Source organism: Apostichopus japonicus, chromosome 16 (genome assembly GCF_037975245.1).
Source record: "Apostichopus japonicus isolate 1M-3 chromosome 16, ASM3797524v1, whole genome shotgun sequence".
NCBI classification, from domain to species: Eukaryota; Metazoa; Echinodermata; class Holothuroidea; order Aspidochirotida; family Stichopodidae; genus Apostichopus; species Apostichopus japonicus.
This window is the reverse complement of record NC_092576.1, coordinates 17057341-17179096: the sequence shown is the minus strand read 5'-3', so window position 1 is coordinate 17179096 and position 121756 is coordinate 17057341. Positions and strand designations below refer to the sequence as shown.

The window sequence follows — 121756 nt, the reverse complement described above, 5'->3', positions numbered from 1 at the left end:
TGAGTTACGTATTTACCACTGTGTTCGAAAACTTCGATTGCGCAACTGTTGTTATTGTTGTACATTTTGAAACTATAGGCTAGCTAAAGCTAGGTCTCCGCAGTAATACTAATTTGACTAAGAATACGGTCACACTAGAGGCTTGTGAAATGCTGGTTATGTAGTCATCTATTGTTCTTGTGCCTTGTTGTAATGGCTAATGTTGAGGAGGTACTAGTGCAGGACACTGGATGTGGTACAACTGAAATACAGTTCAGTTCATCTCTGACTTCGGTTACAGACACTGCATTACAATTAACATAAGCAATGCATAGTTTAGCCTAAGCTAGTATACTACGCATACAATAATTGCACGTCCATTAAATCACCGGAGTTGTGCTATCGGCCAACTTTTTTTAATCGAAAAATTTACTGAATTCTGTAGTCTCTCCCGATGCATGCTTTACCCTTCGTGCAGTAAGCAATAAAAAAAAACACACAGTTGCGCAAGACACAGCGGAATATATCTTAAAATTGCGGCAATTAAGATGATTCTCTACAAGCTCGACGTCGTCGTAGGTATCATATTTGTGATACAATCTGGTTGTCGTGATATGCCAGCGATTTGAATATTCACATTGACCTTCGTATATATGAATTTTAATAGCCTACAATCTGTACGCAGTTCGAGTTGAAAATACTGTAAAACATCGCGGACTGTGATATTATGGATGCAGCTAACCGGTACAGGAGTAATACACGCCCGCGGTGCGGGCAATTGTACATGCCGCTTTTACATTCTTACACAAAGTATTTACTAGCAAAAACTGTACGGATAGAGCTACTCTTAGAGATCGATTTCATATTCCAAATATGCCTTAACATTGCACCATTTTACATCTATTTTTAGGGAAAGGACGCCAACCCCCCTTCCTTGAAGCTAACTTCAATGACCCATGACAGCACCCCTTCTTTAAAATCTTTGACTCGGCTTTGGCCCTTCCGTTAGGGTCAGGCCTCTACCTATAGTAAATCAGAGGATAGAGTTAGGATATAGTAAAAGTGTATGTTATTTTTCCCTTTTCGCGTTCCCTGGAAATTCCCCGAAGGAGCTCATGTCCAAGAACTCTCCAAAATGAGCCCGAAGTTTCTTGAACTTCCTCTACATTATATATTAGTGGATAATCCCTGCGAAGATTCCAGAAACATTCAAAGGGTATGTGTCCATTTTTATAAATCATTCAACCAAAGTGTGCCAGGAACATCCAGAGCAATGCTGGACTAGTATAAATGATAGTATCTTCCTGCAAACGATAGGAATTAACACCTCGATGATTTTCCTGTTCTCAGAAGTCCCGAATAGATAGCCTTTTGCCCCGTTGTCATATTATTGTACTGCGACCTAGCCTTCATCGTAATTGTTTAGATTAAGTCTCATTTCTACTGCTGTCCAGTGTTAATAGACACTACGCCTATTCATATAAATAAAACTACTTGAACACGCTGAGTGTGGTTCGCCAGCTAAATAAGTTTAAATTCGTCGAAACTCGTCTCGCAAAGATCTCAAGCCTTCTCAAGTCGCTACCAGACAATATACAGACCACTCCCTACCCTGGTACTTAGTAAGGTGCTTTAAATTATATAACGAACCCTGTATCTAAGCTTAAGTTAAGTGTCAAATTAGGTACTACAGCAATTCATTTTTACTCTAACAATTAGAATTGGTGAAAGAAAGTGGTTGAACGAGAGTTCTATTTGATCGACACTTTAAGCGATGTTGTTTCCATTTATTGTCTAACTGGGTAAAGTAAGTTTTTGCATGCTTGTCCTGCTTCCAATCCGTAATAATACCCAGAAAATATAGATGAGTTAGCTTTAATGACCCAGGGGTACTTCTCATTCTTTATTAAATACTCGATTAGCCTCTGTCCTTTCCATAAACATTCTGCCCCCTACTTAATTCAGCCTGGGAAATTTTGAACTTGGCCCCCACGCTTGACATCATGTTCACACTACTGCTATGAGGATGTATATATCTAAATTATGAAGGAGATTCAAGTATTGCATTTTGAGGTTATTTGCTTGCACACTGGGTTTCCTGCTTCGCCTGGGAATAGTGGGAGAATGTTAGTCATTAGCTGCCGGGAGAATAACAATATCCTTGTCTCCTCAATTAGTCGTCAGTTCAAAGGGGAGGGAGGAGGATGGTAACCTCTATTGTCAGTCGGGGAATTTTTACTTTTAACCATGGAAGAGTTTAATTCATTTCGTTCATGTTCATGATGGATTACCCGGAAAATACAAAACAACACTTTACTATATTTGATATATATTTGAAAATCGTACAACAAAACTCCAAACAGAGATGATCAATTACGATTGCTTTCCAAGTTTTGTACAGAAATCGGCCTCAATGACACACTACTAACATACAGTACGCATACACCAGGAAAGCCCAATCTAGTTTAGTACAATAGCACAGATTTCAATCACAAGTTTTTAGCTCAATTTCAGTCTGTTGGGCCACCCTCGCTCCATGCCTCGATATTACCAAACATTTGGAGATTATAACAACAAATACTTTGCCGGGGACAGATCCATGTACACATTTCAGCTAAATCTGATTAAGTATGTGCCCTCCCAACGTGTGTCTCGCCAAACATGTAAGTGTTTGAATGTCTCCTAAAATTTTGGTATCCTGTAAATCATAGAGGATCATTTCCAACGAGCGCTTAGGAATCATTAGAATGGAAACATATTTCTCCATTAAATGTGTAGTGTCATAGTTTTAAGTTACACCAGCAAACCTTGTTAAATGACCCACACTGAATTCAACGTAGTAGGAAAAGCTACGCGTGTTGGTCATTAAGGCAAATTAGGAACAAGTGGTATTTAAGCAAATATAAGGCGAACGAGAATATAGAAACGAAATAAAAAAACACGTAGGTACTTGTGAATCGAAAGAATAAATCGTAAATATCTGTAAAACCCTGCCTAAATGATCTACTCCAGAATACACTAATAACGTTAATTATTTTTCACGTATAGTGCTCTTCATAGTCTAAGATATATTTAACGACAATTAAACGGCTCAAAAAAGAAAAGAAAAAAAAAGAATGACAACAATTTTTCAGATTGCAGTTTAGATTTGTATGCAGTACTGTTTTGTAAGCTTGAAATCAATGATCCTTCGTTTATATTTTGAAAGTGTAATTAATAAATCCATTACATGTTTATATATGTTTATACATTCTGTAACAAATATAGAAATCAAAGAAGGATAACAAGGAAACATGAACATTATGTATCGAAAAAAAATGTTTTGTCAAGAGTAAATAGAAATTAACAAACCAGCAGAAAACACAAACTGACGACAATTGCCTTTGCCCCTTGAAAATTCCCTTATGATAATTTGTTGTTAGCCTGCTGCTCCCAAACTCAGAAATGAATTATAGTCCATATTCACCTATGTGTATACTATACAACGTTAAGTATCCTAGAAGATGAACATCCAGTGGTAGCAAGAACCTTTGCAAAAAAGAAAAACGGTCTTGAAATAGTGTGTCATCAGTCACGAACAGTACTTAGCATTGAAGTGTGGAATTAGGGCCAAACATGGTAGGTAATTCATTCATTCATTCATTCATTCATTCATTGGCCTCCGTCCGTCTGTGCAGACGATGGATTGCGTTCCGTTACTTTCGAGCAGCGTCTGCGGTGGCTGTACAGGCCTATCCTTGAGTGGCAGTCCTTAGCGCAGTCAGTGCAGACATGGATGGTATCTTCTTTTGAGGTAGAGCTAGATTCCTTCCTTCTTTGGCGCTTGAGGTCTTGTTGCTCTCTTCTATCTTGCTCTGCTCTATCTATTCCCTGTTTCACTTCATGTCTCCAGGAGGGGCGATCTACTACTATGTCTTCCCAGGTGTTGATGTCCATGTGGGCTGACAGGAGATCCCTTTTGCACAAGTCCTTGAATCTGAGCTGTGGGCGACCTGTGGATCTTGTGCCACACTCCAACTGACCATACAGTAGGTCCTTGGGGATGCGTCCTTTGTCCATACGGGAGACGTGTCCAAGCCAGCGTAGCCGACGTTCACTGAGCATTGCATAGATTGATGTTGACCTAGCCTTGCACAGAACATCGTTGTTGGTGACCTTGTCCTCCCATGTGTGGCCCATGATCTTGCGGAGGCATCTGAGATGGAAAGCATTTAGTCGGTGTTCTTGCCTGGTATATGTTGTAAGAGGGGCGCTGCCATAGAGAAGCGTACTGAGAACACATGCTTGGTAGACTTTGAGCTTGGTGTGCAGCGTCAGGTTCTTATTCGTCCAGACTCTGGCGCTGAGTTTAGACATCACTGTGGCTGCTTTTCCAATGCGAACGTTGACCTCACCATCCAGGGACAAGTTGCTTGACATCAGAGAGCCCAGATATTTGAAGTTGTCCACTACTACAAGTGTGGCGTCAAGGATCCTGATTGCTGGAATAGATGAAGTGTTCTGTGCCATGACCTCTGTTTTCTTTATGCTGATGGTTAAGCCAAATTCTCTGCATGCCTGGGAGGAGCAGTCCATAAGATGCTGGAGTCCCTCTTCGGTGTGGCTGGTAAAAGCTGCATCATCAGCAAACAGCAACTCCCTTATCAGAACACGAGTGATCTTGGTCTTGGCTCGCAGACGGGCTAGGTTTAACAGTTGCCATCGTGCCTGGTGTGGATATAGATCCCATCAGTAGAGGTCTGGAAGGCATACGACAGAAGCAGAGAGAAGAATATTGCGAACAGGGTTGGTGCAAGCACGCAGCCCTGCTTAACTCCACTTTTGGTCTCAAAGGGTTTAGATGTGCTGACATTGAAGATGACTGTGCTCTTCATGTTTGTATGGAAGGACATGATGATGCTGAGGAGTGTCGAAGGACATCCTATCCTCTGCAGCAGCTTGAAGAGTCCACTGCGGCTAACAAGATCAAAAGCCTTGGTAAGGTCGACGAAAGCTAGGAATAGTGGTTGTTGCTGTTCCCTGCACTTTTCTTGGAGCTGTTTCACAGAGAAAATCATGTCGATAGTGGACCTTCCTGATCTGAAGCCACACTGGGATTCTGGATACACCCTGTCAGCTAGCACCTGAAGTCTAGCTAGGACCACACATGCGAACACCTTGCCAACAATACTGAGGAGAGATATTCCACGATAATTATTGCAATCGCTCCTGTCACCCTTGTTCTTGAAGATGGTTACTATCTTGGCATCACGCATGCTTTGTAGTACCTGTCCTTCTCTCCAGTAGAGGCAGATAAGCTCATGGAGATGGGGTAGAAGTGTAGCTTTTCCTTCTTTGATGACCTCAGGTGGAATGGCATCATTTCCTGGAGCTTTGCCGCTGGATAGTGCATCAATAGCTTTTTCAAGCTCAATCATGTGTAGGCTCCTTGTCTAGGTTCTCTAGTACTGATAGGACAGGGATGCAGTTGATGGCATCTTCGGAGACCGTGTTCTCTGTTGAGTATAACTCAAGGTAATGCTCCACCCATCTGTCCATCTGCTTGTTTGGGTCAGTGATGATCTCACAGGTAATTAGAGTAATACAAACATTGTAATCATACCAGATTATTTAGGAACCTTTAGAATGTAAGTTAATTATAAGCTATTGAACGGCCATCGCTGTAATAGTTCGTTGTATATCACAAATATACTGATAAACGCGACAGAGTGTTATTACAAGACCTTCAGTACATAATCAAATTGAGGAAATGGATGGATTGTAACGATGTTATGACTGTTTCATCGCATAATATTTTAACTAAGTGTATCACATTTCACTCTTTCTTCATATTTTATTTTTCAAATTAAGAAATAAAGTTATCGTAGTGGCTTCACCGTAATGGAAAAATGGACTGGGCCATGTGTTTAACAATGATATCGATTAATTTTAATCTATGTGGTTACAACGGTTACTGATATCAAGGTCAACGAAAGGTTAGAGTTCAAAAGTCAAAGAAAGCCGAAAGTAACTTAATTGCTGATTTCGAAAGAATTGAGATACTTACGGTGTTACCTTGGTAACTTTTTGAAGTTCAGTAAACTGTGAGCGTCAGTGTAAATTAAAATATTGGTTACAATTGTCAATGAGGAAAAAAAGGTAAATAAAAAAGTCAAAATCCATAGACAACATAAACCATAAATCCGACTTTTGGCTATGCGTTTCAGGAAACATATATTCGACTTGAATAATTCACAGGTACATAGAGTATGATATGTACCTTCGAACGATGGCTAACTCGGTAACTGAGACCACAATGAAATGTATCCTTTCAGCGTAATGATCTCCTTTACGTACTACAAATGTGGAATGACGATAGTCCTCTTTGGGAACTAGAGCAAAATACTCTCGTTTCGGTCTGTACAGTAACAAATGAAAGAAAGAACAGTCGCGTTTTCAGTCCATAGGAAGAGAGCCGTTAGTCGGTGGTTAGTTGTTACTACAACGTACAGTTTATAGGCGAATGTGAACATCAAGGCATATTTGTTTTTGGTATACAAGTAATAATAAGGATAGGTAGTAGAAATTGACAACAACAGAAGAAGCATTAGAAATATATGTTTTGATATTGCAAGAATTGTTTTCTACCTAATTGATACAATTTACGAGGGAACAACTATTGAAGGTACCGTAACGTTTACTTTTATATGTTCAAAGGTGGACAACGATGGTTGGAGTAGATATCATAACAACCAATCTCAAACTATCTTTGTATTGTAACGCTAACTCAGTCTAATATTCCTTTCTGAGAACTGGTGGTGGTATGTAAACAAAAGCGGCTTGTAAGGTTGTGTGTTAGTAACGACGAGCCTCGAATCTTCGATTACATGCAAATAATACAACACATAGATAAACGAATAAAGAACGAGCGATGAGTAGATCTATTACTATAATTAGCTACGGTACAGACAATACATTGGAATGGTACGATACATTGACTTCATTATCATGCACACAATTGGTCCAAAAACACCTTTGGAGTGTATAGGGACGGTCTGCTGTTGCAGTTAAAATGAGCGATATCACTTTCATTGACACTTACAAGGCACATAATGAAATATGAGGGAAGCACATTAAATTTATCTTGACAACACTATTTGAGGTGATAGTCCTTGCTTTAACATTCTAATTTAGCTATGATTCCATGTGCTTGGATCGTTTAAATTTAAGTAATTTGTTCAAGTTGTCATTTCAATGGTATATCACCCTGGCCTAGTAAACCCGACCCCCTGTTTTTGGGTATGTCTTCTATTCAATCATAAGTCAATATAAATCCAACATTTTCTTTGAAATATCACGACAAAATGTGTAAGTTTCGAGACAAAACATCGTCAAAGTCTCGGTCGACAGAATTTGGAGCAAGGAAGCCGAAACGTTAATAAAAGACAAATAAAATCACGGAAGTAGACATGTTCAGATAACTAGTGGAAATTAAGAGGATACTTTTTATAATGTTTTCTTTATCATAGTTCAAATTTCTCGAAAGTAGTCGAAAGTGCAGACTTATATCTACTAACTGGAAACTCATATTGACTAAAAGTTTAAAGAAGAATAAATCTGCATAAAACTGAAATATTAGTTGAAACTTTAATACCAAATGGTCGATTATTGAGACCAAAAGTTGAACTTCTGGCAAAGTCGAAGTTACACTCTAAAAGTTCTTTTAACATGTTTCGGCTTAGTTATGGGTTGTCCGTTTGTAGTAAATTTGTAGCATATGTCTGTTCTGTGAACTGCATAGTCTTGTAGCTCTATGTATATCTTTGCCAAAAAGCTAAACTGTTAGCTATATGTACATTTGGTGCATTCACTGCAACACTGTAAGCTAAAATCTAGATAAGCTATACGTTTTGTTTTATTTACTATAGGTGAACTTTCAAACTGTAAACACAAAACAGTAGTGTCTACATTGTTAACTTTTGTGATCAATTCCTTACCTTATCAAGCAGCGAAAAGCGTATATAATTTTTTTTCATTTCTTAACGTTCTATTTAGATAAGCGTTTTTATGATTTTCATTTTTCAGATTTATTTGTGGTTGAGATTAGCTACATGACCTTTAAAAAGCTGACAGAAACCTAGTCTAGATGATTAACAAGTAAAGTATGTCGTTAGTATAGTAATACAAGGTTTGAACAAAGACGAAACTCGTATATTTTCAAAACTTAAAATGAAAAGAACAACATCAGTAAACCTGGATCGACGGGATTTAAATAGGAATGCTTTCAACATCGTAGACTTTTTCCTTACCAATTTATTATCGATTTTGCAGTAGAGTCTTCATTACCCTCCTCTTTATAAGTCTTGCAAAAAATATTGAGCCTCTGAGATCTTGCAAAGATAATGAAAGAAAATGAATGAAAACACTTAAACCTTATCCACCAAAATGTAACGAACTAGTGTTATTTAACATAACTGTTGTTTTAAATAAAGAAAAATGTTGGCAAACTGCTTATTCATTAAAGAGCCCGTTTAAAAGAATGTGTAAAAGTAAGGTGGCTTGACGTCTCGAACCTAGCATGATATTCTTCAGCGGCTGAATGACAAGTAACAGTAACAGAAGATACAAATATTAATGAGCAGGGTGAACACAATAGAGATAGATGTAAGAGAATTAGTAAACAAGGGATGGAGAGAAGCAAGAACCCAAAAGCGGAAAAGGAGAGGTAGGAGATAAACTGTAGAGGGACAACGAGATGATTAAGAGAAGAGGTTAGGAATAAACAAGAGAAGTAAACAATGGGAGATAGAGGGGGGGGGGGGTTGTGGGAGCAGATTAAAGGTCGCTCATGTCATTCCTGAATTTTGAACCCATGAGGTTGAATTTGCGAAGGTGTTGCATCCACAATCTCTCTCAGTTGATTCGTACTAGGTCAGGACGACTACCCAAGGATTCAATCCCCTGTAGGGACTAGTCATTAATTGTATGGTTAGGGAAGGTTACAATGTTCTCCAACCGAGTGTCAGTCTTTATGATGTTGACTGTAGATGTGTGACCATATAAACGCTTCTCGAGGGTGGTTTTGGTTTCACCAACATACTGGATGCTGCAAACTCTACAAAAGATCAGATAGATGACATTAGAGGTTTTGCAAGCGATGTGACCCTTAGTCTTGTGTGTGAGTTGGGTGCAGTGACTGGTGATGGATTATGATTCAACAATTTGGTGGCTGCAGATGATGCATCTCGTAGTACGGTCACATTTGAAAGTGCCATGCTGAATAGGTGTATAGTTAGTAGTTAGAGGTGGAGCAGCAGCACGCACAAGAAGGTCCCGTAGGTTGCGTGGACGACTGGTCCTTCATTATTTGAGATAATGCATAACTTGGCAAGTAAATGAAATACATTGCTGTCAATAAACTATCAATGCAGAAGCAATTCAAACAATTGCATTTAGAAATGTTGTTGTCTCAGTACATACATGGACTGATTTTACTATACTGTGCATCAAATGTACATAACTAAAGAATTGTATCAACTACTTTTAAACAAATGTGTACGTACTGTATAATGATGTACTAAATTGTAACGAAACGATATGAAATATGATAGCTTTTAAATGATAAGAACAGTTGCTGGTCTTTGATCTACATTTGTCATGAGGTTGCTGTTACATTGAGATACCTTAAAGGAATATTCTGGTGATCAATTACTAAGAAAAGACTATTTCCAAGTAAATCCTTGGAAGAAAATCTTCCCAGATGACATCAGTGCCCACCTTCTGTGATCCTTTTCCTAGAGTGAGGGAATATTACCTCAGTCAAAATTAGTTTAATTCAATCAACTATGTCTGAAGTAAGTGACAAGATACCGATATGGGTTTTCATCCAGCAGTGTGAAACATTCTTTTCTTCAAGATCAGTTTACAATTTCTGACAGAGGAACACCCCTTTAACTTGTGTTACATGGTTGTGCATGATGGAGGGTAAAGAGGAGGTCTATTTACGGTTTTCTTCGCCTCCACTTGCTTGTCTCTGTACAACTTAAGCTCTGTTGCTAAATTGTGTCTAGAATGACCTGGTAAACCTATGACACCTGACCTCACAAAATGAACGGTCACCCCTGGCCACACACACCGTCTCATTCTACCACCCTCTCAACTTAGTGTTGAATAACGATTTAAAATTTAAGTGAAATTATACCACCCATTGTAGATAAAAAAAAAAAGTTATGAGATCGCACCATTCGAGCCAAACTCTAGATCTGAACACAATTTTGTGGATTAGAAACTAACTGTGAACAATCAAGGTAGATTACTGTGATAGAATATGATTCGGCCTCTTGAATGGTTTAAAATACACATACCCCTAAAAATATAACAATCATTCAACTCCTTGATCCAAACATTCAATCACACAGGAAAGATATTTCTAAGTAATCACCACCTTCATTCCTGCTGGCCTAGACCGAACACTTACCCCCACAAATATAATTCTTTATCAACACTTTGCTCTAAAGATTCAATTACAAATATGTACAGAACATTATATTTTACCCTAAAATACTTCCCACGAAATTATTACAAATATACAATATTAATTGACTAATATTACAATGCATCAGTACCATCCATTGTAGGTCTCTACTGGACATCAACAGGTTACATGTTCCTTGTAATAGTACACAACGTTGTATGAAAAAGCTGTCACTAAAATGACAAGGTACAGAAAATTATGTTATACACTAAAGTACTTCCCACAAAATGATAACAAATATACAATATTAATTGACTAAATATATCAATGCACCAGCAACAATCATTGTAGGTCTCTATTGGACATCAACAGGTTACAAGTACCTTGTAATAGTACATAACGTTGTATGAAAAAGCTGTCACTAAAATTGCAATGTACAGAATATGGTGTTATACCCTAAATACTTCCCACGAAACACCATCAAGAACTCTGAATTTAATAAAAGGCAACATCTTAACTCAAGGTTGACGTTACTCTCATGTTGATTCATGAAATGACTTAAATTATTTCATTGACTTAAAGCCGCACATTGTTTTGAATCTGATTAATATAATGATGACATTTATTAAAATCACTGATGTCACATAATGTGAGGCCAACTTTATAAAAATATTCACACATTTTCTTGCAGTAATTCCATTAACCTTATATTAAGTAGAGAATTATTCATTTAAAACATGTGTTTGTGACAACATCTATGTTATGGGTTAAAACTGTTTACACTCATACACGTGGTTTTTAGAAGCTGACTCATTTTCACCTGTGATGATATTTTGTATTGTAGACTGAACTGAGTCAGGATCACGAGGATTAAATTTCAGTTTACTTACTTCCCATGAAGTTCTTTGAAAATTTATGTAACAAGTTCTGGTGGTCTCTGGGAAAGAAACAGAATGGAACCGTCTTTAATGTCGTAATCGTCTACAGATTTGTGTTCCTCCAGAACAGCTCCTTCATGTAGTAGACATCGATTATACATTGAAAGCCCACTCTCCTTTCGTAACTGATCCTTCACTTCACTGATAGTATCGTTTGGCAGAACCTCAACTGTGACTGGCTTATGTCCTTTACCTGTGTTAATTGTGATCTTACAAAGTGGTAAGATGTCCACGAAAATAATATCTCCGTTTATTAAGTTAGACTTTGACAAGGTCTTGTTATGTTCAAGTATCTGACCATTTTTCTTCAACTGTTGTTGTTTTGGGAGGATAAATACCCTTTGGCAAATGATCTGTGTTAACATTTCGATTGTATCAGATCCTAGAAGGTTCACTGATTGAACCACGTAGTCACTACTTTTGAACATATTGATACAAACAGTAAGTGATATGCGTATGTGGTGGATTAGTGAGAGTGTCAATATTTGACCGTCCTCTTGGAAATATTCTAACAATGTTTTGTTGTCTTCAAGCACTGTGCCATGTAACGTTAGTTCCTGGTGATCGATGGGGAGGTCTGTTTGTTGTCTAATCAGCAATTTTAAGTTTTTAATTGTTTCTGCCAAGACTTATGAATTAATACAGAAGCAACATCCTTTGTGGATATTCGAATTTTGATATTCATGTGATTCTCTGGTATTTCAAGTGCATAAAGTACCGACTTGTCATCTATGTTGTAATTTGAAAAGGTAGCGAAATAGTCCAGATTTCTGCCATTTAACTTCAAAACCTTTCCTTCCAAACAGTACTTTTTCTCCCAGTAAAGATGTTTCTTCAGTTGCTCAATTGTACTAAAGTTATCTACAATAACCTTGTGTTGTATTCCATGCATACCAATTACCTGAACAGAAATTTCTTTAGACTTGCGTAAATATAGATCTAGGATACATTTACCATCATGGACATGTGATGATACAAGCTCTTCTGCATCCATCAATTCAGTACCCCGTCCGTATATCCGTTGTTGATCAGGGTGCACATCTCCTTCCATTGCATAGACCTTCTCTTTCAAATTAAGTTTTCAACGTCGGTGAGTGGAAATTTAAAGATTTTATTTCTAATGCCAAAATTTACTTCAACTATGTATCCATCGTTTTGTCTGGAATTGTTTTGTTGAACATTGGAATTGCTGTATCGAGCTTCATTAAGGGTTTGGCTGGCACCAACATTCGCACATTTATGAAAAGCCCGTTTGGTGCCAGGACTTACTGTTGTTCCTTTGTATTGACCTAAGGTAACGGCAAGATTAGCATTGTTGTTTAAGTTAGTTCCCTCCTCCAGCCGAAGAATAGTATTGGCCTGAATGTTGTAGGAAGATATTGATTTATCGTTTGCAAGCTCGATACCGGAAAGACTGAGACAATACTGCTGGGAAAGTAGTTTCCGTTTTCAAGATTTGCACAGTGCCACGACTTCGACAATGTACAATTAGAGTGTCGTTTCCTGGGTGAGCTACAATCACTGGAATTGTCCCTTGATGGAAAAGATAGAGAGTTGATCCGCCTTGAATCTGGTAGTCGGAGAATGTATTCCCTTTTTCCAATTGCTTGTTGTTAAATGTTAAATATTGATGGTTAAGTGGTAATAATAGTATTTCCTGCACTTTTTTCTTGAATGTCCCGATTGTATCTTGTGGTGCATATCGAAGTTTTATTGACCTACCAGAGTCAGGTTTTACATATATATGACTCACGTAAGGATAAACGCAACAAAACTATAATGTCTTGAGGACGGATGTACACTCAAAACGGAACCAAAGATAATAAAGAAGAAAACGGAAGAGAACAAGAGCCCAAGGGCACTGTGGTTCTTTGCATAGGGGTATATGACAATACACATACTATTATCAAGCAAGATTGGGCTCAAATAGTCCAAGTAATTGTGGTCCTACATGTACCCATAAAGTAACCAACACTATAGCCAACACTTTTGTGATCACAAATTGTGATCGGAAGGCACTTTTGAGATCTGAATATGGCGTCGAAAATGTAAGAAATATAAGGTCACCTACAAGCGGGTCAACAGATATGATAACATTGGTGAACTCAAATCACATGACCGTTAAGTTTGAAAAATGTTCCACCACCCCATTCACAACTTGTACCGAAATATCAACCTGGTCACACCTTGGCATGGGGAGTTAATTGCATTATATGTCTAAAAATTAACTTTGAATTAGTATACATACATAACTTCACACACAAAGGTCACCCGGGGGTCAACCCATTGACATTTTTGATCGGTTAGACCTAACTAGAGCATCAAAACTGTAAAAATTCAAACATTTTTTATTTGCCCATTTTCTCCCACAAAATACTAGTTTTTTAACGTTAATTGACCTTTGGTGACCTCGGATCACATGACCATAAAGTTTGAAAATATTCCTCTTTATCATTTGCAACTTGTCCCAAAATATGAACCGTGTCACACTTTGCACTGGGAGTTATTGCACTAAATGTCTGAAAATTAACTTTGAACTCATATAACTTCACACACAAAGGTCACATGGGGTCAACCCATTGATATTTTTGATCGGTGAGACGTGAATATACCATCAAAACTATAAAAATTCAAACATTTTTTCTTTGCCCATTTTCTCCCCCTAAAATACTAGTTTTTTAACATTAATTTACCTTTGGTGACCTCGGACCACATGACCGTTAAGTTTGAAAACATACGACTATACCATTTACAACTTGTCCCAAAATATCAACCGTGTCACACCTTGGCACTGGGAGTTATTGCAATAAATGTCTGAAAATTAACTTTGACCTTGTATAACTTCGCACACGAAGGTCACACAGGGGTCAACCCATTGACATTCATGATCAGAAGGTACCTTTAACATCTGAAAATAGCATTGAAACTGTAAAAAATCCCCAAAACACTTAAAGGTCACCAGAGGTCAAATTGAGGTCAAGGGATACCCAGATGCGGGTCGACAATTGGATTGCATTGAAGCAACTCCCAACCCTAACTGACAATTCGTTCTCATGATATCGCAAAAATACTAGTGTTTTATCATTAATTGACCTTTGGTGACCTCGGATCACATGACCGTTAAGTTTCTAAATATACCCCTATACCATTTGCAACTTGTCCCAAAATATGAACCGTGTCACACCTTGGCACTGGGAGTTATTGTACTAAATGTCTGAAAAATAACTTTGACCTCATATAACTCTACACACAAAGGTCACCTTGGGTCAACCCATTGACATTTTTGATCGGTGAGACTTGAATATAGCATCAAAACTATAAAAATTCAATTTTTTTTCTTTGCCCATTTTCTCCCCCCAAAATTCTAGTTTATTAACATTAATTTACCTTTGGTGACCTCGGATCACATGACCATTAAGTTTGAAAATATTTCCTTATACCATTTGCAACTTGTCCAAAAATATCAACTGTGTCACACCTTTGCACTGGGAGTTATTGCATTAAATGTCTGAAAATTAACTTTGACCTCGTATAACTTCACACACAAAGCTCACCCGGGTGTCAACCCATTGACATTTTTGATCGGAAGGTACCTTTGATATCCAAATCTAGCATGAAAACCAAACATTTTCTTTTTCGCCCGTTTCCTCCCAAAATAAGAACATTTTTTTCTAATGTGACCTTTGACCTTTTGACCTTGGTTTCAGATGTAGTTTGATCCCGATTCCAAAAAACAACACGACAAGTCTGTACAGCCATCCTTACTCCGACCGAAAAACTTTGACCCCATATAACTTCTCACATGAAGGTCACACGGCGTCAACCTATTGACATTTATGATCAGAAGGTACCTTTGACATCTGAAAATAGCATCGAAACTGTAAAAATCCCCAAAACACTTAAAGGTCACCAGAGGTCAAATTGAGGTCAAGGGTCACCCAGATGCGGGTCGACAATTGGATTACATTGAAGCAACTCCCAACCCTAACAGACAATTCGTTCTCAAGTTATTGCAAAAATACTAGTTTTTTTTATCATTAATTGACCTTTGGTGACCTCGAATCACATGAATATTAATTTAAAAATGTTCCCCTAACCAGTTCACAACTTGTCCCAAAATATCAACCTTGTCACACATTGGCACTGGGAGTTATTGCAGTTTTAATATTTTCGTTTTTTGGACCATAACTGACCTTTGGTGACCTTTGTGGGCACCAAAAACAATAGGGTACACCTTCTCCATATGGCGGATCTATAGTGCAAGTTTGGCCTCAATCCAACTTTCCCTTATTGAGATAAAGCGTACCCAAGCAAGTGTCACAGATGCAGACACCGACACAGACACACCCACACAAACCTGACTACATAGGTTCCTTTTGCTAAAGCAAGGAGCCAAAAATACATGTTGAAAAGTGCAAAGAAACATGGATTTTTTTATAACATCAATATAAATATAGAATAAAATAAAGGTTATTGCCAAATATTTTAATTTTTGTGAGACATAGCTCGGAGATATAGCGTGAAATTTCAAGAGTTTTGACTGCTTCAAAATGGCTAAAATCACTTTCTAGGGGGCTTCTCCCTCTGGTCTCCCACCAGGGTCTTTTCCCCTGAACTCCACAGGGGCCCTAAGGCTGAGCCCTTGACCCTATGCCAGATGGTCTTTAGCTCAAACTCGATCGTTGGCTTGGGTTTCTGCCCGGTTTCACCCCCTCACTCAACCATGAATTAGATTTTAACTTTGCAACCCCCTAAGCTAAAGCAATCAAATTATGTAACGTTTCCATGGGATTGTTGGCTACAAACCTGTCACATTTTGTACAAAATACAGCTGCCTTCCAGCCAAAGAGAGAGAGAGAGTGCAGAGAGTGTAAATATACTGTAAGTATTATGTGAAGGGCATCTAAGTTTGTGTCCTTCAAAAATCATCAAAACTATGAAGGGCTATATTTCAAAAGCTCCCTTCCAAAGTTGCTGATGACTGGATGCACATTGCAGACAAAGAATCTGTAAGAAATCCATAATTTTGTATTCAGATTGATGCAGAACTTTAATAGATAGAAGCGTACATGTATGCTTTGCGCCTTGAGTAAATTGGTTCATCCTTGAGTTTTCCAAAAGCATCTTTTCAGGTTGTTATTTTGAAGGTTTTTATGGTTGTTGCAAAACCAGTTATTTTCTGCACACAATAAAAGTGGGCAATATTGGGTATGGGCAACAAAAAAGGGGGTGCCAGAAATTATGGAATGCGCTCCCCCAGTGTGACGGTGGCTTTCAAGTGTCAATTTCACTCTCATATATCATATCAAATTGCTGAATTTTCAGGAAGGATAGCGTTTGTCCATAGGTAACAGCCCTGACTCAACAAAGCTTTGATTCAGATCCCTGACCTGGCCAGTAATAAAATCGACTTGAAGGCATTATGTTAGATTTACAGGGGTCCTTATCCCCTCCTCCAGGTCCTTTCCCCCCTCTCCCCCTGAGTCTTTCTAGACTTAGCATTGTCTATATGACTGACAGTTACTCAACAGTCACTCTTTAGGCCAAGGCTAATTTTTATTGCTTTCTGGTCACTTCGCCCAACAACCATTTCGCCCAACTGCCATTTCGCCCAAGAAGCATGGTCATTTTGCTCAACCATCATGGTCATTTCGCCCAACCAGCATGGTCATTTCGCCCAACCCTGTTGGTCATTTCGACCAATCATTTTTTTACTCATATTCAGTCAGAATAATATCCCTTCATATATTTCACTATTCCAATTTGATTTATTTTGTTCTGCTTGATTTATTTTGACCTTGGTCAAGCGGTTATCAATTCCGCCAGGAGTTAATCAAGAGTATTGTTCACAGCAGTTAGGTGTTCATCTAGTTCTACATAGTGTTAATCTAATGTTATACAAACAAAGGGGAATCGGTCTCCATAAAACCTATGAAACCTAACCCCTTTAACACTGATCCATCCTACCAACTGTAACCAGGACTTCAAGTTTCCTTAATATTCGGTTCGTATCCCTTAACGTTAACAATTCCCGAACGTTTCCTTATTTAATTGTCCAAACCCATAGAAGTATCCCCGTCCGTTATATTGAAGTATAATATTTAATCAATGTTGGTCGAAACAGCAAGGTTGGGCGAAATGACCATGCTGGTTGGGCGAAATGACCAACAAGGTTGGGCGAAATGGTAAGGTGACCAGCTTCCATTTTTATTAGTACTAGAAGTTGTAAAGTTTTGTATTAGTGATACTACAGTGTCAGTCTGTGGCAGCCTAAGCAATTGTAATTGGAGGTCTAGTCTGTACCAGAGGCTTAAAGAAGACAGTGCTGCTAATACTGTGCTAGTAATGATTTTACTTTAGTTACAGGAGAGGCCTAGTGTACTTGAGGTAACCTAGACATGGTGTACTGTAGGGCCTCAGTAATTATTTCTAGACTAGGCCTGGGTCCAAAGACAAACGTTGGGCTTGCACTAACTTTAAAACTTCCACAGTTATGGCAGCCTAACAATACAAATTCAAATGTGCCCTAGTGTTAGCGGCTTACTTCTTTAGGCTAGTTAGCAATGTAGTACTAAGCTACTTGAGAAACTGATCGAATGGTGGATCTAGGGCTACGTTAGGATGCCTGACTGCAAGTAAGTAAAGGCTTCACAATTGACGCACCTTCAAATAGTAGTTAGTACTAGATTTTATCCGAACAACGTTACGGCAGGCAGCCGAATATTTTTTGCAGGGAAGCAGAGTTACATAATTCATGAGGTTGAAGGTATTTGCTGATCAAATTGTGGTTTGTTAAAGCTTTCTACACCCTCCCCAGGTTTGCACGTATTTGCAAGTAATGACCAAAATGTTCTCAACATGATGCCACTACTCTCTGGGACCTGACCGTCCTGTCTGAGCTTAGACTTAATTTACAGGCTCATAGCATTACATTTTCTATAAAGGAACTCTAGTATATGGACGCGTGATACGAGGATTGCAGTTGCTACTGTGTACTTCATAGCACTTGCTACGGAATAACGAGCACGAACCAGCTCTTACAGTGGTACAAAATTTAGAAATTTACAGTAGTTAACAGGTGCGTATCCATGGGTGGGCGTTGGGGGCGCGCGCCCCCCGGGTAAGGAAAAGAGGAGAGAAAAAAAAGAAAAGAAAAAAGGGAAAAGGAGGGGAAGAAAGAAAAGGAGGAGAGGAAGGAAGGGAAAAGAAAAAGAAAAAAAGAGAGAAAAAGGAGAAAAGGAGGGAGTAGAAGATAGCCAAGACCTCGGAAAGAGAAAGATCCCTATTATATACACAGGGTAGCCAGTGACAGATCAAGGATTGCGGAGGGGTGTGCGCCTCACCCTACCCCTTACCCCGACAACTCCATTTTTGACGTTTCCGTTTTTCCTCTCTCACTAATGTACTTGAACTCGACCGAGTCGTCGGGGAACATAACGCATTTCGGGAAGGGGGCGACCGCCCCCCCCCCGAGCAAATTTTCTTTATGACATCGCTAGTAATTTCAAAATAGACAATGCTTAGATGCAATTTACAAGGCCTGGGAAGTGTCATTTCCAGCGATCTGGGAGGCATTTTCGGCCAAATTTTTTCTTGTACGCTTCGCGCCAACTCATAGTTTGCCTACAGGCTTCGCCCTCCCTTGGCAATTACTCCCTACACGCCTGTTCGAATTTGTAAAGCAAAGAGCAGATATAACATCGTATCAATGAGCATTGAAATGCATGTTCCACGATGAACAGCCTCAAAAACTGTCAATGTGTGTAGTCAAAGGCGTAGGAGCCAGATTGGATTTGGGGGCTGTAATGACTTGCCCGAAAAAAAGCCAAAATTTTTCGCGCATCCAACATGTCGATGCCAATATCATATAGGCAAGATCGGTCATTACATTGTATGGCATCGTGTGCCGCACGGTCCGTGAAAGTTGCACAGTATACCGCCGGATGCTAATGTAAACAACCAAATGTCTTATGTAGATGGAGAAAAAGCATACAGATCCATTTATGTCAAAACTCTCTTTTACAGTAGTAATGTCGGCCAAGCTTACAACTTTATTTCAATTACCAAGGAGATCATTTTAAGCTATTCATTGCTATTTATTTTTCTTTCAGTAGGTGCCCGAAAAAATGGGAAAACAATTGGGGGGGGGGGGCTGCAGCCCCCGCCTCCTACGGGACCTACGCCTACGAGTGAAGTGTTCGGTTTCGATATACCTGATATCGGAAATATCTGCTATATTTCTGTTCCTTCAACGAAGTTTTGTAAAAGCCATTATAAGAGGTTTTAATATTTCTACACCAATAAATTAACTGTGTCGGAATTGTCGAAAATTTCCTCACCAACATTCTTCATCATACTTTCCTCTACTCGTTCAATTTTCACCTGTCTGTTAGGGGTTCAAGGAGGTTTTTCTATATTGGTTGTCCATAGATTGAATTTTGTGCAACATTATGGGTAATGTTTTGAAGTGATTTTATTCACGAGAAAAGTGAATTTTTAAATTCTCAACAAGTAATGGGCTTAAAACCTTGAAAAGTGGGGCTTTCGGATATTGTGGGCCGTGACGTAGAATACCTACAAAAGCAATGATCCATAGGACATGCAATGAGGTCGAACATGATGTGTGACTGGTGACAATCTTCAAAAAGGTTATGGATGGAAAAAACTTTTGGAAAATACTTGGTTCTCAGGCAAAAGTGTACATCTGGTTGCTCATTTTCAAGCCCGAGAAGTGCCATTTCCGGTGATCTGGGGGGTATCAAAACCAAAAATTTTATTGTACGCTCCGCGCCAACCGATGGTGGCGCTCCGCTTAGATAGTAATTCGCGCCCCCCGGGTTAGAAAATCCTGGATACGCGCCTGGTTAATGTATTCTCTATGTGTATCGGGTGACTGTAAACACAGTATTCTTGTACTTAGTAAGGTTGTGCCACACACTAGAGTATTAGGAGTTCTGCCCTTTGTTGGCCTCCAAAAACATATTTCTCATCGTTATGAATGTATGATCAGATAATACGTAAATCATTATTTTGTAAAACCTTCAGATAAAAAAGACGACGTTTCACGCAAACAAATTATGACAAAGATGAGAAAATCACACTCCTTACAACTTTTCCCCTTATTAGTTGAACATAACTTACAAATAATCTTTGAGGTCCTTGCACTTATGTAGACCTAATGTAAATGCCAATTATTAACTAAACGTTTATATTGCACACGTTTTCAACTCGGAGTTCTGTTGACCTCAAACGTCCATCGATCTTCACAGAAATTTGTAGAATCTTGTACTGACTATGTGTCAGTGGTGCGTAAGGTCTATGTCCTCTACCTTCGTTGGTCAGTCGACGTGAATAGTTCAGTACACGGTTATCTTGCATTCATCAGGGGAAGAATTGGAACACGACTACAGCTGTACACACCGCTTTTATATTCTAACACAAGTATTTATTACCAAAACCTTGCGTATAGAGCTACTTATAGACATCTAATTCATATTCGAAATAGGTCTACACAATGCACCATTTTACATCCATTTTTCAGTTTTTGCAGTTTCTATCATTCCAACTTGAAACTTTAATTGGGCTGTAGGCAATGACATGCGAAAGGGGCGGGGGAGGGAGGAGGATGGGTAACCTCCATTTTCAGTCGGGGGATTTTTTTACTTTTAATTATGGAAGAATTTAGTTCATATTAACGATAGATTACCCGGCACATATGTAATGGCAAGAAAGATGTAATGGCAACAAACATGAACATTAAAACTCAAGAACAACAACTTTTACTTCCATCATTTTATTCCAGTGCCTCACAAGTATCGCTGGGTATTAGAGCCAGCGACTTAAAATATTTTAGAGATAATTTGCAGAAAAGAAAAAGAGAATGGTGGACCACACTAAGGGCTTTCAGAGCTACAAGTGCATCTATAATGAAACATAACAAGAAAAGCATTAAAAATATGTGTAAATTGGGTCAGTCATAACAAAAGGTTAACCAGTTGTATGTATACAGCTTCCAACAGTTGCCTAAATATTCGACAACAACATAGCAACGATGACTGAGAATAAGAATTACTATCAACGCAGACCATGTACTTAATTTGAATACATTAACAGAGGATCTTTACGACTGTAATGGGACACTTTTGCCTACTCATATCCTGTGTAGATTTCATTCATTAAACAACGAGACTTCAGCAAGTCAACCCCACGGTAGGAATAACAACGACACAGCCATGTGGTACCGGCTTAACCTAGTGTTAAGAATAACACTAAAAATATAACAATCAATCAACTCCTTGATCCAAACATTCAATCACACAGGAAAGATAATTTGAAGTAATCACCACCTTCGTTCCTGCTGGCCTAGACCGAACACTTACCCCTACAAATATAATTCTTGATTAACACTTTGCTCTAAAGATTCAATCACAAAGATGTAAAGAAAATTATATTTTACCCTTAAATACTTCCCACGAAATGATTACAAATATACAATGTTAATTGACGAAAAATGAAACTTCAACAGCAACATCCATTGAAGGTCTCGACTGGACATCAACAGGTTCCATGTACCTTGTAATAGTACACAACGTTGTATGAAAAAGCTGTCACTGAAAGACAATGTATAGAAAATTACATTTTACCCTAAAATACTTCCCACGAAATGATTAAAAATATACAATGTTAATTGACTAAAAATAAAAATGCATCAGCAACATCCATTGTAGGTCTCGACTGGACATCAACAGGTTACATGTACCTTGAAATAGTACACAACGTTGGATGAACAAGTTATCACTAAAATTACAATGTACAGAAAATTATATTTTACCCTAAAATACTCTCCACGAAATGATTACAAATATGCAATGTTAATTGACTAAAAATGAAAATGTATCAGCAACATCCATTGTAGGTCACTACTGGACATCAACAGGTTATATGTGCCGTGTCATAGTACACAACGTTGTATGAGAACGCTGACACTAAAATGACAATGTACAGAAAATTATATTTTACTGTTAATACTTCCCACGAGATGATAACAAATATACAATGTTAATTGACTGAAAATGAAAATGCATCAGCAACATCCATTGTAGGTCTCTACTGGAATTCTACAGGTAATATGTGCCTTGAAATAGTACACAACGTTGCATGAAAAAGCTATCACTAAAATGACAATGTACAGAAAATTATATTATACCCTAAAATACTTTCCACGAAATTATTAAGTTATTGAATAACTAAGAAAATGTATCAACATCTTTCATCTAGGTCACTACTACAGGTTACATGTACCTTGTAAACGTACACAACGTTGGATGAAAAAGCTGTCACCAAAATGACAATCGACCGAAAGTTGTACACTAAAATACTTCCCACGAAATTATTACAAATATACAATATTAATTGACTAAATATTACAGTGCATCAGCAACATCCATTGTTGGTCTCTACTGGACATCAACAGGTCACATGTACCTTGTAATAGTACATAACGGTGTATGAGAAAAGCTGTCACTAAAATACACAACGTTGTATAAAAGAGCTGTCACTAAAATGACAATGTACAGAAATTATACACTAAAATACTTCTCACGAAATTATCACAAATATACAATATTAATTGAATAACAATGACAATGCATCAGCAACAACCATTGTAGGTCTCTACTGGACATCAAAATGTTACATGTACCTTGTAACAGTACACAACGTTGTATGAAAAAAACTGTCACTAAAAAAAACAACATTGTATGAAAAGCTGTCACTGAAATGACAATTTTCAGAAAATTATGCACTAAAATACTTCCCACGAAATTATTACAAATATTCAATATTAATTGACTTAATATTACAATGTATCAGCAACATCCACTATAGGTCTCTACTGGACATCAACAGGTTACATTTACCTTGAAATAGTACACAATGTTGTATGAAAAAGCTGTCACTAAAATGACAATGTACAGAATATTATGTTATACACTAAATAACTTTCACGAAATGATAACAAATATACAATGTTAATTGACTAAAAATGACAATGCATCAGAAACTTCCATTGTAGGTCTCTACTGGACATCTACGTGTAACATGTTTCCTTGTAACAGTACACAACGTTGAATGAAAAAGCTGTCACTAAGATGACAATGTACCGAAAATTATATTATACACTAAATAACTTTCACGAAATGATAACAAATATACAATGTTAATTGACTAAAAATGACAATGCATCAGAAACTTTCATTGAAGGTCTCTACTGGACATTTACGTGTAACATGTTTTCCTTGAAACAGTACACAACGTTGAATGAAAAAGCTGTCACTAAAATTACAATGTACCGAAAATTATATAAACCCTAAAATACTTCTCACGAAACACCAACAAGAACTTTGAAGTTTAAGAAAAGGTAACATATTAACTCAAGGTTCACGTTACTTTCATGTTGATTCATGAAATGCACGTTGTATTGAATCTAATTAATTTAATGATGACATAGAATAGTTTGATAAACGAAAAAAACATCTGCTCTTTATTAAAATCACTGATGACACATAATGTAAAGCCAACTTTATAGAAATTTTCACACATTTTCTTGCAGTAATTCCATTTTTTCACCTTATATTAAGTAGAGAATTATTCATTTAAAACATCTGTTTGTGACAACATCTGTTTGTGACAACATCTGTGAGGTAAATATGTAGCGCGATGTCTGTCATGTTATGGGCTAAAACTGTTTACACTCATACACGTGGCTTTTAGAAGCTGACTCATTTTCATCTTTGATGATATTTTGTATCGTACACTGAACTGAGTCAGGATCACGAGGATTAAATTTCAGTTCACTTACTTCCCCTGAAGTCCTCTGGAAAGTTAATGTAACAAGTTCTGGTGGTCTCTGGGAAAGGAACAGAACTGAACCGTCTTTAATGTCGTAATCGTCTACAGACTTGTGTTCCTCCAGAACAGCTCCTTCATATAGTAGGCATCGATTAGACATTGAAATCCCACTCTCCTTTTGTAAGTGATCCTTCACTTCACTGATAGTATCGTTCGGCAGAACCTCAACTGTGACTGGCTTATGTCCTTTACCTGTGTTAATTGTGATCTTACACAGTGGTAAGATGTCCACGAAAATAATATCTCCGTTTATTAAGTTAGACTTTGACAAGGTCTTGCTATGTTCAAGTATCTGACCATTTTTCTTCAACTGTTGTTGCTTTGGTAGAATAAATACCCTTTGATAAACGATGTGTGTTAACATGTCGATTGTATCAGATCCTAGAAGGTTCACTGATTGAACCACGTAGTCACTACTTTTGAACATATTAATACAAACAGTTAGTGATATACGTATGTGATGGATTAGAGAGAGTGTCAATATGTGACCGTCCTCTTGGGCTTGGAAGTATTCTAACAATGTTGTGTTGTCTTCAAGCACTGTGCCATGTAGCGTTAGTTCCTGCTGATTGACGGGGATGAATGTTTGTTGTCTAACTAACAATTTTAAGGTTTTAATCGTTTTTGACTTATGAATTAATACAGAAGCAACATCCCTTGTGGATATTCGAATTTTGATATTCATGTGATTCTCTGGTATTTCAAGTGCATAAAGTACCGACTTGTCATCTATGTTGTAATTTGAAAAGGTAGCGGAATCATCAAGATGTCTGTCATTAAACATCAAAACCTTTCCTACCAAACTGAAATTTTTCTCCCAGTAAAGATGTTTCTTTAGTTGTTCAATTGTACTAAAGATATCTACAGTAACCTTATGTCGTACCCCATGCATACCAATTACCAGAACAGAAATTTGTTTAGACCTGCGTAAATATAGTTCTAGGATACATGTACCATCATGGACATGTGATGATACGAGCTCTTGTTCATCTATCAATTCAGTGCCCCGTCCGTATATCCGTTGCTGGTCGGGATGCACATCTCCTTCCACTACATAGACCCTCTCTTTCAACTTTCTTAAGTTTTCAACGTCGGTTAAAAGAAATCTAAAGATTTTATTTCTAATGCCAAAATTTACTTGAACGATGTATCCATCGTTTTGTTTGGAATTGTTTTGTCGAACATTGGAATTGTTGTATTGAGCCTCATTAAGGGTTTGGCTCGCACCATCATCCGAACATTCATGAAGAGCTCGCTTGGTGCCACGACATACTGTTGTTCCTTCGTATTGACCTAAACTGACGGCATGAGTAACATTGTTATTCAAGTTTGTTACCTCCTCTAACCGAAGAACTGTATTGGCCTTAATGTTGTAGGAAGATATTGATTTATCGTTTTTAAGCTCAGTACCGGAAAGACTGAGACAAAACTGCTGGGAAAGTAGTTTCTGTTTTAAGATTTGCACAGTGTCACGACTTCGACAATGTACAGTTAGAGCATCTCTGCCTGGATGAGCTACAATCACTTGAATTGTCCCTTGATGGTATAGATAGAGAGTTGATCCGCCTTGAATCTGGTAGTCAGAGAATGTATTCCCATCTTCTAATTGTATGTTATTGAATGTTAAATATTGATAATTAGGTGAAACACCTAGTATGTCCTGCACTTTTCTCTTGAATGCTCCGACTGTATCTTGTGGTGCATATCGAAGTTTCATTGATCCACCAGATTCAGGTTTTACGTATACATGACTGACTTCACATCAACATGGCACCAACAGAAGAGTTGCTTGATCTTCTATTGAATAAAACAGAAGGGTTTGTCCATCACACAGTGTCTTGCCTGCAAATGTTAGCTGACTAAAATCTTGGGAATTTCCGACCTGGTCTTGAATTTTAGATTTTACTTTGCTTATAGTTTCTTGAGGATCAACTCTTAGTTTTACTGTCCTACTCGACATAATTTGTACGAATATGCACATACTATCATCACGAGGTTGCAACTCCTCATCACCACGTAGTCTTAAGACAAGATACAGGGTACTCTCCATTCGAACATTATAGTCAGAAAGTGTTCTTTCATCTTCTAACTGTTTACCTGCAAAAATAATCTTCTGTTGATCAGCAGGAATTCCTTCCTTGTCTTGAATTTTAGATTTTACGTTATCAATGGTATCTGACGGTCCAACTGGCAGAGTTATTACTTTACCGGTAAGTGTTTTCACAAAAATTTGCATACCTCCTCTAAGCCGTAACACCATATGAATAGTGCTCTCCTGCTGAATTTTATAGTCAGAAAGTGTTCTTCCATCTTCTAACTGTCTACCTGCAAAAATAAATCTCTGTTGATCAGGAGGAATTCCTTCCTTTTCTTGAATTTTAGATTTTACGTCTTCAATTCGATCTAACGGATCAACTTCCAGAGTTAATTTTTTATCACACAAGGTTTGCACAAAAAGTTCCATAGGCAGTAACACCAAGTACAGCGTTTTCCCCTTACAAACATTGTAATAAGAAAGTGTTCTGCCATCTTCTAACTGTTTACATTCAAATATAAGCTTCTGTTGAAGAGTAGGTATGCCTTCCTTGTCGTGAATATAGGATTTCACATTTTCAATAGTATCTGAAGGCTCAACTTTGAGCATTATTGCTCTATTAGTCGGTGTTCTTACATAAATGTCCATGTTCCAACATCGTAAACGAAGATGCATAGTGCTCTGTTTTATACCATGGTAATAAGAAAGTGTTCTTTCATCATGTAACTCCACACCTGCAAAGTCAATCAACTGTTCATCAATGGGAATTCCCTCTTCATCTCGAATTCTAGTTTTCACACTTCTAACAGTATCTGAAGGTTCAACATCAAGACTAATTTTTGCCCCTGAACTTTCCTCACATGAGCCGCAAACTATAAGCAACAATGACAGATTTGTTGAATATGTTGTAGTCTGTTAAAGTTTTATAATTTTCTAGTTGGCTGTTCTGGTAGAAAAGGCACAGACTAGCAGAAGTTTTAATCTGAGCATCTCTATGGTATCGTTTGGTTGAATATTAAGAACAACTATCTTATCTTTCAATGTGTCGACAAAAACATGCACACCGTCCGTCTTTGCTAGTACACACTGTAAGTTGCTATCATTTTTGATATTGTATTCCGAAAGTAATTTGTCATCTAGTAGGCACTCATCATTGAACAGAAGACTTTGCTGCTCACTAGGAATGTCTGCATTTTCTTGGATTGTGTCTTTCAAGTCCTGCACTGTGGCACAAGTGTCCATCACGAGAGTGACAGTCTTATCAATCAAACTGTTCCTGTAAATGGTAACGGTTAGTCTTAGTCCAAATTGAAGGTTTACGAGACTGAAAATACTATGATTCTCAATATTATAGTCAGAGAGAGTGAGTTCATCTTGTAACTGTTTTCTTGTAACGGGTATGTTTGTAAAATCTTCAATCCTCGTTTTTACCTCCTTGATGGTGTTATCATTTTTAACTGCAATTGTACTTGTACTTCCAGAAGCAGTTCTTATCTCAATCTTCATGATATCATGTAAGCTTAAATAAATACATTTGATGTTTCCTTTCCCAATATTGTAATGAGAAAGAGGTTTAGAATCTTCTAACTGTTTGCCTTCAACGTTAAGTTGCTGGTGGCCGTAAGGAATGCCTTCCTTATCTTGGATTTTGAATTTCACATCGCTAATTTTATCTTCTGGTTCTGCACCAATTAGTAATTGCTTACTAGTATTAACCAATACACGGATCCGTATACTTTCTAGCAGGATTGGTTGGAGCTGTAAGATGGATTCGTCCTGGATGCTATAATCACTTAGTGACTTCTCTTTTTCCAACTCCCTATCAAAAAGCATTAAGCAATGCTGACCTCTACTCAGTGATTCTTGACATTCAATCATGGATACAATATTTCCAATGGAATCGGTTGAATTAACTCCAAGGGACAGTTTATCACCGTACAAGTTTATGTAAAAGATCAAGATCTGTGTAACTGACAGTAGCTGCACGGATGAATTGTCTTTGATCTCATAATGTGCAAGAGTATAATTGTATCGTAATAGCATCCCACAATAGACGAGGCGCTGGATGTTAGAAGGCATGTGTGTTACAACTTCAAGTTGATGTTTTAACTGATCAATAGTATCAGTCAGCTGAACATGGAGTTGAAATTTCTGATCTGCTGCCTGGATGCAAATTGAGATGGTACGATCTTTAAGAAACTCTGCCCATTGGATTCAGGTGTATTTATCGCCATCATACTCAGTCTTGCAGTTGCGTCATCAACAGTTGGCGAGTGTTTGTCCCAGGAGGAATGCAACCTAGGGCTGTTTTCTTGTAGATGAGGATCGTGATTTAACTCATGATGCTGATTGGCAACCTGTGTAGTACACCCGACTGGATCATCGACATATTCGACACTGCAAACATCTTTACTCGATTGGTATTTGTCATAGGAAAGATTCTGATTGGGCGTTTTCTCCTGCAGATTGTCGGTTGTGCATTCCTGCTGTTCCTCTGTTTGCTTTTGAGAAACCTGTGCTGTGGATTCACTGTTGCTTTGTACACTATTTTTCTGATCCATTTCTGATAGATAGATAGAAAAAGGGAACATATGCCATTTGTCTTTGTGTTGAAAACTTTTAGAAGTAATGTTTAAGTAATAGATTCAAGTTGCAGATTTTTCATTTTAGTCAGTTGTTTCAAACGTAGGTCGTATAATGTATCATAAAATTGCAACGGACACATGTATACTACACATCATACAGGATGTTACCATCAAATTAAGGTTAATGCATAATTGGTACCATTTGCGTGAAATTTTTATATTTCACAGTAATTGTAAGTCGCCCCCAATATAAAGTAAAACAGGACGATCACAGGATTTAGTGATTTCTTGAATCATTTTATTTTGGGTACATATAATAAAACTGTAAAAACATCTTCTTGAACTTGTTTAAAATTTTGTTTAAAATTACTCACAAGTAATCTTTGAGGTCCTTGCATTACTATATAAATAAGTTAAATTTCACTGTACGTTTATGTTGCAAACGTTTTCTGTTGACCTCAAACGTCCTTTGATCTTCACAGAAATTTGTAGAATCTTGTACTGACTATATATCAGTATTATTGACAGAGTGGGTGGGAGGCCTTTGCCCCCTAGTTTCTATCGTTAGTCAAGGTAAATGGTTCAGTACTGGGATATTTTGCATGTAGCAGGGGAAGAATTGGAACCCTACTACATCTGTACACCCCGTTTATAATTCTTACACAAAGTATTTATTAGCAAGACCTCGCGTACTCTTAGACATCTACTTCATCTATTTCATATTCTAAATATGCCCTCACAATGCTTCATTTTACATCAATTTTTTATATTTCATATATCCCCTTTTTTTGAGGTTTTAAAGTCAAAACTGTAACTATATAACTTTCTGGCCAAGTTGGGTAGTTTACGATCGTTTAGCGTTTCGACACTTTGCAGAACAGAAACAAAATATGAATGTTTGATAGAGTCTGACGAAACAATAAGTTATTCAGATTACGTGAAAACAAAATGTTGATATTAATATTTAAAGTATGCTGTATTGTATCAATTGCTTTTTCAAGTTGAATACACAAATGGCCTCAGTGACACACTGTATACATACAGTGAGCATACACAAGCAAAGCCCAATCTACTTTACATACAATGGAACAGAATACAATCACAGGATTTTGGCTAAATTTTAGTCGGTTGTGCCACTCCTACCCCTCCCCGATATTAACACTTGTGCACTAAGTGTTTATACAGATTACATTGATCACTGACTGACCACACCAAAATGATTGCTATTTTCTCCATTTGGTTAAATGAATGTATAGATTACAGTAGTTACTTTCTCTAAAACACTTACTGTGATTTCAAATGATTATTTTCGCCCCTCTCACTCCCACAACCCTAGCAGACATTCTTCCAGTATTCCACCTCACACCATCCGTCCATTTCTCAACCACGTTACAATTTAAAGCACCACAATATCTACCACAGTTAATTTCATTAACACGATTTACCGATTTGTTTCGGTTACAATTCCGTTTTGTCAAGATGATAGTTGATCATAATTGCACGTTATCAGACCGGAACACAGCTAGACGTCTCCCAACCTCCCCTCCGAATTGCTACATCTCCATCCTCCTCTCTTCCAATATCCAACCAAAACCTAAAATGGGATTCACCAAACCCACTCCCAACCCCCCGCCCCCACCCCCATTCCCACATCCTCAGGCTCCTTCCTTCCAATATCCAGCCAAAGCCGTGGCTGTATCTCCATCATATTTACATTAAGAACTATAACTGTTTCTTACGTACTGTAACAAGATTATTTTTTTGGTCGGTTACAAACCTTTTTCATGATCCGCCTTGGCAACATCTGTATTGGGCTGGGACATATCCCGCCTTATCTGAAAGGACAACGGCATCGTCGGGACGTTTTCGTGATCAACGTTTCCGAGATCTTTATCTCCATGACCTAATGAACGATCAAACAATGTTTCTTAGAAACAAGGATCATTCAACACAACGAAAGAAAAGCCTTGTTATAAACTTATAAATGGAAACAAAATACAATATTCATGTTTATCATTTGACTCTTCGAACAGATCATTCAGGAATATTTAATACTATTTTCATTGATTGATATGAATAAAGATTATCATCGTTTCAGTTTAAATTAAAAGCCACACAATTTCGACCACTGCCAGTTTCATTCACACGATTTACCGATTTGTTTCGGTTACAAATTTCCGTTTGGTCAAGGTCCCGGTTGACAGTAAATGTACGGAATCAGACCGGAATACAGCCAGTCCTTTATAAACATGTGTCATCATCAAATAAAAGTATCCTACCCGAAATTGGATGTCCAAAACCTACTCCCATCCCCCTTTTTTTAAATCCTCTGCCTCTCTCCTTCTAATAACCTACCAAAGCCCTGGCTGTTTCTCCATCATATTTAGAGTAAGAACTATAATTGTTTATTACATACTGTAGCAACATTAGCTTTTTGGTCGGTTACAAACCTTTTGCATTATCTTCCTTGGCAACATGTTCATCGGACTGGGACATATCCAGTCTTCTCTGAAAAGACAAGGGCATCTTCAAGACGTTCGCGTGAAGAACGTCAACGTTTCCAAGATCTTCATCTCTGTTATCTTATGAACGAAAAATGAATATTTCTTAGGAACAAGGATCATTAAACACAACAAAAGTAAAGCGTTGGTAACAAATTATATAAGAAAACGAAATAAATATGTTCATGTATATCCTTTGACTCTTCAAACATAGCTACCATTCTTGAAGAAGTAATACATGTTCATATTAATTGATATGAATGAAGTTAATCATCTTTGCATTTCAGTTCAATTTAAAAGTATCACAATTTTGGCCAATGTAAATTTCATGGACACTATTTACCGTTTTTTTTTTCGATTACAAATTTTCGTTTGGTCAAGATCGAGGTTGACAGTATTTGCACGGTTCCAGATCGGAACACAACCAGTCTTCTCTAAACATGTGACGTCATCAAATATAAGTGTCTTGACCAAAATGAGATTCACTAAACCTACTCCGACTCTCTTCCCCAAATTCCCACATCCTACTTCCTCCTTCCATATCCAGCGAAAGCCGTGGCTGTGTCTCCATCGTATATACAGTAAGTACCATAACTGTTTGTAACATACTGTAACAAGATTAATATTTTTCCTCGGTTACAAACCTGTTCCATTTTCTTTCTTGGCAACATGTTTACCGGACTGTAACTTATCCAGTCTTTTCTGAAAGGACGACGACATCATCGAGTCGTTCTTGTAATCAACATCAATGTTTTCGAGATCTGCATCTCCTTGATTAATGAACGTAAAGATAATACATATTCTTAATCATTTACATGTATAACGTTAATAATAATTTCATTTCAAAAATTATCTTAGCAATAACTGCCATTTGATCAAAATATCATAACTGGCCTTGAGAACAGTTACCGTCTTTTGTAGTGTTACATGAATCATGTATAGCGGACACTGCTTCAGTGTCGGTTACATAACCAGGTTCGTTTTCTTTGAGTAGTTCGAGTTATATTAACATAATGTTTATGGTTTGAGCATTATAGAAAATATCAATTTATTCTGTGTTTACTTTTTTCTTTCTATCTCGTACAACGTACTGGAAATAAGGGAAGGTTGAGGTAGAAACACACGAAGCAAAAGTCTGGGCTATAATCCTTGGAGTACCAGCGACAAACTCACATATTATTGTAGACTACGTAGGTTTGATTGATTGTAATTACAAATCGCTGCCATCTTTACACAAAGCATAATCAAATAATATGTTAATGAACAATTGGAAACAGCGAATAGTACGGTAATCTTTCTCAAAAATTGCGCGGCCAAAATGTAATCACTAAAACGTGTTGGTGATCAACATGTGTTAATATACGATGCCACAAACTACTCTGTATCACAGACTGATGAAAAAGCTCGTATTTGGTAATTTGTACTGATTTCTACAGATAGACTCGTTCTTAACATTAGACTTTATACAATGGCTTTTTTCATGGCTTATATCTCGATCTGTCAAATTAAAAGAGTGAATCAGTGCTAACAATATTTCACTCGAACAAAGTTGTGTTTACCCTTATTCGTCCAGTGATCCTTAACATCTATTGATAAGCATCGGTCTAAAATGGATGGCATCACCAAACGTGATTAATTGTTAATTTCTGTCAAGTGAATGTTCACCGTGTTTCAAGTCAAAATTGATTCACACAGTCAGCTTAGTATTCGGTGACCTACATGATATGTATTACCAAAGGATTCCTTTGGCGATGAGACCAACAGATAATTTTGTACAGATCCATGCACACATTACTGCTTAATCTGAAAAGTTTGTGCCGCCAAAGGGGTGTCTCGCCAAACATGTAAGTGTTGTAATGTCTCCTACACTTTTGGTAACCTGTAAATAATAGTGGATCATTTCCAAAGAGCGATTAGGAATCATTAGAATGAAAGCCTATTTCTCCCTTTAATTTGTAGTGTCATAGTTTTAAGTTACACAAGCAAACCTTGTTCAAATTACCCACACTGACGTCAACGTGGTACAAATAGCCATGCGTGTAGGTAATTAGGGCAATAAGGAACAAGTGGTATTTAAACAAATATAAGGCGAACGAGAATATAGAAACGAGACATAAAACACGAACGCACTTGTGAATTGAAAGAAAAAAAAATGTAAATGTCTTTGAAACTATGCCCAAATGATCTACTCAGAATGCACTAATATCGTTTATAATTATTCACGTATAGTGCTCTTCATAGTCTAAGATACATTTTACGAAAACTAAACGGCAAAAAAAGGGGATTACAACAATTTTTCAGTTTGCAGCTTGCTGTTGTATGCAGTCCTGTTAGAAAGCTTGAAATCAATAATCCGTCGTTGATATTGTGACAGAGTAATTAATAAATCCACAACACGTTCAAACATTCTGTAACACATAATATATTCATATTTTGTTGCAGCTCTACCCCCCCCCCCCCCCACACACACACACATATGCGTTCTTTCTCTGTCACTCTATACCAAAGAACCCAAATAAAAATACGTTCAAACGACACATACATATTTTAAATACTCAATACGTAGTACAATTATGTACCATTGATTGGATGTTGATGGTTGATGTTATGAAACTAAAAAAACCCGTAAATTTATAACGTTAAACTTCATTCCATCATTAAGGTTACTCAAATATAGAAATCAAAGAAGGATAACTAGGAAACATGAACATTATGTATCGAAAAAAATGTTTTGTTAAGAGTAAATAGAAATTAACAAACCAGCAGAAAACACAAACATACGACAATTGCCTTTGCCCCTTGAAAATTCCTTTATGATAATTTGTTGTTAGCCTGCTGCTCCCAAACTCAGAAATGAATTATAGTCCATATTCAACTATGTGTATACTATACAACGTTTAGTATTCTAGAAGATGAACATCCAGTGGCAGCAAGAATCTTTGCAAAAAAAGAAAAATGGTCTATAAATAGTGTGTCATCAGTCACGAACAGTACTTAGCATTGAAGTTTGGAATTAGGGCCAAACATGGTAGGTAATTAGAGTAATACAAACATTGTTATCATATCAGATTATTTAGGAACCTTTAGAATGTAAGTTAATTATAAGCTATTGAAGGGCCATCGCTGTAATAGCTCGTTGTATATCACAAATATACTGATAAACGCGACAGAGTGTTATTACAAGAACTTCAGTACATAATCAAATTGAGGAAATGGATGGATTGTAACGATGCTATAAATGTTTCATCGCATAATATTTTAACTAAGTGTATCACATTTCACTCTTTTTTTTTTTTTTTTTTTCAAATTAAGAAATAAAGTTATAATAGTGGCTTCACCGTAATGGAAAAATGGACTGGGTCATGTGTTTAACAATGATATCGATTAATTTTAATATATGTGGTTACCACGGTTACTGATATCAAGGTCAACGAAAGGTTAGAGTTCAAAAGTCAAATCCAGCCGAAAGTAACTTAATTGCTGATTTCGAAAGAATTGAGATACTTGCGGTGTTACCTTGGTAACTTTTTGAAGTTCAGTAAACTGTGAGCGTCAGTGAAAATTAAAATATTGGTTACAATTGTCAATGAGGAAAAAAAAGGTAAATAAAAAAGTCAAAATCCAGAGACAAAATTAACCATAAATCCGACTTTTGGCTATGCGTTTCAGGAAACATATATTTGACTTGAATAATTCACAGGTACATAGAGTATGATATGTACCTTCGAACGATGGCTAACTTGGTAACTGAGACCACAATGAAATTTATCCTTTCAGCGTAATGATCTCCTTTACGTACTACAAATGTGGAATGACGATAGTCCTCTCTGGGAACTAGAGCAAAATACTCTCGTTTCGGTCTGTACAGTAACAAATGAAAGAAAGAACAGTCGCGTTTTCAGTCCATAGGAAGAGAGCCGTTAGTCGGTGGTTAGTTGTTACTACAACGTACAATTTATAGGCGAATTTGAACATCAAGGCATATTTGTTTTTTGTATACAAGTAATAATAAGGATAGGTAGTAGAAATTGACAACAACAGAAGAAGCATTAAAAATATATGTTTTGATATTGCAAGAATTATTTTCTAATTTATTGATACAATTTACGAGGGAACAACCATTGAAGGTACTGGAACGTTTCACTTTTATCTGTTCAAAGGTGGACACCCATGTTTGGAGTATATATCATTTCAACAAATCTCAAATTGTCTTTGTATTGTATAATATTCCCTTCTGAGGACTGGTGGAAGTACGGAAACAAATGCGGATGGGATGGTTGTGTGTTAGTAACGACGAGCCTTGAATATCACTATTACATGCAAAGAATATAACATATAGATAAACAAGTAAAGAACGAGCGATGAGTAGCGTTTATTATTATATATATATATATATATATATATATATATATATATATATATATATATACATATATATATATATATATATATATATATATATATATATATATATATATATATATATATATATATATATATATATATATATTTATATACACTATATATTACTATAATTAGCTACGGTACAAACAATACATCGGCACAAAGTCCTCAGTGATAAATAGAAGAACATGCACTTAATGTAAAATGGTTACAAACGAGGTATTAATAGTGAAGTAGAGTCATATAATAATATGTACAAAAGTGTATAAAAGACGAATACAAAACAGATACAATTACGACCCCAATGCCCGGAGCCAATGCTACGACAGAACCGAACGATGCAGAACGGGAGCGAAGTCCGATTTACAAGTCGAGAATTGATCCAAATGAGCTGATTAACTGACGTCACGTGACCTGCTATACCTACCTCACTGTCCACATGGAAAGCACATGGAACTCTGAACAGTGACATAATACCTAGATAAATAGAAGGCGACATATAAGATGACCACCCGCAACGCAGTATTATGCTCAGTTGCGTGTGCCTGAGTCTTGGAAAGACCAGAGGATAATGTAGTATTTAATTTAAAGTTGGGGTTACCTCCTTGTAGTAACTGAAGCCATTGAAACAGTCATTGAAACCGTCTTCTATGTAGTGTGTGTGGATTAATGATCCTTGTGTGGTGTGATTAGATTATCAATTAATTACAAACTTAACCTTTTGACCCGATTGAAATAAAGATTCCAAAGAGCAATTGCCCAAATGACATCAACGATCCCCTAGTGTGATCCAGCTTCCCGGAGTAGTTGAAGATTTAGTCAATCAAACATAGGACACATTTAGTTTGAGTATATTTCCACTACAATTAAATAGGAGTAGTACAAATGTCCATATAAAACAAGGTGTTGTAGTAGGACTAAGTACGCAATGGCTTGCACGAGCTGCCCCTTAAACAAGTTAATCAGTACAGATATACACAATACAACAACACGGGTAAAAAAAATCAGAGAAAAGACAATGATAGTTAACAACTCACAAGTGTAGCCGGCCAAAAACGCAGTGAGCAGGCAAAAATATATTTTAGGTCTGGGTGAATTACATGTGGCACCTTCCCATGAGGGTAGGGCCTGCTCACTCTGAGATCGTAAAAACAACTTGAAAAGGCGAAACGCTCACACAAAAAAAAAGTCATATAAAGGAAACGTGGTGTGTTTACTACGCACATGGACGCTAAAATGAAAATCAATGGGGTTACTTAAAATTAATGAAAAATGTAAAATGATATAAATGGCTGTTATTACAGATCTCTAACACCTTAGAACAAAGCCACTGAACTTATTGGAAAAAAATACCCAGCAGTCCCAACGAACAAAATTGCGGCGCGGATCGACCAAATGCGATTGAAAATAAAATTGTCTCCTTTGGAAACTTCTAAGTCGGTTAACTTAGTTGGGGACGTCTCTGAAGTAGGGTGGCTGGTATCTGGGATCCAGTGACGTACAAGCTGATAATTACTTGTTTTTATTCCAACAAACGTTCAGTTTTCAAAGAAGTAGTGTTAGTCAATACTTATGTCAAATTAGGCGATCGCACTTGACAAAAACACTTTTAAATGAAACTTTTTTTAATGTACAAAAAGCTTTGCCTATACAGCACGATAATATCTTTAAAACTCACTAGCAAGCGTCGTGAAAGTTGGTATTTAGAGACGACTTTGTCAAAACTTTGATTGATACATAATGTCTGTGATTGAATTCATTCAACCACATAGTCATCGGTACCTCTGTCACTGAGAATACCTCTTCAGCACAGTATTGTAATCCTCAGCAATACCACGTTTGTATTTGTTTATATGTTTTTATCATGTTTATCTTTTTGATAAAGTTTCAAAACGATAGTGTTTTCCAATGCAGCATATTCCTTTCAATTGAAACACTGTCTTTGTCTTTACTTGTCTATCTGGTCTTTGTAAATGCTACTGGAATGCTAGTTAAGGTTATGAATTAAAAACTTGTAATATCATCACCATTGATTGACCTCTACCTCTATTGGTAGAGACATCTTTTTTTTTATATTTTGTGCAGCGTTTTGTCCTCTTCGTGCCCGCTGCTATCCTTTGCAACATGTCAGCAACAGATAATTAATTGAATTACAAGAGGTTCAAGGAACATGTAAACCACTAGCTTAAGAATTAAAAATGTCGTATGAAATAATATATATAATCATGTCATCATCTCTTGTTAATTTGATCAATTGCACTAAGCAAAGACACATATTAGGTAATTTGCAATTTGTTTCAAACTGCACAGTAATTGGCTGTCATTACGATGCGATGCTGATGCGTGTGAGAGCCTTGGTAGGAAGAGAACCACATAGAAATTGCATCGTCTTAGCATATTTTTGACCAACTTACATGTCAAACTTTGTAGCAATTTATCTGTGATTGCTTTTACGATTTAACGGGATAGGTATGAGATCCAAGCGAAGGAACGTAAGCCCGTTAATATTCCCTTATATATCTTATTCTCTAGACAGTGGATTGTTTACTTCATTATCATGCACAATTCCTACAAACACATTTTTGGATAAAGACCCTGTCTGCTGTTGCAGTTAAATGGGCGATATCATATTCATTAACACTGGCAAAGCACATGATAAAACATGCTTGAAGCACTTTCAATATCTTGTGTCATAAGAGGTGACACTCATTGCATTCAAATTATAGTTAGTTGTGATTCTACGTGCCCAGATCGTTTAAATGTACGTAATTTGTCTAAGTTGTCAGGTCAATGGAATATCACCCTGGCCTCTATTGACCATAATTTCTAACCATCTATTGTGTGGAGTTGCAAATATAACCAATTACAACACTTTTTAAAACAATTTTCCGACAATTATTTATAAACATTATTAAAATCATTGCAACAATTCATCGTTTATTAATAAGAAGATTGATTCACAATTGCTTCCGGATGCAGAAGCAGCTACTAATGCTCCAAAACAAGTTTCTGCGATATAGTTTTTCCAACCATTTTGATGAACGTATGGTAAACTGTTTGTTTGATAACATGTAGATCGTCAGTTGGTTTGTTCAGCTCTGCTATTTGGAGATAAATGTACACATCATGCTTTCATTTATATTATTATTATGACTAAGAGAGTTGGAACCTTACTAAAACTACCCAAAATATCTTTAAAACTTAAGAGTATTCCAGCCAAATCTGACAACTACCAGCACCTGTCATTGTTTTCATTAACCAAGATATTAGTCAAAAGTGTACCCAAATGATAAAGTTGATGGAAATTTTCTGGTAGTGTTGAGAGCTTCCTGCCCAGACTGTAGAAATTATGTTACATAGAATACATAAAATTAACTCTCTAAGCTAAATGCTACAATAATTGTTTGCTAGTACAATCTTTTTTATTTTTAATGTCTTCATTAATCACCCGCAAAAAAAGTAAATTTGAAGTGATTTTTTTTTAACTGGTCCTTCATTATTTGAAATAATGCATAACTTGGCAAGTAAATGAAATATATTGCTGTCAATAATCTATCAATGCAGAAGCAATTCAAAAAGTTGCATTTAGAAATGTTGTTGTCTCAGTACATATATGGACTGATTTTACTATACTATGAATCATATGTAAATAACTAAAGAATTGTATCAACTACTTAACAAATTTGTACGTACTGCATAATGATGTACTAAAATGTAACGAAACGATATGAAATATAATAGCTTTTATATGATAAGAACCGTTGGTGGTCTCTAATCTACATTTGTCATAAGGTTGCTGTTACATTGGGATACCTTGAAGGCATATTCTGGTGGTCAATTAAAAAGAAAAGACTATTTCCAAGTAAATCCTTTGAAGAAAATCTACCCAGCTGACATCAGTGCCCACCTTCTATTATCCTTTTTCTACAGTGAGGGAATATTACCTCAGCCAAAATTGGGTTATTTCAATCAACCATGTCTGGAGTGGCAAGATATTTAGATGGGTTTTCTTCAAGCAGTGTGGAACATTTATATTCTTTTAGATCAGTATACAATTTCTGACAGAGAAACACCCCTTTAATTTGTGTTCTATGGTTGTGCACGATGGAGGGTAAAGAGGAAGTTTACTGTATTTCTTCGCCTCCACTTGCCTGTCTCGGTGCAACTAAAGCTCTGTTGCTAAATTGTGTTTAGAATGACCTGGTAAACCTATGACATCTGAACTTACACAATGAACGGTCACCCCTGGCTACACGCACCTTCTCATTTTACCACCCTCTCAACTTAGTGTTGAATAACGATTTAAAATTTAAGTGAAATTATACAACCCATTGTAGATAAAAAAAAAAATGAAGAGAACCTTTACATTCGAGCCAGTATCTAGATCTGAACAAAATCTCTGTGGATTATAAACTAACTGTGAACAATCAAGGTAGATTACTGTGATAGAATATGATTCGGCCTCTTGAATGGTTTAAAATACACATACCCATAAAAATATAACAATCAATCAACTCCTTGATCCGAACATTGAATCACACAGAAAAGACATTTCGAAGTAATCACCACCTTCATACCTGTTGGCCTAGACCGAACACTTACCCCTACAAAATAAATCTTAATTAACACTTTGCTCTAAAGATTCAGAGATGTACAAAATATTATATTTTACCCTTAAATACTTCCCACTAAATTATTACAAATATACAATGTTAATTGACTAAAACTGAAAACACACTAGCAACATCCATTGTAGGTCTCTACTGGACATCAACAGGTTACATGTATCTTGTATTAGTACACAACGTTGTATGAAAAGGCTGTTACTAAAATGACAATGTACAGACAATTATATTTTACCCTAAAATACTTTCCACGAAATTATTACAGGTATACAATGTTTATTGACTAAACATGAAAATGTATCAGCAAAATCCACTTTAGGTCCATAGTGGGCATCTACATGTAACACGTGCCTTGTAATAATACACAACTTTGTATGAAAAAGCTGTCACTAAAAGTCAATGAACAGAAATTAATATGATACCCTAAAATACTTTCCACGAAATTATTACAGGTGCACAATGTTTATTGACTAAACATGAAAATGTATCAGCAACATCCACTTAAGGTGTATAGTGGGCATCTACATGTAACACGTGCCTTGTAATAATACACAACTTTGTATGAAAAAGCTGTCACTAATAAGACAATGACAGAAATTAATATGATACCCTAAAATACTTTCCACGAAATTATTACAAATATACAATGTTAATTGACTAACTAAGAAAATGCATCAACAACTTTCATTGTATGTCTCTACTAAAAATCAACAGGTTACAGGTATCTTGTAAAAGTACACAACGTAGGATGAAAAAGCTGTCATCAAAATGACAACCGACAGAAAATTGTACACTAAAGTACTTCCCACGAAATTATTACAAATATACAATATTAATTGACTAAAAATGACAATGCATTAGCAACATCCATTGTAGGTCTCTACTGGACATCAAAATGTTGAATGTTCATTGTAATAGTATGAAAAAAGGTGTCACTAAAAAACACAACATTGTATGAAAAAGCTGTCACTAAAATAACAATGTACAGGAAATTGTACACTAAAATACTTCCCACGAAAATATTACAAATATACAATATTAATTGACTAAAAATGACAATGCATCAGCAAAATCCATTGTAGGTCTCTACTGCACATCAACATTTTACCTGCTCATTGTAATAGTACACAAAGTTGTATGAAAAAGCTGTCACTAAAATGACAATGGACAGAAAATGATATTACACCCTAAACTTTTTTCCCATGAAATCATGACAGAAAACAGTTGTCACTAAAAAACACAACGTTGGATGAAAAAGCTGTCACCAAAGTGACAATCAACAGAAAATTGTACACTAAAATACTGCCCACGAAATGATACATATATACAATATCAATTGACTAAAGATGACAATGCATTAGCAAAATCCATTGTAGGTCTCTACTTGACATCAACAGGTTCCATATACCTTGTTATAGTACACAACGTCGTATGAAAAAGCTGTCACTGAAAGACAATGTACAGGAAATTATACACTAAAATATTTCCCACGAAATTATTACAAATATACAATATTAATTGACTGAATATTACAATGTACCAGCAACATCTATTGTAGGACTCTACTGGACATCTGCAGGTTACATGTAATTTGAAATAGTACACAACGCTGTATTAAAAAGCCACTAAAATTGCAATGTAAATTGCAATGAAAATGATGTTATACCCTAGAAACTTCCCACGAAACATCAACAAGAACTTTGAAGTTAATAAACATCTTAAGTAACAGTTAAGTAACATCTTAACTGAAGGTTGACGTTACTTTCCTAAAATGCACTTAAATTATTCCCTTCACTTAAAGCCGCACATTGTTTTGAATCTGATTAATTTAATGATGACATAGAATAGTTTGAAAATCTAAAAAAATCTGCTCGTTATTAAAATCACTGATTTCACATAATGTGAGGCCAACTTTATAGAAATATTCACACATTTTCTTGCAGTTATTCCATTCACCATATTAAGTAGAGAATTATTCATTGTAGAGCGATTTCTGTCATGTTATGGGCTAAAACTGTTTACACTCATACACGTGACTTTTAGAAGCTGACTCATTTTCACCTTTGATGATATTTTGTATTGTAGACTGAACTGAGACAGGATCACGAGGATTAAATTTCAGTTCACTTACTTCCCCTGAAGTTCTTTGAAAAGTTAATGTAACAAGTTCTGGTGGTCTCTGGGAAAGGAACAGAATTGAACCGTCTTTAATGTCGTAATCGTCTACAGATTTGTGATCCTCCAGAACAGCTCCTTCATGTAGTAGGCATCGATTATTCATTAAAATCCCACTCTCCTTTTGTATGTGATCCTTCACTTCACTGATAGTATCGTTCGGCAGAATCTCAACAGTGATTGGCTTATGTCCTTCACCTAGGTTAATTGTGATCTTACAAAGTGGTAAGATGTCCACGAAAATAATATCTCCGTTTGTTAAGTTAGACTTTGACAAGGTCTTGCTATGTTCAAGTATCTGACCATTTTTCTTCAACTGTTGTTGTTTTGGTAGAATAAATACCCTTTGATAAACGATCTGTGTTAACATTTCGATTGTATCAGATCCTAGAAGGCTCACTGATTGAACCACGTAGTCACTACTTTTGAACATATTGATACAAACAGTTAGTGATATGCGTATGTGATGGATTAGAGAAAGTGTCAATATTTGACCGTCCTCTTGATCTTGGAAGTATTCAAACAATGTTTTGTTGTCTTCAAGCACTGTGTCATGTAACGTAAGTTCCTGCTGATCGACGGGGATGAATGTATGTTGTCTAATCATCAATTTTAAGTTTTTAATCGTTTCAGACTTGCTTAGAAATACAGAAGTAATATCCCTTGTGGATATTCGAATTTTGATATTCATGTGATTCTCTGGTATTTCAAGTGCATAAAGAACCGACTTGTCATCTATGTTGTAATTTGAAAAGGTAGCGGAATCGTCGAGATGTATGCCATTAAACATCAAAACCTTTCCTTCCAAACAGAAATTGTTCTCCCAGTAAAGATGTTTCTTTAGTTGTTTAATTGTACTAAAGATATCTACAGCAACCTTGTGTCGTGTCCCATGCATACCAATTACCAGAACTGAAATTTCTTTAGACTTGCGTAAATATAGATCTAGGATACATTTACCATCATGGACGTGTAATGATACGAGCTCTTCTGCATCCATCAATTCAGTGCCCCGTCCGTATATCCGTTGTTGGTCAGGATGCACATCTCCATCCGCTGCATAGACCTTCTCTTTCAACATTCTTAAGTTTTCAACGTCGGTTAGTGGAAATGTAAAGATTTTATTTTTATTGCCAAAATTTACTTGAACGATGTAGCCATCGTTTCCATCAGAGCTGTTGTACCGAACCTCTTCAAAAGTTTGGCTCTTACCCACCTTCGCACATTCATAAAGAGCCCATTTGGTGCCACGACTTACTTTTGTTCCTTCGAATGGACCTAAAGTGACGGCATCGGTAGCATTGGTGTTTAAGTTAGTTGTATTCTCTAGCCCAAGAATAGTATTTGCCTGAATGTTGTAGGAAGATATTGATTTATCGTTTTCAAGCCGGAAAGATTTAGACAATACTGCTGGGAAAGTAGTTTCCGTTTGAAGATTTCTACAGTGTCACGACTTTGACAATGTACAGTTAGAGCAGCTTTGCCTGGGTGAGCTACAATCACTGGAATTGTCCCTTGATGGTGTAGATAGAGAGTTGATCCGCCTTGAATCTGGTAGTCAGAGAATGTATTCCCATCTTCTAATTGCTTATTATTGAATGTCAAATATTGATAGTTAGGTGGAACACCTAGTTTGTCTTGCACTTTTCTCTTGAATGTTCCGACTGTATCTTGTGGTGCATATCGAAGCTTGATTGATCCACCAGATTCAGGTTTTACGTATATATGACTGACGTCGCATGAACTTGGCACCAACAGAAGAGTTGCTTGATCTTCTATTGCATAATACAGAAGGGTTTGTCCATCACACAGTGTCTTGCCTGCAAATGTAAGCTGACTAAAACCTTGGGAAAAACCGACTTGGTCTTGAATTTTAGATTTTACTGTGCTAATGGTTTCGTGAGGACAAACTCTTATTTTTATTGTCCTACTCGACATCATTTGTACGAATATGCACATACGATTATCATGTAGTTGCAACTCCTCATCACCACGCAGTCGTAAGACAAGATGCAGAGTGCTTTCGTTCTGTACATTATAGTCAGACAGTGTTCTTTGATCTTCTAACTGATTACCTGCAAAAATAATCCTCTGTTGATCAGGAGGAATTCCTTCCTTGTCTTGGATTTTTGATTTTACGTTATCAATGATTTCCGACGGTACAACTTCCAGAGTTATTGTTTTACCAGTAAGTGTTTTCATCAATATTTGTATACCTGTTCTAATCCTTAACAACAAATAAATAATGCTCTTCATACAAATATTGTAATCAGAAAGTGTTCTTCCATCTGCTAACTGTTCGCCTGCAAAAATAATTTTCTGCTGATCAGGAGGAATTCCTTCCTTGTCTTGAATTTTAGATTTTACCTCTTCAATTCGATCCGACAAATCAACTTCCAGAGTTATTTTTTTACCAAAAACTGTTTGCACAAAAATGTCCATAGGCGGTAACACCAAATAAAGAGCTTTCCCTTTACAAACATTGTAAAAAGAAAGTGTTCTGCTATCTTCTAATTGTTTACCTTCAAATGTAAGCTTCTGTTGAAGAGTGGGTATGCCTACCTTGTCGTGAATATAGGATTTCACATTTTCAATAGTATCTGAAGGCTCAACTTTGAGCATTATTGCTCTATTAGTCGATGTTCTCACATAAATTTTTATGTTACAACATCGTAAACGAAGATGCATAATGCTCTGTTTTTTAACATGGTAATATGACAGTGTTCTTTCATCATGTAACTCCACACCTGCTAAGTCAATCCACTGTTCATCAATGGGAATTCCCTCTTCATCTCGAATTCTAGTTTTCACACTTCTAACAGTATCTGAAGGTTCAACATCAAGACTAATTTTTGCGCCTGAACTTTTCCTCACAATGAGCCGCAAACTATAAGCAACAATGACAGATTTGTTGAATATGTTGTAGTCTGTTAAAGTTTTATAATTTTCTAGTTGACTGTTCTGGTAGAAAAGGCACAGACTAGCAGAAGTTGCCAAAATCCCTTGAAGTTTTAATCTGAGCATCTCTATGGTATCGTTTGGTCGAATATTAAGAACAACTATCTTATCTTTCAATGTGTCGACAAAAAACATGCACACCGTCCGTCTTTGCAAGTACACACGGTAAATTGCTACCATTTTTGATATTGTATTCCGAAAGTAATTTGTCATCTAGTAGGCACTCATCATTGAACAGAAGACTTTGCTCCTCACTAGGAATGTCTGCATTTTCTTGGACTGTGTCTTTCAAGTCCTGCACTGTGGCACAAGTGTCCATCACGAAAGTGACAGTCTTGTCAATCAAACTTTTCCTGTAAATGGTAACGGTTAGTCTTAGTCCAAGTTGAAGGTTTACGAGACTGACAATACTCTGGTTCTCAATATTATAGTCAGAGAGAGTGAGTTCATCTTGTAACTGTTTTCCGTCAAATATTAGGAGCTGTTTCCCTTCGGGTATGTTTGTAAAATCTTCAATCCTCGATTTTACCTCCTTGATGGTGTTATCATTTTTAACTGCAATTGTACTTGTACTTCCAGAAGCAGTTCTTATCTCAATCTTCATGATATCATGTAAGCTGAAATAAATACATTTGATGTTACCTTTTCCAATATTGTAATAAGAGAGAGGTTTAGAATCTTCTAACTGTTTGCCTTCAAAGTTAATTTGCTTGAGGCCGTAAGGAATGCCTTCCTTATCTTGGATTTTGAACTTCACATCACTAATTTTATCTTCTGGTTCTGCCCCAATTAGTAATTGCTTACTAGTATTAACAAATACACGGATCCGTATACTTTCTAGCAGGATTGGTTGGAGCTGTAAGATGGATTCGTCCTGGATGTTATAATATCTTAGTGACTTCTCTTTTTCCAACTCCCTATCAAAAAGCATTAAGCAATGCTGACCTCTACTCAGTGATTCTTGACATTCAATCATGGATACAATACTTCCAATGGAATCGGTTGAATAAACTCCTAGGGACAGTTTATCACCGTACAAGTTTATGTAAAAGATCAAGATCTGTGTAACTGACAGTAGTTGCACAGATGAATTGTCTTTGATCTCATAATTTGCAAGAGTATAATTGTATCGTAATAGCATCCCACAATAAAAGAGGCGCTGGATGTTAGAAGGAATATGTGTAACAACTTCAAGTTGATGTTTTAACTGATCAATAGTATCACTTAGCTGTACATGGAGTTGAAAATTCCGATCTGCAGCCTGGATGCAAAGTGAGATGGTACGATCTTTGGGAAGCTCTGTCCCATTGGATTCAGGTGTATTTATTGCCATCATACTCAGTCTTGCATCTGCGTCATCAAAATTTGGCGAGTGTTTGTCCCACGAGGAATGCAGCTTAGGGATGTTCTCTTGTAGATGAAGGTCGTGATTAGACCAATGATGTTGATTGGAAACCAGTGTAGTACACCCAACTGGATCATCGACATATTTGACACTGCAAACATCTTTACTCGATCGGTATTTGTCATAGGAAAGATTCTGGTTAGGAGTTTTCTCCTGCAGATTGTCAGTTGTGCATTCCTGCTGTTCCTCTGTTTTCTTTTGAGAAACCTGTGTTGTGGATTCACTGTTGCTGTGTGCACTATTTTTCTGATCCATTTCTGATAGATAGAAAAAGGGAACATATGCCATTTGTCTTTATGTAGATTCATGTTGCAGCTTTTTCATTTTAGTCAGTTATTCCAAACCTAGCTCGTATAATGTATCATAACATTGCAATGGACACATGTATACTACATATAATGCAGGATATCATCATCAAATGAAGGTTAATGCATAATTGGTACCATTTGCGTGTAATTGTCATATTTCACAGTAATTGTCAGTCCTCACAAGAAAGTGTCGCCTCAATATAAAATAAACCAAGACGGTCACAGGATTTATTTATTTCTTGATTCATTTTATATTGGGTACACATAATATAAACTGTAAACACAATATTCTTGAACTTAGTAAGATGTTGCCACACATTATATATAGAGTATAGAGATTACACAAGATGGGAGTTTTGCACTCTGTTGGTCTACGAAAACATATTTTTTATAGTTATGAATGTATGATCAGATAATATGAAATTATTATTTTGTCAACATCAAATGGCAGTAAAAACTGCAGATGAAAAATAAGACGTTTCACAAGGACAAAAAAAGATGATGACAAAGATGGGAAAGTGAAACACGTTACAATTTTGTTTAAATTTACTCACAAGTAATCTTTGAGGTCCTTGCATTACTATAGACCTAATGTAAATGTTTACTTTTAACTGTATATTTATCTTGCAAACGTTTTCAACTTTTTTTTACCTCAAACGTCCTTTGACCTTCACAGAAATTTGTAGAACCTTGTACTGACTATGTGTCAAATTCATTCAAAGAGGGTGTAGGAGGCCTTTGCCCCTAGTTTCTATTGTTAGTCAAGGTAAATGGTTCAGTACTGGGATATTTTGCATGTAGCAGGGGAAGAATTAGAACACTACTACATCTGTACACCCGCTTATAATTCTTACAAAAAGTATTTATTAGAAAAACCTTGTGTAATATTAGACATTTTTTCATCTATTTCATATTCTAAATATGCCCTCACAATGCATCATTTTACATCATTTTTTTTATAATTTTATATTCCCCCTTTTTTGAGGTTTTAAAGTCAAAAACTGTAACTACATAACATACTGGCCAAGTACGGTAGTTTACGATCGATTTGCGTTTCGACACTCTACAGTACAGAAACAAAATATGAATGTTTGATAGAGTCTGACGAAACAATAAGTTAGTCAGATTACATGAACACAAAATGTTGATTTTAATATTTAAAAAAACTTGCCTGTCTGCAAACTACACAAAATCAACATCCTGCGTTTGCATTGGAGAAAATAGTTTGTGACAGGCAGAGATGCTCAATCACAATTGATTTTCCAAGTTTAATACAGGAATGACCTCAATAAAACACTGCATACATACAGTATGCATACACCAGCAAAGCCCAATCTACATTACATACAATAGGACAGAATACAATCACAGGATTTTGGCTGAATTCAGTCTTTTGGGCCCAACCCTGCCCCTCCCCCGATGTAATGAAACACTTGTTCACATACGTGTTTATGCAGACTACATTGTTCACTGACTGACCACAGCAAAATGATTGCCATTTTCTCCATTTGGATAAATGATTGTATGGATTACAATGGTAACTTTCTTTAAAACCCTTACTCTGCTTATTTGTTGCCCCCCCCCTCACCCACCAACCCTAGCCTACATTCTAACAGATTCCATCTCACACCCTCCGTCCATTTCTCCACCACGTTAAAATTAAAAGCGCCACAATTTCATTAACACGATTTACCGATTTTTTTCGGTTACAATTTCGGTTTTGTCAAGATCCCGGTTGACAATAATTGTACGGTATCAGACTGGAACACAGCCAGTCGTCTCTAAACATGTGTCGTCATCAAATACAAGTGTCCTCCCTAATGTGGGATTAACCAAAGCCTCTCTTACTCCCAAACCCCCTTTGAATGGTAACATCTTCATACTCCCTTCTTTCAATATCCACGCAATGCCGTGGCTGTCTCTACCATATTCACAGTAAGAACCATAACTGTTTCTTACGTACTTTAACAAGATTAAGTTTTGGTTCGGTTACAAACCTTTTTCATTATCTTTCTTGGCAACATCTGTATCGGAATGGGACATATCCCGTCTACTCTGAAAGGACGACGGCTTTGTCGAGACGTTCTCGTGATCAAGGTCAACGTTTCCGATATCTTCATCTCGGTGATCTAATGACCGGTAAAAGAATTTTTCTTAGTAACAAGGATCATCAAACACATCGAAAGAAAGCGTTGACAAAAAAAATTATATAAGGAAACGAAATACAATGTTCATGTTTATCATTTGACTCTTCGAACAGATCATTCCCAAAAAAATTGATACGTATTCTCATTAATTGATATGAATAAAGGTATTCATCCATTCATTTCAAATTTATAGCACCACCATTTTGACCAATATCAATTTCATTAACACGATTTACCAATTTTTTTCGGTTACAAATTTCCGTTTTGTCAATATCAAGGTTGACAATACTTGTACGGTATCAGACCCGAACACAGTCAGTCTTCTGCAAACATGTGTCATTATCAAATACAAGTATCCTACCCAGAATTGGATTCATCAAACTTATTTGGACCTCCTCCCATTCCCACATCCCCAGCCTCCCTCCTTCCAATACCCATACAAAGCACTGGGTATTTGTTTTCCATATTTACATTTTGAACAATACATGTTTATTACATACTGTAACAAGATTAATTTTTTGCTCGATTTCAAACCTTTGTCGTTGTCTTTCTTGGCAACATGTTTACCGGACTGTAACATCGTCGAGACGTTCTCGTGATCAACGTTTCCGAGATCTTCATCTTCGTGATCTAAGGTACGAAAAATGAATATTTCTTAGAAACAAGGATCATCAAACACAACGAAAGAAATTCGTTGAAAAATATATATAAGCAAACGAAATACAATGTTCATGTATATCACGTAACTCTCCAAACAGAGTAATCATTCTGGAAGAAATAATACAGATTCTCATAAATTAATTAGGATAAATTTAATCATCATTTCAGTTCAATTTTAAGGCACCACAATTTTGACCAGTGTCGATTTCATTCATACGATTTACTAATTTGTTTCGGTTACAAATTTCTGTTTTGTCAAGATCCTCGGTTGACAATATTTGTACGGTATAAGACCAGAACACAGCCAGTCTTCTCTAAACATTTGTCGACATCGAATACAATTGTCCTCCCTAAAATGGAATTCACCAAACCCACCCCCTCCCCTAATCTCCAATTGTCAGCCTCCCTCTTTCTTTTGGTCGGTTACAAACCTTTTACATAATCTTTCCTGGCAACATGTTTACTGGACTGTAACATATCCAGTCTTTTCTTAAAGGACATCGGTATCGCCGAGACGTTCACGGGATCAACGTTTCCGAAATCTTCATCTCCGTTATCTAATAAACAAAAATTGAATGTTTCTGAGTAACAAGGATCATTAAACACAAAAAAAAAAAAAAAGCTTCGTTAAAAACATTTATCAGGAAACGAAATACAATGTTCAAGAATATCAGTTGACTCTTCAAACAGATCATGCAAGAAGTATTAGTACTATTCTCATTGATTGATATGAATAAAGCTTATCATCAATTCAGTTTAATTTAAAAACACCACAATTTTGACAACTGCCACTTTTTTTACACGATTAACCGTTTAGTTTTGGTAACAAATTTCCGTTTGGGCAAGATCCCGGATGACAATAAATGTTTGGAATCAGACCGAGAAAACAGCCAGTCTTCTATAAATACGTGTCATCATCAAATAAAGTATCTTACCCAAAATTGGATTTTCCAAACCCACTCGCACCTACTCCATTCCAACATCTTCAGCCCCTCCTTGCAATACCCAGCCGAAGCATTGGCTTTTTCTCCACTATATTTATAGTATGAATCATAAATGTTTATTATTACATACTGTAACAAGGTTAATTTTTAGCTCGGTTACAAACCTTTTGCATTATCTTCCTTGGCAACATGTTTATCGTGCCGGGACGAATCCCGTCTAGTCTGAAAAGACGACGGCATCGTGGAGACGTTCTCGTGATCAACGTCAGCGTTTCCAAGATCTTCATCTCTGTGATCTAATGAACGAAAATGATTTTTTCTTAGTAACAAGGGTCATTAAACACAACGAAGAAAAGTGTTGATAACGAATAATATAAGTAAACGAAATGCAATGTTCATGTTTATCATTTGACTATTGAAACATAGTAATCATTCTAGAAGAAGTAATACATATTCCTGTTAATTGGTATGAATGAAGTTAATCATCCTTTAATTTCAGTTCAATTTAAAAGCATCACAATTTCGACCACATTTTCAACATCCTTAAAACGATTTAACCGATTGTTTCGGTTACAAATTACCGTTTTGTCAAGATAGTCGTTGACAATTATTGTACGGTATCAGACCGGAACACAGCTCTTCTTCTCTAAACATGTGTAGACATCAAATACCAGTGTCCTACCCAAATTGTGATTCACCAAACCTACCTTCCACACCCCACCCGAAGTCACATTTCCTCAGTCACCTCCTTTCAATACCCTGCCAAAGCACTGGCTCTTTCTCCACTATATTTATAGTATAAATCATAAATGTTTATTACATACTGTAACAAAATTAATTTTTTGCTCGGTTACAAACCTTTTGCATTATCTTCCTTGACAACATTATCATCGGATTGTGACATATCCTTTCTACTCTGAAAGGACAACGGAATCGTCGAGACCTTCTCGTGATCAACGTCAATGTTTCCGAGATCTTCAACTACGTTATCTAATTAACGAAAAATGAATGTTTCTTAGGAGCAAGGATCATCAAACACAACGAAAGGAAGAGTTGGTAAAAAATAATATAAGGAAACGATATGCAATGTTCATTTATATCAGTTGAATCTTTGAACAGATCATTCAGAAAGAATTAATACGTATTCTCATTAATTGTGAATTCACCTATTCATCATTTTATTTCAAATTGAAAGGACCTCAATTTTGACCACTGTCAATTCCATTAACACGATTTACCGATTTCCGGTTAAAAATTTCCGATTTGTCAAGATAACGGTTGACAATTATTGTACGATTTCAGACCAGGACACAGCCAGTCTTCTCTAAACATGTGTCGGAATTAAATGCAAGTATCCTACCTAAATTTGAATTCATTAAACCCACTCCCAACGTCCCCCACCTAAATTGATACATCCTCAGCAAAACTCCTACCAATACCAAACCAAAGTACTGGGTGTTTCCTTAACATACTGATAGATGAATCATAAATGTGTACTATATACTGTAACAAGATTATTGTTTTGCTCGGTTACAAACCTTTGTCATTATCTTTCTTGGCAAGATGTTCATCAGACTGGGAAATCTCCCGTCTACTCTGAAAAGACGACTGCATCGTCGAGACGTTCTCGTGATCAACGTCAGCGTTGCCGAGATCTTCAAAGAAAATGAATGTTTCTTAGTAACAAGGATCATTAAACACAACGAAGAAAAGCGTTGATAACAAATAATATAAGTATACGAAATGCAATGTTCATGTTTATTATTTGACTCTTGAATAGTAATCATTTTAGAAGTAATACATATTCTTATCAATTCATATAATTGAAGTTAATCATCCTTTCATTTCAGTTCAATTTAAAAGCATCACAATTTCGACCACTTGTAATTTCAATAACTCGAATTACCGATTTGTTTCGGTTACAAATTTTCGTTTGGTCAAGATACCGGTTGACAAAAATTGTACAGAATCAGAGAGGATATAGCCAGTTTGCATGTGTCATCATCAAAAACAAGTATAGTGCCTTAATTAAATTCACCAAATTCATTCGATCATCCCCCCTCCCACTCCATTCACACATCCCCAGCCTTCCTCCTTCCAATATCCAACCAACCCGTGGCTGCTTCTCAAATACATTTAGAGTAAGAACCGTACCTTTTTATTACATACTTTATCAAGAATATTTTTTGCTCGGTTACAAACTTTTGTCATTATCTTCCTTGGCAACATGCTTATCGGGCTGGAACACACCGTCTACTGTAAAAGGACAACGACGTCGTCAAGACGTTCTTGTGATTAACGTAAACATTTCCGAGATTTTTATTTCCTTGATTTAATGAAAGATAATAGTACGGTATCATACCGGAACACAGCCAGTCTTCTCTAAACATGTGTCGACATCAAATACAATTGTCCTACCCAAAACTGAATTCACCAAACCCACTCGCACCCTACTCAATTCCTATATCCTCATCCTCAGACACCTTCCTTCAAATACCCAGCTGACTCATTGGCTGTTTCTCAACCATATATGTAGAAGGAATCATAGTTGTTTATTACATACTGTTACAAGATTAATTTTTGGCTCGGTTACAAACCTTTTTCATCATCTTCCTTGGAAACATCTGTATCGGGCTGAGACATATCCCGTCTACCCTGAAAGGACAACGGCATCGTCGAGATGTTCTCGTGATCAACGTGAACGTTACCGGAATCTTCATCTCTGTGATCTAATGAACGAAATGAATGTTTCTTAGAAACAAGGATCATAAAACACAACGAAGAAAAGAGTTAATCACAAATAATATAAGTAAACGAAATGCAATGTTTATATTTATTAATTGACTATTGAGACATAGTAATCATTGTAGAGTAAAATAATACATTTTCTTATTAATTGATATGAATGAAGTTAATCATCATTTCATTTCAATTCCATTTAAAAGCATCACAATTTCGACCACTGTAATTTCAATAACACAATCTACCGCTTTGTTTCGGTTACAAATTTTCTTTTGGTCAAGCATGGAGGTAAAACAGACCACTATGGGTCAAGATACTGTATGACAATTATTGTACGGTATAAGACCGGAACATTGCAAGTTTTCTCTAAACATGTGTCGAAATTAAATAACATTCTGTAACAACATTATTTTTTTTGGTCGGTTACAAACCTTTTGCATTATCTTTCTTGGCAACATGTTTATCTGGCTTGGACATATCCTGTCTACTCTGGAAGGACAACGGCATCGTCGAGACGTTCTCGTGATCAACGTCAGTGTTTCCGAGATCTCCATCTCCGTGGTCTAATTAACGAAAATTAATGTTTCTTAGTAACAAGGATCATCAAACACAACAAAAGAAAGCGTTAATAATAAACAATATAAAGAAACGAACTACAATTTTCAAGTTTACCCTTTGACAAATTAATGTTTCTTAGGAACAGGAATCATCAAACACATTAAAAGGAAATTGTTGGTAACAAATAATATAAGAAAACAAAAATGGAATGTTCATGTATATCATTTGGATCTTCAGCAGATTAATCATTCAAGAATAATTGATAAATATTCTCATTGATTGATATAAATAAAGTTAATCATCAATTCATTTCAGTTTAATTTAAAAGCATCACAATTTTGACAACTACCAGTTTCATTAATACGATTTACCAGTTTGTTTCGGTTACAAATTTCCGTATTGTCAAGATCCCAGGTTAACAATAATTTTTCGATATCAGACCGGAACACAGTCAGTCTTCTCTAAGCATATGTCGACATCAAATATAAAATGTACTACCAAAAATGGGGCTCACCAAACCCAACCCAACCGCCCCCCTACCCTTTATCACCAATTCTCAGCCTCCCTTTTTCCAATATACGGCCAAAGCACTGGCTGTTTCTCCACTATATTTACATGAAGAACAGTAACTATTTATTACAAACTGTAACAAGATTAATCTTTTGCTCGGTTCAAACCTTTGTCCTCATCTTTCTTGGCAACCTTTTCACTGGACTGTAACATATTCTGTTTTTTCTGAAAGGACATTGGCATCGTCGAGACGTTATCTTTACCAACGTTTTGTCCGAGATCTGCATTTCCGTGATCTTATGAACGAAAATTAATGTTTCTTAGTAACAAGGATCATCATATACAACGAAAGGGAAGCGTTGGTAAAATTTTTTGGAAGGAAACGAAATACAATGTTCATGTTTATCACACTTGACTCTCCAAACAGAGCAATCGTTCTGGAAGAAGTAATTCATATTCTCATTTATTGATAAGAATGAAGTTACTCAGCATTTCAGTTCAATTAAAAAGCACCACGATTTTGACCACGATCAATTTAATTAACACGATTTACGGATTTATGTCGGTTACAAATTTCCGTTTTGTCAAGATCCCGGTTGACAATAATTGTACGGTATCAGACCGGAACGCAGACAGTCTTCTCTTAAAATTTGATGACATCAAATACAATTGTCCTCCCCAAAATGGGAATTACAAAACCCACTACCTTCACCCCCCATCGTCTATGCTCAGCCTCCCTCCTTCCAATACCCAGCCAAATCACTAGCTGTTTCTCCACATCATTTACAGTAAGAACAAGAACTGTTTATTTCAAATTGCAACAAGATTAATAATCTTTTGCTCAGCTTCAAACCTTTGTCATTATCTTTCTTTGCAAAATGTTTACCAGACTGCAATCTATCTTGTCTTCTCTGAAAGGACTTCGGTATCGTCGAGACGTTCTCTTGTTCGACGTCGTGTACGAAATCTGCATTTCCGTGATCTAATGAACGAAGAAGAAATGTTTCTTAGAAATAAGGATCATCAAACACAACGAAAGAAAAGCGTTAATAAAAAATAATATAAAGAAGCGAAAGACAATGTTCATATTTGTCACTTGACTCTTAACACAAAGTAATCATTCTGAAAGAAGTAATACATACTCTCATTAATTGATAAGCATAAAGTTAATCATCATTTCAATTCAATTAAAAAAGCACCACAAATTTGTCCACTGTCAATTTCATTAATACGTTTTGCTGATTTGTTTAAATTCCGTTTTGCCAAGATCCCGGTTGACAATAATTGTACTGGATCAGACCGGAATACAGCCAGTCTTCTGTTAACATTTGACGATATCAAATACAATTGTCCTCCTTAAAACGGAACTCATCAAACCAACTACTTGCAACCCCCCACCCGACCATCCCCAATTGTCAGCCTCTCTCCTTCGAATACCCAGCCAAAGCACTGGTTGTTTTTCCATCACATTTACAGTTAGAAATATAAACGTTTATTAACTATTGTAACAAGATTGATCTTCCAAAGCACTGGCTGCTCCTCCACTACATTTACAGTAAGAGCAATAATGGTTGACAACATATTGTTACAAGATTAGTCTTTTGCTCCGATACAAACCTTTGCTTTTATCTTTCTTTGCAAAATGTTTACCGGACTGCAATCTACTATGTCTTATCTGAAAGGACTTTGGTATCGTCGAGACGTTCTTTTGACCAACGTCGTGTACGAGATCTACATTTCCGTGATCTAATGAACGGAAAATGAATGTTTCTTACTAACAAAGATCATCAAAGACCCCCCAAAAAAATTCGTTTGTAAAAATATTGAAAGGAAACGAAATCAATATGTTCATGAATATCAATTGACTATTCCAACACAGTAATCATTCTGGAAGAAGTACTATATACTCTCATTAATTAATAAGGATGAAGTTATTCATCATTTCAAATGAATTTAAAAGCAGCACAATATGACCACTGTCAATTTCATTGGTACGATTTACGACTTTGTTTCGGTTACAGCTTTTCGTTTTGTAAAGGTCCCAGTTAACAATAATTGTACGGTATCAGACCGGAACAAAGCCAGTCTTCTCTAAACATGCGTCGACATCAAATACAAGTGTCCTACCAAAATGGGATTCACCAAACCAACTCAACCCTATCCCCCTATTCCCAATGCTCAGCCTCCCTCCTTCCAATACCCAGCCAAAGCACTGGCTGTTTCTCCTCTATATTTACGGTAAGAACAATAATAGTTGACCACATTCTGTAACAAGAATAATCTTTGCTCGATTACAATTATATATCATTATCTTTCTTGGCAACATGTTTACCGGACTGTAAAGTATCCAGTCTTTTCTGAAAGGACATCGGCATCGTCGAGACGTTCTCGTGATCGACGTTTCCGAGATCTTCATTTCCGTGATCTAATGAACGAAAATGAATGTTTCTTGGGAACAAGCATCGTTAAATACAACGAAAGGAAAGCGTTGGTAAAAATATTGATAGGAAAAGAAAGCACTTTGCTCTTAAAACAGGGTAATCATTTTAGAAGAAGTAATACAAATTCTCATTAATGTATAAGGATAAAGTTAATCATAATTTCAGTTCAATTTAAAGGCACCACAATTTTGACTACTGTCATTTCATTAATACGTTTTACGAATTTGTTTTGGTTACAAATATCCGTATTGTCAAGATCCCTGGTTGACAATAATTGTTCGATATCAGACCGGAACACAGTCAGTCTTCACTAGAAATATGTCGATATCAAATAGAAAATATGCTACCAAAAATGGGATTCTCCAAACCCAATCCCGCCCCCTTTATCCTCATATGTCAGCCCCTTCTTTTCAATACCCAGACAAAGTACTGGCTGTTTCTCCACTATATTTACAGAAAGAACAATTACTGTATATAACATACTGTAACAATATTAATCTTTTGCTCGGTTACAAACCTTTTTCATTAACTTTCTTGGCAACATGTTTACCGGACTGTAACATATCCAGTCTTCTCTGAAATGACATTGGCCTCGCCGAGACGTTCTCTTGATCAACGTCCCCGAGATCTTCATTTCCGTGATCTAATGAACGAAAAATGATTGTTCTTAGAAACAAGGATCGTCAAATACAACGAAAGGAAAGCGTTGGTAAAAATATTGGAGGTAAACGAAGTACAATGTTCATGTATATCACTTGACTCTTTAAACAGAGTATTCATTCTGGAAGCAGTAATACAGATTCTCATAAATAAAAAGGATAAAGTTAATCATGATTTCGGTTCACTTTAAAAGCAGCACAATTTTGACCGCGATCAATTTCATTCATACGATTTACGGATTTGTTTCGGTTACAAATTCCCGTTTTTTTAAGATCCCCGGTTAACAATTATTGTACGGTATCAGACGGGAATACAGTCAGTCTTCTCTAAGCATATGTCGATATCAAAAAGAAAATTGCTTACCAAAAATGAGGTTTCCCAAACCCAACCTCCTCCTTATCCCCAATTCTCAGCCCCCTAAATTAATATAAATTAATAAGGATAAATTTAATCATTATTTGGGTTCTATTTTAAAGACCCACAATTATGACCAGTGTCAATTTCGTTACTACGATTTATTAATTTGTTTCGGTTACAAATTTCTGTTTTGTCAATATCCGCGGTTGCCAATATTTTTTCGGTATAAGACTAGAACACAGCCAGTCTTTTCTAAAAAATTGTCGACATCAAATAAATTTGTCCTACCTTAAATGGGGCTCACCAAACCCACCCCACCCCTCTTATCTCCAATTCTCAGCCTCCCTCTTTTCAATATCTGGCTAAAGCACTGGCTGTTTCTCTACTATATTTACAGGTAAAAAAAAATCACTGTTTATTACAAACTGTAACAAGATTATATTTTGCTCGGTTACAAACCTTTGTCATCATCTTTCTTGGCAACCTTTTCACTGGTCTGTAACATATTCTGTCTTCTCTGAAAGGACATTGGCATCGTCGAGACGTTATCTTTACCAACGTTTTGTCCGAGATCTGTATTTTTGTGATGTTATGAACAAAAAACGAATGTTTCTTAGTAGCAAGGATCATCAAATACAACGAAAGAAAGCGTTGGTAAAAAATATTGGAAGGAAACGAAATACAATGTTCATGTATATCACACTTGACTATCCAAACAGAGCAATCTTCCTGGAAGAAGTAATTCATATTCTCGTTTATTGATAAGAAAAAAGTTAATCATCATTTCAGTTCAATTAAAAAGCACCACGATTATGACCACTGTCAATTTAATTAACACGATTGACGGATTTGTGTCGGTTACAAATTTCCGTTTTGTCAAGATCCCGGTAGACAATAATTGTACGGTATCAGACCGGAACGCAGCCAGTCTTCTCTTAAAACTTGATGACATCAAATACAATTGTGCTCCCCAAAATGGGAATTTCAAAACCCACTACCTTCAACCCCCCAACATCGTCAATGCTCAGCCTTCCTCCTTCCAATACCCAGCCAAATCACTAGCTGTTTCTCCACATCATTTACAGTAAGAACAAGAACTGTTTATTACAAATTGTAACAAGATTAATAATCTTTTGCTCAGTTTCAAACCTTTGTCATTATCTTTCTTTGCAACATGTTTACCGGACTGCAATCTACCATGTCTTCCCTGAAAGGACTTTGGTATCGTCGGGACGTTCTTTTGACCAACGTCGTGGACGAGATATGCATTTGCATGATCTAATGTACGAAATATTAATGTTTCTTAGTAACAAAGATCATCAAACACAACGAAAACAAATTTGTTTGTAAAAATATTGAGAGGAAACGATATCAATGTGTTCATGAATATCAATTGACTATTCCAACAGAGAAATCATTCTGGAAGAAGTTACACATACTCTCATAAATTGATAAGGATAAAGTTAATCACCATCAGTTCAATTTGAAAGCACCACAATATGACCACTGTCAATTTCATTGGTACGATTTACGAATTTGTTATGGTTACAAATTTCTGTTTTTTCAAGATTCCGTTTGACAATGATTGTACGGTATGAGACTGGAAGACTAATTTGTTTCTGTTACAATTTCGGTTTTATCAAGGTCCCGGTTGACAACAATTGTACAGTATCAGACAAAAACACAGCCAGTCTTCCCCAAACATGTGTCGACATCAAATGCAAGTGTCCTACCGAAAATGGGATTCACCAAACCATCACCCAACCCCCCCCCCCCCCTCCTTATCCTCAATTTTCAGCCTCACTCTTTCCAATATCTGGCTAAAGCACTGGCTGTTTGTACACTATATTTACATATTTTCGTCAAGCACAACGAAAAAAATTCGTTGAAAAAATTATACATAAGCAAACGAAATACAATGTTCATATATATTATTTGACTCTCTAAACAGAGTAATCGTTTTGGAAGAAGTAATACAGATTATCATAAATTAATAAGGATAAAGTTAATCATCATTTCAGTTTAACTTTAAGGCACCACAATTTTGACCAGTGTCAATTTCAATCATACGATTTACTAATTTGTTTCGGTCACAAATTTCTGTTTTGTCAAGATCCTCGGTTGACAATATTTGTACGGTATCAGACCGGAACACAGCCAGTCTTCTCTTAATATTTGTCAAAAACAATTGTCCTCACTAAAATGGAATTTACCAAACCAACCCCCCTTATCCTCAATTGTCAGCGCCCCTCTTTCTCTTGCTCGGTTACAAACCTTTGTCTTTACTTTTCTTGGCAACATGTTTACCGGACTGTAACATATTCAGTCTTCTCTGAAAGGACATCAGCACCGTCGAGACGTTCTCTTGTTCAACGTTCCTGAGTTCTTTATCTCCGTGATCTAATGAACGAAATGAATGTTTCTTGGGAACAAGAATCATCAAATATAGCAAAAGTAAAGCGTTGGTAAAAAAAATGAAAGGAAAAGAAAGCAATTGACTCTAAAAACAGAGTAATCATTCTGGAAGAAGTAATACATATTGCCATTAATTTATAAGGATAAAGTTAATCATCATTTCAGTTCAATTTAAAAGCACCACAATTTTGACCACTGCAATTTTCATTAATACGTTTTACGAATTTGTTTCGGTTACAAATTTCCGTATTGTCAAGATCCCCGGTTAACAATAATTTTTCGATATCAGACCGGAACACAGTCAGTCTTCTCTAAGCATATGTCGACATCAAATAGAAAATGTACTACCAAAAATGGGGCTCACCAAACCCAACCAAACCCACCCCCCTACCCCTTATCACCAATTCTCAGCCTCCCTCTTTCCAATATCTGGCTAAAGCACTGGCTGTTTCTCTACTATATTTACATGAAGAACAATAACTCTTTATTTCAAACTGTAACAAGATGAATCTTTTGCTCGGTTACAAACCTTTGTCATCATCTTTCTTGGCAACCTTTTCACTGGACCGTAACATATTCTGTCTTCTCTGAAAGGACATTGGCATCGCCGAGACGTTTTCTTTGTCAACGTTTTGTCCGAGATCTGCATTTCCGTGATCTTATGAACGAAAATTAATGTTTCTTGGTAGAAAGGATCATCAAATACAACGAAAGGATAAGGCTGGTAAAAATATTAGAAGGAAACGAAATACAATGTTCATGTATATCACACTTGACTCTCCAAACGGAGCAATCGTTCCGGAAGAAGTTATTCATATTCTCATTTATTGATAAGAATAAGGTTAATCAGCATTTCAGTTCAATAAAAAAGCACCACGATTTTGACCACTGTCAATTTAATTAACAATATTAACGGATATGTGTCGGTTACAAATTCCGTTTTGTCAAGATTCCGGCTGCCATAATTGTACGGTATTAGACCGGAACGCGGCCAGTCTTCTCTTAAAATTGGATGACATCAAATACAATTGTCCTCCCCAAAATGGGAATTACAAAACCCGCTACCATCAACCCCCCCCCCACTGGCTGTTTCTCCACCACATTTACAATAAGAACAATAACTGTTTATTACATATTGTAACAAGATTAGTCTTTTGCTCCGTTACAAACCTTTGTCATGATCTTTCTTTGCAAAATGTTTACCGGACTGCAATCTACCATGTCTTCTCTGAAAGGACTTTGGTATCGATGAGACGTTCTTTTGACCAACGTCGTGTACGAGATCTGCATTTCCGTGATCTAATGTACGAAATATAAATGTTTCTTAGTAACAAAGATCATCAAACACAACGAAAACAAATTCGTTTGTAAAAGAATTGAAAGGAAACGATATCAATATGTTCATGAATATCAATTGACTATTCCAACAGAGTAATCATTCTTGAAGAAGTAACACATACTCTCATTAATTAATAAGGATAAAATTATTGATCATCTCAGTTCAATTTAAAAGCACCACAATATGACCACTGTCAATTTCATTGGTACGATTTACGAAATTGTTTCGGTTACAGCTTTCCGTTTTGTCAAGGTCCCGGTTAACAATAATTGTACGGTATCAGACCGGAACACAGCCAGTCTTCTCTAAACATGTGCCCACATCAAATAAAATATTCCTATCAAAAAATGGGATTCACCAAACACTCACCCCTACCCCCTATCACCAATTCTCAAACCCCTCCTTTCAATAAACAGCCGAAGGACTGGCTGGTTCTCTACTATATTTACAGTAAGAAAATAAATGTTTATAACATATTGTAAAAAGTTTAATCCTTTGCTAGGTTACAAACCTTTGTCACTATTTTTCTTGGCAACATTTTTACCAGACTGGAACATATCCAGTCGTTTCTAAAAAGACATCTGCACCGTCAAGACGTTCTCGTTACCAACGTCGTGTCCGAGATCTGCATTTCCGTGATCTAATGAACGAAAAAGGAATGTTAGTTTAGTAACAAGGATCATCAAAAACAACGAAAGAAAAGGATTGGTAAAATATAATACAAAGGTAGGAAATATAATGTTCATGTATATCATTTGACTCTTTAAGCAGAGTAATCATTTAAGTTGTAATATATACTTTTATGAAGTTAATCATCATTTCATTTCAGTTCCATTTAGCAGCATTACAAGTTTGATCACTGTCAAATTCATTGGTACGATTTACCGATTTGTTTTGGTTACAATTTTCCGTTTTTTCAAGATCCCGGTGAACAATAATTGTACGGTATTAGACCGAAACACAGTCAGTCTTCTTTAAACATGTGTTGTCATCAAATACAAGTATCGTTTCAAATGTTGGCTTCACCAAACCTACTCCAACGTCCCATTATCACATTTTCAGGCTTCCTCCTAAAAATTCCCACCCAAAGCACTGGCTGTTTTCCCACTACATTTACAGTAAGAACAATAACTGTTCATTACATACTGTATCGAGATTAATATTTTCTAGGTTACAAACCTGTTTCATTATCTTTCTTTGCAACATGTTTACCGGACTGGAACATATCCAGTCTTCTTTGAAAGGAAATCGACTTTGTCGAGACGTTTTCGTGGTCAACGTCGTGTCCGAGATCTGTATTTACGTGATCTAATGAAAAACAATGAATGTTTCTTAGTAACAAGGATCATCAAACACAACGAAAGAAAAGAATAGTTAAAAAATTATATAAAGGCATGAAATGCAATGTTCATGTATATCTTCTGAGTAATCATTTTTCAGAGAACACAGAGTAATCATTTTTGAAGAAGTTACACATACTTTGATTAGTTTACATGAATAAAGTCAATCATCATTTCATTTCAGTTCAATTTAAAAGCACTACAACTTTAACCACTATCAATTTCATTAATGTGTCCACCGATTTGTTTCGGTTACAAATTTCCGTTTTGTAAAGATCCCGGTTAACAATAATTTTACGGTATCATAACAGAACACAACCAGTATTCTCTAAACATGTGTCGTCATCAAATACAAGTGTCCTGACTAAAATGAGATTCACTGAACCCACTCCCACTCTCCTCCCCAAATCCCCACATCCTCCTCCTTCCTCCTTCCATATCCAGCCGAAGCCGTGGCGGTGTCTCCATCATATGTATAGTAAGAACCATAGCTGCTGTTTATAACATACTGTCACAGGATAAATTTTATTCCTCGGTTGCAAACCTGTTTCATTATCTTTCTTGGCATTATGTTGACTGGACTGGAACATATCCAGTCTTTTCTGAAAGAACGACGACATCATTGAGACGTTCCTGTGATCAACATCAAACTTGCCGAGATCTGCATCTCTTTAATCTGATGAACAGAAATATAATACATATTTTAAATAATTTACATGAATAAAGTTAATCATCATCTCAGTTCAATTTAAAAAAGACAATAACCGCCATTTGAGCAAAATATCATAAATTGCCTTGGGTACAGTTACCCGCATATTTTGTTGTTTAACTTAATTATTATTATGGAATATTATATAGCTGAAATTGCTTCAGTGTCTGTTAATTGGCCGGGTTCGTTTTCTAGACGTCGTTCTAGAAATTATATTTTAAACAATGGTTTTGTTATTGGCATATTTGTCAAATTGAAAGAGTGAACCTGCGCTTAAAATAATGCACTCAAACAAAGTTGCGAAAACCTGTATTCTTCAAGTGATCCTTAACATATATTAACTTAAGCACCGGTTTAAAATGGATGGCATTACACTTTGTTAAAATGTAGATAATCTAATTAATGGTGATTCATCGTTAATTTCTGTCAAGTAAATTTTCAATTTTTAAGTCAAATATGGTTACACAGTCAGTATTCGTATTCGGTGACCTAAATGATATGTATTACCAAGAGATTCCTTTGGAAAAAGAGACCAACAGATTATTTGGAAAAGATCCATTCATACATTACAGCAAAATCTGATAAGTCTCTGCTCCTCAACGTGTGTCTTGCCAAACATGTAGGTGTTTTAATATCTCCTACGATTTTGGTGTCCTGTAAATCAGAAAGCTTCATTTCTAAAGAGCGATAAGGAATCATTTGAATTGAAGCATATTTCTCCTATATTTGTATTGGTATAGATATAAGTTACACAAGCAAATCTTGTTAAAATGATCCAGACTTACGTTAAATAAGTAGGAAAGCAGCTACTTGTGTAGGTCATTAGGGACAAGTGGTATTTACACAAGTATAAGGCAGACGAGAATAGAGCAACGAAATATAAAACATAAACGTACTTTTGAAACCATGCCCAAAGGATCTACTACAGCATACATTAATCATGTTAGGTTTTAATTCACATATAGTGCTCTGCATATTCTAAGATACATTTTACCAACATTTTCTCAGTTTGCAGATTTTGTATGAAGTACTGCTTGTAAGTTTTAAATCACTGATGCTTCGTTGATATTCTGACTGTCTAATTAATTAATCCATAACATGTTGATACCTTCTATAACACAACATATATTCATCATGAGGCTCGTATGAAGCTCTACTACCACCAGCACACACAACTGCGTTCTTTCTCTGTCACTCAATATAGTCCATCGGGACAGGCTCGATATCGCTCACTGTCGTTGCACATATTTAGTACGAAGGTTTGACCACATATTCTGTTGTGTTTTTATATGCGTTGTTAGGACTTCTCCGACCCAGCAATATTTACAGTTTAGAGGTAATCAAAACCCTTGTTGTGTGTTATGTGATATGTCAGCTATTACAGAAACTGCTCGACTCGGCGTGATGTACATGCACAGACTGTATGTAACGTTTGTGTGTTAACAATTCGTCTTCATAACGTACTGCATAACAAGAGAACGATGGCTGAAATTCTAACCAAATTTAAAGCCAACAGTTGGCAAACCGACGTAAAATTTTCCGAAATAATGGAGCAGTAATGAGGGTGGCAAATTTCCATCAATCGCCCGAGAAAGTAGATCAGCTTGGCTGGAATTTGGTTATGATACTTGATAGTGAACTTATAGGATACCATCTTGCCTGTTACCAAGATTCACCAACAGATCGACTATATAGGCTTATATGTGCTTCCATGATTCAATACAAGAACGATGAAGGCACACCTATGCCTGTTACTAATACTCATTTTAGAGCATTACTGTGACAAGAAAGTAAACATAACTTCCTCAAGTGACACCAATACCAACTATGAAAATTTAGGAAAAGACTTTTCAATACCATACTACCACTAGTTTGCCTAAGACTTGATTTACGTAGAAGTGATTTACGTAGCACCCATGGAATATTGATCGACAGACGACAGCTACTATACACTGGTATCTGTTATTTTATGATACCATTAATTTTATGTTTTATTTGTCATGAAACAAAGAAATGAAATCAACACCAGTGTAGGTTTGATAGGCAGGCTAACGTTAGGCCTATCGATATTCAATGTCGGCATAAAAGCCGAGACATATGGTCTAGCCTCGATTCTTGGATTAATTTTTCAAACAGGGCCTAACTAAGCCCAAAGCAGGTCTCTATGGCTGCTGATAGTACTGGCAAACGCAAACAAATGTAGCGTGTAATGTAGCTTATATACAGGCTACTAAGTAAATACACCTAGGCAATGCTACCGTATTGCCTAGTCTCTTCTCTCCGTGAATTTTGTACAACTTACAAAGCGATTTGGCATTTGTAAGTTCCAGCTATTTAGCATCAGCATGGCACTCGATTGAGTAGCACCCAGTCTTATTACAACTATTTAAAACATTTGGAATAAAATGTTTAATATCAAAGCATCTTGCTTGTTTTATTTATAGTGATGCATGTATAGTGAGGCCTATTTGTAGGAAGGAAAATCATGTCAAGTAGGGTTGCATGTTTTCTCAAACCTTTGTAATGTGTGGGTTTGTAACTATGCCCTACCAAGCACATGGCTCCAAGATTACAATGAAAAATGGAATATCAGATGGTTGAGTTCCCAGTGTAGACAGTTAAGAAGAAACACAGTTTGAACGACAGGACAATCCAAAAATACTGTATCAACCAAACACATTTGGTTTTGATTTGTTGCAGATAATAGTGCAGGCCCATCGGCGCTAAAGAAAATGATATTTGCGGTGCTTCCTCCCAAATAGTTATCTGGCACAACAAAAACTTGTGGAAAAACAGGATTCAGGTTTCGAAAGGAAGAAGATCTGGTAGCTGGTAAACAGAACAGCGACTCACTATCTGACTAGAAATGCTGAAAAACGACTCAAAGAGCTGCTGAACAGAGATGTGATGAAAAGATGAAAATACCATTGCCCAAGACATTCTGTTTACACGTCATAGAGAGAGAGACTACTTCTTCCTAAGCAAGTGACTTTGAGTGTTGTTCATGCTGACAGTGAAGAGTAACTCATATAATTTAGAAAGGATTGTTCGTGAAACCAGAACATAACCATGTTCATGTTTTGTTGTTGTTTATGTTCATCATTTTCTTTCATTTTCCTTTTTTTAAAATTCATTTGACCTTTTCCTTTCCTTTCCTTATTTTGTTTTATTCATTTGACAATGAATAACTTACTTTGGTAGATTGAGTAGTTCCCTACTGTTTCAATTTTTGGCTAACTACTACAGGGCAACAGAATGTTGGCCCTATGTGACCATTGTCTTTTTATAAACAAAGTAATTGTTGTGTGTGGCCTTGTTTTCCAGAAATACATGTGCTGGCTCCAAACCTCTAGCACCTTTGAGAATTGCAGGTGAATTAGTCGGTTTACTAGCTATTTAGTTTAGGTAGGAATATTCTTAATGATGGATGTGTTACTTCAAATGTATTTAAGGACACTGATGAGACCCATTTATAAGTTTATGATCTGAGGTTATGTATCTGGTAATAATTTAGTAACTTAATTGACAGCTGATAGGTTAATGGACACCAGATACCAGGGAATGAAGAGCGACAAGCTAGTCTAGGACCGTCCAGAGAGCCAGCCTACCCCAGAAGTGTCCCCAACAGAGTGAACCTGCCCGGAAGTAACCCAAAGAAGCAATTACGTATTGTGACTGTGTGTTTGGTCGACCCGCACCGTGATTATGTTCTTATTTCTTTAGGACCTTCAAGCATTTATTTTCCAATAAGTTCAGTGGTTTTCTTGCAGCTCTGATAAGATCTGTAAGTTCCTAAGTTATATCATTTACATTTTTCTTTTAGTTTAAGTGACCCAATTGTTTTTATTACAAGATTCATGTGCATTCTCTGCCTACTGTTTTCTCTAAATATGTTTACTTTTGTGTGAGCGTTACGCCCTTTCAAGTTGACCCCAAGTCGATCTCAGAGTTAACCGGCCCTACGCTTATTGTAATTTTCTCAAACCTAAAAATATATATTTTTGACGCTAAACATCATTCCATCGTTAAGGTTGCTCAGTGAATCCAGTAAACAGAACCAAAGCAAAAGTAAAAGTAAAAGAAGGAAACAAAGAGACATGAACATAATGTGTTTGTGTCTGTGTATATGCTACACTACTAAGCTTACGGTGCCTATTGTACACCATGACACGTATGACATACAGTATGTTGGGAGTGCCAGTGATTGTACACGTTTGGTTGTGCTATAAGAAAATAAGTCAACGATAAGCCTACCTTAAATGTTTTAGTCTTATACCGATTTAATCCGTTGAGTCACGCTTAAGCTCTAAGGCTGAAGACAAGTCTTAACGATGTACGTGATTCATAAACAAGCAGGTTCATGTAACACTACAATTATTCCAGGATAAGTGATACCCAACAGAGCTAACTGGATTGGACTTTACAACCCTCGGCTTGATACCTTCGGTTAAAAAGGCGTCAATAATTTACCACACGTTATGATGATTTGCATATGAGTAGCGATGTTGCAATACTGATGAAACATGGCAACTCCGACGTAAGCCGTATGGCAAGTTAACTATGGAACGCGAGAATAGAAAAATAACGTTCACCCTCAAAATACAAATTAAATGCGAACCGGGTTAAGAATTGTTTTCAATGATTGATATAACGCATTTTCAACAACCTTGCACAGCATTATCAAAATTAATACATTTAAGTTCTTGCAGCTCAAATAGGTGCTTTCAAGAATTTAGGTGATTACGATAACTAAAAATGAAACAAAGTAAGTTAACAGGAACACCTTGATGAAAAACTCACTGTTATAGCTTCTTCCGTTGCTGATAAATTAACATTTGACATTTATCATGTCTTGTTCAAAATAATTGCAAAATAATTAAAGTCATTCATGGACTGGTCAACCTGTATTTGTTGCTCATTGGTTTCCCCTGATACATTTAGGAGTACAATACAAATTCTTTAATTAATTTCAATTTGATTTTTCAATAAAATTTAATTGGATCATACCTTACAGTTAAGTCCAGTAAAACACCGTTGAGTTATTGTTCAAGGTTATAAATGATAAGTCACAAGATCCACAACAAGCAGTCGGCCTAAATCTCAGCAAACACTAAAACGTTTTAAAACGTTATGAAAACGTTTCGTCTTTTGTTTTGATGATGGTATGTGTGGTGTAATAAATATGTCAAGAAAACGTTTACATGTTATTATTCCAAACAACTTTTCGTTAAAACATTAACATAACATAAATAACTCATAAAAATGTTATGCCGACGTTTTTATAACACAACATTTAACGTTATAAAAAAAAATACTTCAGAGGCTCTTTTAAAAATGTTATGATAACGTTAAATTGTGTTTGCTGGGATGACCATAAGGAAACCTTCTTTATAACATTTTTTTGTTTACCTTATGCCCTTAAATTATACACGTATCAATATGATATACACTACACAGATTAGCTTATTTCCAGTAAAGATGTTGATTGCTTAACAGCATTTGGTAGATCATTTAACTTAGTAAAAAAGAACTTTCCTTCGATTTCTATATGAAATGAGTGAAATCAAAGTGCTGAACTTCTTGTACACATGAGAGAATACTGTAGTGACAGAATTGTTTAAATTAATTTCTATTTTTTTCCCTATAAACTAGCATGTTGGGATGAGATCTACAACTGCACGGATTGTCTACTTGCTGTGATATCAGCATACAAAATGCAACAAGTAACGAGTAAACACTTGTTAAAACCGAATTTTGGCGATGGTGTCATAGAATAAGTGTGGGTAATGAAAAGCATGTAGTGGAAATCAGCAGATTTGCGGCCACTCCTTATCCTCCTGAAATCAAATTTGACGTTCCAAATAACACACATGACAGTCAGTAATCGGTGTGGACCGTTAACTGTATTTATGCTATCACATGCAACACTTGTAAACAAAAGTGTTATCAAATTAAGCAGAGGAATATTCATTTTCTCCGTTTTCGTGTAACTTAAGTAGCATGTAATTGAAATATCATTTATGCTGCTTTGAATAATTTAAATAAATTGATGTCTTCCGGGTATATGATCTCAAAATCTTTATTTAATGCAATATTTCTGTTTTCATTTAGAATGTATGCTTATATGTTAACATTTTCTGAAATAAGAATTTTCTAAATGCAGCTCTTCTGTCGAAACAGTATTAAGTTAATTTTCTTTGTGAAATGACTGTGAAATAGAAAGAAAACAAAGGCTAGGTGAAAACCTGTTTACGTTAGTCACCTCTAGACGCCCGTAAATGACGAACTTCTCTGTAGAAGACAGGACTTCTTTACAACATATGTTTTGGTGTGTATCGTGACAGAAATCTATCTTTTGTTATTATGTGGTGGATCGGTGATTTTATTTCATTTTTAAACACAATTGTCACCGGTGGTCACAACAACTGCATCGGAATGCAGTGGTGCCTTTTTTCCAGCACCGTCTTCCTCTTTTAGATCATCGACTTGGAAATTTGATCGATTACTATTGAACTGATCTGTATTTTTTAAAGAATTTGCCAGATGAAGCAGCTTGCCGCCTGATAAGATTCTCTCTTAAGAGGGTTAGAAAATAGTCGAAAGTGCAGACTTATTTCTGCTAACTCGAAACTTATATTGACAAAAAGTTCAAAGAAGGATAAATATGCATACAACTGAAATATTAGTTGAAACGTTAATATCATATTGTCGACATGTGAAATTAAAAGTTAAAATTCTGGCAAAGTCGAAGTTTACATGTTCCTTTTACATGTATCGGTTTAATAATGGGTTGTCCCTTTGTATTAAATTAGTAGCATATATCTTTTCCGTGAACGACATAGACTTACGGGCCTATGTATATCATTGTCAACAGCTAAACTGTTAGCTATTTATACCTTTAGTGCGATCACTGTAACACTGTAAGCTAAAATTTTGATAAGCTATGCGTTGTGTTTTATTAACTATCGGTGGACTTTGAAACTGTAAACACAAAACAGTTGCGTGTACATTTTTAACTTTTGTGATAAATTCCTTATCTTATCTTATCACGTGTACACAATCTTGTCATTTTTCATAATCGTTCTTTTAAGATAATGACGTGATGAACTATCATAATTTACAATTTACTGCTTTCGTTGATATTTGCATAATCTGCCGTTCATATAGAAAGGCATGTTATGTCAATACGTTGGCGTTTCTATCATTTTAGCTGATCATATATTTTTGTGGTTGAGATTAGCTACATGACCTTTAAAAGACTGAACGAAACCTACAGTAGATGATTAACAAGTAAACTATGTCGTAACTATAGTAAAACAAGGTTTGAATAAAGACAAAACTCGCACATTTTCAGAAATCAAAAAGAAAAGAACAACATCAGTAAACCTGGCTCGACGGGATTTACATAGGAATGCTTTTAACGTCTCAGACTTTTTCTTTACCATTTGAATATCGCTCTTTTTCAGTAGTCTACATTATTCTCCTATTAATACGTTTAACAAAATATTAAGCCTCTCAGATCTTGAAAAGATAATTTCAGAGTAAAAAACTATTGGAAAGTAAATAAAAACACTTAAACCTTATCCACCACAGTGTAACGAACTAGTGTTTTTAATTTTTTTTTTCTATTTTGAACAAAACTGTTAGCAAACGACTAATCCAATAAAGAGCCTGTATAAGAGAAATGTGTAAAAGTAAGGAGGCCTGACGCTTCGGCCCTAGCTTGATATTCTTCAGCGGCTGAATGACAAGTAACAGTAACAGAAGATACAAATACATGCACAGAATACAGACAGGTTAATGAGCCGGGTGAACACAATAGAGATAGATGTAAGATGATTGAAAGAAAGGGATGGAGAGAAGAGAGAAACCAAAAGCGGAAAAGGAGAGGTAAGAGATAAACTGTAGAGGGACAAAGAGATGAGTAAAGGAAGAGGTTAGGGGATAAAATAGAGAAAGAAAGAAGGGGAGATGGGGGGGGGGATGGGAGCAGAAGAAAGGTCGGTCATGTCATTCCTGAATGTTGAGCCTATGAGGTTGAATGGTCCTGAAGCTTTGCATCCAGTCTCTCTCTGGTGATTCGTGCTAGGTCAGGACGGCTACCTAAGGATTCAATCCCCTGTAGTGACATGTCATGAATGGTTTGGTTGGGGAAGGTTAAAATGTTCTCCAACCGGGTCTCAGTCTTCGTGGTGTTGATTGTAGATATGTGACCATATAAACGCTCCTTGAGGGTGGTTTTGGTTTCACCAACATACTGGATGCTGTAATAATATTAGAGGTTGTGCAAGATATGTGCCCCTGAGTCGTGTGAGTGAGTTGGGTGCGGTGGCTGGTGATGGTTTTGGATTCAGCAATGTGGTTGCTGCAGACGACCCATCTCGAAGTACGATCACATTTGAATGTACCATTCTGAACGGGTGTAGGGTCAGAAGTTAGAGGTGGAACTGCAGCACGCACAAGAAAGTCTCGTAGGTTGCGTAGACGACTGTAGGCGATAGTGGGGTTTTCAGGGACGGCTCGTTGAAGTCTATCTGGTGAGGAATTGTGGTGGTTAGTGTTGATTTGCTGTAGAGGAGGAAGATTTGCATGACCTTCACTGAAAATGTAGAGGATCTCGATAGAAAGCGGACTCTCTGAATCGCTTCACGCACCCTTCTGGCTTTATTTCTCCTGGCAGTTAGGTGTTTTTATAAAACATTTGTTTGACGTATGATCAAGTAATTATTAGAAAAAATGCGACGAAGACGACGGGCTAGATTGTAGGCCATTCCAGATTTGCAGCGACTGGAATAGCAGCTAGAAAAATGAAGATACTGATGTGTTTCTGTAGGCTTGGTGTATAAAAGAACCGTGTTCCTTACAGTCACATATAGGATGTTAACCTGTTGGTGAGAGTAAGCTTAGGTAAAATGAATGGTGCTGTGGAAAAAAATTGATGTGATTGATGGAGGTGAGCAGGTTATCATCATCACTGGTCTAAACGAAGAAGATGTCATCAATGTAGCGTCACCAGATAAGAGGACGGCAGGGAGCTGCACGGAGCATGCGTTCTTCAATACTAGTCATAAACAGGCAAGCAAAGGAAGGAGCCATTCTGATACCTATCTTATTCCCGTGTCTTTGAAGGTAATGCTTGTCTATGAACGTGAAGTTGTTGAGCGAGAACCTTTGATGTCAGAGATGGGTGGACAACAGTGGACCCTCGTGGACAGGGCTGCACATGTATCTGCGATACTTTCAGTATGGGGGATGTTAGTGTAAAGAGAAGCGACGTCGAAGGTACCGATGAATGCTTTACTGGGGCTTTGGTTGTTGATATCCTCAACTTTCCTGAGAAAATCTGAAGTGTCATAATTGTAAGAATAAATCTGAGGTACAAGAGGTTTGATGAAGTGTTTCACAAACAAGGATATCTTCTCGGTGGGGGACCCATTGCCTGAGATGATAGCCTACCAGGGTTACCAAGTAATTTACTGATACCATGATACCTTATGTTCTATTTTTTTGGTTTACTATAGGGATTCTACAGTATATATTACTTTAAAATGATTGACTAATCGTTTAAAAGTTTAATTGTTGTTGATAAAATGCAACAATTTGATATCCCCTACTATTATTTGCAGCGCATAGTCAAAAACAAAATCTAGCCGCTTGAATAATCAGCAATAATTAGTTTCATTCTCTTACAATTTTACAATTTGGCAGAATGGCCCCAGGTTAGTAAATCATACTGACCTTCTTTCTGCTTCTTATTATACCAATCTAGAAATGATACATGGCTTAACTTGTCATTGGCCAAAAATTCTAAGGATCAAATTGCCTTCTTTTTATTAAGAATTGAACTAAAATGTATTTGTTGGAATTTTTGCTGCAGGCTAATAGAAATGAATTAAAGACGCAAGTTTGAAAAAAAAAACATCAATTACTAATACTATAAGAATTGGGCGTTCAAAAGACACTAAAGAAAATTCTAAGAGTAACCAAAAACATTGCTTCAACTAAGACATATTGAACCCAATTTTTTTTTATTCCAGCAAACGTTTCGTTTTCGAAGACGTAGTGTTATTTATTACTTATGACACGTTAGGCGATCGCACTTGATAACAAAACTTCTAGTAGAGAATATTTGTTAATGTATTTTTATTTTCCTCCCAAAATCTTTTCCTTGACAGCACGATAGAATCTTTAGCAAGGCTTAGCGTCTTTAAGATTGCCATTAAGAAACGATTTTGTCAAAGATTTAATTGATACATCAGCTTTGTGACTGAATTCATTCAATCACATAGTCATCGGTACCTCATGTTTCTCATAATTCTGTCAATGAGAATAACCCTTCAACACAGTATTACAATCCGTTGAAATACCATTTGTGTTTATCTTTTTGAGACAGTGTTAAATAGATATTGTATCCCAATGTGGCATATTCCTTTGAAAGTGTTTCTTTTTCTTGACTTGTCTATCTGGTCTTTGTAAGGTTACTGGATTATCAGATAATTTTATGAAATAAAGACTTGTAATAACATCATCATTGACCTCTACCTCTATTGGTAGAGACTTTTTTCTTTATATTTTGTGCAACGTTTTGTCCTCTTCGTCCCCGCTGCTCTCCTTCGTAACATAATTAATGATTAATTGAATTACAAGAGGCTTAAGTAACATGGAAACAACTAGTCTAATTAGCAAAATTTTAGAATGAACTAATATATATAATCATGTCATCATCTTGGCAAAATTGGTGCCAATGCGTTTTCGAATTACTGGGATAGATACGCGGTAGAGGTTAAGGAATGTAAATCCAGTTATCTTCCCCTTATATCTCTGATTCGCTAGACAGTGGATTGCGGACTTGCTCCAAAAACATATTTGGAGTGAATAGAGACGGTCTGCTGCTGCAGTTCAAATGGGCGATTTCACTTTCATTGACACTTACAAAGCACATAATCAAATATGCTGGAAGCACCTTCAATTGATCTTGACAACAATATTAGAAGTGAAACTCGTTGCTTTAAAATTTTAATTAAGTTCTGAGCCCATGGGCTCGGATCGTTTAAATTTAAGTAATTTGTTCGAATTGTCAGTTCAACCGGATATCACCCTGGCCTAGTTAACCCGACCCTCAGTTAATGAGTATGTCCTCTATTGGCCATAATTTCTAACCACCTACTATGTGGATTGGCAAATATAACCTAATATAACAATATTATTTTATTTTGTCGGACAATCATATATCAACAAGATTGAAATCATTGCAAATAAGTCATCGTTTGTTAATAAGGAAATTGATTCACAATCGCTTCCCGATGGAGACGCAGCTACTTAAGTTCCCAAAAAGTTTCTGCTCTATAGTTTATGCAGATTGATTTACGTACTGCAAACTGTCTGTTAGATAACATGTAAATAGTCAGTAGGTTTGTTCAGCTATGCTATTTGGAGATAAAGGTACAATATGAATAAGAGAGCTGGAATCTTATAAAAACTAACCAACATATCTTTCAAACTTTTAGATTATTGCAGTCAAATTTGACAATTACCATCAATGCCATTGCTTACATTATTCAAGATATAAGTCAAAAGTGTACCAAAATTATAAAGTTGGTGGAATATTTCAGTTAGATTTCCTACCCAGACCGCAGCAATGACGTTACATAGGATAAAAAAAACATAAATTCTCTTCACTCTCAGCTAAATGCTAGAAAAGAAGTTTGCCATTTTATCATTCATGTATATAATAACCACACGCATAAATCAACATAAAATAATAAAAATATGTTAGCAAACTGCTATTCCACTATAGAGCATGTGTAAGAGAATATGTAAAAGAATGGCACTTGTCATTTAGTCTCTGAAGAAGATCTTGCTATGATCGAAACGTCAAGCCAACTTAATTTTACTCGCATAAATTTAGTTAAATGTGATATTTTATTGGAAATTTGATCGAACAAACTTTTGATGAGCAGCTGGTGGATTTGAAAGCCAAATTTCTACAAGAAGGAAACGTCAAATAGGGACAATTTTTACATGGTTAGGAAACAAAAAATATACCGACAAGGACATTTATCAATTGACCCATTTGACTGCAAGCACGGCACACCTTCGCACGATGTTAAATTTGTAATGAATAAAGGCAGCTGGGGATGACTCGGGATCAGCGATGATATTTAACTACCGTTGTTGATTTGTAACGCGGGTTATTTGTTCAGAAACGCAGCCACCAAGTTTGAAGGGAGGGGCTCAGAATTATGACGTGCGGGTGTAGGGTGGCCGCTCCCTTTGAAAAGATTTGCTAAATGGAGGGTGCTCATATCCAAAAGTAGTTTGAATTAGCATCAGCACTGAACATTAAAAGAATTATGGTTCCCCGGATTGTTTTCGATGATCGCTGGTTTTTACACCGAGCAAGTTGTCTAATGTAAACAGTCCTCAGTTGCGAAAGCCTGTCCTATTCATTTTAGATAGATCTACGTTCAGATATTAAGAATTCAAATAGTCGTACTTGGTACAAAGTTCAAGTAGGGCATTACAATTAGGCCTACACATTGGTCCTATCAGTCCATAGCGATATCGCAGCAGTTGAACCACCTGTAGTAAAATTTTATCTCTGAAGAAGTAAATACACACAGGGATAACTTTAACCCAATAAACAACTTAAATGTTATCACAGGCATCTGTGAAGCCGTTCGCTGAGAGACGCCTACGTATGTATTGTTGTCGTATGTTGATTTATTCCTGATAAAGTATGACACCAGCATATGAAAGAAAGCTATATAGATCGATATTATGTAGCCCATATTCTTTCATTCTTGATCTTAAGAGTGTTGGGGTTGGATGACTTGTGACGTCTTTTGAATCGGAGCATCATGTTTTTCACTCAATGCTTGCTGCTTACGTTAATGTGTATTGCATTTAACTTACCTTTCGGTGAGTATATCAATAAATTTTGCCAAGTCTATTTATTTGTTGGCTTGAAATAATTGTTCGTTATTACCAATACCTGTTAGCCCTGTTAGAGAATTTCGATGTGGATTTCTAATGCATGGAACGCTCAGCTCTTTGGTGGAAAAATAAAATTGTAATCTGTTCGTAAGGAAACTGTTTTGAAGTTTTGCGAAAATAATAAGAGTATTTTCATTTAAAGACCAACTATGGAGACTTTTCGATGAACATAAAATCCCACCATTTTGCATGTATGTAATCCTTAACTCACTCCAATTACATTGCTGTAATTAACTTTACCAATTTCGGACGTTAAATACGTGAAAAATGGGAAGAAAGGTCAGCTTTTTCTGAAACCTATTTCAGACATTCCTGAAACATTCCGAAGACATCAGGTGACCCTGTGACGTCACTGTTTGTATACCTCACTCACAACAATACTTTTAATGTGTAAATTTGTATACTTGAGCTGCCGAAAACATCAACGATATTACTCCTTTCCCCCCAAAATGCCACAATTCTGTGTTGTTAGAGGTTGCAATTATACCTCATCCAACAAAAGCATCAGCTTTTTTAGATTTCCAAGTAAAAGAACCGACTTAAAACGCCGCAGACTTTGGATCAATTTTTTGAGATCCACGCGGAAAGATTTTTCAGCACCCGGAGTATCTCATGCCCATGAGTCCACATGCATGACACTGCCTCTGCGTATGCTGCAAATGTCTCATTCTACGAAAAATATATACTGTTGATAGCTGTGTCGGACCATGGTCGGACATAGCTAATGTGAAATTGACCGTAAACAAGCTCTGGACGTCCTTACATGTAACATTATATCACGCAATTGACAGTTTAATATTTACTGTAAGAGATGACCGTGTATATACCGTGCGTATAGGGTAGCATTGTTAGTACATGTAGTGAGTTGGCTCACAGCATGTGTAAATAGTCATGTTAGGATTTCATCGCATTTATCTGTTTCCTTTGTTGTATTCCAGTATCGTGAGTTCGTGATACATTGTGTTATACTGTCCGTTATGTTTATTCCGGCATCTGCATGGTCCAAGGAGTTGAATAAAAACGGTTCTATGTAGCGATCGGACGTTTTATTTCGTTAGTGACTGTCTTGTGGTTGTGGGATGTAACTGGTCAAGGTCTGTTTCAACTAGACCTAACTCAATGGAATTACACAGATTCACAGTAGTATTTCGCCAGGATGGAACGAGAAACGTGGATTTGGATATTCACCGCTAAATTTTGTTTATTTTGGTAATTTGTTGACAGTATCGTAAGCCATTTTCCGTCGCATATCACGCATGAGGCATCTTTTAGGTCTATTCTTCTGTTCAGTTTACGGTATCATGCAATCAAATTGTATTACGGAATCGCAAAGCTGCTTGCATGTTCTACAGTATATTGTACCATACGGACCTATTGACGCTCCGCTATGTAAAAGATGCTTCCATTTGAGTGGAAATTTTGCTAATAAAATAACCAGTTAAACAAAATTGTTTTCTCAAAATTGTCTTAAAACTGTTTTTTTTACCTTCATGTGTTCTTGTTTTGAGCTAACAGCTTTTCAAACGCTCAAAATTGGAAGTCAATTACAGTACAATTGTTCGCTATCTGTGTATAAACAGTGCCTATATCAGCGTTTGATTTTCGCGGTATACCAACTTTGACGTCACACGGTGACCAGAGGCTCCTTTGAGTCAATCTCTGTTTTCAGACATTCCGGAGGTTCATGTCACGTGACTACCCAACATGTCCATTTCGTGGTGTTTTTTGATGGGTCATATTAGGTTTTCGAAGTTTATTTTTTACACATGTTGATTATGGGTATGTAAACTCCCAAATTAATGGAAAATCCCCCCCCCCCCAAAAAAAAAATGTCTCCATAATTGGTCTTTAAGTTGACAAAACCCGTTACTATAATAATTAGTATACATTATAAAGATAACTGTGATGAAAGCTTCCTCAAACAGCTCTTTAATATAGTATTCCAGGTGGGAGATATCACAGATTTAATGTTCGGTCTTACATAAAACGCAAGACGAGCTATTCTAAATATGACATCATCGAGTCACGTGTGCTTCAATTGAAGTGATTTGCGTAATAAATGACTTCGTTTATTTTCTGCTATATTGTATTTCTTATAGTGACAAAATAATGGTGTTTGTTTTAAAGTCAACAATATTTACATACTACCTTGAAAACGTGATATGAAAACCAATGAAAATTAAGTTTCAGCTCCAAGCGTCACCATGAAAAGTAAGATTACAAAAATTTAAAGTCAGATATCTCCGGGGCATTGTTCAATAAAGCTCAATATGATCATTGTGTATGTCTCCCCTTTTATATATGATGTATTCGCCAAAACTTCAGCCAAAAACTATTTGCCAAAACCTATTTGTCCCTCACACGTTAGCTTCATCTTAAAAATGATACAAAAAACGAAAAAAACAAAACAACAGAATTCAATACCTGTAGGCCTAAAATCGTGTAATATTAATAACAGTGATCTCTTCCATTTTAATTATCCTTCTATAGTGGAGAGTGCTGACATGAATACTCGAAATTGGTTGTATCACAACCTCACCGACACAAACGAGTATGTGAAATATTTGAGACCTGTGAATGATTCATACCAAACAGTAGAAGTTGGATTCCGATTTGATCCGTTTATACATGAGTTGGTAATGTTTAATAGTTATTTCTACACACACACACACACACACACACCCACACACACATATATATATATATATATATATATGCAATGGAGGTAAACGACAAAGGCAAATGAATATATATAAATGAAAATCGTAATGAGTTGGAAAATCAAGAACAGTGAAAAAACTTTCAGCCTCCACCGGGATTCGAACCACGGGCCTTCCGCTCTGTACGCGGACACCCTAACCACTAGGCTATGGACGCTGATTGTATGTCCAGAGGTTCGAAACCGGTAAGGAAGGTCGTAATTCCACTGTAGGCGTTTGTCACCTGTATCGAACAATACTAGTTCTGTTTTTGGTGACATATTTTGCCTTACTCTAGAGATCAAACATGATGCTAACCAACTCATTACGATTTTCATTTATATATATATATATATATATATATATATATATATATATATATATATATATATATATATATATATATATATATATATATATTTCATTCATATAAATGTACTAAGACACACCCGTTTGTACAGCGTAGTAGTTAGATCTCTGCTCATCTCACACCCAGAACGTATGAATATATGAACAAATACGGCTATTTAATTACATCATGACGACGTCATAGCTTGGGTCATAAAATATATATATATATTTTGGAACCTTTACTAGCGTGACATATGCCAAATAATGTTAATACTTACAATATTTATTTGCACGATTGAAGTGCACATTCTAAGTCAATGTTAGCAACAGTCAGCCACAGTTAGCTACAATTATGCGGAAACGTCTCCGGAACTGTACATTCAAAAGTGATTGATGTATTGGACACAAACTGTAATGCCTTTGCTATTGACGTATTACGACATACGATCAATGGGAACTGTCAAAAGTCATCATCACCAGGCCTGTTTAAAGTATACATGCCTTTAAACAGCACACATGGGAAAGCATATTTTACAACGCGATGCGTGTTTTCCAATATTTCACTCGGGACCAGGGCGGACTGAGGTATTATTTTTACCAGCTCAGTGATCCAGTCGATGACGCTGGGCATTGAGAGAAGGGCGTATTTTGTACCGCAAGTGAAACTAACACTTTTTTACCACCGAGAGGAAATTCGCACCTTCAGTACCTAAACCTGTTGGTTCACGGCCTCGTAGCCGGTAAATTGGTAAACCATTCCGCCTCTGAATGAAGCCAGGAAGAAATCCCGATCCCTAAATGAAAAATCCAATTAACCAAAACATTGTACAACGAAATGGGGAAATGTGTTTGCTAATAATGAAAGAAATGAGTAAAAACAGTTGTCATTGGCCAAGAGTATAATGCTTAAACGTGATTGAGTAAATGAATGTTTGAACATTTATTCTTTGTTAGATGAAGTTGAAATCAGCACAAACATTGTTATCGGTACGATAAAATAAATGAATAGTGTTGCTAACTGTGATGCTAATACTTAACTTTGATTATGGAACATTTGCGGTGATTGTGTTGCTTATTTCTTTCAGGATTACATTAATCAGGAATTGCAGTTAAGAGGCACCATGGGCATGGTTTGTTTGATTTCTTTCTTATGTTTGAAACTGAGCAATGTTTCCAATGCCAGAAAATTGTTAAACGTGTTTGCTTATACTTCTTCGTAGGAAGCTCCTCAACCTTAGATAACTGACAAATTAACACGGTGTGTTTCTACCTCTACCTTTACCGCTATCTCTATCTCCATCTACCCTTCATCTATATATATATATATATATATATATATATATATATATATATATAAATAAATAAATATATATATATATATATGTATATATATATGTATATATATATATAAATATATATATATATATATGTACAGAAAATTGTTAAACGTGTTTGCTTATACTTCTTCGTAGGAAGCTCCTCAACCTTAGATAACTGACAAATTAACAGGGTGTGTTTCTACCTCTACCTTTACCTTTACCGCTATCTCTATCTCCATCTACCCTAATCTATATATATATATATATATATATATATATATATATATATATATATATATATATATATATATACAGACTTGGAATGACTTTCGCCTTTCTTGGAATCCTGATGATTACGATGACCTACACTACATAGAACTTTCCCTCAATGAAATATGGCAACCGGAATTGATTTTGTATGAAAGGTAAGATGCCATTCCAAATTAGAATACCTTTTCTCCATTTTCTTTCGTGTGTTGCTGTTTATTAACTTAATGACTGTCCTTTTACTTGCGACATACTTTTCAGAATTGGTCAAATATATTAAGGAATTTTGAAGGTTTATCTTAACCGCTGTCTATCCTAATGTAAGGAAATGCTAGGTATAACATAAATCACTCGTAATACCTAGAGACTTGATTCAAACTCTTTCATCAAATCAACTTATATTTAGGCCTCTTCACTTCGGATTCCCTTTGTAATCACATGACGGACAAGGTTATGCAATGCTCGCTGACCACAGATCCTAAACCTAAACCTTTTTTCGTCCCTCTCCTTTCTCCTTCTTCTGTTTCATTTGTGGAATCCTCAAAGCCAAGTATCATTAAAACAAGTATACTTTGTATACTTTCTCCGTAAATCAACAGACAGTAACTATATCACAAAAACGATACTAATACGTAGCAGGAATGAACAAATACACAGTCCATTTTATCAAATCGACCCAGTTTGCTTCCAAAGAGTTATGTCTTGCATGCTTATATGTTGGTATCATCAATGTGTTGCCTGTTGTTGTTTATTTTCAGAATGTCAAAAAATAACGATGAAAGTTTCCAAACGGAGACCGATATCGTAAAAGTATATAATACTGGAAAAGTAGACTGGGTAACCATAGCGTCGACGAGAACGTATTGCTCGATAAACGTGGATAAATTTCCAAAAGACGAACATACTTGTGACGTAACGTTTACAACTTGGCTGCACGAGGACAATGAGGTAAACATTGAACTATCGTTACAAGCGTTATGAACACAGAGAAAGTAATATATTTGTGAACATTACAATCAACATTGATAAATACGTCACAAAATGAAGTACGGTTGCATAATTCTTCTAGAAATCATAAATCATATTATTAATAAATCATATTATTTTGGTTTTGCCTTGATTTGTACAATTTTGTCTGTTTCATTTGGAGCTGTCTTTTTCCTTTCTTTTTTTGTGAGGAAGAATTATTGATACAGATAACCACATCAATGCTGAAGGATATTGTCCATAAAAAAGCAACTGTAAAACTTGCATCATTTCCGTCGTTGAAATTAAACGTTTCAAAGTTTTATTCGAGTTTCAAAAACTGTTTTGTCAAATAACTCATAGCATAATCGTTCTTGTACGTACTAACTGAGGAGTGGGGGTTTATTGTGGTTGCACAAACATAATATGTAGTACAGTATTGTAGCAATTTGGCTCACAACTTTATGAACCCTCAAAGTTGATATGAAACAAGTTAGTTCTTATTCTTCTTCTTATTTCTTAATACTCTTTTCTGATTCTCATACTTCTTCTTCTTCTTCTTCTTCTTCTCCTCCTTCTAATTCCATTTCTTCTCATTGTCTTTCGGATTCTTCCTCCTCCTTTTTCTCTTCCCCTTCTTTTCCTTCTTCCCTTCTTCCCCTCCTTCCCCTCTTCCACTCCTTCCTCTCCTTCTCCTCCTTCCCCTCCTTCCCCCCTTCTCCTCCTTCCCCTCCTTCCCTCCTTCCCTCCTTCTCCTCCTTCTCCTCCTTCTCCTCCTGCCCCTCTTCCACTCCTTCCCCTCTTTCCCCTCCTTCCCCTCCTTCAACTCCTTCCCCTCCTTCCCCTCCTTCTCCTTCCCCTCCTTCCCCTCTTTCCCCTCCTTCCCCTCCTTCCCCTCCTTCCCCTCCTTCCCCTCCTTCCCCTCCTTCCCCTCCTTCCCCTCCTTCCCCTCCTTCCCCTCCTTCCCCTCCTTCTCCTCCTTCCCCTCCTTCCCCTCTTCCACTCCTACCGCTCCTTCTCCTCCTTTCCCTCCTTCCCCTCTTTCCCCTCCTTCCCCTCTTTCCCCTCCTTCCACTCCTTCCCCTCCTTCCACTCCTTCCCCTCCTTCTCCTCCTTCTCCTCCTTCTCCTCCTTCCCCTCCTTCCCCTCTTTCCCTCCTTTCATTCCTTCCCTCCTTCCCTCCTTCCCCTCCTTCCCCTACTTCCCCTCTTCCCCCCAATTCCCCTCTTTCCCCTCCTTCCACTCCTTTCCCTCCTTCTCCTCCTTTTCTCCTTGCCCTCCTTGCTCTCCTTGCCCTCCTTGCCCTCCTTGCCCTCCTTGCCCTCCTTGCCCTCCTTGCCCTCCTTGCCCTCCTTGCTCTCCTTCCACTCCTTCCCCTCCTTGCCCTCTTCTTCCTCCTTGCCCTCCCCCCTCTCCCCCCACCTCTCCCTCGCTTTCTCCCTCTCAACCTTTCCACCTCTCCACCTCTTCAGCTCTCCCTATATTCATCTCCTCTTCCAATTCATATTCATATTCCTATTCCTATACATATTCCTATTCCTATTCTTTTAAAGCATCGGACTTATTTTGGTCTTTTATACTTTAACCATGCAGCAAAAACTACACATTTTGGGCAACATGGATTCATGTGAATTTGAGCATCTTACTTGGCGTTTAAAATTTACTGATCATGGAGGTAATGACCCCCTCTACAGATGCGACCACTACCTTAAAAACCAATCATATGTTCGGTACATCGCCACTTTGGAAAGACTTGACCCAAAATTCAGCATGTACACATTAGTGGCCCCAAACATATTGGTATCAGGTTTGAGTGTGTTTACTATCTGCTTTCCAAGAGGAGACAACACCGGACCAGCGTTTGGTATGATGTGCCTTCTGGCTTTAATCATTCAACTTGGGACGCTATACCAAGTACTTCCTGATACTGCTTTCTCTGAAGTGTGTAAGTACAGTCCCCTACTGCACCGTTAATGTTCCCCCTTATAGTAGTATATTATATAATAGGGTATTTTATATCAGAAATATACATCTACAAAATATATAAACGCATTTAAATAAAAAAAGAAGATTAATATTGCTCAAGTTAGACGAAAAATCCCAATGTTTGAAGCGACTTTGGGATCAGGCCATTATTAATGTGGCCTAGCACTTGACCACTCCGGAATCTATCATACGACGCTGTATTCGAACATACGATTTAACATAATATATGGCTTCAATACAATGACCACTCTTTAATCAAGTGTGTATATTGGGGTTGAGACATTGTGCTCGTTCATCAACTGATAAATTAAAGTATGTACAATTCTTCCCACCTTTCATCGGTTGTAGCACTGACCTGAAACTTGATGAATTAATGCGCATTATTAGGTGTAACAAAGTGGTAGCATAGTGAGTGTGATTACCAGTTCGGAGGTAGGGTAAAATAAGTTGTATTTATTAATGTGTTGTGAACAAAATAAATTCACCTCTCAAGTCCTCTTAAACCATAAGACCAAGGGACTTGATTGTTGCGAGTCTGTCATATGATCAAACTTCAGCCAACATAGGTAAAATAGCATTTTGGTCATTATTCGAAAACCAAATGACAAAATATCGGAACCATGGCGCCCTTCTAGGATAAATGACTTTTACGATAGCCCTTTGTTGCCATTGAAAGTGTTTTCCTTGTTTGGTTTGTCAAGATATATTTTTGACGGTATTTCTCTGATTTTTTCTCTGCTTTTGAGATATATTTTGGCTTGTCAGTTTTTTGTGTCCAAGGTATTTGTACTATAAAGATACGAAAATGGTTGATTCAGTGTGTATGTTAAGAGAAACGAGAAGATATGATATATAAACAGATGTGCATGTAGCAATTTTTAAGTAACCTTATATATTGTGTATGTTCTTTTCTATGACTTTTTTCAGGTAAATCCATTGCGACTTTAAGTATTGTAGTAGCTGTGGAAACGGTATTTTCTGTAATAAATATGGGCATAGAAGATGACAGTTACATTATCTCCAAGATGACAAATTTCCGTCTCTTTATCCTCAAGAAGAGAGACTCCCTGCGCAACAGACGAAAGAAAAATGAGTATAACTTATTTTCTAATAGTAAGGACCCACCAACGGCAAGTTCCGATACCAACACCAATTCGGAACCCCAAAACATAAATTCTGAAATTCCCGCAGTCGTTAAGAAGGAAGACGGAAGTACACGCACTCAATACGTGATACAAAACCTATCATGGTTTAATATCAAGACAGTTGTAGCATTTGTCTTTTTAGTAGCCATAGCTTGGATCAATTTTGATATGCTTATTAGTTTGAACAATTATTAACCATGGTACATGCAATTAAGATATACCATTTGCACCTTCTAGAAAGTGAGAGATCTCCAAGGCAACTGTAGACAATCTGTTTTAAAACAACTCAACTTTCTGAAACATTTGCTTATTATAATGTAAATTAAAAATTAACGAGCCAACAATGTAGCTTTCTGTTGTGTTGTGTGTTTGATGAAAAAAAACGTTACACCGCACACTGAATCAAGTAGAACATTTGACCAAGAACAATTATATGTACTATACTTTTAATTTGTAATTTAGGTGACACTTCATATGTTCATCGTATGGAAAATTTATGAAATAAGTTAGAAAATAACTAATGATTACTTAAGCAGAAAGGTTTGTATTAAGGATAACCTTGTTTACTTTTGCAGCGGTTTTTAATTTAGAGTATGCAAATTACTTTATGAACTACTTGTTATATTTGATCAAATTCTTTGAGACCAATCAAAACGTACATTGATCAGTGAAAAAGTATCTCATTGATCATTTTCCATCAAAATTATGATCTTTCCATTTTATAGAACGTGAAATATTGTTTGCTTTGCTCGCATATATCCCTGTGGTGCACTGTTGTTGTCTCTACCGACTCATGTGCCAATGATATAACTGGTTACGTCTTCTCCCCGTATAAAAGTCCAATACCCCTGCTCCCCCATCCTCCCACCCCCCTCACCCACCATTTTCTTCGGGTGAGTCTATGCCAACAATACCTACTGTACTGAATCAAGAAAGAGAACACCTATTAATATGTTTTGTTTATGTTATCGCAAGTCACCGTTTGTGGTTCGAGAGAGCTGATGATTCCACTTAGTATGTACTGATCTACAATATGTTAACGCACGCATTTCAGTTCAAGTGGTAATACAAAATGTTTATCAGGATACCCCTGATATCATTTCTCTGAATGAGACAAAACTAGATGATAACACCAATGTACATACCCTAGACTATCATATTTTCCAAAAACACCTTAATATAATTGTTTGCTCTGATCACATGGCTCCAAAATCCACTCCATCCATATTATTTAAGAAGATGTTATTAGTGATCACTACCCTATTATCTTCGAAACCAACTTAAATATAACCCTTAACCAGACTATTTTGATTTGTAGAATGCAAACGGGGGGGGGGGTGGGGCATCACTCTTGGAACATATCCCCTCCCAGGGAGAAACCCTTAGATTACATTGACAGGTACACCTATTAAATGACCAAACAATTTGTTCAAACCTGCCACAAACACTCCGCATTTCAGATTGTTAAACCTTAGCTGTGGAAATTAACCAAAGTAATTCTAAATCTTATCAAGCAAGGAGAACGCTCCTCATATTTCATATGCGTACTCATGACTCACATACGCATAACTTAAATCTAATCGCAAACATAACTCGATATCATTCCTCTTTCTCTAGTAACAGTAAACTTAGGATCTTTTATCAAAATTTTTCCTGTAATCCCATCCACTTTCATGTCGGAGCCCTACAAGGTGTAGCTCGTAGCTTTCTACTCTATTCAATACTTGTCAATGACCTTCATTTTCCCCTTATAACTATAGCAATTTCAGCCTATATGCAGACGACACCACCCATCTAAAACACTGGCTACACCCCTACACTTACAGTAAAATATACCCATAAAGCCATTATCCACTTGGAGAATTGGTGCAACAGGTGGCATGTTTAAATCGACCTTATTAAGTTTAAGTAGTAGCACTCAGTTACCTAAATACACGCCTTAAAAACAATTTTTACTGCTGTATCCCTATTTAATTCTACCCATCATAACACTGTTCTAGCAAATTTTCTCGGGGTCAAGTTTAACCGTAAACTTTCCTTTAAACCTCACTGCGACAACAACGTATCTAAATGCTGGCAATTTTTAATTCACCGTCGCTCGTTTGTTTTAAAATCTGCATACTCTACCAAATAATTACTTTTCAAAAAAATACCTTAATAGCAAACTCTAATATAAACACTAAACTAAAAACCCCCATATTAAAACCTCCTTCTAAGCTATACTATTACCAACTTTCACTACTGTTCTAACAAACCTCAGTTCTCCTCATTTACTTCTTGGCACTCTCGCTAGCAGTTATTCCCCAACACCCCCCCCCATCTAGTCTGTTTTTTCCATTCAGTGGTATGGCTGTTAAATTAATTTTAAGTTTAAGTAAACAATCAAGCAACTTATCAGGAATTCCCATCTTAAATATCTGTTACCACCACCAAATAAAAACATTCTTCTAAATTCATCGCAGATTGTTTCCCCTCTACCTATCGGTATCGACCAAATCCCCCGGAATGATCCCATCGCGGGATCGGACAGGGTATTAATATTTCTGCACGAACATTTCTCTCCTCCCATTAAGTTTCGATTTGAAGTTATTGGTTCGTGGTTATACCAGAACAACTCCCTGGTTAAACAGCACAGCTCAGTTGTTGTTTGATAACACGTTAATTGTTTGTCCAGCGAAACGTGATTGGTCACACATGCTGTAAGGATAATCGGACGTCATGTGAAAGGAAAACGACGAGCCTTCAGATCTAACAACGTAAAGTCTGAAACAGAAACCATTGGAAATAGTGTTGAAAGTCCGTATTAAGTGCAGACCGTCGGTACTAGTAGTGATCGCTAAGACAGTCCTCCACAAAAGCACCCCGCACTCACGCATGTAGCAAAATGTCCGTGGTGTGTGTAATTGCAGTAAATTATGTACATGGCAGATTTACTTTCTACAAAAGAATGTGTAGTGTAAGATTAGTTTGGTTGAAACCACTATTGCCCTATATAGGTAGAGCTTAGTAAGGAAGTAACAGAATAACAGGAGATCAATCAATCCAGGTATATGATAATCTCATCAAAAAAATGGTCTAATGCCTATTGTAATGTCATCACTCACTGGGGACATTTTACAGCCACCAAAACAGAAGGGGTTTCTTAACCATTGGAAATTCATTCATTTATTCAACATTCAACAAGTTTCTTACCTGAAAACCTATTGTAACGCAAACCCTTTCCTTGATCGCAGGAGACTTCTACAATTGATTTGAAGTTGTTTAAGGAACTAATAAAGTTAACGCGAAATAAATGATTGGAGGTATTTCTGACTTGTTAATTATGTGTACACTGTCAGATTCCAAACCACCAGTGTGCCCTCTTTAAAATGGTAGAACGTGCACCATACGCTCTAATCGACAGTTACAGAAAAGCTACAACACGTATTCCACCGGATGAGACACTGTTGCTCAGTGGTACGGACTTAGACATGTCAAATGAATGTCCGATTTTGATTCCTGCCTTCGCCTGATCAGTCCGTGAGGTACGAATCCGGTCGTGAAATTGAATTTTTCTGGTGTGTTTATTTTTAAAAATGTATTTAACGTCTGTTATGTCCAAACAAAGTGAGAAAATACTCATAGCTGACAAGGTAGGAATAACGATTATTTTAAAGTATGTATTGAGTTATCGGTCCCCCTGGAACCTTCTTCAGTAATTAGGCTTGAGTTTAAGTGAAAACTACACACCAGTGAAATGAAGAAAGACGTTTATGGAGTGACAATCATACAGAATATTTGAGAGCAACGAGAAATAAGAGGTAAGCAATACAATAAGTATGGTGAGTATTCGTGCGCAGAGAAAGATGGATGGGCGTTTACGCTCTTTATTTATGTTAGTCATTTATTCGGAATGATATTATATATTCATTGCCGTACCACCCTTACTGAAACTGATTCGTATAACAGTTTGCCTTAATTGTATGGGTATATCCCGACGAAAAAAATCTTCATGAACGAAAGAAGGCATGTTCCTGCACACATACCCTTGATTAAAGCAAGAACATTTCGTATGGATATTTGGTAGCAGGGTGATGTCGATAATTGGGTTACTAAAACCCCGAGAATCATCACAACTTGGCCGTTTGACAAAGATCATGTGTATCTGTTCTAAATCCAGTGTAGGGTATTGTGCCTCGACATTTAACTAGGATTATATGAAATATCTCTTCCCTGTCGAAGGGACTCATGATACGTCTATTGACGTAACACCGTAATGATAACATGGTTACAGTACTAGTCTTGTTGTGGACCGGGGGTCAAGTTGGATCAAGTTGTTTAGTGTTCAAGTTTTCATGCTGTCTTTTTTTAAAGAGCATCAACACAATTTAGTCGGAGGCTTAATGGTGAAGGGCGCGACTGGGGGCAGTCATAAACGTCGAGGGACAGTACAGACATGTGTCTTTGATTGATTTGAGGAGGCAAATAAACAAATCGGCCTGAAAACTTTTCGGTAAAATGTATTTTTTGTGAATTGCATTCTGTACCACAATATCAAGGACTTGGCTGGGTCTTTTTTCTAACCAAAAGTGCTCCTTTATCGTAACAAATGGTCAGCTTTTACGCACTCCCATGTTAAATGTGTAGCAAAGATAAAGTAATAAACCTGTATATTTATTTACCAAGTCTTTACCAGTTTACATTTCAAATTGTTTGAATAACTGCAACTTGTGTTGAATTGGTAAAACTCTGGATGTTATACCACAATCGGTCTCTATAGGAGAGGTAATGTACCTCAAACATACTCCATTAGCTCAAGTTACCATAACAGCACCGAGAATTGCATAACAGCAATCGCTCATGGTATTCGATTTGGAGGGTGTTGGAGGGAGGAGGTGGTGGTAGGAGGGGAGATGAAGGGAGCGAGGGGGTTATATAGTTATATAATAATGTTTCAAATGATTCACCATATCGATCGAGTATATATAGTCGTAGACAAATTTAACAAAGAATATACAATTTCATTTTACTGATATAGAACGGGATTACTTTTAATTGTTCTACAAAATTAAGACATATACAGTGTAAGCGTGTAAGGCGCTCAACAGCAAGAGCATATGTTTAAAAGCTCGAGTAACATATCTAGAAAAGAAGGATTGTTCATATTTATTTTTATTTGGAAATATTAACACTGTTTTAAAAATGAAGACATCTTATCGAAGATAGGCAAAGAATATTAAAAGATTTCTTTCACTGGTTTTAGGTGTGATTGCTAGACTGTTGAAATTTGTATTTCATATTTGTTTCCCTTTGTTTTATTCCGAATAACTTTGTTTTCGTAAGTACACTCCATCAGAGAAGGCCTTATATTCCTCGGTCTTAGAAAGGGAAAAAAAGGATGGAACGGGGGAGGGGGTGGGGGGGGGGTTCGTTGAAGACAACTTAGTTTACTTTAACTGGGTCTGGCAGTTTCGTATCAAAGGATATCCTATTCTGACATTACAAAAATAACACACTTTAGACTCCACATGGTTAAATGCCAAGTAACGGACATGGCTCGGATAATATTAGGTACAATACGTGCATGTGATTGTGGGTGACGACTTGCTTGTAAATACGATATCTTAAGAAGAGAAGCTTGAATCAATCTTATATATGGTGTGTACTAGTATTACATTAAGTAGAATAAGCCTATTTTTGGGGGAGGTCAACGTATATTTGGGGTCAAATTGTGAAAGAAATTGTTAACACGGTATCGCAAGTAGAAAAGTTTGGACCAATCTCATATTTAGTACGTAGTTGTGAGAAGTTGATTTCAAGATCCCTATCGTCTTTGGTAGAGGTCAAACGTCATTCGGGGTAGCCAGTGGTCAAATTGTGAACATTTTGTAAACACGATACCTCAAGAAGTAACGATTGGACCACTCGCATATTTAGAATGTAGTTGTGACACATTAAGTACAAAGAGCCTACTGTTTTTGGTGGACGTCATTTTTCTTTTCGAGTCACCAGGGGTCGAATTGTGGAAACCTTGTTAATATGATATCTCATGGTAGAAATCGTGGATAATTCTCATACATGGTACATGTATTTGCCGTATAGAATCGTTTACATGAATCGCGCGTATTGTTGGTCGTGTCGGTCAAAGGTCATATGAAGTATTTTGACGCGTTGCGTGGCTTGCCTAAGTCTACATACTACTTTATGCATTTGCAAAATGTGTAAATTCTGTGAGATTGTTTTCGAGTAAAAACATGGGCCTTACTTAAATAAATTATATTCTCCTGTTCCAGTTTGCTTGTCATTGAGTCCTATCATAAAAAGAATGCTGGCATCATACTTAAAAGGAGGAAAATATTTAGTGCAGTCCATGTATTACAATATCTAATACTTACATACCGCTACATCAAGAGAAAAAAAACCCGATTAATTGACAAAATATTATCGTTCAGTTTCTTTCCTTCGCACTGTGTACATTTCGTCACACGTACAAAGGTATTCCTGTGCATTTTACCATTCAGGTTACTTAATCAAAGCAACTCGACAGCTCTTCCTGAACAAATGTGGTTTTCCGATTTATTTCCCCTACTATCTTTTAAGCTTCCAACAAATGGCAGAGTTACATTGCGTCAGTACTCAAATTGGTAATATAGTCTTGTGATCTCCAATGACCTGTGACATTCGCAAACACGACATGAATATTGTATTCGAAAAGGCTTACCAGGACACAAAGTATGAGTTATCGTGTTTAAAAAAGTTTTATGTTTTGACCGATTTGACCTCAAATGACCTATGAACTCCAAAGAAAAACATTATGGATATTTGACTCCATATGGTGTCAATCAGTCTGAATGTAAAACAATAAGTAAATAAAGTCTTCTGAGTATCATTACAAACAAATGTTGAATTATCACACAATTTTTCAGTTTTGAAAATCGCTACATAGCCATGCACAAAGGGACTTTAATAATTCATAATACCGTCACGGCTTAATCAAGCCTCCCTATGTAAACAGTCTCAACGCTAGTATCATGTCCATATTAGAACCAGCCTGTGCTGTGTAATTCTTTTTTTTTCATTAACGAACAAAGTATCCAAGCTCCTTTCATTGAACAGATGTTATTTATTTTAAATGGAACACAATTTGACATCAATCATATGTACTATGCAAAGCGTGAGTTTTGAATAGACATGTTGTGACTGCTCTCAGTAACGTATTTTAAATGTTATAATGCAGAGGATGTACGGTACTAAAAAAACACCACAATAAACACGACATCAACAATTTTGCTCAGCTAACTTTTGCAAACAAAGACAATATACGCATAATTTAATAATAACATTGAGAAAGCGCTAGAAGAAAAGTTATGCAAACTTTACATCGGACATAGGGAAGGTCAGCCTGAAATTGTTACCGTCTTGTTTTTCGATGACTTCTTCCAACAAGCCGGATATCAGAATGAATATATGATATCGATTTATCTCTTTTAACTTACTTATCTCTTCAAGTTCATTTTTTAAGGAGACCTCGACATTCAGTTTGACTTTAAGATAAACCTTCGGAACATTCTCTGGTTGAGGATCTCTTAAATTGTTGATGCTATGATAGATGAAGTAATAACAAGAATGAGCGAACCTATAATCTGGTGAGAACTCCCCGGATTGCAGTCGTCTTCACAGCTTAGGCACGTAGATAGATTTTCATTATTCGTAATTGCATTTCGCTTGGCTCGATCAACATTAACTACTTCAAATGAACCCGATACTGTACACCGATAATCTTGACTATACTCAGCATTTTTCCAGTCATTTAAGCATTTTCTTAAATATTCCTCTTCGATGATGCTCATGTTCCTATAGTTATGTTTCTTGTCATAATAACTGTCATCTGAATAGCTCTGGATGCTGTTAAATGTATAGGAGTTAAAGCCCAATCTCCCTCCTTGTAAATAACAGTGTCCAGATGCTACCAATCCATAATCGTCCTCGGGACAGTTCCCATATATGTGGTAATAGCCGCCTGCATGGAGAGATCCACTTCGGCATCTAACCCTGTTTGCTCGAGCGTCCGCAGTCTTGACAAAGTGGAAGATACCAGTATTTTCTAATACATCTTCTCCGTTTCTCCTGTAAAGTGTAAACCCAGTGAAATTCTCGTTGGCATTTATTATTTCAGAGCGTTGATGAGGCTTAAAGTATTTTACAGTAAAGGCTTTTCCAAACGATGGCTCTATTTGATTTGAGTTCCAATTTAGGTATCTCTTCACAACACTGATGCTCGTTCCATTTTCCCCTATAGAAAGAATACAAAATTGAATTGAAAGTTTAGTTTCAAATTCAAGACGGGAGAGAAAAGTAAAGGAAATTAACCACGCTTCTTACCTTACATACGGTAATATATATTTTCGGTCATTTAAATTGAAAGACATTGCCATAATGTAGCAGACGTAACACGCTTAGTTCAGGGGTCTGGTTGCTTATTGCGTTTTCTTATAATGTTAATACTACTCGTAATGTTACTTGCAACAAATTTTGAAAAACAGAATGCATGGGTGCAAATCACCATTAGTGTAGCCATATGCCACCAACAACAAGAATTATGGATTGTATCCCTTCATAGTTTTGAGTATTTAATATATTTAGTGTACTAAACAGGACAGGAGAGAACAGATGATAAGGAAACATGAGAACAAATATTTAGACAACGTAAAGCCACAGTTCAATGTGGGAGTAATAAGATAAAAAAATATGCACAGCATGCATCGTTTTTTTTTTCTCGAGATAATCTCCTTGCGCTCATCTATAAACATTGCTTAATGCTTCAAAGTGTCTTTTTTAACAGTTTTTACTTTCAGGCCCGTGTCTATGCTACTCTACGTTTTATGAAAATAGTCAAACGTATCCGAGTTTTCGTCAACGAGACCGCTTCGGTATATGTCTTTCTGCATATTACCCTACATACTTGCGCTTTTGATGTGTAAATTCCTTGAACCGTTAAATCAGCATTTTTTATTTTATTTCTTTAATTTTCAGGGTGGGGGGGGGGGAGTTGGTGAGGTATGTTAATTGGGAGTAGCCTTTTACGTTTAGAAGTCAGTAAACCGCATGAAATTGCTTACAAGCATGCAAACACATTGATTTGATTACTAAAGGGAAGATCTAGTTATAGCACAAGTTTAGACTATGTCAGGTTACAAAGTTACTAGAAGTTCAATACATCAAATGTACAATTAATTATAGTCTTTGGGTAGGGCGAGTGGGTGTTGTATATATGTCAGATATATTCTTTGTTTATATTAAAGGTGTATCATGCTAGTATGGTGACCAGACTTACACTCTTAGAGGGAAGATCACAAATACCAATAGGCTAAAAACTTTCAATTAATCATAAGAAATAAATAAATAAGAAATTCAATACAGAATATTGAATATTTTTATTTCTGTTATAATCGGACAAATTCCATACAGACCGTTCCCGCAGAAGATTGTATAGACAGTCATACTTTACGGCTCTTAATATTTCAACTGTAATATTTCAACTGATTGAAAAACTCTGATTAGAACTTGTTATAATCGTAAGTTCTCATACTGTTTAGAGCGTCCAGGGATGGTATCGGTATAGAACAGCTCCCTGCTCTCTTCATATACGTTGTGACGAGAGAAGGATGCGTACGAGGTCAGGGTTAGGTAACTGGTTATACAGAGATTATCTTCCGGACTCGCTCGGATTTGTCTCCGACTAGGATTTGGACTTTATTTGGACGACTATGATGAGATAAACTGCTCCCATATTACTTTATACTAGGGAGAAGAAAAGGCCTTACTCGTTATGTATTACAGTAAATAACACTAGTTTGGTTGTGCATAGCAAAAAGTATTTTACTAAACAGACCGTTTCATTCCAGAAAACCTCTCCATTATACGGTATTACAAATTGCGCTGAAATTGAAATGTTGGGTAAATGGCACTTTTACTTTCACCCTCATCCTCCCGTTATGGAAACCTGGTGTATAAGTTATTGCGATAGTAGTGTTAAAGCAGGTTTAGTGAAAAGATAGTAGATACGTATTCGAGTATTGATGATATCAGGATTTCATGATCATTTATTTCTGATAAGATACTTACCCTTTGTCCCGCCATGAGTATTCTCATCAACTATCTTGATTTCATTTGAAGGTGACTGGTTGCCTCCTATCTGAGAACTGTTTGGAGAAACATATGCCGTATCAGCAGTGGATACACTCGTTACTAAACAGAAGCAAAGAAGGCCGGCAGTCGTAAAGAATCTTGTCATGTATTCCATCTTGCCCAGTGTCCGTGCTTTCTGCGTTGGCAGCTGTACTACTTAAGAATAAATCATAAAAAAACGAAATTTGATTTTTTATAATATTACTCAATTGACGCAAATTTAGTCAAATTTAAGACAAATATTTATGACGGTTGCCTTGAGGTACACACGTTAAGGCAGTCTGTGTTATGTTCAAGTTTTCTGAAAACAAGTCATATTTAGGGAATTGTTAAGGAATAGGCCAATATGGTCAGATTTGTAGTTGAGGATTGTTGCATACTGTAACCAAACATTCACGATGTGTTGTGCACAATATCTTAAGGTGATGAACAATATTCATGAATCCCCGCAATAATTAGGTAGGGGCTGAACTTATATATATAAGCTTCAGGAGCGAGTACAGTATGTTATGAAGGAGGATTATCCCATGTAGTCCGTGAAGCCGACTCTTATGTCGGGTGTCTTTCCCGTAAAAAATGTTTATAAACTGAGAAGTTAAATAGTACATTCTGAAATGAAAAATATAATAAAAAGTAAAGATAATGATACTTTTTAGTATAACATGAGAACAATGCAGGCGTAGAACTTAATTGACAGTTTGACACTTATTTATCTAGTTTATGTTCATAACAATCATGACTATCATTTGTTGTTCATTCGGGATATTGCTTCACCAGATATAATTTTGGACTACTGATCCTATACAGTTGTAACACATATTTAACTGTAGGCATAGCAAGATTCTCTAAATTGGCCTTGGTTATCCAATCTTTGCGTTGATGTTAACACGAATATACCTTTACTGTGGACCAGGAATACCAAATACTTCTAGCAGTGTTACCACTTCATACTCCACCATTCAAATAAAATCATTGTTTTTAAAAAAGTGTATCAGATACTTCCGGATAGGCTGAAATTCGTAAACCTGTTTCAAGTCCTGTAATATTCTGGTGGTAGGCGATGAAATGCCTTTTGTTTTGAATTTTTGACTTTCATCCTTTTTTCTCCATTGACCAGTATAATCTACACATCTTCGATACTATATAGTGCTTATTCCTTAATGTACATGAAATATACTACTACTCTTACCGTCTCACTTTCTTTGAACCTGTTTAAAATAGTTAAATGGTTAATTTGTACATAGACTAATATTTCATGCTCCCAAATGTGTTCTTTGACGTCAATGAATTATATTCCCATGGTTCTGTTACAAGCATTGGATTCGGTTCTTTTTAATCACATTTAATTCCCTATATCAAGTTACCTTTGATAGAACATTGTAGATTTCTATTTTATGGCATCCACACAGAAAATTGTGATGTTATTGACATTATAGCTCCAAAAAATTCATGGTCTATTAGAATAAGGTTATCTCTCTGTAATTGAAATAATTTAATTGGTACCCAATAATTGTTATAAAAGTACTGACCGTACCATGCAGGTATAAAGGCATGAATATGTTTATTGATTTCCCACTTTTAAATCTTTTCAAATTCAACTTTAATGATTATTGGCAAATTTCAATGAATAGCAACTCTTCCTCGAATTATCTTAGTTATGTAGACAATGTGGAGCTATGTAGAAGACTAATGCTAGACTACAAAGAAGCTACCTGGAATCAGGCTGACTGGGTGAAGTTTTTCAGCATAACATTCATGAGCAAATCTAGTACTGTTTTCTGAAAGCTGATTGTAGGCCTTCTCAACGGATTAACAATAAACCATGGAAAGCTTCGATTTGTCTCGATGAAACTAACAGGCAGAGTCATTCGTGGGTATTTCTCCTGTTTTGCTGGGTAAGTTAGTTGTAGTAGGACTGGTATTTCAACAAAATTACATCAACTGTTTTAGCTCATGGCATGCACAACGCATTACAAACGCTCATGAAGTAACTACATTTTGCCGATTTACAGAATATACAAACAAATGAAACAAACTACTGAACAGAATTACCGAATTTGAAGATGATTTTGAAGTTACATGCCTTTTTGGACTTCATTATCGAAACCGTAGCCCAAGCACAATCACCACAAATTACTAACTGAATCTAATTTCATATGTTTGAATATTGTATTGTTGGTACGCTGGCTGTGTATGCAGCTATAATTATTTTGATTTTATCAGAATATTCAATATCTCTATCTATCATTATTACAAGCTTGGATCTTCTTGTAACCATATTGGCGCTATGCTCTTCAAGGTAGAGAACTGTGGCACATGAACAGTGCTCATGATGATTTTTGGCAATTTTCCATGAATAGCCATTATTTGTTCTGCGCATTCCTGAAGCACGAAATTCAGAGAGTTCCATGGCTCCAGCCATTGACAGAAGTGCATTCAGTTGTATTGGTGATCGCATTGTAGTTATACGCAGGTGATTTGAACATGTCTGTACAATATACACCTTGATTTCATTGTCCACATATTGGCGCTATTCTCTTCAAGGTAGAGAACTGTGGCACATGAACAGTGCTCATGATGATTTTTGGCAATTTTCCTTGAATAGCAACTCTTTGTACTTATTATTCCTGAAGCACGAAATTAAGAGAGATCCATGGCTCCAGCCATTGACATGAGATCATTAAGTTGTAGTGGTGATACAATATGCACCTTGATTTCATTGTCTACATATGCAAAGTCGCAAGTTGATACTAACTGCGAGTGTAATAAGCGTCAACAGTCTCAACTTCACGTTGTCGAGCTTGGTGATATTAAATGAGCATACAATGCTTTGCCTGCCTTCTCGTAATCCTTAGCCTCACCAACATCTGAAGGAGTGTCAAAAACAGCGTACTCAAACTCCCCGATGGGCTTTAGTAGGAAGACTCGTTTTCGCTTTGTATCTGCGTTATTTAATGCTGCTAGAAAGTTTCGAATCAAGCGATCCACTTCGTCAAACGAGATTTAATTGCATGGTTCTCATTAGTATCTTGATTGGTGGAAAAGACGGATTCACTACTTGAGCCGCCGTGATATGAGTTAATCATAGCACCCACACTTTTACTCGTCGTCAATATAATGTTCCAAGGAAAATGGAAATAAGACATACACGAAATAAGGATGATGCTATTCAATCTATTCAGCTTGTTATCTCTACTAGGCTACTACCGGAATATAAGTGACCACAGAAACAAAGATGAACTTTCCCGGAAATGATAACCTCTGACCCTTCTTATGTTATTATGACTAACAGTTGTCATGGGGTCATGCTTTACTTCAGTGAGTGTAGGTGAAATATCGGACGGGTTGATTGTATTACTAGAGGTGTTAAAATACATGTACAAGAAGGTATAACATGTAGCATTGTTTGAACACTACCCTCCCTCTCCCCTGGTCCTTGCATGTTAATATTGTGTACAGTGACTAACATGTAGGATGAGGTCTAGCCTGCATTAGATACGTTCGGCTTATGTGTTATATCATATTAAACCGTGTTAGTAACTTTCAGAGTGTTAGTACCACTCAGCTTAGCCTTAGCCTTAATGGCACCCTACTGGCATACTGTTCCGCATTAGCTAACGTTAGGGATACAGCACACTCACTATAAAAATACTTTTAAATTAAAGTAAAGGTTCCGTAATACTTACTGTAGTTTCACTGAGAAATAAATACTTGAATTTCAATCAATTAATACCAGCTTCCCAATATAGTGACAGCGCTTATTTGGACTAAATCACTGTGAAAAGTGCATTCAACACTGCAGTGTTTGTACGACCGCCACATCACAATGCTTGCCATACAATAGACCACAGTGCACACCGATCTATGTGACGAATCAGCAACCAATGAAAGCCAGTATTTTGTTTGTTTGAACTTAGTGCACAGTTCACTGCAGCGATATATGTGGCGACACAGCAACCACATGAAAGTCAATCTTTTGTTTAGTCCCAACAAACATAAGTACTTTCATATTGGCCTAATTACAATCTTCTTCTTCAGCCGTTGTCGATCAACTTCTGGATGAAGGCCTCAGCATGATATCTCCAACTCTCTCTCTTCCTTGCATATGTGTACCAATTGGTTTCATTCCAGAATTGCTGTATTTCATTTGTCCATCTCTTTCTGTGCCTGCCTCTGTTCCTTTTCCCGTCAAGCGGTGTCCATACAGTGGTTAGCGTGCTCCATCTTCCATCTCCCCTTCTAGTGACGTGGCCGGCCCGTGTCCATTTTTCTTAATTACAATCATATCATGTCAAATAACAGACGAAGGTATCCAAGGTCATGTTGCATGTAACCTGCTGAAATACAATGTTCGCAAGTGGCGTCACTTACTGGCAATTGGTGTTTAATACATATATGCTTCTTGTATCATTAAAGGGCATAGGGCTAGAAAAATAGGGTACTGAAGAAGTAATCAACGGAATTATCTTTATATTACATTGGCAATCGTTTATATTCCAGGGTTTATGATATTGTAACGTTGACCAAGTCTCCTGGCTGCTTGAAATTATACAAATCGTTGAAGGAGAAATAAACTCTGGGTTTTTGAAGTGTACATGCGGTAGGGGATAATTTTCTAATTCCATTTGTGAAATAACTAAACAAAATTTAGTTTCCCTGAATTTTACGCGAATTTCCCATTTATTGTGTTTACCCAATTAAACAACGGCCATTTTGTTAAATTAAGGATTGAGGGCGCTTCAAAAGTGACGTAGGCGAGCCACTTCGTAGCTTTAAAACAATAAAGCTTTGCATACGAGTTATAGTCTATGCACACTATGTTCGAGCATCTCGCTTAGCTTTTTGCGCCGGTTAAAATGCCCGATTGCCAAGCCTTTGGTTGTGTTAACCGAACAGAAGAAGAGAGAGCAGGAAAAGGAAAAAGATATTTCGTTATTCCAGATGGAATAAACTTTCCGGAAAAGAGTGAACTTTCACTGAGGTGTACAGTACCTGTTCGTGATGTTCTCATCAGCCGTAGGAATAGGACCCTTCTTTTTGTACCTCAAGAAATTTACAAAACAGAGTTCTAATTTAACTGGCTACAAACATATCTGGGAGAATTCAGGTCTGTTGGTCAGACATTCTCCTGCGTTCAACAAAGCTTTTTCCGCGAACAGTCCATAGCAGCATACCCTCCCCTTCTCGCTTTCCAATGGCGAACAGAGTGGACACAGACACCATTCTTCGCAATGGCTCGCGGAACTGATAATCGTATCAGCAACAGAATTCGAGCCAACATCACGTACAGTCGAGGACTGTGATTCTTTGCAAAAACTCTTCCTCTCTATGTCTCAGTTCTTCCTTTGAATATTCTGGGTCGAAAAGATACGATTCCAACCCAAAGGCTTCCATTTTCTTTTTTTCAAGATGTTGGCTCGACAGTAAATGATTTAACTTTTGGAGTGCAATGATAGATGTAAATAACGTTATCGCTAGGACTTTGTATGCGGTGAAAGCAATCCAAACACGGTAAAAATCAAATCGTAGATAAGATCCCAACATTTTTATTTCCACTGATACTCGTTACAATCATAAATTTTACAAATTTTTAAGCATTTCTTGAAAATCAATTAAAACAAAAGATATTTTTTGATCGATATTTTATTCAGTACTATTGTTGAAAGTACAATTCCAATTATTTTAGGGATTGGCAACTATTTCTTCTTGAAGTAACGCCAAGGGGCTTGCTTTCGTCACGGTACATCCGGGAGCTGGCTCAATTCAAACAAAATGGCGCTACACATGAACTACATTCAAATCGTTTTTTCATGCTTTTATGCTTTTCTTTTGCTTTTACTGGAAAGACCATCTGTCAAAACGTAAGAATGGATGCAAAAAAAGCTAGGGTTTTATTTTTCCTTTAACACATATCAAGAAAAAAATCAGAGAAATTGGTTGATGACTGGTTAAACTCTAATTTATTAATGATTTTAGTCGATAGCTGATTCACTGACATATGCATTTTCCACAGATTTTCCAAGGAATTGACAGACTTTACAGGGATTATATTAATAAACAGCTAATAACAAAAAATATATATAATATGGTTCAGTTATTGTCTTCACACTTAAGCGGTAACACAGTTACGCAGTTACGTAGTTACGCAGTTATGTAGTTACGTACTTACGCAGTTACGCACTAACGATATTTTGTTGGAACTCACTCAACAACAGGCATTAAGACTCTTTATCTTCTCAGCTGTAGATTACTAAGTAAAACATCTCTGTTCGAATCATAACTGAACCAGTACGTGGGTAAATGTATGTACAAATGTAGGATAATATTAGCGTTTGTTGACACCACTCTCTCCTACTACTTGCTTTGATTAAGAAAACATGAAAGATATATACAAGACATTCGCCCACATTAAACGTATAGTCTTACGTTTGTGAGCCCCCTGGTTAAGTCGAATTCACAATTATCGAACCCCTATAGAAAGTGACAACAAATATGAGCCTCTTAAAAATACACATTCAATTCTTGTTACTTGAATGCACGTAGCGCAACGAGGGTTCTTAATCATATGCAAATAAATACTTAAATACTCAACTTGTTTCTTACGTTTCCATTTTAAGAAGTCTCTTAGGCTATTAATTTACAATAGAGTAGCTGGTGAATAATTACCTTAAACTTATTTTAAAAGATGATAGCAATATTTGATACAGCCAAGAGGGTTCTTAATCATATGCACTTAAATACTCAACTTTCTTTGTTGTTTCCATATTGAAAAGTATATTAGGCAAGAAACGCGTTAATTTTTAATTCTTCTATGACAACGAAGCACACATATTAAATGTCATCCGACCATCTCTCTTGTACATTCGAAATATCGGTAATATTGGCAAATATTTGAATCGTAAAGCCCCTGAGAAAGATATACACGCCTTTAGTTCTTCGATAATGGAAACGCGCTTCTCTATGGTCGTTCATATATTGAAATCGCTCGACTTTAACGCCTTCAAAATACCGCTGCACGAATAGTTATATTATCTAAAAAGTCTTGTCACATCAAAACTATTCTTAAAGAGTTACATTGGCTTCCGGATTTACTATACGTGCTAACGACACGTACAGTTAAAGTATTCATTACGTGACAGTATCAAAATAGAAACCTGATCCAGTAACCTCCAAAATTTCCCGTTTCTGCATGTTCAAGTCAGTCTCCCTGAAATAATGCAATCATCTGTGTCACTCAAATATCTCTGTTGCGTTTCACTCATCGTTCAGTTATCTTCCCACGGTTGTTCGCACGTAAGGTGACGTATAATGATGAAATGAAACTATACATTAAACAACCCTTATTTTTAAATGGTGATATCCGAATATACTTTCAAGTATGGAAAGTTCTGTTTAGCTTTCGTGGGACAGGCATCCACTACATTTGAGACAGGGGTGTTCAACTTATAAGCTGTCCAAGATTACATTACAACTGAAAATGTTATACAGAACGCCTTGGTTTGTACCTCACATAACGATATAAAAATTTCCTGAAAATCTAGTAACCTTAACTGACTTGCTATTTCATTTTCTAGTTCCCTTTGCATGTCTACCGTGAAATACTACTATTTTTGTTTAATACCAATTGGTGTTAGAGTTTTATCTTTTCTATGATATTGGTATTGCAGTTAAATTGTTAATTAGTTAATGAAATATAATTGGAAAGCAGAGTATATAAAGATTAATCAATAATTATTTGCGATGCCATTTTCATTGCTACAATGTAAATAGTTAGAAAGAAAGCTTGCCGATAAAATTGCAAGACTAGCCTACGATAATTTATTGCTGTACCAAAGGCTACGTCAAGTTCTCACACGGAATAAACGTCACACGGAATAAACTTATCTTTGAATGACTCCATTCAAATGTATTAAGGTTTAGTTATTTATTCTCTTATTGGTGCCGATATTTCTGGGGATAGAAATTTGATCCTCCCTTCTCGTGAACTTAACCTGTAAAGTATATCTTCGACATTTTCGGTGCAATTTCTGGTGTGACTTACCCTTTTTTTTGTATCATTCTTGCTCGTTTTGTTTACCAGGATGTATACTTTCCTTATAAATATTTTTCTGCATTGCACAACTTCGCTATTTCCTTCATTTCCGTCATAGTAATAGGAAAACATTCTGGAGACAAGTTTACAAGTTTCGTTGATCTTGTTAAAAATTTGAATTCGTGTAGATATAAAAAGATCCTTTGCTACTTTGAATTTAAAAGATTCAATGTGGTATGCAACACAAGTCGAAAAACATATTCCAAACTTATTTTGCGAGAATAACGTCTCGGATGTTGCAAAACTTTAGCAAAAGGATGAACATTTTCGTCAGCAAATTGGCTAATTATGCAACGATAAGCCATGACTATAAACGTTCTTACTACTACATAGGCACTTAACGACGACTAAAACACCAACTGACATTATTAACACACTAATATTGTACGTACGTTCCTCTATACTATTCTGCACGCAATATAGCCGTACAGTAGATATGTGATTTGATAGGTGTGCTGTGCATGCATTTTTGTTGGAAGAACTACATTGTTAATTTGTTATCATGATTACAACTTTGAAAAAAACTTTTCCATAGATTTTGCATATTTTAATTAGTAAAACCTTGAAAACTTGCATAGCTATAGAAAGATAATTGCACACAAATGCTTCTTTTTTACCATTTTCTTGAACTACGACATATAAAATACTATAATTCTGCCTACATATTATACATATTAACTATACAGATTTAAAACGAAAACATATGTATTACCTTTAAACTACTGGAAATCCCCACAGAAAAACCTTACAGCGAATCCTCACAATATTATACTTTTGATGCAAAACGATTGCGTGTCAGGAACTCTTCTTCTTTTCTGATATTAATATTAATATTAATACGAATATTAATCTTGCCCAAAACTGAATTAGTTCGCCAACTTCACGACTTTTTCTTCACGGGGAGTATGCTTCAGACACAGATACATAACAGTAAAATGGTTGAGTTATTTGTGTTCTTCCTTTATACATGCGCTGTAACACAGCTCAAGAGATCACTTTGTTAGGTAAAGTGTAAAAGTGATACAAACCGTCAACTAGTTCTTATAAACAGGATATTGAGTGTTTTAGCAGCTATTGTATGCAGCCAAGAGGGTTCCTAATCATATGCAATTAAGTATTCAACTTTCTTTTTCGTTTCCATTTTGCAAAGTCTGCTAGGCTATTAGTGTACAAAAGAGTAGCTGGTGAATAATTACCTTAAACTTGCATAATTTTAAAAGATAATAACAATATTTTATACAGCCAAGAGGGTTCTTAATCATATGCAATTAAATATTCAACTTTCTTTTTCGTTTCCATTTTGCAAAGTCTGCTAGGCTATTAGTGTACAAAAGAGTAGCTGGTGAATAATTACCTTAAACTTGCATAATTTTAAAAGATAATAGCAATATTTTATACAACCAAGAGGGTTCTTAATCATATGCACTTTAATATTCAACTTTCTTTCACGTTTCCATTTTGAAAAGTCTCTTAGGCTGTTAATTTTATTTAATTTCTAATGTTCAAGTCAGTCTCCCTGAAATAATGCAATCATCTGTGTCACTTCAAATATCTTGGTTGCGTTTCACTCATAGTTCAGTTATCTTCCCATGGTTGTTCACACTTAAGGTGACGTATAATGATGAAATGAAACTATACATTAAACAACCCCTATTTTTGAATGGTGATATCCGAATATACTTTCAAGTATGGAAAGTTCTGTTTAACTTTCGTGGGACAGGCATCCACTACATTTGACACAGGGGGTTCAACTTATAAGCTGTCCAAGAGTACATTACAACTGAAACTGTTATACTGAAACTATTATACTGTTATACTGAAACTGAAACTGTGAAACTGTTTGTACCCTCACATAACGACATAAACATTTCCTGAATAACTTTGGTTCACCACCTTTCAAACGTTATATCTACAACTATTCAGCAACTTTGGACAAAAGGTCTAGAGGAAGTAGCACTTTTTTACATTTTCAGAAAATGACCGCTCGTGACCTCCAATGACCTTCATATGTAAAATATTGATCGTATGTAGGAAAACATAACTCACACAAACCAATCACGACATTTTAGTCCTATCGATCATTGAATTAGCTGTGGCCTACGTTTCATCATAACTGAACAAATACAGAACGCCCTGTTTTGGGCCCTCAATGACGACAATAAAATGTTCCTTACAGATTTGGTTCACCACCACTGAAATTTTATATCAACAACATTTCAGCAATATTTGGACAAAAGCTCAAGAGAAAGTGGCATGTCTTACGTTTTCAGAGAATGGCCCTCAAAGGACGCTCACATTTATAAATTTCAGCGACATTTTCAGCCAAATGGAATGAAAATTGACGAAACAACATTTGGACAAACACGGTGGCAAAAAGTGATAGAAAGTTGGCAAAATTGCGCGATAGCTATACCACAGCTGAAGCGTTCAGCTGACTAAACGGGATTAGTTAACCATTTACGTCAATATATTATTATAATCACTTATCAATTAAGGTCTTTCAAACCTCGGCAAGTTTACATCAACCATTACACACAGTGTTAGCAAAATCGAGTAACCTTTGATGACTTTATTTAACTTTTTCACTTTTCACTATTTCTCTTTCTAGTCACCTTTGCATGTCTACCATGAAATACTACTTCTTTTGTTTAATACCAAATACAAAATAATATTGGTTTTAGAGTATTATCTTTTCTATGATATTGGTGTTGCAGTTGAATTGTTAGTTAGTTATTGACATATAATCGAAGAATAAACGTCACAAGGAATAAACTTATCTTTAAATGACTCCATTCAAATGAAAAAATTAAGGTAAGTTATTTATTCTCTTATTGGTGCCGATATTTCTAGGGATAGAAATTTGATCATCCTTTCTCGTGAACTTAACCTGTAAAGTATATCTTTGACATTTTCGGTGCAATTTCTGGTGTGACTTACCCTTTTTTGTATCATTCTAGCTCGTTTTGTTTACCAGGAAGTATACTTTCCCTATAAATATTTGTCTGCATTGCACAACTTCGCCATTTCCTTCATTTCCTTCATAGTAATAGGAACACATTCTGGAGACAAGTTTACAAGTTTCGTTTATCTTGTTTAAAATTTGAAGTTATATATAAAGAGACTTTGCTACTTTGAAAGATTCACAGTGGTATGCAACACAAGTCCCAAAAAAATCAATTGTTTTACATAATTAAAACTGAAAGACAAAACTAGTAAGATTTAGATTTAACAAAGGAATGGTATGTCTAGCTGCATGCAATACAAAAAGCTGATGTACAACCACTGACAATGGGTGTATTCCCCATACCCCGTCACCCTTTTGTTACCCTGATGTGACGTCCAAAAATCTCTCTCCCATATACAATTTTCAAAAGGCTTTAGAGGAGTAAAAAAAAAGTTTCTTATCAATATCTTCTTATGACAATACAGCAGCAGCATAACTCCCTGGTACCTTTTCGTCGTTAGATAACATGCATAAAGTCATATCCAAACATTTAAGTGGAAGTGCATGTCACTTTGCGTGAATTCAGTTTCTCGTACGATTCTCTAATGTTTTTACCTGCAAAGTGTCCTGAATATTGGCGAGTTCTTGGATACTGAGCGGTAGTATACTGGGTTCTTCAGTATACAACGATCTGGATTTCTATGCAGTTACGTATACATGTACGACTTAGATTCTGTGTCCGATGTGACTTGGGCTTTATATTCCATTGTGCTTGTTAAACATTTCGCGCGTAGAGGGCAGTGGCGGAGATTTCTTGTCAGAAGTGGGGGGGTTGCAGGCCATTGATGAAATAAAAAGTCATAACTGCTGGCTCACTATCTAAGTGGAGTGCCACCATAAGTTGGCGCGAAGTGCACAAGAATTTTTAGGCAAATATTGCCTCCCAGATTGCAGTAAATGGCATTGCCCAAGCCTTGAAAAGCTGCATTTAACCAGGGGCGTATGAAGGATTTTCTAACCCGGGGGCGCGTATTACTATCTAAGCGGAGCGCCACCATTGGTTGGCGAGCAGCGTACAAGCAAATTTCTGGTTTTGGTACCCCCAGATCACCGGAAATGGCACTTCTCGGGCTTGAAACTGACCAACCATATGTACACTTTTGCCTGAGAACCAAGTTTTTTCCAAATACTTTTTCTCTCATCTATAACCTTTTTGAAGATTGTCACCAGTCACACATCATGTTCGACTTCATCACATATCCTATGGATCATTGCTTTTGTAGGTGATTCTTCATCGCGGCCCACAATATCCGTCAGCCCCACTGTTCAGAATTTGAAAATTCACAATTCTCGTGAATAAATTCACTTCAAAACATACCCATAATGTTGCACAAGATATCATCTATGGACAACCGATATAGAAAAACCTCCTTCAAACCCTAACAGACGGGTCAAAATTGCACGAGTATGATGAAGTATGATGAAGAATGTTGGTTAGGGAATTTTCGAAAATTCAGACGGCTACTAAAAAATTTTGTTGAAGGAAATAAAAATATACCAGATATTTCCGAAACCGAACACTACACACATCGACAGTTTTGAGCATGGGCGCAGATCAGTCTTGGATAATGGTGGGGACGCGTGTCTGTTCTATGACACTATCTAAGCGGAGCGCGACCATGGGTTCGCGCGTAGCGTACGATTTTTTTGGGCAAATATACCTCCCAGATCGCCAGAAATAACACTTCCCAGACCTAACGATGCTCCTAAACCTCCTTAAGCTTTAGATCTCATGGCTTAGAAAGTTAGTTTGGAGAAATACATGGGCGTCTGCAGAAAGAAAATCAGGGGACAAATAATCCAAGTAGACTTTTGTATATACGATGGGTCTGGTGTCCTCTCCCAGAAAACAAATATAGACTGCCGCAAATGCGATTTCCGTCCTATATTTAACAACTGGATAAAATACAATAAAATGAGAACTGCTGCATGTCATTTGCACAATGCTGGATCAAACTGCGCCAAAGTTCAATACAGGGGAACTTGAAATGCAGCTATTGGTCAAGACAAATTGGTGGGGACACGGTATATCATGTCCCCACTACTGAAAAAGTTGGTGGGGACGCGTCCCGCTGTCCTCATCAGGATCTGCGCCCATGGTTTGGAGGCTGTTTATCGTGGAACGCCATTTTCATGCTCACTGATATGATGTGATATCTGCTGTTTGCTTTACAAATTCGAATAATTTTGTCACTGTTCCTCTTTCTCTTCCCGTTTTCTTGCCGTAGTTTCTACTCCATCCTTTTCTCTCTTTCTTCTTTTTCTTTTCCTTCCTTCACCTCGTTGAAGTTGGCAAGTGTATACAGTTCCAAAGCTATTCAAAAGCAAAACGTTATTTGTGTATGTTTGTTGTGGGGTGAAGTTAGCGCTATGAGCTACAAGTTCCAATGCGCAAGGTGGGGGAAAGGGGCTAGAAATAATGTGTGGGTCAATTCTAACTCGGTTTTCTGTCGTTAATTGTTGATGTAGCCTACCAGGTAAAAGGTTGAAATGACTTTAACAATTTCAAATTTAATAATTTGATTTATTATGCCATGTGGAGCACATAACATAGGCTATAACAGAACATTACTGGCAAAAACTAGGGGGGGGGTTGATTGTGTGGGCCAACCCCCCCTCTTCAAAAAGTGGGGGGGTTAAAACCCCCCCAACCCCCCCTGTTTCTCCGCCACTGGTAGAGGGTAGCTTTCTGCACATCTAAAGTAACATGACCTATTAGGGCTCTAATTGCTGGTGTGCGGTGATGTTAGAACTAAGCCAGATATCAATTATTTGGCCTACAAATAACCGTTCAAACCAACCTCACATCAGTCAACTATCAACATCAACCCAACCTTGTAACCGGCATACACACCTTACAGGAAACTCAGGCACATCCCCGTCGCCGTAAGCAAAAATAATATCTATGCTACCATCGAACCGAGACGTTTTCAATACTGTCGCTAGCGTGTACGGCGAAGCCCTGAAATCTAGTGGATACACAGAATCCACACAATACACCCAACCGAAACAAGGTAGCTTACCCCGAGCGCACAAAAGAGAACCCGCACCAGGAACAGCATCTGGTTCATTCAGTATTTACGTGAAAACAAATATAGAAGGTACTTTCCTAACAAAGCACTAACATCAGGACCAAAGGCTCCAAAAACATTTATCATAGATGCCGTGAAAGTCAGCTACAGCTACACGAACAATATGAAGTCAATCATTCAATCCCATAATGAGGACAGTATAAACAGAGCTCATCTTAAAGTGCCGCCATGACAACAAACCGCCTGACAGTGACAGTATATATATATATATATATATATATATATATATAGGAGAGGTAATGTCTCTAAAACATATATATATAAAAGGGGAGGGATGGAGGCATGGGAGGGGTGGGGCGTACTCCAAAATGTTGAGGGACAGTGGAATATGTGACTTCGATCGATTTGATACCATTCTGTACCACAAACTCTGTACCAAAAAGTACTTGAATGTTTTTTTTTAATAGGATGACGGCTATTTTAAATAACATTTCAGAAACAAATTCCTAGCAAAGGAGCAGTTGTTATATATTATGCTTAATGTCTAACCAAAGTAGCAAATGGTCAGGTTAGCGCAACATCAACATGAGCACCTTTTAGGTTTATTGCAAAACTAAGGGCAGGTGTCTCCCCTTCCCCAAAGCCGTATATGTCTTTATACGGCTCTGCTTTGCTCAGTTTTCGAACCTGAATTTAGCCAAAGTGACTAATTTGACTGAAAAGTTTCTTGTTCAATTTGGTTTTAGACCTATTTTTAGACCAAGATATATCCGCACAAGTCAGACGTGCACGACATGCAAGTTAGTTTAGGACTCTCAGAGAAAGCTTTATGTTTAGTTGGCCTCACGTAAGACTGGTCATTATGACGTTAAATTTGCAGCAAAGAGAAAGCAGTAAATTTGTGTAATTAGTTTTAAGTCTTCACGAGTTTACGTTTCAATTTGTTTGGATATACTGCAACTGGTGTTGAATTGGTCAAAATCTGAAGTTATACCAGAATCGGTCTCTATAGGAGAGGTAATGTCTCTAAAACATACTCTATTAGATCATTTATCATAACAGCACGGGGAACGATTAAGTTGACAAATCCTTTCAAGATTTCCAATGAAAAGCAAAATATAATACGAAATCTAATTGTCGATAACTTATCTTATTTAAATAGTAATCCCAATGTGCTTCAAACTTGGTGGGTGTTTGAGGCCCGACGGGAGGGGAGAGGTAGGTGGGGGATTACAGCCTAAGGCCCGAGATATATAGGGTATGAAATAAATAGTATTTTTTCTTCCTCATAATATACGGTACTTGAGGAGTGCAAAAAGGTGGTGTGATGACGTATTTGTCCCCTGGACCCGACCTGGCTATCGACTCACCTGTGTGTATGTCCAGGAATTGGGTGCAGAACCTCATTGCATTATGTCATCATCGGCTAGAGGTCAAATATCAATGACCAGGCATGAGGTCGATCAAGTTCAAAGTTTCAAAATGGTGTTTCGCCAAATCCACCTAAAACGGTAACTCACATTCAATACGTGTATGACGCAGTGATGACAACATAGCAGCCATGTGACTATATTTTAGGACGTGTTTAGGACATGTTAATTATTTAATATAATTTCGGACTGTTTATGCTTAATGCAAACGCTCATGGTACACGAGTTGGAGGGTGGTGGGGGAAGGGAGATGGTAGGTGGGAGAGTGGAGGGAGGGGGAGCGATTATATATTTATATAATAACGTTGAAATGATTCACTATAAAGATCGAGTATATGGTATAGTCGTAGACAAATTCAACATAGAATATACCATTGTATTTTACTGATTTACAACGGGATTATTTTTAATTATTATTCTACAATAATAACACTTATACATTATAATAGTGCAGTATATACAGTGTAAGGCGCCCATCAGCACAAGCATATGTCTAAAAGCTCAAGTAAACGTTATAGAAAAGAAGCATCTTACATATTTTTATTTTTAACCTAGTTTCTTTCTTTCTTCTCTCCATCCCTTTTCTACTAATTCCCTTACATCTATCTCTTTGTGTTCACCATGCTCGTTAACATGTCTGTATGTTGTGAGTGTTTTGTCCCTTCTGTTACTGTTACTTGTCATTTAGCCTTTGAAGAAGATCCTGCTAGGATCGAAACTTCAGGCCAACTTACTTTTACACATATTTTTATCTGGAAATAGTTGATTGAAACTGAGCAACCCACACCCCAAAATGGTATCTGGTTACATACATCAACGAGGCTTTCTGAAGCGTTCTTCATATTAGATAATACAAGGGGATATCCTCGCGTAAACTGTAGCAAGTCTCATCATAGTACTCTCCACGCTTGGGGAGTATCCTAACTAACTATAGTGAATCAAGTTTGAAGTGTAAACGCTCTGGGGATCACGTGACTCGAGATTTTCTTCTGCTTGCCCTAGTCACCGCTGCGTATAAAGGCATATAAAGGCGGTGCCCTAGTCATCGCTCCATATAAAGGGGATTGAAGGCGGGTGCATGTAAATAAAATAAATAGCTATTTGAGTTGTAAATTGTTATCGTGTTTACGCGCATGCGTAATAATTGTTCTTGCAATGTCGATAACCACCCGTTCTCATATTTGGACACGTCTAAGGTCATTTTTATTAACTTCCCGAGGCAAATCAATTCGTTGAAGAATGTGGAGAACGTATTATCGATTATGTTTTAGCTTAGTACATTTATTTATATCCAACCATCTTGTTATTCTAGCAGGATATCAGTCAACAACAGTACAACTATAGCTTTGTTCTATCGTAGGCCTTAGCTCATAACGATATTTGCATTAATCATCCGCAGTTCCTTTCATGGAACGGTTTGCTGTGAATGACCCGATATCTGCGCATCACATGGCTGATACTCCTTATTCTATGAAACTTCATTACCATATACCACTCCGCTGAGGTGAGTTATCACCAGCGACGTATGTAGGATTTCCACTTTCAAAGACACGAGCAGACGGAAAAATCACACTGCTTCGCAACTACAGACACAAGGCTGTGGGAACTTTACACTAAAAAAATACATTTTAAACACTGAATGAAGAGTTGTTTGTCGGCTTCAGGAAATATAATAACCCCATATATCATGTAGAATAGCTATAGTAATAAACGAGGAACTTCCTGTTCGTAGGATACGCCTGGTGTTACTCAAAAACAAAATAAAACAAAGGGCGAGCAATAAAAACATATACAGTTTGTTGTTATCATTGCGGAAGTTCCTGTTAACTCGTCATCACGTGAATCGTTTCATAGTTCCTCCAATAATTGTGGTTGATTTTTTTGGTAATGACACAACCGATACTGAGGCGATAATGTTGACCTGTGTATGTATATGTGCATCCATGGATGGTGCTTGTGGGGCTATGTATGTCTGAGTACGGGTTGGGGGAGGGCGGGAGGTTGGGTGAGGGCAGATGTAACCTAAATATACAATATTAAACTTCATACTTAAACAACATTGAAAGTCAATCTTATGAAGTACAGGAATAGTCTGATACTTTTGCGGGGCACAACAAAGGTCACATTCTAACATCCATATGTATAATTAGCATTAATGGGGCATTTCAGAAATTTATACTTTAAAGCTGAGTATTTGAAAACAATATTGACAAAATAGTACACAAATCATTCCTTTTCAATTAGATTTTGATATTTTAAACTAAAATTCTCTTTTTTACTTCCAAAATGTCTACGTTATAAATATCCGTCATTCCTTCTTGAATTTATATATTGTTTTTCAAATTGTGATATTATGAATACATCGCCACATTGAGATATTATGGATATATCGACAAAGTGTATATTCGGGATATAACATTTGTTACTATATAACATAAATAGTTAAATGAGTGAGATATTATGGTGCATTCCATATAATTCCATTCATAAATGTACATTCCCACCCTAGCTGTCTTTATTTCTCAACTGCGTCACTTATAATTGATATGTATAAATGTTTTAATCCTTGATCATGTTGAAGGTTGACATCTTATTGTGTTTGGCTGCTAGCTTTAAAGCAAGGAAATTACTTAATAGAACTTTCTGTCAGTCTCTGGTAATACCAATTATAACCTGGTGGGAATATATTATCATATACCAATATTGCTTCATCGTATGCTCATCTAGTTATGTAAACTTCAAGCCTGAAGCCTAATATACCATATTCTAAGGATACATTTAGAGCATAGATGAGTGCTTAAATCACCCCATGGTCTCTTGTATCAAATGCTTGACAAAGTTCAGTGGTGCCTCACCAATCTGTTTCTAAAAAGGGTTGGATAAAATGGGTCATGTGGGGACGAGGAAAGTGCAATATGGTTCAAGCTGGATATGATATAGCATTGACGTCTGTAGTGGTTTTGGCGAGCTTCTTCTTGCTATCAGGGGAAAGGTCATCACTAAGAAGAGTGGGAGCACATTTGGCGTCATGGAAGGATGAAATGTTGCTTTTGATGGCTTAATCCAGTGCAGAACATTACACTAAAAAACGTATAGCTAGACTGGTGGGTATCGGTAGAGTCTTGTTAACTTAATCGGGCCTTCAATCCTCAGTGCAGTGATTGTAGTTCCGTCGGGATACACAATGGCCAAAGTTTAATGCAATTGGAAAGATACTAAAATGATGATCAAATAAAACTTAAACTTCACCTGCCCATTTTTGTAGTTTGAGGGCCAGGGTGAAGGCACGCCACAGCTAACCGCACCCTTCGTCAACCCCAATAACTTTAGCCTACAAATTACCAGTAATCTGAACATACAACCTCAACTGTAACATTTTAAGAGGGCGCTATTCTATCCTGTTATACACCAATTTTAGTGTATTTTGTGTTTCAGATATCACAGAGCATACTGTTTGAATACATAACTCAATTACAGGACACCTAGATGTCCCCAATTAAAAAAAAATTGCCCCCCCCCCGGACTTCTAGGTGTGTGTTCAAACACAGGTCTCTGATTGAGGTGTCGGTTCAAGCACATGCACACAAATCATTTGTATATAACGAATTTAATGGGTTTTTTTTGTACTGTTTGAATGGGTACAGCTTTGTTATTATTACCGTCTCGTTTCAATCTGCTTGACGTTTCACTGTCCCCCGTTTCACAGTACCCCGTGTGATTGAACTATCTGATATAATTTGTTTCCAGATTATTTCACTTTCTGTCAAAGGCGATATAATTGTAAATAAACAAACTTATATAACAGGAAAATCAGTTTAATACCTTGGTTTATAAATGACATAATTTCGTTACTTAACTAACCATGCTGTACATTTCGAAGCGGTTATAGATAGATCAACTATAAACGAGGTCGAGGTCGAATTTAATTTTTAGTCTTCTATTTTTCTCATTTGGAACCCATTAAAGGGATTTTCTTATATTATCATACCTGGTCCTACCGAGGGGATACCATTACACGGTGCTTTTCAGGGACCTTAAATTTCCTCGAAGCGGTCGAGTTTGATATCCCAGATTGCGGGAAAAAATGCTTGCAAGGTTTATTTACAGGAAATGATAATAATGGATGCAAATGAGTCTCACATGGAGGATATTAATGTCAATGTGCTTAATGTCTTTTCGTCGTTATATAGTCATCAATTGAATGGTTGATATGTGTTACCGGAAGCAGATTAAAACGCTAAACGTTCACTGTAAATTCTGGACGGCTCACATAGCGTAAACATCTTGTCGTACAGGTTTTAGTAATATGAAAGCAAACTGCACCACTTGAATGGCATTAATCTCTCTCTATTGTTATAGACTTGTTTCCAATAAGGAAGATGTGGTTCGTCAATGAGAATCGATAAAGTCCACTAGTGTGTTACTTGTTGGACATAACGGGGACTACTTGGTATTCCATTAATGGTAGTTTTCTTCATCTTTTCATCGTCATCAGAATGTAGTCCATTGACTTGTAAAACAAATAGAACAGAGAACAAGGAATCGGATAACATTCTTCCGAGATCAAACTAGTTTTATCCTGAGACGTGTACAACGAACATATAGACCGAAGAGTTGAAGACATCGCGAAGATCATGTGTAGTATATGTTCCTTTTAAGGGGAATGATTATACACAGTCACGGTATCGATGCAAGGGGACTGGGGTTGAGAGCGGATCAGACGTTCGGTAGTTTGGTTTACGTGACCAGGTTCTTCCCTGACTTTTCTTTTAAAAATACCGCCGGTAATCAATCATGGGAGAATGTTCGACAGGTAGATTTTGCTGTAATTTGATAACTCACTTATATAATTTAATCATGAATAAGACAGAACTTTAGTCTTGATATGTTATAACACAAAGAAAACAGACAACTTTTAATCCAATAATGTTTCTGTAGCTATTCCAGTATTTTCAAGATATGTATCGTTAAATATACTTAGTTTCTGGAATATTCGTTTAGGCTAACTTGATGGTGACGTCGGCTCCTCACTGCAGTGCTTATAGTTAATATACGGTTGTTTTTAGGTCAACCAGAATATGTTTGTTATTCTTCATATAAGTAACTGAGCACCCTTGGATGGCAATCGACATCATTTGTCCTTAATAAATTTGTAATAAATTATAAACATGTCATTTGAGACCATAATAATCTTAATATCTCCCATTGAGTTTTGTAATGCAACCGAGGATCTAGTGTGATGGGCTGTGTAATAAACTAAAAGGTCCAGTCACTTTAAAGATGAACCTCAACTATTTCAAGGGTCATTCCAAAAAAACAAACATAAAATAAGTAAATGTGCTATACAAACATAGCTAGACCGAGAGCAGTGTTTAGTAACGGTCCACGGCATATCAAAGCTAATTTTGTTGCTGAAGTTATCAAAACATAATACGGGGTAATTTTTGTTTGTGAATCTCAAACAAAGTTCTTAAAAATCACTCAGTTTCCGAAACTAAATATCCTCTATGAGAGTTTGCTACAACACTGCGGCTTAGAATGGGACCACATTGACAATTGTATACTTTGGTGTTCTCACAAAGTTAAATATATTTTGAATTCTATGTATATTACAATTTTATTTCATAGTCTTGCTGGCTTGTATGTTTCTAATATTGCAACGATTATAATGCATGTTTTAGCGTAGGTTGTGTAAATCTTTACCAACACATTTATTTCAATTTATGTCAAACAATGAGTTTAATAAAGTTCCTGCAAACCCCTGTGAACCTCATGACTGTTTTAGTGTGTTTGTGTGTGCTTGACTTACCACAAATAACCCATTACAATGAAATCCATTCCACCTTCAGAGTGACAAAAAAGGATCTTTAAATGAATTCGATGGCGCTAGTTTGAAACAGGTTTGTTTTTAATACAAAATAATTTTATGGCAATTAAAAGCATCCGTAGATTCACTCTTAGGAGAATAGCGCCTCATCAGGCCACGTATTCAGTGGACGGTGGCTGCAAGCATGCCGGTCGCAGAGATGTCACCACCTCTGGCCAAAGGCAAGGATTCACGCACGCCACCTAGTACGCTTCTGGTCGATATGACCGACCTTCTGCGCATCCCCCCGGGTTCTTTTGCGACAACAAGGGAGACATGGCACGGGATCCTAGGCCACAAAAAGCACCATACCTACAGCCAATGGTATTATCGCCAGAGGCCTGTCTTGAACCCTAGCCACGATTTACACGACCGACGAGGAATGAGTCTTTCGTCACCCTCTTAACCACATCGGCCACCACATTAGCTAGTAATTGAAATGGTTGAATTAATATATCAAGACTTCAGCGTCGACTACTGAAATAGAAAAAGAAAATTTAAACGTGTTTAACCAACCATTGATGGAGTCGAACTCGGTTCATCAGGGTTTCCAGTCCACTGCTCTACCAATTGAGCCATTAGACGAGTTAACCTTCTACGAGCTTAATTTGGTATTGTTTGTTGGCTACAATCTATTGGTAGCAGTGAATGAAACTGCCTTCAACGAAATCTCTATTCATCCTGTTCTACTCCCATTAGAAAAACGGATCTGAACATATTTGTTAACAACAAGCTCACGTTTCAATGTCCTTGTATACACTGCAGCAAAGCAGTAAGAATTTCGTTTCCTCTCAAGACGTAAATGTACAGTTGGCTTATGCCCGATACTATCGATGACTTGGAAGCAGGCAGTAAAGAAAAACGGATTCCGTGAAATCTTCTTATGCACAAAAGATTGCTTAAGATTGTGCTCACAGGAGATTTCTAGCTGTAAGTTGTTTCCCTTAGTAGTAGATTTGGGAAACACGGGGATCGGGAATTCGTCAACTACAAGACTTTGTTTAGTCTGCAGTGACTTGATGTGTTTATTGGTCCTCTGAAACTACGGCATTTGCGTGTATATGCCCCCTTCAATGACTGTGTTCAACCCATACAGCAGTGACATGTTCGACTCTATCAGCAGCTAAAATCTCTATAAAGTATAAGTTATTAAAATTAAGTTTCCTCCTACTATTGATTTGAAAAGAGGTATTCGCGTCACCTCTCATAGAGTGTGGGTTCGAAATAATTGACATAATTCATCCTGAACTCTTATTTTGTCTATCATTTGTCTTTCATCCAGAACTCTTTTTTACAATATTTAACAAAAATGTTGTATATGTAATTAGACTAAGGGCCAACAGAGACCCCGCCCCCCCCCAGCTAGCTTTAACTTTATCACCTGACCCTTATTCACGCAACAATTTTAATCTTGATAAAAATGGACATTTTACAAATTATTGTAAGTGTTGGAAGTGTCAAAAGGAATGAAAACCAATGAGAACTTGTAAACTATAGAAACATTCTTTGTATTCCGTTCAAGTCATGGAGGATTAGAGATTACGTTGATGCCAAGAACTAACCGCCATGAAATGGAAGGAACGCTAAAAGGGAAAGTATTCTTATAAGAAATTCCTTCAGAAACTACACTTTATACAATCATAACAGAGCAATATGCTGCTTGGTCCTTTCTATGGATTTAAAACTAACGACTTTAGATCGATAACTTTCATACTTATACCTGATTTCTGTCATGTCACGCCATTTCAATGACACAACATCTTTGTTTTTTTCCCCTCAATATGGGCACTATACCTATAGCATATATCTTACAGTTCTCATTATTTAATTCAGCTGTGTCCGCTGACAGGCTACTGATTTGCTACAAGAAAATATACAAAACATAAATAAATGAAAACAAACATAACAGAAAGTAAATTTGAATCAATGGTAAATAACATGAACAAAAATTGACTTGACTTTACAGTATTTCGCATATAGCCACTCATCGGTCTTGTAGACAGAATTATATCCTCTCACTCATACGCACAATGGGAGCAGGGACATGTTTAACGTTTTTCGGCATATCAAAATTGACTGTAACCTTTAATCAGGGAGTCCTACACCCAACCCCTCGAAGCGGAAGACGAAAAATGCCATAGACAACACAAATAACAACCAGTACGGTAATTAATTCAGAACATGATATTCATTTCCGATTTTTTGTGCATGTGCCATCTATACCCGTTGATCATTTTTGTCTCCTGTGCTTTTCCATCCTTTTAATAATTCCTGATTTTAGGGTTTATTTTGTTATTCTGCATTTCATTTCCTTGATATATTCAATGTTACCTAGTGATATTTTGATAAACGTGATATTTGTCACTAATTGATACTGTATAGTTGAGTGACGTCAATACTTGTGAGGTCTTTTTCCAGGCTATTTACTTACTTAAGATTGTAATTGAGTTATCCTTGGTCAAGCTTTAAACAAAATTACACTACCCTTGTTGACACTGTTGAACTGGACGAGGGTTCAGTTTATATTTATACTCACCGAGTGGACAGCACATGTAAACGGAGCACTTTATAACCTATCACATTGAAAGTTAAGTGATAGATTTAAAATTATTTCAAAAGGTTTTAAAGGGCAAACTAAATCAAACCTTCCTTAAAAACCCGTAGAAAAGGTAGTAGAAAAGAGGGAGAAAAAAAGGAGATAATGCATGCACATTAATGCATATGTTGATTTAGCTGTGATAACCCATTAGCAGTTGATTGTTATAACGCATTAATTTCTGCAAACATGGATCTTCACCGTTTTGTCAGTGGGCGCTGTCATACCGTTCCTAATAGGGTGTGTCTAAGTTCTGGGTACAAACAGAGCCGTAGATACGGCTCCTGTTCCTAATGCGCATGATCGATCCTTTTTTTAAGTTCTAACGTTCTCAATCTTTGTACTGGTTGTGAAAATATGTTGAAAGAGATATAGTCTCCAATTAATTACGAGAAAAATCTAATTTGTAAGTCCTGTATATATTTAATTTCGGAGATTGGATACAATTTTAAAGCGGCTCAAAGCTCAAATTTGGTTTAGCAGACGTGATTAAATTTATCTCAAAGAAGCCTTCTGATTGGTTGATTACTAGACGTGCATGTGTAAAAGTTGTCAAACAAACGATAGGAAACATTTTGTAAGGTAAACTGTGCTCGTTACAGGAGTGGTTAAAGAACCACTTGTTAGTTATAATATGTCACATTATATTTGAAACACGGAATGCACTGGTACTTTGCCCAGAAGTGTTCGAGATTCCCCAATGGCTTTCTCAAATATTTCAAAGACTGCAAGTCGTCCACTTTCGCGGAACTAGATAAGACCTATATGACATCGCTGCACCGTTTATTCTAGGTATGACTGATGATCAATAACCGTTAACATATTTTTGCCAAACACGGGCAGGTATACTTAAAAAATATGATATCGCGAAGATATGAATATTTTCAATTTGGGGATAATATTTGTGAATGCATCTGGCAACAGCAGTGTGAATGATGTAATCATGACAACTGTGTTGAAGTTGTCTTTTGTTTTTCTTAATGCATATTAAAATCATGAATTCCCAGAGGAATTGCATATGCTTAGAAGAAGAAGGAACAAATAACGTTGCACTTTGATGAATTTGTATATTCAGACCAAACCAACTTTGCGAATGTATCACATTTCAAGGGGAAAATAGACAGAAGATGTAAAAAGGAGAGTAATACTATATGGTAGCACATCTATCGTGATAATATTTTAACACTACTGACTGCTATTCACTTCCCCTCTGCCCTTCACCCTCCTCCTACTTTTGCAACTTTTGCAATATAAAATGATACATTTTTACGAACACATTCATGGACCCCCAATTTCGTCCTTGAAATAATTTCGTTGTCACGATCACTGTTGTTTGAGAAACTAATGTTGCGTGACGATATTATGTACGTTGCACCCTTGTTGTGTGGTTGTTAATGCTACTAATGTTTCTTTATCTCTGTTTTAAAAGACAATTATCATGCGGTTAAATTTATGTGGTTTCGTTACATCAGTTCAGTCTTCTGTTAATGTAAGTCCATAATTGTTTTCGAAATTATAATTACTCAACCAAAGAACATTCTCATAAAAATAAGGATCACCTTCCCCCGCCCCACCCCCTTCATGGATGATATCCGACACCATTTGCCCTTGAAAAAGCGTTATTTTTATACTGAATTTTGTTCGTTGAATTTTGGGTTGCTTCTGATGAGCTAAGTAGTCCAGCCGTTTTGATAGATGAGACTTAAACAAGTTTCAGTGGTATGTAATACAGCAGTGCGGAAG

The 121756-nt window shown here is 36.6% G+C and overlaps 9 protein-coding genes across 32 annotated transcripts in view; 1 reads left to right on the top strand and 8 right to left on the bottom strand.

Annotated features, from left to right (window-relative positions):
- Positions 1-3630: 3630 nt before the first annotated feature.
- Positions 3631-4554, bottom strand: LOC139982043 (uncharacterized). The gene has a single exon (XM_071994542.1). It carries the CDS (start codon positions 4552-4554, stop codon positions 3631-3633), a length of 924 nt encoding a protein of 307 aa, XP_071850643.1.
- A 6791-nt stretch (positions 4555-11345) lies between these two features.
- On the bottom strand, positions 11346-11798 carry LOC139982041 (uncharacterized). The gene has a single exon (XM_071994541.1). It carries the CDS (start codon positions 11796-11798, stop codon positions 11346-11348), a length of 453 nt encoding a protein of 150 aa, XP_071850642.1.
- Positions 11799-20290: 8492 nt separating this feature from the next.
- LOC139982993 (polyubiquitin-C-like) lies at positions 20291-28530 on the bottom strand. Its single transcript, XM_071996320.1, is given in 2 exon segments — positions 20291-27162; positions 27352-28530. Coding segments are annotated over 2 exon segments (4098 nt in total). The 5' UTR covers positions 28394-28530; the 3' UTR covers positions 20291-24106.
- Positions 28441-34194, bottom strand: LOC139982985 (uncharacterized). 3 transcript variants are annotated; one of them, XM_071996304.1, is made up of 5 exons: positions 34161-34194; positions 32045-32170; positions 31350-31481; positions 30677-30826; positions 28441-28877 (listed from the first exon to the last, which is right to left on the bottom strand). In XM_071996304.1, the coding sequence occupies exons 1-5, from the start codon at positions 34177-34179 to the stop codon at positions 28441-28443; spliced, it is 864 nt and encodes a 287-aa protein (XP_071852405.1). In that variant the 5' UTR covers positions 34180-34194. The 3 variants fall into 3 exon arrangements, with proteins under 3 accessions (XP_071852405.1, XP_071852404.1, XP_071852403.1); XM_071996303.1 differs by lacking the exon at positions 34161-34194 and adding an exon at positions 32960-33253 and having other exon boundaries at positions 30677-30802; XM_071996302.1 differs by lacking the exon at positions 34161-34194 and adding an exon at positions 32960-33195.
- Positions 34195-41130: 6936 nt separating this feature from the next.
- On the bottom strand, positions 41131-45628 carry LOC139982979 (uncharacterized). The gene has a single exon (XM_071996275.1). The coding sequence runs from the start codon at positions 45626-45628 to the stop codon at positions 43931-43933; it is 1698 nt and encodes a 565-aa protein (XP_071852376.1). The 3' UTR covers positions 41131-43930.
- Positions 42438-43685, bottom strand: LOC139982040 (uncharacterized). Its single transcript, XM_071994540.1, has one exon. It carries the CDS (start codon positions 43683-43685, stop codon positions 42438-42440), a length of 1248 nt encoding a protein of 415 aa, XP_071850641.1.
- Positions 45629-45657: 29 nt separating the features above from the next.
- On the bottom strand, positions 45658-68837 carry LOC139982973 (uncharacterized). 9 transcript variants are annotated; one of them, XM_071996231.1, is made up of 23 exons: positions 68352-68834; positions 63933-64064; positions 63228-63356; positions 62560-62688; positions 61880-62008; positions 61239-61367; positions 60569-60694; positions 59444-59572; positions 58754-58867; positions 57795-57920; positions 57139-57261; positions 56454-56585; positions 55690-55818; positions 55004-55132; positions 54200-54331; positions 53624-53755; positions 52565-52681; positions 51885-52016; positions 51191-51322; positions 50514-50624; positions 49957-50052; positions 49273-49404; positions 45658-47224 (listed from the first exon to the last, which is right to left on the bottom strand). In XM_071996231.1, the coding sequence occupies exons 4-23, from the start codon at positions 62603-62605 to the stop codon at positions 45669-45671; spliced, it is 3852 nt and encodes a 1283-aa protein (XP_071852332.1). In that variant the 5' UTR covers positions 62606-62688; positions 63228-63356; positions 63933-64064; positions 68352-68834; the 3' UTR covers positions 45658-45668. The 9 variants fall into 9 exon arrangements, with proteins under 9 accessions (XP_071852332.1, XP_071852335.1, XP_071852336.1 ...); XM_071996234.1 differs by having other exon boundaries at positions 50514-50639; positions 61913-62008; positions 68352-68831; XM_071996235.1 differs by having other exon boundaries at positions 50514-50639; positions 61913-61993; positions 68352-68831.
- Positions 68838-76677: 7840 nt separating this feature from the next.
- The window catches only part of LOC139982981 (neuronal acetylcholine receptor subunit alpha-9-II-like), a 209595-nt gene continuing 164516 nt past the window's right edge, over positions 76678-121756 (top strand). For 3 of the 11 annotated variants that reach the window (XR_011798454.1, XR_011798455.1, XM_071996282.1), the window contains exons 1-3: positions 76699-77018; positions 79584-79729; positions 81229-81273. Coding sequence is in view for 8 of the 11 variants with exons in the window: in XM_071996282.1 (XP_071852383.1) it covers positions 76958-77018; positions 79584-79729; positions 81229-81273 (252 nt within the window). In the remaining 3 variants the exon portion in view is untranslated. Of the gene's footprint in view, positions 77019-79583; positions 79730-81228; positions 81274-81777; positions 81888-82487; positions 82678-84288; positions 84641-85608; positions 87106-121756 lie in introns of those variants that run through there. The other 8 variants (XM_071996283.1, XM_071996284.1, XM_071996293.1 and 5 more) reach the window with 8 other exon arrangements.
- LOC139982986 (uncharacterized) lies at positions 89578-105075 on the bottom strand. Of its 4 annotated transcripts, none has more exons than XM_071996306.1 (3): positions 104798-105075; positions 95931-96149; positions 89578-94098 (listed from the first exon to the last, which is right to left on the bottom strand). In XM_071996306.1, the coding sequence occupies exons 2-3, from the start codon at positions 96106-96108 to the stop codon at positions 93392-93394; spliced, it is 885 nt and encodes a 294-aa protein (XP_071852407.1). In that variant the 5' UTR covers positions 96109-96149; positions 104798-105075; the 3' UTR covers positions 89578-93391. The 4 variants fall into 4 exon arrangements, with proteins under 4 accessions (XP_071852407.1, XP_071852406.1, XP_071852408.1 ...); XM_071996305.1 differs by having other exon boundaries at positions 95931-96146; XM_071996307.1 differs by lacking the exon at positions 104798-105075 and adding an exon at positions 99680-100684.

Excerpts from the sequence above, each read along its gene's own strand:
- LOC139982986 (XM_071996306.1), bottom strand. The coding sequence starts at position 96,108 with ATGGAATACATGACAAGATTCTTTACGACTGCCGGCCTTCTTTGCTTC. Across the intron at positions 94,099-95,930 it reads TACTCATGGCGGGACAAAGG|GGGAAAATGGAACGAGCATC; the intron begins GTAAGTATCTTA and ends TTCTTTCTATAG.
- LOC139982985 (XM_071996302.1), bottom strand. The coding sequence starts at position 33,020 with ATGCCATCCATTTTAGACCGATGCTTATCAATAGATGTTAAGGATCAC. Across the intron at positions 32,171-32,959 it reads GGATCACTGGACGAATAAGG|GAGATGCAGATCTCGAAAAC; the intron begins GTAAACACAACT and ends TCATTAATCAAG. Across the intron at positions 28,878-30,676 it reads CAAGGCGGATCATGAAAAAG|AAATGGATCAGAAAAATAGT; the intron begins GTTTGTAACCGA and ends TCTATCTATCAG.
- LOC139982979 (XM_071996275.1), bottom strand. The coding sequence starts at position 45,628 with ATGCTCAGATTAAAACTTCAAGGGATTTTGGCAACTTCTGCTAGTCTG.
- LOC139982973 (XM_071996229.1), bottom strand. The coding sequence starts at position 62,605 with ATGTTCCAGTCTGGTAAAAATGTTGCCAAGAAAAATAGTGACAAAG. Across the intron at positions 59,573-60,568 it reads CAAGAAAAGTAAAGACAAAG|ATCATGCAAATGCATATCTC; the intron begins GTTTGTAACCGA and ends TTCGTACATTAG. Across the intron at positions 53,756-54,199 it reads CAAGAAAGATAATGCAAAAG|ATCACAGAGATGAAGATTCC; the intron begins GTTTGTAACCGA and ends TTCGTTCATTAG.
- LOC139982043 (XM_071994542.1), bottom strand. The coding sequence starts at position 4,554 with ATGGACTGCTCCTCCCAGGCATGCAGAGAATTTGGCTTAACCATCAGC.
- LOC139982040 (XM_071994540.1), bottom strand. The coding sequence starts at position 43,685 with ATGTTGAAAGAGAAGGTCTATGCAGCGGATGGAGATGTGCATCCTGAC.
- LOC139982041 (XM_071994541.1), bottom strand. The coding sequence starts at position 11,798 with ATGTTCAAAAGTAGTGACTACGTGGTTCAATCAGTGAACCTTCTAGGA.